Source organism: Tursiops truncatus, chromosome 15, assembly GCF_011762595.2.
Source record: "Tursiops truncatus isolate mTurTru1 chromosome 15, mTurTru1.mat.Y, whole genome shotgun sequence".
Lineage (NCBI taxonomy): Eukaryota > Metazoa > Chordata > Mammalia > Artiodactyla > Delphinidae > Tursiops > Tursiops truncatus.
In genome coordinates, this window is record NC_047048.1 from 80,677,775 (window position 1) to 80,812,094 (window position 134,320).

A 134,320-nucleotide genomic window follows, 5' to 3' on the forward strand; every position below is an offset into this window, starting at 1 on the left:
AAAATTTTTCAGAAAACTGGAGATTAAAAAAGACACTTCGGGATTCCCTGGTGGCGCAGTGGTTGAGAGTCCGCCTGCCGATGCAGGGGACACGGGTTCGTGCCCCGGTCCGGGAAGATCCCACATGCCGCGGAGCGGCTGGGCCCGTGAGCCATGGTCGCTGAGCCTGCGCATCCGGAGCCTGTGCTCCGCAACGGGAGAGGCCACAACAGTGAGAGGCCCGCGTACCGCAAAAAAAAAAAAAAAAAAAAAAAAGACACTTCAAGTTTTCAAAGAGAAAGAAGGGGAAAATGTCATGTACAAATGAACAGGAATCGGAATAGCCCCGAACTTCTTAACAGTAGCACTGGAAGTATCGCAACTATGAAGTGCACGGCGCCAAGCCTTATTGGCCTTCAAATACCTGGAGGAAAATTATTCTCAAACTAGACTTTTATATTAGGTTAAACAATCAAAGTGTGAGATAGAATGATGATGTTTTCAGATACTAGATGTTTCAAAAAGTTGCCTCCCTTGTATCTCATGCCAGGCAGCTCCTAGAGAACCTGTTCCAATCACACAGTAGTGTAAACCATGAAGGAGGAAAGAGCAGGATCCAGGAATTGGCGACCCATCGCAGAAGAGAGGTGAGGGCAAGTCCCGGGATGGTGTGAGGGGAAGTCCCGGCGCTGCAGCAGGCCTGCGAGCCACTGACTGGGAACCAGGAGCAATAACTGAAAAGTAATGAACAAAAAAAACCACCCAATAGATTACCTGATATGTTCGTGCTGAGAAAAGTTTTAGAATTCTTTTGGAGGGTTGGAGAAAGACACATGATGGATACAAAGAAAACTAAGCAGATTACTTTCTTAAGGTAATTATAAACTCCAGGAAAAACAAAAGGTTGTGTCAGAAAGGAAATGATGTCATACCATACTACACTGGGTAGAGGTAAACAGTATTTGCAAGGCCAGAATTACATAAACACTAAATGTTCATTTTGCCAAACATTTGGATCAATAGATCAAGAGGATGTGGGAAGCCTATATATGGAAGTGGTGTTAGGTTTTCAATTCTCATTTTCCATATGAGAGGTCAATGGTTAATGTCTAAAATAGGAAATCAAGAAAGAAGAGGGTGAGCGTATTATTTAGAAACACAGAGGTTTATATGAGAAGAAATAGCTAAAAGAGTAGAAAGAAAAGGTGCTTCTTCTAGAAGGCACTAATGTCCAGATTTAAGGTGCCCATCAAGTACCCAGGACAATACATTTCAAAATGATGAATATTGATCTGAATCCCCACTGGGAGTTGGAGCCAGTGCTGAAGAGGGGGGTAGAGCACAGCTGCTCTTTATTATAAACCTTGTATTAGAGTTGAACTTTTTATTTACCTCTGCACAAATAGAAATTAAACTTAATGAGTAACAAAAGGATAGTTTTCTATGGGTAAAAAGAGGAATAAGAGGAATTGACTGGTATATACGTCGGCAAAGCAAGGGGTGATGGTAGGGAGCTCTGCTTTCAAGCACAGCTGGATTTAGCAGCTCAAGTGACGTCACCAAGGGCTAGAGCAGCCAACTCAACCCACTCTGGGACGATCTCAGTTTTAGCACAGGGATGTCCACGCTCCAGGGAAAGCTGTCTGTCCCAGGCACACCAGCATGGTTGGTCACCTTAGCAAGAGCCCAGTTTTTCTGCCTCTCTGCTCTGCCTTCCTCGGGCTCAGCATCTCGCTCAGATTCCCCAAGGTGGCCCCTCGAACATTTGTGTGGTCATCCCATGCCAGGTGCCCACCACTGTTAAATTCATTGTTTTTTTTTTAAAACCTCTTACTCCAATTTTATTTTAAATCTTCCTATTTTTTTCACATGTTTAAGTTTTTTGTTAAGCCTCCCACAAAACCTTTTTGGGAAGCAGTGCATCTATAAATCCGAAATAAATAAACACATCACTCTCCTTCCCACAGCTGTCCTGGCGAGAGCAGCGTTCCTGGCAGAGCTGCCAGGCTTCCCAATGGGTCAGGACTGATGAAGCAAGTGAATTCTTTAGCCTGAATGATCAGGTTTGTTCCTCTAGACTGGTCAGTGAGCAGGACATTGCCAAGTCCCCTCTTCCTGCTGTGCCTGGTAAATGACCAAGGAGGTCACTTGTTTTGGTTTTAATTCACCCGCATACAGGTTTGGGCAATAAGCTGTCTCCCTGGATTCTGGTTCAAGTTCTCACATGGTGGCCCCCACATTTGTGACATTCAAGGCTTGGGGCAGACGCCAAAAGGAACAAGAAACAACCTTTGGTCTGTGGGAGTAGAAGCATCTTGGTCTCCCCTTTCTTGGGCAGGGTGAGCGCCTTCACGGGTGGAATAGTGCCGGGAATGGGAGCAGGGTTTGGAGCAGGACAAGCCTGAGTTCAAATCTCCGCCCTTAGCTGTGTGACAGTGGCAAGTTGCTTAGTGTCTCTGGGCCAAAATCCTTTTCTCTGGTCCCCAAAGTGCAGGGGCCGTCACAGCACCTCCCTTACAGCATGGACTGGAACAGTGGGTGCAATTGCCCAGAGCAGCTCCTGGCTCACAGGAGGTTTGCAGTGCACGAAGCAGCAGCTAGCAGAGACCTTTTCTCTTTTCCATCCCTGGTCCTGCCCCTGCCCTTAAATACTTTTGAGTGACTGTGAATCCCCCTCAAAAAATTAATTCAAACTAGCAAATTCAAAATTCAATTGAACGGCTCACGAGCATCTGTAAAGTGAAAACAAACAAACAAACAAAAAAACCAGATACATCAAATGTAGGCGGGGATGGGGACTTCCCTGGTGGCGCAGGGGTTAAGAATCCGCCTGCCAATGCAGGGGACACGGGTTCGAGCCCTGGTCCGGGAGGATCCCACATGCCACGGAGCAACTAAGCCAGTGCACCACAACTACTGAGCCTGCGCTCTAGAGCCCACGAGCCACAACTACTGAGCCCTCATGCCACAACTACTGAAGCCCACGCACCTAGAGCCCGTGCTCCACAACAAGAGAAGCCACCGCAATGAGAAGCCTGCGCACCGCAGTGAAGAGTAGTCCCCACTCGCTGCAACTAGAGAAAGCCTGCGCGTAGCAACAAAGACCCAACACAGCCAAAAACAAAAACAAAACCAAAACGCTGGCGAGGATGTATAGCAAATGGGACTCTCACCTGCTGGTGGTGAGGATGTAGCTTCAATCACCTTGGAAAGCAGTCTGGCAGAATCAGCTAGAACAGACATTTCACAGTTCCTGTGACCCAGCTCCGCTAGTCCATTCCTAGGAGGAGACCCAGCAGAGACATGCATGGACATATGCAAGAGTGTTCACAGCCGCATTTTCTTATTAGACAGAAACTACCAAATGCCCATCAACAGTAGAATGAAGAAACAAATTTGCTATGTTCACATAATGGAATATTATACAGCAACGAAAAGGAAGCAAACTACAACCAAACACAGCAAGATGGGTAAGTCATGACATTGAGGAGAAGAGGCCAGGTGCAGTGGAACAAGAATTATACTGTTTTGTTTGTATAACTTGCTAAAATAGGCAAAACCAACCTACGGAGTGAGAGTTGCAGGCAGTGGTTACTCTGGGGGGCTGGGGTGATGACCAGAAGGGCAACTCTGGGGACCATGATGCTATTTTTTGATTTGTTCCAGGTGCAGAAACTGTCACTCTGTGTTCACATTTTGCACATCCTGCATGGATATCATACTTCAGTAGAAAACTGAAAGTAACTACAGTCACATCATCTTGATCGTGTTTCCCTCATCCAAGGGCTGTGGAGACCAGGCTCCCCAACATCCTGTCTCAGCTGAGATGTCGCCTTCTCAGAGGAGCCTCCTCTGAAAACCTGTCCCAAAGCGGCCACTGGCACCACCACAGCCTGTGAATTCTCTACCGACCCGTCACTGTCTCTCTCAGGGCTGTTTTCTCTGGCTGGTGTTGTCAGTTGCCGGTCTGGTGCCGACGGTTGATTGTGTCGTGCCTGCCTCGCCGCCCAGCCTGTGAGCGCAGGACAGCAGGGGCCTGTCCGCCTTCCTCCTGCTCTGTGTCGTTTCCGTAACAGCGGCTGGTGCAGAGGCAGAGCTGAAGGAGGCTTTGTGAGTATCAGATGCTGAACGGACCGGTCAGATATCTGTCCACAGAACAGAGGAGTGGAAACGTGCGTCATGTTTACATCCAGGGAGGGGGAGAACATTAGATGGATGGGTCATTTGTTACCTTTTCCCGTGAGCTGTTCTATATTTCCAAATCTCTGATCAGGAATGATCAATGTTACCCAAAGTAGCATTCTGAGGATGAGCCGTAGGCGGCCAGAGAAAGGCTTAAGGAATGACGCTGAAGTCGAGCACCCCGTAGCCGATGGCGGGGATGGAAGGTCACGGCTGGGCAAGGGCTGGGAAGAAATGCTGCCCAGATGAGTCTGCCCCGCACCCCGCTGCTCACAGGCCCCGCCTGGCTGAGGACACACGGGCAGGAGCAGTGGCAGGTCTGCGTACACACGTGACTGCCGGTGGGTGTCATGAACCAGGCGTGCCAGGCTCTGCCGCCACCATCACGCCCGTGCACGCAGGCCTCCAGCCTGCTGGACTATTTATACCCCTGGAATGTCACCAGGCCGCCGGGAAGCGAAGACCCTTGTAATGCATCAAGGCCACGGCCGCCGCCCGGTCTCAGCCCAGGGCATCCGAGAAGCCCCACTTGGTGTTATCAGCAGACCCCTCTGAAGATAAGGAGCCTCCGCCTGGCCCACTAATGGTGTTATTTTAGGGACCACTCAGAAGGACAGGATGAGAGGGAGGCCCGGGTCATCTGTCATCCTTCCCTTCATCAACACTCGAAACAAGAATGGAACAAAGACCAGTGCTTGTCTGGAGGGCTGGAGAGGCCACCGAGCCAGAAAATTATCCTCCGCAAAGACACCCGGGGAAGGAATTTGCTCAGAGCGACTCTCCGTCCCCCTCAGGGCACCTCTGGGCGACCCCCCCACCCCCAGGCCAAGTGGGTTGCCAGGTGGAGGCGCAAAGCCGTTGCTCCCCAACTCCGGGCTGGACAAAAAGGGTGAGATGATTTCTGCTAAGACGTCCTGAAATAGAGAGATCTGGATCTGGACTTGGTTAGGAAGGGTCGGAGCTCAGATATGCAGTTTCTCTGTTGGCTTTAGCAGCTGAAACCATTTTTATTCAGCATTTCCATAACGTGATTAAGCTCTATGCGCACCATCAAGGGTCAAGGGCAAGGATGTGGGCCTCTGAGCAAATGGTGGCCACGTCTCCCCGCCCCGCCCGCCGGACCTCCACCTTCACCGCCACCGTCCCAGACCCCCACCCCAGCACACACGCGCCAACTTTTCTCGGGAATTATTTAGTCTGTCGCTCGGCGGCTTGTTTGTGCCATTAAATAATGACGTGAGTTTGGGAGAACATGGATCTCAGGCCAGAGTCATCATTCCTAAACTCCCCCAGCCCCTTCCTAGAGCAGGAAAAGCAGAAACGACCACAGGGTTTGGGATGAAACTCAGAGGGTCACTTCACCGTTCCAGTAAAGCACACTCCTGGGTACACCTGAGAAAACGTCTCACAGATGATCCCGAGACGCTGCCCAGATGCCAAAGGGGCCAATGAGGTGGCGCCGGCAGACACCCCCGATCTAACCTTGATCTGAAAGGGCGAGGCCCAGGGGGCCAGGGTTAGAGCCCTCTCCAAGGCCCTTCAGCTACGAGGAGCAGAGACCAGGTCTCCTGATTCCGGGCTTGTTAATAGCAATACAGGCATTTATTCATCAAACCGTGTCAAGGAAGCCCTGCTGTGCACCAAGACTTGGGTTGGGCATGGGGACACCACAGCGACCAAAACAGACAAAATCCCTTGTCCTCTGGAGACCAAGACGGACAACAGCTACATAAATAAGTAAAAACATTCAGTTTGTCAGGTGGCCATGAGCTTTACGGAGGGGAAGTAAGCAAGGAAGAGGACAGGAACGGTGGGGTGGGGGGAGTGGAATCACCAGCAGGCAGCAGAGGAAGGCTCGGGGACGAGGCGATCTGGGGAAAAGATCTGAAGGAGCTTAGGGAACAGCCTGCAGCCATCTGGAGGAACTGCATTCCTGGCTGGGGGGCGCAGCAAGTGCAAAGGCCCTGAGGCAGGAGCACACACCTGGGATGTGGAGACCAGCAACAGGGGTGCTGCAGCTGGAGCAGAGTGTGTGAGGGGAGGGGCGGTAGAGTGGGGGTGACGGAGGCTGACGATGGCCCCCCAAAGATGGCCATGTCCTAATCCCTGGAACCTGCGAATGTTACCTTACGGAAGGTGACGTACGTTGGTCTGTATCAACCATTTTCATTCACAACACTTCTGACACCAAATGTTGGCGGTGGGGGGGGCGGTGGTTCTCCCCACACCAACCAGTTCTCTAAACCTCTGGATACCAACTGGGTGTCCTACAATTCAATTCAGTTCTGACACTATCTCCCTGGAGTTAGCACAGACCCTGAGTGTAAGGGCTCAGGCACCAAATGCAAATCCCAGGTTGTCACCTGCACTTTTGACCGACTGGCGATAAATCAGGGGTTTCCACACACCCCTCCTCAGGTTTGATAATTTGCTAGAACAGCTTACAGAACTCAAGAAGGTGCTTTGCACTTTATTATAAAGGATACAACTCAGGATCACCCATATGAAAGAGACGGTCAGGGAAAAGTGCAGTGGGACAAGGAGCCCGTGGACCCCAGGCCTTCCCAACCGCCACTGCCCCTCACCTCCACGCGGTCACCAACCTGGAAGCTCTCCAAACCCTCCTTCAGGTCAGGGGTGGGGCTGAAGGTTTCGACCCTCCAATCACAGAGTCTCTTTGCTCAGTCAAGTCACCTCATTAGCATAAACTCAGGTAGGGTTGAAAGGAGCTAGTTACGAAAACTAGACAATCCTAGAGCTCCTATTCTTCCCGGCACTCAGGAAATTCCAAGGCGTCTAGAAGCTCTGTGCCAGGAATCAGAGACCGAAGACCAAATATTTATTTCCTATTATGTCCCGCCTGGCAAAAGGGACTTTGCAGATGTGATTGAGGACGTTGAGATGGGGAGATTTTCCCGGGTTGTGTGGGTGAGCCCGATGTAACCACAGGGTCCCTGGAAGACGGAGGAGGGCTGGACAAAGAGATGTGAAGAGACCTAAAGGTGCTACCCTGCGGGCCTTGGAGATGGTGAAGGCGCCAGCCCTCTTTAGGCTTCAGACCTCTAGAACTATACATTTGTGTTGCTTTAAGGCACTAAGTTTGTGGTACACTCAGCCCTCTGTATCCATGGGTTCAACCAACCATGGATCAAAAATAGTCAGAAAAAAATTCCAGAAAGTTCCAAAAAGCAAAACTTGAACTTGCTGCGTGTGGAGAGCATGTACACTGTATTAGGTATTTTAAGTAATCTAGAGATGATTTAAAGTGTATGAAGGAGGTGTGTAGGTTACACGCAAATACGGAGAGGGGTCCTGGAAAACGAGGCACGACTGTAGTTTGTTACCGCGGTCACTGGTAACGGGAAACTTGGTCGGGGGCGAGGGTCAGATCCTGTAGGTTCTTTTTGGTTCTTTTACTCTGAGCAGGGTGGGAGCCTGTGGGGGGCTTTGAGCAGAGAATTCTTGTTTAACAGCATCACTCTGGCTGCCAAGGTGTGCTCTGCTTACCTCATCTAATGCTCCCAGCAAGCCTAAGAAGTTATCATTGTTGTGCCCACTTGATAGAAGAGAAAACTGAGGCTTGAGGAGCTATGCGGTGTGCCCAAGGTCAGTCAGCTCATGAGAGGCTCCAAGTTCATCGTTTAACGGGGCACACAGGATCCTTTGTTTAGTGGCCCCACTCACTGTAGGAGTTTCCCCTCAACCGTCCCTAAAATAAATGCCCAGCTCTCTCCTCTCCCCCGTCACTGTCTCCTGCAGATGCCCTTCCCAAGAGGCAGACACCAGAGGGCAGACTCCTGAGCGCCAGTCCAGGGGCTGGACATCACTGGGGGGGTGGGATGTCTCTAGGAGGCCGGATGGGGGTGCTCCAACCCCATTTCCTTCCCTTCCTCAGCTGTGAGTTCTTAAGTAAGTGGACTCCACCCCTCAAAATCTCCCCATAGCTCCCAGGCTTCTGTTGGCCTGATTTCAGTTTCCGTAATTCGGTGGTTCTCCACTGGGAGCGATCGTGCCTCCCGGGGGACATTTGGCAATATCTGGGGACATTAGTGGTTGTCACAACAGGGGGATGCTGCTGGTGGCTAGAGGGTGGCGGTCTAAAATGCACAGGACGGCCCAGCAGCAGAGAATGCCCGGCCCCACACGCCGGTGGTGCCGAGGCTGAGAAGCCCCTCACTTAACCTCTTCCCATCACAGGTCTTCCGCCGGCCTTGGCTTTCTCCCCTGGGGTCTGTCCTCAGCTCCGTGGGCTCAGGGCCTTCTACCTGGGGCTTCTGCACACTTGGACCGCACACCTGGCTAACATCTCTTCAGCTGGTGCGAATCCTTCCCCCAACGCTGGCCATCGTCTGGCCTCTCCCTTGACCATTCATTTGCTCACCTGCTCTCTTTGCCATTGCATGCGCCATCCAAGAGAGGGGGGCCTCATTCCCCCCTCCCCCATTCACAGCGTATCCTCAGTGCCCAGAACACTGTCCGCAGCCCATATATGTCCCAAATGTCCTTGTTGAACAGTGGATGTGGCAGAGGACATATCGGACCCTGGGCCTGACACCAAAGTTCTTGTTCTGTCTACTGGGCACAGGACTGGCTACGGGAGCTTCAGGACCTGGAGCAGCATGGAAACGCAGGGCCTTCTGGGGCACAGAGCCCCGGGTGACTGCCCAGGCCACACGCCCTCGTGGTGGGGAGGGGGGGCGGGTAGCTGGTACCATTTCACAGCACTGGCCGCTGATGCTGGGACATGACTTGTGGCCACACTGCAGGGCTCACAGCACTAAAGTAGGGCCAGCCCAGGGCCTGCGTTCCATGGAGTGGGGGGCTTGAGACCCTGCCCCACTCGGCCACCTCCTCTGTCACCAGGGAGCCGTGGCTGGGAGAGGGCGGGGGGGAAGGACTGAGTGCCAGGGAAGGCAGCGCTGTCCTCCCGGGCCAGGTGCACTTTCTTGTCCCAACAGCTGTCGCAAATCCATAGACTTTGGAGAGTTCTGTGTTTTTCCTCTTCTATTTTTATTTCCTCAAATCTAAGACCGAGAGAGGCTGGGGCCAGAGTCCTGAAGGGGTCTGAGCCAGGAGGACCCGATCCACAGGCAGAGGGGAAGCATGTCTAGGTCACGGTCAGTATCCCTAGAAGGGGTGGACGGGCTCCAACCTGAGTGCAGGGCTGGGGCCCCAAGAAGGATTGGGTCCTGGGAGAGAGGGCAGGAAGTTGCCCAAGGTCCCACAGCTAACAAAATTGGTTAGTTAGGCTTTGAGCTGGCGCTGATCCCAGGCCCCTCTGCCCAGCATGCACTCCCTCTGTGGCACGAGGATTCACATCCATCTCAAATAAATACGTGTAAGAAGGCAGCAGAGGTCTTTTCCCAGGGGAAGCGAGCGTGCTCTCAGCTGCCTCCGTGTGTGACCTTGACCGGGTGCCACTTCCCATCCCAAACACCAGGCAGAGGGGTTTGAGTGCTCACCCCACCTCCAGCCTCTGCAGATGGGAGACGGGAAAGGCTCAACTGGGGCAGGGGAGATTAAAATGCCACGTCCTCCTTGAAGCCCTCCCTTATTCCCTTACCCACCCCCCAGCTCTTCCCATCAAGTCCTCTCCTGCTCTTAGCACGTCCTACGACCCCACTGAAAAGTCCCTCTGGGGCCCTCAAAGCCTTTGCCTCGCTGACTTCATTCCTGCCTGACTCACTCTGCTCCGGCCACAAGGGCAGGCTTCCTTGCTGTTCCTCCAACCTGGCAAGCGAGTCCCACCTCAGGGCCTTTGCATGTGCAAATCCTTCAGGCAGAAATGCTCTTCCCCATGGGGACCCCTATCGCTCCCCACTCAGAGTCCTTCCCTGACCATGCTTTCCAAGAGCCTCTCTGCTGACACCACCCACCCTTCCCTGGCTCACTCTTTCTTCCCAGCACTCATCACTAAATGGGTCACCCCTAGCCGGCTTGCCCATCAGGCACAGCAGACACCGTGCTCGGGAACCACGGTACTTTTAGGAGCCCACAAAAATATTTTAATATCTTTTGAAATGAGAAGATAAAAAAATATGATGCAGCCCTGTTAATATTCATCTCTATACCAACGCAATCATGAAGGAAAATCTGTATTATTTTATATGGAGGAAGAAGCCCACGCAGCCATGGTGCGGTACCAGGTACTATATGTTTCCTGTGCCCTCGAACATGTGCTCCCCTGAGCGGATGCTTTGCTCCTGTATCTCCAGTGCCCGCAGCCTGGCACACAGAGGACGCACAAGGAACTAGTGAATGAGTGAATGACGGCTTCTGGCCAAAGAGGAAGGCTGTGAAGCCCTCAGAGACACCTTTGCACCTGTGAAGGGCGCCGTGGCTCAGCCGTCCTTGTTTATGGTCTGCCCACTCCCCCAGAGCTGACACGGCCCGGCACCCTGTGCTGCACCTGGCTGCAGCATGACTGGGTGAAGGCTCAGAATTGGGGGGAAGCTGGGCTGGGCTCCCAAGCCCATTTCTAGTCGTGGGATGAGACACGGAGCTGCAGTGCTCACACAGCAGTGCGGATGGCGGCCAGGGGCATTCTGAGGACCACAGTGCTCTACGAGGTCCCAAAACTCTGCAGCAGGAAAGTGGGGGCAAGGCCTCAGGAGCAGGACGTGTAGCTTCATGACGGGGGGCCGAACGGTGCTACCCCAAAAGATATGTCCACATCCTCGTCCTTAGTACCTGGGAATGTGACCCTATTTGGAAAAAAGGTCTTTGCAGATGTCATTAAGGATCTCAAGGTGAGGAGATCATCCTGGATCATCTGGGTGAACCCTAAATCCGGTGACAAGTGTCCTTGTAAGAGACATGCGGAGGAAGGACATAGAAAGAAGCCATGTGAAGACTGGCGGAGATTGGAGAGATGCAGCCACAAGTCAAGGCTGCCGGCAGCCACCAAAGGATGGAAGAGACACGGAAGGTTCCTCCCCTGAAGCATCTGTAGGGAGCGCGGCCCCAGTGACACCTTGAGTTTGGACTTACAGCCTCCAGAACTGGGAGGATACATTTCTAGTTTTTTAAATCACTAGTTTGTACTTTGTGAGGGCAGCCTCAGGAAATTAATACACTCAGCTTCTCCAAAAGATCTGGACAGAGGGAAGGACCCACATGTGAGAATTTTCTAAGCAGATGGCCCCAGTGACCACTGCTGACCCTCCCAGGCTCCCAGCAAGGTCCACACACTACCGTCACCAGGCAGTGAAGCAGAAATCAGAGGTGAGGCAAGCTATATGTACAGCAGGCAGGGCTGGCGGGCCCAGCCAGGGGGGAAGCTAGAAGTTCGGCAACATGCTCACAGAGGAAGGTCCTAGAGCTGCTTGGAAGCAGGAGGGAGACCGAAAGCCTGAGCCTGTGGTCCAGGAACTTGGCATGGATTCAGGGATGGACGTAAGGAATTGGGGAAGGTCATTTGGAGAGGCAGGGCTGGGGGCCGGGAATCCCCACATTTCGTGAGCAGACCCAGGAGACTAACTCAGGTGAGCATGGGATCGAGGCCAGGCTTTGGGTCCCAATTCTAGTCCCAGCAATTATTAGCCGGTGACGTTGAGTAAATTCCTTCACTTCTTCAGGCCCTCTCAGCACGGCCAGCCACGATGTCAGGCCAAGTGGTGGGAACCATGGTCCCTGACAGAGGTGCTCCGTAAGTGGGACAGGGAGGAGAGGCACCAACGCAAAATGCTCCAAGGTAACAACGAGCAAGAGAGGTGGGAACCAGGAGAGGGCAAGGTGAAGGCCAAAGATGAGGCCACCTGCGGTGCTGCAGCCACAGACACGCCTGCCTACAGGGGTCCAGCTGGAAAGGGGAAAGTGAGCCAGAAATGAACAAAAGGCTTCTCCTCTGCCCCCAAAGTGCATGGCTCTTTCAGTCCAGGCTTTACTTTCCTACTCTTAATAGAGACGTGGGTACAAATCAATAAATACCTACAATTTTTAAAACAGCAACTAACATTCGCACCTTCATGAGACAGACAACAGGGAGCAGTGGAGACTGTGGCAACAACTGCTCTTTGGCTCCAGCCGGGAGCTGCCACGCAGGAACGGGGCCCAGGGTGGCCAGATCTGCAGACTGCTCAAGGGAAGGCAGAATCTGAGGTTTTTTTCACCCCAATCTTCTAAGTTTCAAAAATGTGTTGGCAACGAATTCAACCATGCAGGAGGAATAAGATACGTCTGCAGGCTGCATCTGGCCCTCTGGTTTGCAGCTCTGGTCTTCAGCCTGGAAACAGAACAAAAGCTAGATCACGCATCAGGACAATGACAGGAGGGTTTGGAAATCACAGGGGCTGGAACTTGTTAGGAGCGGCTGCTTCATTTGAGACAACAGGGCAAGAGCAAGCAGCCGGCCAGGGAATGGGCCCAGATTCTAACCACCATCAGGTGACCTCAGCGTGCACTTCAAAGCGGAAAGGGACCCAAGACGCTGCTCCACGCTGCACGGCCGCATGCCCCTGCATGCACAGCGGGCCCCTGGCTCCCTTCACCGGGCCTGCTGTGGGCCACCTATGGCTCAAGCCGGGAGCCAGCAGCAGTCCCCGAGCCGCCGAAATAAATTTGCGCTGGACAGCGTTGGCTCCGGGGTCCGTGCTGCTTTAAAGTTTTGGGTGTACACTCCCCCTACCCCCACGACTATTTCTTTTTCTTTCTTGTGCCTCTATTTTATTGGGATGACTAAATCTTTCAACTATGTTAGCAGTAAACACAGCTAATTTACCCCCTGCCTCTTTGAAACAGCTGCTGACAGCTGCACTGTAATTCAATCAAGGATCTTTGTAGTCGAGCCTACCAAATTCACATTTGTTGTTTGGTTCCATCTCTCCTGCCCGGAGCCCCGCACAGCTGCATCAAATATTGACGAGCGTCCCTCTCTCCCCAGGGCCTGAATGATAAACAGCGTGTTAATGGTGGAGGCCAAGGCAAAGAGTTCTCAGCGCACCAAGAGAACTCCGATATCCAGGCGCTGAGAGAAAAAACAACACAGACATACACAGGCCCGAAACCAGAACCCTTTTTATTTTGTCTATTTATACAGCATTTTCTCTGAGGACTGCTCTATGCAACGGCTGAAGGTACATCGGTCTGACCATTAATAAATAGTCTTAAATAAGAAAATAAACAGGTTGGAGGGAAGCGAGTAAGCTCATCGTCCTGAACAAGGGATTGGAGAGGGTCTAAAATGAGCTTCAGACGGACATAAATAATTTCTTTGTTTAGTAACAACTATTTACATGCTTCAGTGTACAAATGATGCGAGCCAGATGTCGGCTGGGGTATACGTGGTGACAAAACTTGCACCAAGAGGGAATCACAGCAAAACCCCCAGATCTGTCAACAGACAAAACAAAATGTAACAAAAACACCGACTCTTCCCCATTGACCAGGCAGAGTGAAGGCTGCAGCCCAAGCTACTGAAGAAGAAAACATAAAAGAAAATGAAAACAGCGTCCCTGTGTTTCCAGGAACCAACTCAATCAACATGGAGAAGCAGTTTCCCACTAGACCAGATCCCAGGGGCCACAGGCCTCACCGGGATAACCCTGTTCTCTGTTCACAGAGAGCCTGGTCGTCTCCAAGGCTGCACTGCAGCTGGAGGCTGGGTGCACGCCATTTAGGGGACCCACCGGCTAAGGCAAGGGGGGCTCACGCCAAGAGCTGCGTCAGAAATGGCACCTTCGAGTCAGGACACTCTCACGACAGCTTCTGGAGGCTTCTGTTTGAGATTCACATCTGCACACCCTGCATCCAGCAGACCTCCCACTGTGTCACCTTTCCCTTACGTCAAGGGGCCGATTCTTGCGCAGAGTCCTCAAAAACGGGTCTGCGAACGAAAAGAGGTGACCACGGAGGCCCTCATCAGAGCCCAGACTCCAGGACGCTGCTATCGATGACCAACGGAGGAGCTGGCTTGGGGGACTGACGGTCCCCCTGCCCACCCACCCCTGTTGAAGGCTAGCGTGCTTCTGAAAGTAGGGCTATGGTGGCCGGAACTCAGGATCAAGCTGCAAGTTCTGTCCTGAGCTGTCCGCCTCCATCTGCCAACCCTCCCTCACTTCCTACCATGGGAAGTGTTGGAAAACCAATTCCAGGCGTCTGCCGGTGCTTCACGTGCCTGTTTTAATTTCTGCCACCACGCACTCAGCTGAATGATGGAACCTATTTATTCTTCAAGGTCAACTCCAAGCAGAAAATTTCCCTCTCCCCTGCTGGCCAACTCTTGGCTTCTGGGTGAGTTTACGTAAACAGTGGGCCTCAGCAAGCCTCAGAATGAAACCGGAATGGCACGGAGAGGGGGCCTCCCCTCCCTCCGCCGGCCACAGCTTCTGTTTATGAAATCAGAGTAAACCAAGAAATGGGGATAAATTGTTTAGGAAAATATATCTCTACCATCCTAACCATTTTCATTCATTCGTTTTATTGTGACATTTATTACAGGGACTTCCGCGTTAGTCTCCCTCTCGCACAGAGACGAACGTGCCCACCCCTGGCCGCGGCCCCTTCCCCCCGCTGCTGGTGGCCGGGCTGAAGGGTGTCATCATTACCCCTGGGAACGAGTCGGTGCATAGCTGAGACTTCACAGCCAGCGATCGGGGCCCAGCAATTTTTCTTGGTATATGTTTTCCCTGTTAGGTTTTGCCTGCAGCAGCTTGTAGGATCTTGTCTGTAGGATGCCAACGAAAAACGGATCAAAAGCCATCTGCCTCTCAGATTCCTTAACGCTCCTACAGCGCTGCAGCTGGAGAGGGGGACGGGAAGGCCTCGCGAAAGGCAGCTGGGCTGCGGGCTCCTCGCCGAGGTGGTGGGAGACGCTGGGCGGCGAGGGGCCCAGGATCTGGAGAAACGTGGCCCCGAAGCGTCTGACTTCCAGGAGGGGCTAGTGGCAACCACAGGCCCGGACGACCATGTTTCTGTATTTCTTCAGGATGACGTTGGAACTGTCATCGAAGTAGAGCACGGAAATGGCGTTGAGCTGCGTGGGCGCGCAGCAAGGCTTGGGCACCGTTTCCGGGTTGATGAAGTGCACCTGGAACACACACCAAAACGGCGGCAGTGGTGAGAGCCGGTGAGTCGCTCCTCCCTGGCCTCAGTATTCCTAAAGGAACAGGTGCTGCTTGGACAAAAGTGCCCCGCAGGTGACACTCACCGGTCACTCCCAGTTCTAAGCGCTTGCTGGGTAACTAACTCAGTTCTGGGATTATTCTTGATTCACAGATGAGAGAACCAAAGCATAGAGGGTCACCCAGCACATGGCTAGGAAGACACTTGGGGCCAGGATGTGGGGCTGTCCTGTGCACGGTAGGATGTCTGACGGCATCCCTGGGCTACACCCACTAGAATTCGGAGGCACTCCACCCCACCCCCGCACCGTGACAACTAAAAATGTCTCCAGACATTGTCAAATATCCCCTGGGAGGCAAAACTGCCCCAAGTGGAGAACCACTGGGCTAGACGAGGGTTGGCCTGCAGGCCGATCCCTGCTCCACCGCCTGCTTTTATGAATAAAGTTTTATTGGCACAGGCCACGCCCATTCATCTACACGTCATCTGTGGCTGCTTCTGCTTCTGCATTACACAGCATCTGTGGTGAAGAGGTGCGGCACAGACTTTCCGCTCTCGAGGCTGAAAATATTTACTATCTGGCCCTTTCCAGAAAAAGGTTGCCAACCTCTGGGCCAGACCTGTCCTGTCCAAGAAAACTATCACGCAAACCACATGTGTAATTTAAAACGTCCTAGTAGCTACATTTTAAAAGGTGAAAAAGAAAGAGGTGAAATTAAACAGTATGTTTACTCTAATCCCAGATTTCAAAAAATTATCATTTCAACGTATACTTAGCATAAGGAATCATTAATGCGATATTTTACATTTTTTTTATACTAAGTCTTCAAAACCCAGTGTGTATTTTGTAGTTGCAAAACATCTCGATTCAGACTGGCCACGTTTCAAGTACTCACTGAAGAGGCACCACACAGAAGTGGTCACTGTATTGGATGGTGTGAGTCTAGACCATATTAGACTGTTCTGCATCTTAAGCAATAAAAACGAGAGGCAAAGAATTTGGGCAAACCCTTGGGTGGACGTCCACAAGAAAGGAGAAGGTCCAGAGGTAAGAACGAGGAAAGGAGTCAGCCAGTTGCCCAGGTTTATTGTTCCGTCTGGCTCGTGGGCGCCTACGCACCTTACAGGTGGTGGGGCTCGGGGACAAACTAATTCAAACGTCGGCAGCGGCCATGCAAGCGCCACGGATGACCAAACTGGGCCAGGAGTCAGACCATAGGGGACGGTGAGGACCGGGGCAAACCAAAGGGAGATGGACACAAGCTGCCCAAAGCCAGTGCGATCGGATGTGCCGAGTGCTCAGGCCAGCTGTCAGTCCTGTTTTGTTTTTATGAGAAACTTCCAGGTTTCCAACACACCACGTAGGCCAACCGGAAACCCTGTGGATGACCCTCTGCCCCCAAGCCCCAGTCTATGACCTCCCACGTAGGTCAGCGTGCTTTTTAAACTGTTTTTTATGTTTAATCTCAAACCTTACAAATCTAAACCTTCCCCCATCTCCTCCATCCTTGAATAATGTGAAAGCAAATCCCAGATGTTAGCTCACTTCCTCTGTATTTCATTAGGACTCTCTAGAAAGCAGGGATTCACCTCCTTTTCAAACATGACCTTCGTTTCAGAATAATCAAAGGACTCATTCTGATCCCAGAGCTTTCTGGTGAATTGCAGATGGAGAGAGTGTCACAGGGCGGCCGGGCTTCTGCTCCGTGGGCAGGGCTCAAAGAAGGGTGGAGGTGTGCTCCTGGCAGCCTGGGAGACACCCCCGTCACTCTGGTCCTCGGAGCAGGACAGAACAGGGGGACACTGGCACGGGGGACAAGTTCAGGCCAAGGAGCAGGCTGGGGTGACTCTTCACTTCCAGCCTGAAGACCTTCAGTCCTGAATAGGGCTTCAGAGTTTACTGCTGTGGGAGCGGGGGTCCTGGCAAAGCAATGCTTCAAAAAAGAGGCCTTCCCTCAAAGGGCAGAGCCTAATCCGAATAAACGGAACAGGGGAGCGAGAAGTAACACACGGGGCAGGGACAGGGAAGAGGGAGGCAGGTTACTAAGCAAAAGAAGCACAGAGCTCTGCAACAGACAGACCCGTGGTACAGAGGAGATGGGCCTGGGTAGTGAGCTCTCTATCACTAGAAGCATTCAAGCCAGAGAGGATGACCAGTTGTCAGGGAAGGCCCAGATCATGTTCACAGCAAGGAGGAAGATAAACAACGTCTCTGAGCCTCAGCTTCTAAGCTAAAGAACAAAGTCTCTAACTCGTATCACTCTTGTTGTTGGTAAAGTAGTAAAAATAACATCTGTTGAGTGTCCTCTGTGCTGGATACCCCGTTAAGAGCTTTAATTGCATCATCACACTGAATCCTCCAATGACCCCGTGAAAGTTCAAAGAGCCCCATGGCTGCCCCCCATCTCTCTACCCTATTGTCCTGTTTGCTACCTTCCTGTCGTTCCCCTCTCTGTTCTCCCTGAAGTTCCCGCATTTGTTCACTTGACTGTTTCCCTGCCTGGAAAATGAGGCTCTGAGTGCAGGGACCACGTCTGTGATGTTCCCTGTATGCTGTTCCCTGCAGCGTCCCCAGCTGTCAGCGCAGGGTCTACATGTAGTAGATGCTCAACAAACACCCTTGAATGGCTGAACCACAGAGTTCAAGGCCAGGAGGCAAAGCCACGAGCTCTGGGAGGGGATGAGCCCTCAAGCCTACCCGACCTGGAGGAAGACCAGACGTTGCAGGGCCTGTGGATGTGAATGTTGACAACCAGGAACAGCGGTCGCCTGACGGAGGCAGGGCCAGGGCGCCCGCCGTTACGCACAGTGGCCTTTACCCACGATACCTTTAGGAGCCCACGAAACTGTTCTAACTGCTTCTAAAATCAGGAGAAATAAATGCACTCTAGGGTTGAAGACATACACGAAGATTATAATACATGTTATTAACTATAATTTCTAGTCTTGTTTTATGGAGGTAGGGCCCACGAAAGCAAAAGTGCCCTGGGCTCCTGAAAGCCATGACGTGGTCTTGGCCAGAGACCTGCTGTGGCCCCAGCTCGGAGGAGCACGAGGCGGGATGTGGTGGCCCTGCTCCCCCAGCTGCCCACACCCCAGCCGGCGCGCAGGCCACTCACCAGTGTCTGCACGATGGCGTGGTTGGTGGCGTTCATGTAGGAGTTCAGAGGGAAGGCGCACTCCCCCTCGCAGTAGTAGGCGGCATAGCCTTCGGGCGCTATGATCCAGTCCTGCGGGAGAGAGCGGAGGACGAGGCGGGGGGCGGGTTCAGAACCACGTGGAAAGTGGGAGCCGCAGGGTCCTGCCCTCTAGGCCGAAACATTCCTCCTGTGGGCCAGACTCCGAAGCTCCCAGAGGTCAAAGGCACGGCCCACCTCCTCCTGTGCAGCTTGGGCTCCTACAGAGGCAGCCTTCCATGGTCCCAACAGACTGCAGAGTGAGGGAAAGACCACCGGGGGCTGGGCTGAGCCCAGAATGAACGCTTGCTCTTCATCGGAAGGTGGCACAGAGAGGGGTGATTAGGGTGGCACCAACCTCAGCCCTGCTAGGTGGTAACCCGTGGGCGGTTTGCTTTAAACAAAGCCTCCAGGCCTCACTTCACCCACCCAGGAGAGACATGACAGTATAGCCGACCCAGCACAGTGCCTGGTACACGTGTGCGACTCTGTCAAGGACGCACGGGGTCGGGTTAGCAACACATACACCCCTCAGGGACTCGAGTGCATCTGGGGCTCTGTTCCCGCTCTAGGACGCCAGCACGGCCTGCGCCTCTTAGACCACGGGTGCTGTCCTGAGAGTGAGGACAAAATCACAGGAGGACTCCAGGCCGGCTGTGTGCACAAGTGCCCTGGGGGTGTATCTGAGGACATGATGACCTGGGAAGAATCTGGACCCTCCCACTGAACTACAAGCTCGCTGAAGGGAGAACGACAAAAGCAGCGGCCCTGAGGACCCTACGATGACAACACCCTTTCCAGGGAAATTTGGGCTCCGTGAGGGCAGGCACATTGCTATGCCCAGGGCTGCACCTCTAGTGCCTAGAAAAGGGCCCAGAACGTCATAGATACTCATAAATAGTTGAGATACTCTTTTTCTAGGATTCATCCCCTGCCCTGCTCCAGTCAAATGATTCCAGAGGGGCAGCCACAGTCCTAGGACATGACCCCAGCCCTGAAACAGCTGATTGGTTCAGGAACAAGCACCTGACCCGAGCTGGGCCAATCAGCACCTTCTCTGGGAACTGGAATCACAGACGGGGGAGGGAGAAGCAGACAGGGCAGAGGGGGGTAGCCCGTCCTCCAGGCAGCTGGATTCCAGCTCACGGACTCGGCCACGTCTGAGGGAAGCAGCCAGTGCAGGATGCAAATGGGGTTCACGTGGAGAATGAGGTTCAGGGTCCACAGTGTTTGGGTTTCTGGTTCTAGCTTGAGTCTCAACCGTGTTTCTGCTCTTGGGTTTCATGGGGCGTCCCTAGAGCCTCTAGTTAGGACGCGATACTGGAGTCTCAAGAGATGAGAAACACGGCTCACTGCACATGCGGGACCCAGCCCCACCACCGGGGGAGCCCACACTGGAGGCCTCACACATCCGGGGCCGAACCAGCCACCGCCGCCCTTACCTGCCAGCCCAGGTCCCGGAAGCTGACATACAGCTCGTGCTTCTTACAGGCCTGCCTCTGGTCGCTGCTGCTGTTTTCTGAGGAGCGGCACCGGGGGGAGGAAAAGGAAATACACACAGATTAGAGTTTCCTCAGTCTAAGACAGTGGTGTGATCCCAGCAAACTCTGAAAGCTGGAGGGTGACCTTCCTGACACAGAAGCCGTTCAAGCACCTGTAGCCTCAAAACTCATTTCCATCCCCAGCAAACGGCCTCTGTAAGGGAGGTACCCACGCCCCCGTCTCTCTCACGCAGTCTTAGCTCACAGCTCTCTCTGGATCCTTCTGTGGACACTGTTTTCTCTTGTTTGGATGTGGACGTCTGCATGGATTCCGTGTGGGAGTCCATCTCCGTCCACATCCCACACGCTGGCTGCAGGAGCCTGCTCGGAGCGGTTGCTTCCACTCAACCTCACTTTGTGAGGCCCGCCCACCTCACGATGCTCAGCCCCGAGGAGCGGGCAGCAGGAGACACGGACAGGGCCTGGGACAAACCCCACCATCGAGAAGAAATGACAGGGCGAAAAGTCAAGCCCCACTGACCTGCCAGAAAAACAATACTGAGGTTTCTCTGAGGAACGAAAATGATGCACTGGGGTTTTCCAGAAGTATGTAAAGTTTGTAGGAACTTTGGGTTAGGAATTGAGCCCTTGTAAACATGTAGAAATCTGTTTATCTCTCTCTTTGTGTCTATGTCTCTCTCTGTCTCTGTCTGTCTCTGACACACACACACACACACACACACACAGCTGCCACTGCACAACCTCCCCTGAACCCAGAAGCTAGAGGGATTCATTTTTTTTCTTAACCACGACCTGTCTCTCCTCTGCCTAAAACTTCCCAGGGGCTTCCTACCAGCTTTTTTGAATATCCCCAACTGTACATGTATCTTTATATCTAGAGTTCAGAAGAGCAATTTTTTAAAATGTACAAACCAATGAGGAAAGGACACAATTGATGATGACAGAATTGCATGTGTCTTTCTAGGAGGGATCCTGGCTCCTAGGAGACACTCAGGACCAGTGAGAGGATCTCAGTGAGGGGGGCCAGGACTGGGGGTGGGGTGGGAACAGCCACCTTCGGGTATCTCGGGCCCTCATTACCTTGGGGCCTGGTATGTCATTCATTCATTCATACAAATTGTTAATGTCTGCAGATTTGCAGATGCTGTTTTGGGCAGTGGAGCTACAAGTGTGAACAAAACAAAGCCCTGCCACTGAGGGGCTTATCCTCCAGCGAGAGGCAGATAATGACCAAATGAGGAAACACCAATTCCATTCCATCTAGATGAGCGCCGTGGAGGAACTAAGGGAGGAGAGGAGGACGGGAAGGGCGGGCTGAGGGGTCTGTGCCATGGGCGCTAACCAAGGCCTTCCGAGGAGGTGATGTTCTTCGTTTAAGAACGAAAGGAAGTGAGAGGGCGGGCCAGGGAGGAATCCAAGGGAGGAGGTCCCAGGATGAGGACGGAGCAGGATGGAGAGAAGGGTTAGGAAGTCGGCAAGAACCAGGACAGGAGTGGCGGTTGGCAGAGGGACGGGCAGCAGACACTAGAGCCTTCCAGGAATGAGGAGGCAGCGCTGGGGTCAGCGGCCGGCGGCGTGCAGGGGGGAGGTCTGCTTCGCTGGATTGAGCTCCACGGCTGGGGGGTGGGGAGGTTAGGGAGGATGGAGCAGGAATGGGGAGTCCTGGGCCCCCCTTCCCCACTTTGGGACCTAGCCTGAGGGCCTTGAGATAGAGAAAACCAGCTGCAGGGGTACTAGGGCTGCTGGAGGGCCAGGTGGTCACTGATATACAAAGGTCAAGCTCAAGGGAACCATCAGAGGCGAGCCCAGGAAACTTCTGGACCATTCACTGTGCCATATGGAAGACACAGACACTGAGTGGAAATCCAGGAAGGCCTCCATTGCTGTGGCCATGCCTGTGGCCCCAGGCGGCCACCCCCCAAGCCTTCTTCCCCTCCTTCCTTGTAGGGAGGCAGAAGGTAGAGGGGAGAGGGGGGGAGTAGCCCTCAGCCCAGTGATGTTGTGTGAAGCAACCTGAACAAGACAAAGGTCTGAGCACGTTAGCCTAGGCCAGGGATGTGGCAAAGAAGCTGTGTGTGGAGGGCCAACACTGCTGGCTGTTTGTTGCCCTGAGTAAAGAAGGATCTGAAGCTTTGTGTGGGCTCAGTGAGAAGAATGTGCCAGGATTGATTAGCAATGTCTGCCATGAGCAGAGGAAGGGCGAGCAGGGACCTTACTGCCACTTTTCCCAGCCCTGTCTGAAAACAAAGCAATGATACGTGGCTTCATGTTGAAGCCCAAGGCCCAACAGACCAAGGACAAGAGCAGCTCATGAAGCTAGTTGTGGGCATATCAGTACGGGGTGGGCCCTGGCCCTGCCATCAGGGACCTCAGACACCTGGGTCCTTCAGGCCTCCTTGGAACGTGGCTGCTCCAGGAAGAAGTGGTTGGAACTCCTATTTCACTCTGACCTCTTACTAGCAGAAAGACGAGGAAAGGGAAGAAAAGAGATGCTCAAGAAGTAGAATCCTAGTTCCCCTGTTCCTCCTGTCCTGCCCACCCATCCCAGGCCGCAGCAGCAGGCAAGCAGGAGTGGAGAGGCAACTGCTCACCCACCTCCGCAAACCCGGCCAGAGCACCTGAGAAGTTACAACCGGGGCTGGGACTCAGCTCCCACCCCCGTGGGTCATCTGGTGAAAATGGCTAATGACTAGGGAGTTGGGTCCAGTCGTGGGTGAGAGGCAAGTGGAAGGGAGGCGAGGGACCCAGTTTCTCGCCCCAAACCACACGGTCTGAAGAGCAGCGGAAGGCCTTTGCGGGGTGGGGCTGGCCTGCAGGACGTGTCTCTCTAGCACACAAGGGCTGCCACAGCAGAGAGGATTGTACTCATGTGGCCCTGCAGCAGGATTCCCAACTCATCACAGGAGGCAAAGCACTTCAACCGGGCATGTGTGTACAAACACACACTCAGAGATTCTGGTTTACTAAGCCTGCAGTGGGGCCCAGGCTTCGGTATTCTTTTAAAATTAAACTCCCAGGCAGCGTTTAGGTGAACTTCAAACAGGGCCAGGAAGCAGAAATCCAGAGCAAGGAAGTGGATCCCAGGCAAGGTAGAACAGCTGCCACATGAGATAGTGAGAGCTCCGTCCTGTGGGGTTATGTAAGTGCAGACTTGATGGGGGTCCTCACCAGAGGACGCAGTGGGGGAAGCTGAGTGTCCAATTTTAAGATTTTGAGACCAGTCCCTCCCCTTTCACTACCTCGGTTAGACCGTTACACCTGACAGACCTCCGAGCCACGGGAGTCTCCGCGGGGATGACGTTTGCTAGCCCTTCCTGCCTGATTGATATAGAAAAGCCTCTCATAAATCTTCCTATTCCAACCCTCCCTGAGTGCCCCGCCCTGCTCCCCAGCATTCTCAGAGCAGCCAGAATGAGCTTCTTATCAACCCCACCCCGAATCATAGCTGGAAACTCTGCAAAGGCTTCCAAATTTGCTTTGGATGAAGTTCAAACTCAAGATGTGGCTCCCGAGAGGACACTTGACCGTGCTCATTCCCCAGCCCAGCCACATGGCCTGCCCCCCTCCACCCTCCCTCCCAGAGCTGCCCCGAAAACTCCCTCCACCTGCAGGTCCCACTGCCTGCAGCGCTGGCCTCCTGCCCACCGGGCCTGGCCCCTGGGGCACCAGCTCGCCTCGGAGCTCTCAGCTGGCAAGTCTTCTCTGAACCACCCCCTCAAGAGTCCCTCGTCACCACGTTCCAACTCCCGGGCCTGGTGTCAGTGTGGCTGTGAATGATGGCCGCCTCCTGCCCATCCTGAATCATCTCTGCACCACGGCTGGGCTTTCACTGGTGAATCCCAGCCCCCAGGAGCCCAGCGCAGAGGAGGCTCCTAATACAAATGAAGAGATTCAGTTGGGCTTTGATTTGGGGGATCACAGATTCCCTCGGAGCAGCCTAAAGAATAACGGATGCACCTGCCAGAAAAGAATCTAAAGATCCTTTTCGATTCAAAAGCTCTGCACACAAGCTCTGAAGCCACACGTACCCACTAGTACCCACCCAGCAGGATGCCCTGCTCTCGAAAACGTCACCAACCGCAGTAACTGTAATTTTCTTTTTCCTCGAAAAGGAAAATGAACAGAAATTTCAAAATTGTCCAGGTAAGGCAGAAGAAGCCATTGACAATATAAGTGAATCTGAGGGTGGCGGCCGCTTTCCCACCTCGCCATCACCCTTCTAAACACCCCCCATGTCTCCCTTCCACGCTTCCTCCGACCAGCCCCAGGCCTCTCCCAGCTCACGATGAACCCAGAGCCGGGACGGCTCCACAGGAAAATCGTACCGGCCGTATTCAACAAGTGTTAAAATTTGCCATGAGTTTCAACTGTTTTTCACTTGAAGAAATAAAACTAAAGATGCAGCACACTCCCCCCTTTTCCTCCTCCCCGCTCCCCGGCAGCGGCCTCCCTCCCTCTATTTATTTGGAGCTATTGCTTCGGCCGCTTAGAAATTTACATGATTGGCATCTTGTTACACTCATGTTTTGCTACTTGCATTTCGAAATGAATTTATGACACAATTTATACCCGGAAGACGGTGAGCTCTGGGGTGGAAGGGATTCTGTGGGCTGTGCTTCCTGCTGCATTGGTTCCAGAACCATCTGTCAAGCACATGCGTGGATTCTGAGTCCCACCCCAGCTGGGGTCCCACAGGGGGCCCCCTGTGGGCTCCTCGAGGGCGGGGGGGCGGGTGTCCACGTGTTAACCCTCCCGCCCCCAGGCGTACCTGCGACGTTGGCCACCCGCAGGGCTTCCTGGTTCTTGGGTGTCTTGGAGCGGTTCTGGCTGCGCTGCTTGCCCCCCGTGGAACGGGTGCTGCGGAGGTGGACCTCGGTGGCCTTGAAGAAGGCCACCATGAAGGGCTGCTTGTTCTGGGGCCCCTGCCGCCCGATCAGGCCTGCCAACTTGGGGTTGATGCTCTGCCCTAGACAGGAAGGAGTCAAATGCACAGAGGAGCGGTTACAGGAGAGGCGGTTAGTGGGAAAGGCTGCACAGACTCCGTTTCATCCGAGGCTCGCGATCCATCCGCGCGCCCACCACTTGTCCATCGCAAGTGTGGCCTCAGCTCTGACCCTAGCCAGGTTGCTTTAGAAGCTTGGAACACGGTGGGAACCACAGAGAGAAAACTCCCTGGCCCCTGGGTGCGCCCACTGGTGGGGAAGGCGGCCAGGAAACACGCAGGGCAGGGAGCCCGTGGTGATACGTGTGTGGAGACAAACGGAGCAGGGGAGGGGTAGGACGCTGATGTCTGCAGAAGGACTCCAGCTGGTGGAAGTTCCACTCGCATCTCATTGGCCAAATCAGGTCATGCGATCCACCTAAATTCAAAGGGTGGGGTCAGTCCCGCTTGGTGCCCAGGTGGGTGGGAACAGTCACAAGCAGCCCCAGTGACTGCCACCTTCTGCGCGGAGGGACCTCTTGAGCAGAGAGGTGGGTAACAGCGAGGGAGGGAGCCACATGTCAGGGAAGCGGGCAGTGCAAAGGCAAAGGCCCGGAGGTGGCGGGGGCGCAGTGAGAAAATTGGCCTCCTCTTGGAGCAGAGACTAAGGGTGAGAGGGCCGGGGGAGTTCAGGGCAAAAATGGTGGGCACAGCAGGGGGCAGAAGCAACGCAGGGCCCTGGGGGCATCAGCGAGCCCTTTGCCTTTATTCCGTTTACTCCCACAACTTCATGTCCACCCAGAACCTCAGGATGCGACCTTATTTGAAAATAGCATCTTTGTAGATGTAATTAGTTAAGATCATACTGGATTAACGTGGTTCCTAATCCAATGACTGGTGTCCTTAGAAGGTCACGTGAAGACACGGAGATGCACGCGCGCGCGCACACACACACACACACACACACACACACACACGGCAGCCTTGTGAAGACAGAGCCCAAGGAACACCGACGGCCACCAGAAGCTGGAAGAGGCCAGGAAGGACTCTTCCCTGGCGCCTTTGGAAGGAGTGTGGCTCAGGACACCTTGGTTTTGGACTTGCAGCCTCCTGGCCGTGGCAGAATAAAGCTGTGCTGCTTTGAGTCCAGGACACACACCCTGTCTGCATGAGTGGAAACCACGGGGTGTTCGGCTGGGGAGTGGGCAGCTGCAATTGTTTGTAAAAGACCAACCCAGGCCACTGCTGGAGACTGAACTGCAGGGGGCGAGGCTGGAAGTGCGAGTCCGGGCAGGGGCGACGGAATAGCGCAGGAAGACGTGACAGGCACTGGACGGGGGGCAGTGAGGGCAGAGGCGGCCGGAAACCCTCAGACCCTCGATGGTTCATTTTGAAGTTCATCTTTAGAATTTATTTTATTTTCAGTGTCTTGTTTTGGAATAATTACAGATTCACAGGAAATTGTGATACAAATGTACAGGGAGGCCCCAAGTACCCTTCAGGAGGTGGGGAAACCAAGGCGGAGGGTAGGGGTGGGGAGAAGACCTGGGAAGTGGAGGACAGAGGACAAAACAGTGCGACTGAGCAGCTCCTCTCTGAAATCCCCACCGGACGCACGAGGAAAACGGGCAGGGGACAGCAGGACATCCCAGCCCAGGCCTGGCTCCTGATCTAGGGGGAGAGACAGCCTTGGAGCCAAGACGTGCTCTGGCCCGGGGCCCGCCTTCCTGGGTTCACGCCCCACCTCTGCCACTCAACACAGATGCTCCTCCCAGCAGAGCTCTGCACGCCGGAAGTGCTAACCACCAGCTAAGGGCAGCGGTCCAGGCCGGAGTGGAGACTGCACCCCGGGGAGAGCGTGTAGCTGGACAAGCAACGTGAGGACCGAGCCCAGATGCCCCGTCTCCACCCGAGAGATCCGGGGAATGCGGCAGAGGCTGTGCACGAGTGCCCGACGGGGAAGGATCTGGAAGAAGCTTGAACAGGAGGAAGGGGGATGCCGGGAGGATGTGGGGCTCTGGATTCTGGGGAAGAAGGCGGATGAAGCAGTCATAGTGTCCTGTGCTCTGCGGGCGGGTCGAGTGTGACGGGGGCCTAGAACAGGCTACCAGCTCCGGCAACGATGAGACCATTGGCCAGTATATACTTAACATCACATCTGGTGGTGATAAGTATTCCAAAGGAAGGTCAAGCAAGAGGACAAAGAAAGCCCATCTCACTCATGACAAAACAGCTCAGAGAGGCTGAATAACTTGCCCGAGGACACCCAGCTTGGAAGCAGGGAAGCTGAATCTGAACCCAGGTGAGGCTGCTTAACCACAACAAATACGGTGCCTGCAAGTTGGGGGAGAAGAGTCAGAGGTCAGCGAAAGCAGTGCTTCTGAAGGCCCTGGGCCCGTCCACATCTGGAATCGGCTTCACCTGGAGCCTTCCAGATGGGCCAGATGTCCCGAAACCCAGCCTCCCAAGGACCAGACCAGCATCGGGGGTTCTCTCTGGCTGTTTAACAACAAATGTTTAAAGAGGGAGCTCTTCCACTCACCACTACTTTACCTTAGTCGCTTTTAATGCCGGCTTTCCTGCATTCTTTAGTGGGGTTTCCTCGAGTTCACCCATCTATAATTTGAATGATTCTATAAAAGAAACCATTAAAGCCGAGCCCTTAGGAATTGCGTCCCCCCCGGAAGGCTTTTAGGGCAAAATAAAAATGCCTCCCTGAAAACCTGATCCCGTTCCAGATCCAGTAAACCCAAGCCCTGGGGGCAGTCGCTGGGCATCTGAGGGCGGGTGTCTGGCTCTCTCTGGCCACTGTCAGGACAGCCACGTCCAGGGACGCACAGCCTCAGCTGAGAAATGGGCAGACAGAAAGGAAAGAAGAGGGTCTCCAGGGGGTTGAAACCCACATCTGCCGCTGACCAGCCTGTGTGGGCTGAGAGGGGAAGTCACGTGCCGGGGCCTCCATTTCCTCATCTGTGAAATGGGGATGATGCCATCTGTCTCACCCATGCCCTCTTTTTTTCTACCCAACCCAATTTTTATTTAGGCAGCCGTGCCTTAGAGTGACTCCAGCCTGGCTATAGAGGGCAGGACCTGCGGCCTTATACGCGGCAACCAACCCTCCAGCTACAGCGACTGGTTCAGGAGTGGGCACGTGACCCAATTTAGTCAATGAATGGAGCACAGGTATCCTAGAAGTTTCCAAGTCCAGAGCAGCCCTCTCTTTCCCTGGACAGGATTGAGGGAGGAGGGATGGAGAGAGTCCCAGAAACAGCTACCATCTGGCAACCGCAAGTAGACCACATTTCCAAATGGGGCTGACCTGCTGGAGGGAAGAGCAGAGAGACAAACAGACACGTGATCTCTGGTGGTATCACCGAGCCACTGGATCACACCATTCCTGAAGCTGAATTCTTGCCCCGGCCAGCCAAACGAATAAACCCCTTTGATTGTTCAGTCCAAGTTGCCATTTTAGGGTCATCCTTGCCCCTTTTTCAGAGGCTGGAGAACTAGGGAACAGGGTAGCAAGCCATCTTGGGCCTGGCAGAGAGCAGGCACTCACAGGGCAGGTACGGATCATTCCCCTTCTATCACCAAGTATGAGAAAAGATGAGAGCTTTCAAGGTAAAACTGACTGTCACCACAACAGACATTCACCTTCAACAAAAAACAGCGATACGGAAAACTACAGTGAAATATCACTTCGCTCCCACTGAAATGGCTAAAATAAAGGCAGACAAAAGGTAAGTATTGTTGAGGATGTGGAGAGAGTGGAACCCTCTTACACTGCTGGTGGGGTTAGAAAAACGCGACAGATGTGTTGGAAGACGGTTTGGCAATTCCTCAGAGAGTTAAACGGAGAGCTCTCATTCGACCCAGCAATTCCACCCCTAAGTACATACCCAAGAGAACTAAAAACATAGGTTCGCAAGTGCTCACAGCAGCATTATTCATAATAGCCAGAACGTGTCCATTAGCTAACGGTTTCATTAGCTAATGAGTGGATAAACAAAACACGGTGTATCCGTACAATGGAATATTATTCTCCAGAAAAAGAAATGAAGTACGGATCCACGGTACGACATGTATGAACTCTGAAGACATTACGCTACGTGAAAGAAACCAGTCACCAAACATCCCATGTTGTATGATTTCCAGAACAGGTAAATCCACGGAAACAGAAAGTAGATTAGTGGCTGCCAGGGCCCAGGAGAAGGCAGGGCATGGGGGGAGCGCTAATGGATAGCAAGTCTCTTCTGGGGATGACGGAAATGTTCTGGCATTGTTTAGTGGGATGGCTGCACAACACGGCGAATGTACTAAAAAGTACTAGACGGTACACTTTAAGATGGTGAAGTCCATGTATGTGAACTATATCTTAACTTTTGAAGTACATAAATTACAAAAAAAAAAAAACAGGAGTAGGAATGACCCATCAACCAAACCCCGGGGGATAGTTTTTGCTAATAAAACAGTGTAAGGATGTCCGTCATAGTGCCCGGCACTCGTGGGCTCCTGGTGACCGTTTACTAAATGAACAAACGTCTCCTGTGCCAACAGTGGGCCGAGAGCTCACAGCCCAGCCAGCCCCCTCCACGGCCCCACGGGGCAGACATCGTGATGTCACTTGTCAAAGAGGAACAGGCTCCCGCGATAAAGGCCTTGCAGCGGGTCAGTGGTGGAGCCAGTATTCGAACCCTGTTCTGCTGGAAGCCAAAGTCTGAGCTCTCAGCTTCACACCAGCGTGTCCTGGGCTGCCCCATGTGCTAAAAAGGGGTCAAGGTTCCCCAACACAGGGTGGGAGCTGCATGTGAGCTCGGAGGTTCCCCTGGCCCAGGACCGCATCTCAAAGAGCCACCTGGAGGTGGAGAGGAGACAGCTTTCTCCCAGGCTGGTCTTCACCTCCCTGGTATTCCTTGAAAGGTCAACTATGCGACCACGGTCATTTGGAAGAATGTGGGAAGAAGGACCCTGAACTGAGTTCATCCCCCTGGCTTCCTCTTGGGGTGGGAGGGTTATAAAAACTCTGCCTGGTGTCTGCAACCGGAGCAAACTGCAGAGAAGAGAGTGGGCCCTGCTGTTCACAGCCCATTTGGGGTTCTAGAAGATGCACTGACCTCCCAGCCATCCCCGGGCACCAGGACTGGCTGCAGCATCTGCGGGTCCCAGTGCAAAGTGGAAATGCAGGACCCCTTGACCTAATGTTATTAAAAATCGCAAGACGGAGACAGCAGAGCATCAAACCCAGCATGGGGTCCTAGTACAGGGTCCTGTGCGGGTCACACACCCATGAAGCCATTCCCGTCATGCACGTATAGACACACGGAAACACGTGTGTGCAATTCCTCATAACTGAGATGTGTGTCCCTGCTGATTCACATAAACCTGGGTTGGGGGCAACGTACTGTGGGCATCTTCCCTCGTCAATGAAACACATGTTGATCTCGTGTCTTGCGGCTGCAGAGGGGCCTCGCGTCTGGAAATCCCTTTGCCTCATTCTCTTCCGTCCCAGGCTTGAACAAACAACTTGTTTATCCATTTAGCAGTTCAGTCAACAACGATTCATGAAGCCCCCTCTGTGTGCCAGGCACCGTGCCAGGTGCGGGGTGACAGCCCCCAGGAGCTGACCAGAGAGGGAGATGCGCTCAGGGGCAAGGGGGCCCCGGTCAGGGGCCGGGTCACGCGGGGCCTCGGTTCATGTTCTAGGTCTGGCAGGGGGACGTGGCCAGAGTTCTGTGATGAGAGGCCCCCTGGGACTGGTGTGTGGCGAACAGATAGGGTGGGGAGAGAGAAAGCCATGTGGAGGTCCAGAAACCAGCCCCATCCCACCACACCCTCCTCTGGACCCCCGTAACGCTCAGGGCGGCCTCTCGGGGCCCTGCCCCGTCACCTTCCTCCAAAGGCCCCGTCACCTTCCTCCAAAGGCTCAGCAACTCAGGGCAGGGATGGTCCCCTTCACCCACCGTCCCTGCACAGGTGAGAGCTCTAAGATGGGGCCCAAAGCACGTTCGCCAAGCAGGCGATCACAAACACAGCCGGCCTCTCCACCGGGCACTGGGCGTTTGGGTTGATGATCCTCTGGGGCGCCGTCGTGGGCACTGTAGGATGTGCAGCAGCGTCCCTGGCTGCTCCCCAAAATGCACCCCCAAATGTTTCCCGACCTTGCCAAGTGTCCCTGGGAGGCAAAACGTCCCAGGTCGAGAGCCAGGTGTTACATAAACCCTTCCTGAAGTAAGGCAGGCAGCAGAGACATGCGAAGATACGTTACTGTGGTCAAGGTTTTCGCTGCGCAACCCACAGACAATGTGGTGCTTTGTTACGACAGGATAATTAAATGAGGGCGTGCGGGCATGAAGTACCACCCAGCCACCTAAACAATTCACTCATCGATTTACGAATATTCCTGGCTCACACGCCCCGGGCCCAGCAAAGCTCTGCGCCCTGGGGGTTACCACGGGGACAAGACAGGTCCAGGCTCTTGTGGGACGGACAGAAGGGAGGGCTGCCAAGTGAGGGGCAGAACATGATACAGTGTGATTCCACGTGGGAGAAAAGAAATTTGAAGCGTATACCAACAGATGTGGATATGTATATACAGAAAGTTTATTTCTGTTTTAATACTCCCACAAAGGGCAGAGAAAGGTTACACTGGGAGAGAAGACGTGTGGGTTAGCTGAGAGAGGAATTCCTTTTCATTTTATGCTGTTACAATATAAAGGCTTCACTTAGCACTTGCAAGTATTTGTTTTGATTATTTGTATTTAAACCTCCAGAGCAAGCCACACTGAATAGGGAGCCAGGCCAAACGTATCAGGCAGAGGGGCTGAGGTGGGTGAATTCATTCATCTAGGCAGGAAGAAAAGATACGCGTAATATTTGAACAGAGGTCTGTATCTTCGAAAAAGATTTATATTATAGACAAGGATTAATAGGTTAAAAAAACCCTGAAGGTTTGCCCAAGGATGGGATTATCCGATTTTGCAAATAAAAATACTGGATGCCCAGTTAAGTTTGAATTTCAGATAAATGAATAACATTTGCAATACGTGGGACAAACTTATATTAAGCAATTATTTGTTGTTTATCTGACATTCAAATTTAAGCGTGCATCTGTATTTTATCTGCCAAGAGGTGCCCCTTAAGTCAGGACAGAAAGCCTTTCCTGGCCTGTGATGGTAACTGACCCTGCTACACTGTAGCAACCATGATGGGGTCTCTGGCCCACCCAACAAGCAGGTAACGACTCTGCTGATTTCTTCATCCTTAGGATTCATGGCTTTGCCTCTAGCAGAGTGAGTGCTTTGCTTCTGTTCCTGTTTTCTGGCTTTTCTTAAATCTTAGTTTTCAAATTAACATCTAGTAAAATTGACTTTTATTTGGTGTCCAGATCTGTCCGTTTTAATGCGTGCGTAGGTTCATGTTAGCACCACTTCTCTCAGGATACAGAGCAGCTCCTGCGTCCCAAAGAACTCACTCGTGCTGCTTTACCTCAGTGCATCCAACCAGGGGTGAGCCCGCCCCCCCCTCCACCCCAGGGGACACTGGCAACGTCTGGAGACATTTTTGGTTTTCGCAACTTGGGGCAGGGGTGCTACTGGCATCAAGCGGGTGGAGGCCAGAGATGCTGCTAAACATCGTACAGTGCACAGGACGCACCCCGTCCCGACACACACACAGAGCACGCCGACAGTGCCGCGGGGGAGAAACCCTGCTTTCTCCATCACCCCCTCCCCGACTCCCGGACTCTCAACGACTGACCTGTTCTAATCCCTACAGCTTCGCATTTTCTAGACATTTCATATACATGGACGCACAGTCTTTGTCGTCGGCTTATTTCAACCCGCGTGTCTTTGGGATTCACTCGCGGTGCTGCATGTTTCACGGTCCACAGTGTGGATGCACGAAGTTTGGTGACCCAGTCACCTGCCGAAGGACACCCGGGCTGCTTCCAGTGTGCGTAAGCATGAACATCATGACAGACGTTCCCGTACAGGTTTCTGTGTGGACCTACCCTTTCATTTCTGTGACGTGAAGCAGAGGTGAAATCCTTGGTGTGGCCTATTCCCCACAGTCTTCGCACACTCGAGGTGTCCGTCGGTGCTGGAATCAACCCGCCTGCCATCTGGAGAGACCGGGGAGGCTGCAGAGCTGAGCCGGGAAGGTCCGACCCCAGGAGCGCGCCCGCCACCGTGCCCAGCCCCGTCCTGCCTGGCCCTCCTCCACCGAAGCAGGCTGCAAAGGAGACCCTTCCCAGCCTCCTGTGCCGCTCCTTCTAGGATGGGTGCTGCAGCCTCCTCCTAAAGAGGCAGAGAACAGCCTTCATCCGGCCCCTGCTCCCCTCCTCCAGGCTTGGGCACGTGGAGACAGCCACCTGCCGGCGGCGCTAAGGTGAGTCTCCAGACACGCAAGACGGGGGCGGGGGGAGAAGCCCTGCCTGCTGTTCACACTCCAACCAGGTGTTGATAACAACAGCCCGTGGGCCAAATCCAGCCCACCGCCTGCTTTTGCAAATAAAGTTTTATTGGACATTTCTCTTTCTCTCCAGAGAAAGAGAAATATGCGGAATCAAAAAAGAAAAAGAAGAAGAAGATACAAATGAACTTATTTACAAAACAGAAACAGACTCACAGACTTAGAGAATGAACTTACAGTTATGGGGTGGGGCGGGGGAGGGAGTTTGGGATTGACATGTACACACTGCTGTATTGAAAACAGATAACCAACAAGGACCTACTGCGTAACACGGGGAACTCTGCTCAATATTATGTAACAACCTAAATGGGAAAAGAATTTGAAAAAGAATAGATACATGTTATGTATATAACTGAATCACTCTGCTGTACACCTGACACCAACACAACATTGTTAATCAACTATACTCCAATATAAGATAAAAAGTTAACAAAGAAGCTTTACTGCAACAGAGCTTTGAACACCCGTGCACATATGTACTGTCCGCTTTAACGGTCGAGATGAGGAACCTGGCCAGAGAGTGTCTGACCCGCGAAGCTAAAGCCTTTACTATGTGGCACTTTAGAGAAGGCGTTTGCTGACCTCTGCTCTAACCAGCCCCAGATCCACTGAATTCTAGACTTGTAAAGAAAGCCATAAAGCGTCCCGATGAGATAAGATGCCTTTACTATCTATTATTTGCCAATGAACGTATTCCTTGCAGAGAGGGTTCTGCCCGTTGTTGGTTCACAGCGAAGATTACTGAGTGTGTGCTCTGTACCAGGCACTGTGCGGAGCCCACCCCCTGCACTGCTCTCGGGCAGGACTACTGGCCCCACATTTACAGACGGGGAAAGCTGGCTCGAGGCTACGAACTTGACCCCCAAACCTTTGCCGAGGGAAGGTGGATGGAAATGCAGAAAGGAGAGATTGCCCAGGCATGAATGTGGGCAGCCTACGGGGGCCTCCAGGGGTAGGAAGGCTCCACCGAGGCTCTGAGGGGAGGCCCTTCCCAGAGGCGAACCAGGTGGGCAGGGGTGTGGAGATAGGACTCTGGGAAGTTGAGCTGAGGACAGGGTCGAGCCAGTGCATCGGGCCACCACTGGCAGGCCTGGGTGGCCCGGGCAGAAAGAGCATGCCCAGTCCAGAAGAGCCCCGGAGCAGCCAGGGAGCACACATGGGGCCTCTTAGGGAAGGAGGGGATGTAACTCGCCCAGGAGAGGGTGGCATCTTGGTTTTCTTGTGGTCTCTGTGTTTTCCAGGGCTAGAGCCATCGGGTGCCCCTAGGAGGCCCACGGCATAAGAATGTTCCTCCTTAATTGTGCAAAACACATTAATTCCAGCCACTTCTCCTGATGGACCGAGGCCTGAGTGACAAGTGAGAACGCAGTTAATACTTGTGACATCCGCCTGGCCCAGTTACCCAAGGCCACCACAGCTGCCACTGCCCACCGGCCCTGGAAGGTCCCATCCCAGCCTCTGCGTCACCAGGGCCTCTTCTTTGCTCTCTTGCTTCGGCTTCTGGACGAACAGGATGTGAAGCAACCGCAAGGGCAAAGGCACCTGGGAGCCAGCTGCGCCGTGGGCGGGATCGCTCGCCAACCTCGGCTTTATGGAGCTTAGTCTCCGCAGCCTCCGCGGGCGAAGGCTCGCCCCCGGGTCCCGTCCTCAGCTGCTGCGGCCGGCATCACGCTTGCACGGCATACGCCCTCAATCCTTTAAATGCCTCACAATCCCATCTGATCCCATCTGGGATGATCAAGAACAGTGATATGTGCTCTCGCGGGCCCCGGAGAGAAGCCCGAGGCCCTCTTTGCATGCAGACGTCCAGGATGTGCCTGTAGCTGCCCTTCTGGAGGGAGAAGAAGGGGCCCTCCTGGTCTTGGAGCTCCGGGGGTGTCGAGCAGCGGCTGGAGGCCCCCAGCAAGGGAGTGTGAGGGGGGAAGCGAGGCCCCCAGGTCGTCTTCTTGGGTCAGAGAGCCAGGGCTGATCGACACCGCGGGCCTCCTGAGCCGTCAAGTGATTTCTTCCATGGACAAGGGAGAGGAGGGGGACCCTGTCAACGAGGACAAGATGTTGGAGTCCTCGCCTTGGGAACAAAGGACTAGGTGCTTCTGTATCTGCAAAGACAATGGAGTCTCCAGCCCAAAGCAGTCTTCACCTCCCCGCCGCTTTGGGACGGACAGCGGCACCAGGAACACAGTGTGCAGGAAGCCCTCCGGAGCCATCCTCGGAACCTCAGAACTTGTCTTCATGGCCTCATCCCTGACCTTCAGCATATGGTCCCTTCACGGTCTGCCTCTTCCTATGAGAATGTGAGCACAAGCCTTGTCCTATCCAAGCCGTAGCCCCGGTGCCTGCAACAGTCCCAGGTCCATCATAGCTCCACACAAATGTTTGTTGAGTGAATGTTTGTTGAGTGCTTTCAACATGGGCAAAAGGCTCTTGACGGTAGGAAGCCGGTTCTGACCACCAGGTGCGGGGGCTGGGAGGGTTCAGCATTGCTCTGCAGGCTGGGATCCGTCAGGCACCACGGCCAGACCCACAGCACTTTTAGGGACCTGGGAAAACGTTATAGTGTCTCTTAAAATCAGAAGAAAAAACATGAACTTTTTAGTGTTGGAGAAAATGTTTTCATTTTTAATCCAGCCAGGATTATATTCATCGTTATATCAAGATGGTCATAAACCAAGTTTTAACATTTCTGAATGCAGGGAGGACCCCCCGGCCACTTCTGTGACGCTGGCTCCTCCAGTTAGCCCTGTGGGAAGCCCACTGTCTTCCGGGTCCTTTTTCAAACCCTCTTCGCAGGAAAGGGGATGTGGAGAGAAGAGCCAGGCAGAAACCAGGATGCTATAGGGTCCCAGGCTCTCTGTCTGGATGGCCCAGCCGTGCACCCAGCAGGGGCCTGTTAATTACACACGGCCCCTCAAGGTGTGGCCGCTGGTGACCACATTCCTCGAAGGCTTTCCTGCAACGAGCAAGTCTGGAGTCAGAATCTGAAGCCACGCCCAGGTCTACCCTGGGAGCAGAGTAACTTTAGTCAAGTTGCTTGGCCTTCTCGGCCTCTGTCTCCTCATCTGTAAGATGCTGGCCACAACAAACGTGCTACCTGGGCAGGGTCACTGTGAGAATTAAACACATCGATAACAGCAATAATAATATCTAACACTCACGAGCGTGGACAGGGTGCCGGCCCAGGGCTCAGCACTTTTACATGAATTCACTCTTTTCTTCCTCCCAGCCATAATTATGCCCGAGGAACAGATGAAGGGACAAGGCATCAGGAGGCTGGACCAGCCGTCCCAGATCACACGAGGCCGCCCCGCGGAGCGTCAGGCTATCGGGCGCTGGAGTCGGTGCAGGAGCCGCCAGAATGCCCCCACTCTGGTCCCGGACCAGAACTGAGCACGGGGCCTGGCCGGCAGCGAGGGCGCAGCTCTCACCAGCGACGCCTACACAGCCCCCTTGCCAGCTGGCGAGCCCTCCACACTGGTGTCAGGTCCCCTCTGTTCAGGGTGCCTCTTCTCCCCTCTCCCACTGCCCTGGGGGTTCAGGGGGGCGCAGCCTGTGTGGCTTGGGAGGTGGAGGGGCTGCCTCTCCTCTTGTCCTCTGTACAAGGAAAGACAGCAGACGCCAGCCCTCCTTCCCGCGGCGTCCTGTCCTCGGAGATGAGACGAGGCTCCCTACTGGGCTCCTGACGAGCCCCAGGTGCCCGGGGAGTTTATGGGCTTCTCCCCACACAGGCTCGCCGGCTGGCGGAGGCCTCAGCTGCACCGCTCCGCTCCGCTCCGAGGGGCGACCAACAGGAGGGCCACAGCTGGAGGAAGAGGGGACAGACACGCGCTTCCTGGGTGGTCTCAGGCAGCGTGTGGAGATCCGGTGAGCCGGGGCTCACCTCACGCCGCACCAAACATCAGGAGAGAGGGTCTGTGACGTCTGTGCCTCACTAAGCAAGCTGGTCCGAATTACTGTCATCAACATGCCCATTGTACGGGTGGGGAAACTGAGGCCCCGGATTCTGGCAGGTGCCCAGTGGCTGCAAGATGCTGCACCCCGACTCAGTGCCCCATCTCCTCCCCTCCCAGGCGGGGCACTGGGAGCTGGGCACGGGTGCCACGCCCTGAAACCCCGTCTTCTCTAGGTGCTGTAGGAGTTTATGTTAATGCTAGTAGGTGGTCCCAGGGCAGGGGCCAGGCTGTCCCTACAGGCAACACAGGGCTGGCACACAGTATGTGGGCATCAGCCGGCCCATCAAATGCACCCCAGAGTCCACGGACTCCCCAGCAGGCCTTGCTGGTCTTTCACCTGTGTAGGCATCCAACGTGAAAAGGTTCTGACCCAGGTTTAGAGCTGAATGGAGTTGGCCAGCCCAGGCACCATCTTATAAACAGGGTACCCCAAAACATGGGGCGGAGTGTTATCACTGGGCCAGACCCCAAGTTAGAAGGAGCCTGTGAGAAAAGGCAGATTCTTGGGCCCATCCCTGGGGAATCGCCATCAGTGGGTCTGGGGGTGGAGCCCGGGAATCTGTATGCTCAACGTGCCACCCAGGGGGACTGTGATGGACAACACGTGGGAGAAACACCATGGAGGGAAACGAGTTCCCAGCCAGGAGCCTGTGGTCTCAGAAATGCTGGGCTCACTTGCTTCGTATCTCATCCCCCCAAAGATGCAAAAACTCATACCCTCAGTTGGCCATTGAATACCTTCCTCCTCCCTGACGGTCTGGGTGGGTGAGCCTTCCCTGACCCAGGCAACCAGCTTAAACTTGCTGCGTCGGCGTGCACAGCACCTGGACAGGCCGGGTCTCAGGGCGGCGGCATCCATGCCCAGCCCCCAGGGCCCCACTTAGGAGGGGAGGAGATGGGGCCTCAAGTCTGGGGCATGGTGTCTAAGCCTTACCCTGGCTCTAGGCAGCATCCTGCGGCCACTAGGCTACGCTCCTCCTGGCTGGAGAGGGGTCCCCAGGCCTCAGCACCTCTCAGGGGCCCCAGTTTCGTCACCTGTCCCTTGGGGATGTTAATGATAGCATCTACCCCGCTGGTAACGGTGAGGATCACATGAGACTATGGCAGAAAGCACTTACTTTGTGCTTAGCAGCTGCCACACGCTAAGCAATTAAGCTCTTCACTTGCATGAGCTCATCTAATCCTTTGCAACCACCCGGGGAGGTGGAAACTATTATTAACCCCATTTTCCAGATGAGGGACATTAAGTGACTCACCCTGCGTCATGTGGCTAGAAACAGCAGAGCTGGGACTTGAACCTGGGGAGTCTGGCCAGCTCCTGAGCCCAAGCCCAAGTAACCATCAGGCTGTGCCACGTCAATAAACACTGAGCGTCAGCCACGGGTTGGGGGGGAGCAGACGCTAGAGGCAAAAGGGGGACAAAGGCCCTGACTGTGGGGGAGAAAGGGGATGGCAGGCCTGGGTTGAGTGTCACTTAAGAGAAAAACCAAACCTGTGCCACGCTGAGCCAGAAAGGCAGGCAGGATAAAGGAGCACGTGACCCATTGGATCAAGTTGGCAGGTCAAGCCAATACCCACAAGTTCAGCGAAATGGTCACTCTGAAAAGGTCAATCAAGTCTCCCTTAGCCTCATCTGTGCCTCATCTCCACTGTGTTCCACAGGGGCTTTTAAGGACAAGCAAGAGTTGAATGATTCTATTGCCAAATAAGTTTGGAATTCTTCTATGCTGTATACCCTATCAGGAGATTCACAATGGACATCAGCAAAATAAAGGCTCTGATAAGTCCTGCAGTGAAACCCGTTTAGTTTATCCAACCTAGCATTTCTTGCACTTAACTGATCATGACTCTTCACGGAACACAGTTTGAGAAACTCTAGTATACAGCAGGGGCTGCAAACTCCTTCTGTAAATGGTATTTCTAAAAATAATATTTTCAGCTTTGTGGGCCATAGCGTCTGTTACAACTACTCAACTCTGCTGCTGCAGCACAAAAGCAGGACCAGGTGATACGTAAACCAGTAAGTGTGACTGTGTACTAATACAACTTTATTTATGGACACCAAAATGTGAATTTCCTATAATTCCACGTGTCACAAAATATTCTTCTTCTTAAAATTTTTCTTAGCCATTTAAAAATTTGAAAACTATCCTTAGCTCACAGGCACCCAAAAACAGTCTGGAGGCTGAATTTGGTCCACCGTGCATAGTTTGCCAACCCAGTATAGAGCAATGGGAAACTCCAGCATCTTCTAGGACCTCACTATAAAGTGTCAGGGGCATGAAAAGGGGAAGGTTTGGGGGGCTGGGGAGCCTGGGGGAGACCATCAGTAGAAAGAAGACCAGACTGGAAAGAAGACAAGTGTGGTCCTAAACTCTGTGGCCCCCTCCCACACAGCATGTGACCTTAGGCGGATAATTCTGGGGAAAAAATTATAAAATTTATTTACATTTTCCAAATCCACTTGGCCAAACCCAGCATTAACCACAGTAAAAAGAAGAACTAAAAGCTGGAACAATATCTGCAGCTCAAATCACAAAGGGCAAAATGTCCCTAAAATATAAAGTAGAAAAAGACCAACACCCTATGCGAGCAATGGGCAGAGGAGACAGAGGTTCCCAGGGAGGAAACTGCAAACAGCGTATTCGAGAAAGGGCTCAGCCTCGCACAGAGGAGAGAAAAGCAAAGCAAAACTACAAGATCCCACGCATCATCTATCGGATTAGCAAAGACAGGTACATTTGAGAGGCTGTCCCGACAAAGAAGGGGACACGGGTGCCCTCGTGCATTGCCAGTGGGGGCGCAAATGGAAAGACCTCTCCAGAGGGTAAATTGGCAATACCGATCAAAACTACAAACAGGGACTTCCCTGGGGGTCCAGTGGGTAAGACTCCGCGCTCCCAAAGCAGAGGGCCCGGGTTCGATCCCTGGTCGGGGAATTAGATCCCACACGCGTGCCATAACGAAGAGCCTGTGTCCCGCAACTAAAAGATCCTGTGTGCCGCCTAAACAAATAAATAAAATATTAAAAAAAAAAAAAAACTACAGACATGCCACTTTCAGGAATTGTTCCTAGACCTACACCTACTCAAGTGTCCAAGGACACGTGCGCTGAGGTTCTCCACTGCAGCCCTGTTTATAGGAGCGGAAGATGGAAAAACCCTAGACGTCCATCCCGGGTGGACTGGATGAGTTACTCTTGGTGGTAGTAAAACAACAAAAACAACGACAACAACTCCTCCTCTCATTTAGGGCATGTGTATTATGAGCCGGGTCCTGTTCTCAGCCCTCACTACTCAAAGCACTGTCCAGGGACCAGCAGCCTCTGCATCACTTGGGGGCTGTTTGGACCACAGCCTCCCATCCGTCCCAGACCTGCTGAAACAGAATCTGCATTTTCACAAGAGTCCCAGGGAATTCCTTTGTACCTTAGGGCATTATTTTTAAAACTCTTCCTGTATCAACTCACTCATTCTCAGAACAACCCAATAACCCAGGCTCTCTGATTACCCAAGGGTTGGAGGCGAGGAGTGCAGGCTCTGGGACGTTAGCGAAGTTGTCCAAAAAGTCACACAGCGGGTGAGCGGCAGAGCGGCATCCATTCCACATGTATACAAAAACACAACAGCCTCTAAAGACTAAGGAAGTTCTGTAACAGTGGAAAAAAGACCAACCTCCGAGATACGTTGTCCGGTGAAAAAAGTAAAGTGAAGAACACTGTATATACTATGATAGTATTTGTGGGAGGAAAAGAAAAAGGACAGCAGAATCTATATGTAACTGCTTAGATACCCAGAAGGCATCTCCGATGAGAAAGACACCCAATAACATGGAGATAGCTGCCGCTGGGAGGTGGAACTCAGCAGCTGGAGGAAGGAGGTCAGAGGGAAACTACTCACTGTTGCACACGGCTGTAACTTTTGAATTTTGAACCAGGCACATGTATTACCTATCCTAAAATAATTCTTCTGTAAACTGGTGTAAGGAAGAAGTTACCCACACCCTAAAGGCATCCCCACTTAATAAGAAATACGCTTTGGGGAAGGAGAAATCGGCACAGCCGGGCCCACCCTAGTCCCGTACGTGCTCTCCTGTCTGCCTTTCTCAGAAAAGATGGGCGTGGGGTGAGGGTGAGGGGCTGGGGGAGGGCGGGCGGACAGCGCATTCTCCAAGTATCTGGGACTCGGCACCACGTCCAATCTCTTGGAAGACGGTAATGCCTCGTATCAGTGTGGTGGTCCTTAACTGGGGCAACTGTGCCCGCATGGGACACTTGGCAACGTCTGGAGACATTTTTTGGGTGTCACAAGTGGAAGAGGCTATCTATCTATCTAGTGGGTAGAGGCCAGGGATACTGTTAAACATCCAACAATGCCCAGGACGCCCCAGAATGTCCTGTGTCCTGAGCTTGAGGAGCCTGCATCAGCACGTTCTGTGTTCGGGCATCCCCGGAGGCTCAGCAAAAGTGCAGGTTCTGACGCCGCGGGCCTGGGACGGGCCAGAGAGTCTGCATTTCGAATAGGGGGAGGCCACCCATGCTGCTGTGAGCAACGAGGCCTCACCCAACCCAGCTCTGGCCAACTGTGTAATCATCTTATGCAAAAGAGGTAGGGACTGCTTTCACTGTGGATCAAAAAGCTGGACAGTAAGTACTGATGGGGGAGGGGGCAGGGGAAGCCTGGTCCTGATGGAGACGAGCACGTGGACTGCCGAGATCCTCCTCGAGTCCACGGCTGCGGGCCGCACCGGCACGAGCTGGGGTGCTGGTGTGGACTTACCATCCAGAGTCTCCACCGAGAGCTGCAGGCCCAGGTTGTGCCGTGGGTTGACCACCCAGTGGTTGCTGGTGGCCGTGATGTCGAACACCAGCCAGCCCTCCTCCGAGGCCCAGAGGGTGCGGCTGTCGAGCAGAAACAGGTCTGACTCCCTGCAAGAGAGGAGAGAGACACAGGCTCCGGGTCAGCAGGTCATGGTTCGGTCTCCCCCCGCCCGCCGTCAGCCAGCCAGCCACTGATGGACAGGAGGAACTTGTGAGGCAGGGGAGCTGGCAGGAGGTCTGCCAGTCCCCCCAAAGTGGGTTCATCAGACCAAGATCCAGCCATGGAGACCCCCAGGTAGCAGCCGTGGTGGGGAGACAGAGTGCAGAAGAGGTGTAAAGAGATACGTGCAGGAGACAGACGCACCGCTATGAGACCGATGCGCCCTTCAGATTCATTAGGGGGGATGCCAATGAGACAGAGCACAGGAAGGCAGCAATTACACAGCCTCCATGATGCCACAAGTTTCAGGAAACAGAAGTCCCCTTTCGTTGGCTTATTCACCACTTGCCAGGCGCTGTCCCCAGTGTGGTACGCACATTCTCATTCAGTTCTCACAACCCTAAGCTGCGGGAGTACTATCATCTCCGATGAATCCATGGTAAAACCATGACATGCCCAAGGTCATTTAGCCGGGAAGTTGCTAGCCTGGGGGTTGGAGCCCAGGCAGCTGAGCACCAGTGCAAACGCGCCTCATTTCCACACTGTGCCACTTCTTCATGAGCCCACCACGTGTTAGGAGGTGGACCCCCATGCAGACTGACATCATTAATAGAGGGAGTCCTTTAATTCTCTCTTCCTCAGATTTGTAGTAGCAAAATGGGTAAAACCACAATTGACCTTGTAGTGGATGGAGGATGAATGGATGGAAATGGATGGATGGATGGAGAGATGGATGGATGGAGAGATGGATGGATGGAAGATTGATGGACGGATAGAAGATTGATGGATGGATAGATGGAAGATGGATGGATGGATGGATGGATGGATGGATGGATGGATGGACAGAAGGATGGATGGATAGATTTTTACATTCCTAGGTAGTAGAATTCTAGTATGTAAGATATCTTAATGTCTCTTTTGCACTTTTAATTATAAGGATTCAAAGTTTAAATATTCTGAGTCCTTCGATAGTCAGTTAGGATATCTGAGCTCCTACACTCTACCAGGCTGTGGGTACAATGATGAACAGCACCCAACCAGCTCCTGCCCCAGGGTACTGACAGTCTCTGTCGTACCTGGAGGGATCTAATTTTCCTGGGAATTAAGGTGAATTTTCTCTGCTCACACCTTATCAGATGTATCAACTACTGATTGAGCACTTACCGCCTGCCAAGCCCCGGGTTGCACCGCCTGCCCAGATCATGTCACTGAGTTCCTACAATAACTCTCTGAGGTGGGTAATATTAACTGTACCCCTGTGCGGGTCTCAGAACCGAGGCTCAGAAAGGCAAAGATGTGAGCGCAGGGTTACGCTGCTAGCACGCAGCTGAGGCAGGACTGGAAGCCCACCGGGCCCCCTGGGAGGCTTGCAACCATACAAGAAGAGAAGGTCTTCTGGACGCTGCCTTTGCTCAAGTGTAGCTGTCATCATTTCAGAGCCTTTGGCGAATTAAACCCATCGTATATAACTCACTAAGCCCTCGGCCGAAGCGAGCGGCAGATACCCGCTCCTTGAGATGAGGCACGATCTCCCTATTGACCCCATCCCCCGCTCTCTCTCCTAAAAACTAGGGCTGACCACCTCTTCATCTTTCCTGTGTGGTCTGCAGACCTCCAAGTTGGTGAGGTCTCTGTTGCATCATAACACATTAGACATTTACCAAGCATATTAAAATGTATGAGACTCAGAGAAGGCATGCATGCAGAAAACAAACTGGCAATGTTACCCAGTGTCTCAAGTGTACTTTCACTCGGAACCCAGTGGAAATGCACCGGGCGATTAACAGGTCACTCAGAGAAGTCTACACAGGTTGGAGAAGCAGGCTCAGAAGCAGACAGGAGCCAAGACAGGTGTGAGGGTGCAGGGCTGTCTCATCAAGGCACAGCTTTGGGGAGTGAGGGAATGAATTTGAGCTGTATTTCCCTCTTTGACCGTCTCCATCCAAACGTCTGAGGGCAGAGGATCTAGTTGGCCTCGTCAAGTCCCTGCCCCGCCCTTGGCCACGGGAGGGCTGAGCACTCCACGGTGATGGACAACATCACCGGGACCACAAGATGGAAACAGGGGTTATCCCCACCTCACGCCCCCCAAAATCCCACTTTTTAAGTGATACTCAGTAATCGCCGGAACCCAATTCAGAAAATGCTGAATTATATTATGCCACGCATGTGAACGAGATACGACTTCTGATCGTACGGCCGGCAGAACGGAGCCACACTACAAGACAGTGCATGGTCTCTTGACCAGCCAAACCGCAGTCCCTTGTGACTGCAGGACACTTGCTGCCTCTGTAATACAAAGACATCAGAGGGGCAAGGACGTCTTTTTAGAGCCACCGAATATTTTGAGGACACTCACTTTCATGGCCAAACTGAATTAAAATAACGAGACAATCTTTCATGACCCGTTTACTTCTACTTCTTCCCAGTGCCTTTTCAGAGGTAGTTTCAGAACTGTCTTGGGGGCACGTCCACACAGATTTTAAACTTCCAAACAAGAATTTCCACTGCCTTCATCTCCAATCTGCCTTGATGGCTTTCCTGGCTGTGGAGATTACCAAGACTGTGAACGCACGCGTTCGCTGCTCTAGATAATTAACAGATGAGAGAAGCAGCACCACTCCGAAACCAAACAACTCCCTCCCTCGCTCAGGCACCCAGGGCCCCGGTCGGAAGCCTCTACAGCACAGCACAAGTCACAGACCTGGGTGGCAACTTCGCTGGAAAATTATTTGCCAGAAGATGTGACCAGATATCTGGATAGGCCCTGACTGACAGTCAAACAATGAATAGCAACTTAGGGAATGGAATTGGGCCTTTGAACAGTGAGCGCCTTGCCAAACGGTACTACACGTTCTCTTGTTACAGCCAGGACACCGCGGGCCAGATGTTACAGGCGCGCGTTGACTCATCATGAATCAACATGTGTGCGTGTGCGGACTCCCTCTCCTGAGTCCTAGCTCGCAGTGCGTTCCGGGCTTGCTGGGAAGAGCCAAACCTTCGTGGAAGGCATCGGGACAGGAAAGCCCTGTCGAGGCGGGAGGAGTGAGATGTTAACACAGACTCTGCTTTGAGACAGAAAGCCCAGCCCCAGGTTGGCCGCGTGAACGGGACAAGGGAGCAATTACCCAGCAGCCGTGTCCGGACTGACGGCTGGGAAAGTGGGAATGCCTCGCTGCCACCTCCAGCACCTTATTCGAACACAATGGTTCTCACAACTGGGAGGAACCAACAAGCCCTTTGGGATGTTTTTATTTACCATAAACATACCGGCCTCCCTGACGAGCCCAGGTGACAGCAGAGGCAGAACGGCTCAGGGTGGGAGCCCCGGGGAACCTAAATGCACTCCTTCCCCTTTCCCACTGCTAAGAATCTAGGTACTTTCCACGCACCAGCTCCCTGATCTCCAACAGTCAGGTTATTGTTCCCATTTTATAGATGAGGGAAGTGAGGTTCAGAGAGGGGAAGCCCACTGCCCATCGATAAACCTTCTAAGTGACAGAACCAGGATACAGCGCCGGAAGCGTGACCTGAGGACTTGGTACTTAAGCCCCATCACCTCCTTAACTCACCCTCTGGCCAAGGGACAAGAGACCCAGGAGGTTGTTCAATGCTGCACGATGCATGTTATTGTCACAACATTGTGTGGAGTAGAGAGAATACCAGAGGGGGGATGACGTCCAGGTAGCAGGGAATAGAGAAGGCAAGTAGGGCAAGCTAGCTCATTCCAGAGCCTCACTTTCCTCCTCTGTAAAGTGGAGAGAACGCCCTCTTCTTCAGCAGCTGGGGAAGCCGACTGAAGACTAGCCTAGTGACAAACTCCCAGGGCTCCTGGAGCAACGCTATAATTACTACAAGTCATGTAAGTGCCGGTGTACACTCCCTGTTGGACGGTAGGAAATTTTGGGAGGGGAACTTTATCTGTCTTGGGCCCAGTCATTACATGACTGCCCAAGATCCGTGCAACAACAGACCACACATCCACTCAAACAACGTTCGCCTTGGACGCCAGCACTCATCAGACAAGGGTCTCCGGGTGTTCGCAGTCGGGAGATTTTCTGCAAATACGGCCGTCAGCAATTCCTCCCCTCCCTCCCCACATGCAGCTCTCTCATAAGTCGGGGAGGTCTGCTCCACCTCTGACGTCTGCACTGACCACCCGACTTGTCGTGGACTCAGTGGCAGGGAGGCCCTGCCATGTCCAGGAGGAAGACGCAAGAGGCTTAGCAGATCTGCTTCTGCTGCCCACTGCACTGGCAACCCTGACTCTTCTGCGGGAGAGATGACATGGAAGGGGAAGGGGCAGAGGCTGCGGAGGAGGGGGGTCTCTGAGGGGAGAGAGAGAAAAGCCAAGCCAGCCCTCAGCAGACACGCCGTCCAGGGTGTTCCAGCCCCAGCCAAGCTCTCAGCTTCCTCAGGGACTACAGCAGACGCTACCAAGAGTAGAAAAACTGCCCAGCTGAGCCCTGCCCAAATTCCTGAGCAATTAAATGATTGTTGTTTAAGCCACTGCGTTGTAGGTGGTTTGTTCACCACGGAGATAGAACCCAAACAACAGTTACACTGTTCAGAACAGAAAAACTGAAAACGAACCATCTACTGAGAGGGACGGGTAAAAACAGGGGGTGTATCCAAGCGCTACACAGCTGTGTCAAAGGACCATATAAATCCATACTGCTTGACAAGAGGGAAACATGGTATTAAGTAAAAAGGTGTCATAAAACAGTATGCAAATTTCTGGAAAAATACAATATGCTAAGATTGGTTAAAAAAAAAAGGAAATAGAAAATTTGAGTCACCCAACATGCACTAACAAATTGAAATAAAAGGCCTTTCCCCACACCCAGATGGTTTTATACTGTATATTTGCCATATTATCAAGAGATAATTCCTTCTGGACTTCCTGGTGGCACAGTGGTTAAGAATCCGCCTGCCAATGCAGGGGACACAGGTTCGAGACCTGGTCCGGGAAGATCCCACATGCCGCGGAACAACTAAGCCCGTGTGCCACAACTACTGAGCTTGCGCTCTAGAGCCCTTGAGCCACAACTACTGAGCCCGTGTACCACAACTACTGAAGCCCGTGTGCCTAGAGCCCGCACTCCACAACAAGAGAAGCCACCGCAGTGAGAAGCCCGTGCACCACATCAAAGGGTAGCCCTCGCTCGCCGCAACTAGAGAAAGCTGGCGTGCAGCAATGAAGACCCAACACAGCCAAAAATAAAATATATACATAAATAAATAAATTTTTTAAAAAAGAGAGAATTCCTTCTTATACAAATTGGTCGAGAAAATGGAAGAGGGAAAAGTAAGAACCAGTATTGTAAAGCTAGCATGTTACTGATTCCAAAGATGGATAAGGCCAGTTTCAACAGACATTTCTTTAAAGATATACAAATGGCCAGCGAACATATGAACAGAGGGTCAACATGATGAGCCATTAGGGAAATGCAAATCAGAACTACAGTAAGTTAGTACTTCACAGCCAGCAGGATAGCTAAAACCAGAAACACAGACAATAGCAAGTATTGGCCAGGATGTGGAGGGACTGGAACCTTCAGACACTGCTGGTGGGAACATGAAACGGTGCAGTGAATTTGGAAAACAGAACGGCAGTTTTTTTTGTTGTTGTTTTTTTGTGGTACGCGGGCCTCTCACTGTTGTGGCCTCTCCCGTTGCGGAGCACAGGCTCCGGACGCGCAGGCTCAGCGGCCATGGCTCACGGGCCCAGCCGCTCCGCGGCATGTGGGATCTTCCCGGACTGGGGCACGAACCCGTGTCCCCTGCCTCGGCAGGCGGACTCTCAACCACTGCGCCACCAGGGAAGCCCAGAAGAGCAGTTTTTTAAGAGGTAAAACATAGAGTTACCAAATGACCCAATAATTTTACTACCCAAGAGAAATGAAAATCCTATACATGAATGTTCATAGCAGCATTACTCATAAGAGCCAAAAAAAAAATGGAAACAACTCATATATCCATCACGTGATGAACAGATAAACAAAACATGGTAAGCCCATACTATGGAATACTATTTGGCAGTAAAAAGGAATGAGGCACTGACACATGCTACGACATGGGTGAACTTTGAAATCATTATGTTAAGTAAAAGAAGTCAGACACAAAGGACCACATATTGTAGGATTCCATTTAAATGAAATGTCCAGAACAGGCAAATCCATGGAGACTGAAGAGATTAGTAGCTGCCAGTAGCCGAGGATGGGGGAAAATGAGGGGAGGCTGGCTGCCAGTGCGTATGGAGTTTCCTCTGGGGTGGTGAATATCATCTAAGATTAAATAGGGTAACCTTAAATAGCACAGCTCTGAATATACTAAAAACCAATGGATAACACACTTTGCAAGATTGAAGTGGATGGGATGTGAAATAGATCCCAATAAAGCTATATTTTAAAGAGTGAATAAGCCCAAAATGTAGGGCACGGTGTCACGATGCTAACAATTTCTTTAAGGTTAACACACCTATGCGTGGAAAGCCTAGAGGCACGTACTCTGGAGTTGCAGCAACAACCCCCCCTGAGGCTGTTTCTCGCCTCTACACACACACATCAATGTTGTCGCAAGTCAGCAAGCACAATCTATTTCTGAAAGAAGTGAGATAGTACGAGGTCCACATTGTTTCCATGTTTTCCTGGGGACAGTCCTGCCCGTTCCTCCAGGCTCACACAGGCAGCCGGGGGAGACCCAGAAGGCAGACTTCACCCCCTCCTGAAACCCAGCCTCCCCCAAAGCCCTGCTGTCCGCGAGGCGTGAACCGCCAGTGACCCCAACTCCGTGGCAGAAGGGGCGTTAATATTTAACCACCGGCCTCGGGACACAGTGCTGCTGGGGCATGCGGGCTCCTCCTCCCAGGGACACCATGAGAGCGGCCGAAATCTAACCCATGGGGGAAGCAGGAGGAAGCCCACACCATCACCTGACCTAGTTTCCAGCATCTCAGCCCACCTTCCCCTGGAAAGTCCAACCACAACGGAAAAGTGGGTATTTTAAAATCTCCAACGTGGGAAGGTGGAAAGTCCTTTTTTTTTTTTTTGCCCTCTGGCTCCTTAGAGACTATTTAGAGACTGTGATCTCAAGGGCCTTCGCCCACGAGCCTCTCCCGGAGCAGTAAGACCCCACGCAAGACGCCACCGGCTCCGACCAGGGCCTCAGAGACATTGTTAATGCTTTGCATACACTCAGATCCCAGGGAAACAGCCCCGGGACTGAGACTGGAAGCCTGGGGAGTCCTCTGACCCCTGGGGTTTTCCAGGCAGGAGCAGGACCCATGGGAAACAGATTCCAACGGGGTCACCCAGTGCCCATTGCCTGGTCACCTGGGACTGTCTCTGTCCAGTCTCAGCATCCAGTTTCACTCTCCTTCCCCCTGACCCTATAGCGCTGTAGGAAGGACACCGCCTTCCACCTGCCAGTGGGGCCCAGCAGTGCAGGGTCCTCACAGCCAAGAAGGACCTTGGAAATCCACTCCAGATGCTTTAATTTTCAGCCCGGAAGACCAGAGTCTGGTGTACAGGCCGCTGGTGGCTGCACGGGAATTAGAACCCAGTCCTGGGCCTCAGTCTAGGCCAGTGTGATGGAGGCCGAGACCCAGCTTGACTCCCTCCAGGATCCCTCGGACACAGTCTATCACCGACAGGGTGCAGACGCAGGCTGGGGTTCGGAAGGGCCACATTCGGAGTCACCCAAGGTCTCTCCAGGAGGCCTCGCTGGTGGCAGGGGGCATCAGCACCCCAGCTCCGTATCCTGGGCACCCACTGTGCGCCAAGCTCTTGAGTGACGTTCTCTCACCTAATCATTCCTCTTCCAACCAGGTAGACATAATTACAGCCCCTACTTCATAGATGACACAACTGAGCTGCAGGGGAGTTAAGACAGCATCCTCAGCTAGTGACCGGCCGGCCCCCGACCGGAAGTGACAGGAAGCACATGGGCCCATTCTTCACATCGGTGCCCCCAGCCAAGAATCCCTCCCTGAGGTTAGAGGAGGTGGAGAGGATCCAAGAGAGAATGCGGCTGGCCCCGTGCCAAGGTTCCCCCCAACGCCATTAGAAAAAGGGAAAAGAACTTGAGATTACGTGGTGTGCGGAATGATACCCCCCTCAAAGGCATCCACATCTAATCCCCAGAACCCGTGGATTACATGGCAAAAGGGATTACATCAAGGATTTTTGAGATGGGAGATGACCCTGGATTATCCAGGTGGGCCCCGTGTAATTACAAGGGTCCTCATAAGTGAAAGAAGGTGACGGGAGGGTCAGAGAAGGAGATGTCGGACAGAGCAGAGGGCCGAGTGATGTGACTGCTGGCGGGGGCCACCAGCCGAGGGATTCAGGTGCCTCTAGAAGCTGGAAAAGTCAGGGAAACAGGGCTTCCCTGGTGGCGCAGGGGTTGAGAGTCCGCCTGCCGATGCAGGGGACACGGGCTCGTGCCCCGATCCGGGAAGATCCCACACGCCGCGGAGCGGCTGGGCCCGTGAGCCATGGCCGCTGAGCCTGCGCGTCCGGAGTCTGTGCTCCGCAACGGGAGAAGCCACAGCAGTGAGAGGCCTGCGTACCGCAAAAAAAAAAAAAGTCAGGGAAACAGATTCTCCGTAGAGCCTGCAGAAGGAAGGTAGCCCTGGGGACATCTCCTTCTTAGCCCAGCGAGACCCATTTCAGACTTCTGACCTCCAGAACTAAAAGATAACAAATTTGTGTTAAGCTACTAAGTTCGCGGTAATTTGTTACAGCAGCCAGAAGAACTTAAGAATTTCCCTCCTGAAACACACTCTGAACACCTCCTATGTCTCAGGAGTTCTGCTGGGAACCAGAGGTACAAAGGCAGCCACAGACGGAGCTCTGGGTGCATGGGCCATGAATGCATCCCATAGTGAGGGCAAGTAAACACTGACTAAGTGGAGTGGAGGAGGGGAAGTGCGCTCTGCGTGACCAAGACAGAGCAAAGCACTGGATTGGGCGGGGGGGGGGGGGGGGGGGGGGGCGAGGCTGTCCAGGGAAGTGTCTCCTGAGGGAGGCCAGAGGGGTGAGCAAGGCCGATGCAGCCAACAGGGCAGGAAGGGCATTGCAGCAGAGGGAACAGAATTCGCAAAGCCTCATGAGAGAGGCTACCGTGGAGGGGGTGCAGGTACTTGGTGAGCACAGAGGCGTGCGGCGGCACGGAACTGCAGGGCGTCCTGGCCACGGGAAGGTTCAGATGCTGGGAGAACTGAGAGGCTGGCAAGAGTTTTAACCAGGGAGTGGAAATAACTGGCTTTGGGCAAACTCTCCCTCACCCCTGCTCTGACCCTCACCCTGTGGCTCTTTGGGAAACTGCATGGCTGGACATTTTATTTTAAAACCCTGCATGTTGCAAACCGCTTCTGGGCCTCGAGAACATTCCTCAGAAGGCAGCGAGTGATGGAGAAGCCAGAGCTTTCCCAGGCTAACATGATGTCACGGAGCGGGGCATTCATGGCGCTGCTAAGGCTGAGTCAGGCTGGGAAGCCAGCAGCCCGCTGTGCACCTGGAGGCAGCCCAGCCTGCAAACACCAGCCCTGCAGGGAAGCCGGGAAGGAGATCAAAGGAGCCGGCAGAGGAAGTAGGGCGTGGCTGTCATGAGGCTCCCGGGTCAGGGAGGACCCAGCCCAGGTCCCCGCACCCCACCTGGGGCTTCAGGGAATGCCCCACCTTCTTCCAAGTCACCCAGACAGTCCCTGGTGTCCCCGGGGTGGGAAGATGAAGTCAGAGAGGTCCAAGGCTTTTTTTAAACACTTTTTTTTTTTTTTAAGGCTGCGCCTGTCCAGGAAGACTAAAATTAAGTCATGTGGGGAGAAAGGTGGAAAAATACACAAAGAAGCACAATATTCTCCTCCCGCAGCCAGAGCCCGAGTCACCAGCCCACAGCGTCCCTGCCCCAGGACCATCTGTCTGCCTGTCTGTCTGTCTGTCTCTCCCTCCTCTCTTCCCTTCCCCATCCTCCACCTGGGCATTCACAGAAGGGTCAAGAACACCCCTGTCCAGGGTCCAAGAGGCCTGTGTCACTGGAGCCAGGGAGCAAATCAGCAGCCGTTAAGGCCTGGGGCTCAATCTGTCCGTCTGCAAGAGGAAGGATTTGGAGTTTACCAAGGTCTCAAAAACTGCTTCCCGGGCTTCCCTGGTGGCGCAGTGGTTAAGAATCTGCCTGCCAATGCAGGCGACACGGGTTCGAGCCCTGGTCGGGGGAGATGCCACATGCCGCGGAGCAACGAAGCCCGTGCCCCACAACTACTGAGCCTGCAGTCTAGAACCCGCGTGCCAAAACTACTGAGCCCGCACAGCACAACTACAGAAGCCCACGTGTCTAGAGCCCGTGCTCCACGACAAGAGAAGCCACCGCAATGAGAAGCCCGCGCATCACAACGAAGAGTAGCCCCCGCTCGCCACAACTAGAGAAAGCCCATGTGCAGCGACAAAGACCCAACACAGGCAAAAATAAATTAATTAATTAATTAAAAAAAAAACTTGCCTCCCATGAATAAGATGTCCAAGGGGGTAAAATGACACGGCTGAAAATCACAAAGGCTCTGTATTCAAGTAAGATCAGGAAGCATCACGTGATCACTGCTTCTTGAGAGATTTCATAATGCACACTGGCTCGTTAAAGGTTCTGAGAAATCCTGCTGCAAGGAAATGTCTCCTCCAGCCATGGAGTGCGCTTGCAGAGGCTTTCCAACTCGTGTGTGAAAGCAGGTCACGGGGGCAGGAGGGGAAAGGGATCAAGTCGGCACCTAAAAATGGGATGCAGCTCCCAGCAGGAGGCAACAGTCAGGAGGTCTAAGTGGAGCCTAGGAGCCTCTTTGTGATGACGTCGCCAGGGTGGCCCTTGGGTCACACTTTGGGGGGTCAGGGATGTATGCATGACGACACAAGGCTTTGGGTCCTAGGAAAGCCGAAATCAAATCCCTGTGGAGTGACCCAGGGCAAGCCAACCTCTGTCCTTCAGGTTCTTTTGTTTGTAATGTGGGGGTAACGATGAGGACTGTTCTAAGGATGCATCAACTGGGATGGGACAGTCGAGATGCCGGCACAGAGCTGAAGACTCAAGGCTGAAGGCTCCAGGGTGCAGCAGATTCACTCACAACCACATCGTTCTGACTCTCATTCGAGAGGCAATGATCACAGAACAGGTCTGGCGTGGAGACGGCCCACCGAACCCTACGATACCTGAGAGGCAGGCAGGTGCTGTTGTCCCCTTGCACAGGTGGGAGACTGAGGCTCAGGGAAGCTTCCAAACGCTCCCGGGGTGGAGGGAGAGCAGCCACCTGGAGGAACCTCAGAGCCTTCCTTCCACCCTCCTCCTCCCCCACTCCGTCTGTCCCCAGCAGCCGGCTAGGCTGTCAGAACCCCGATTCTGAACAGCTAACTGCCCTGCCCTAAACCCTTTATTAGGTCTTAGGATAAAAAAGCCAAAATTCACTAATGTGTTCCATGATAAGGGAGATGATGTAACTGCCGGTCCAAACTGGGAGACTCTGGGGAGAGGAAGGAGGCCATTATTAATTCCAGGTGGGCACATGGGGGCATTTAGTCACCCTCCCTATAGGCTCTGGGTGGTCTGGCCCCCCTCCCTCCCCGACACCTCCTCTCACTCCACTGTCCTTCCACCTGCCCCCCAGGGCCAGCCACTCCAGCCTCCTTTCAGGCTGCCATCTATACCAGACTCTGGCCCACTCCAGGCCTTGGTACATGCTGTTCCCACTGCCTGGAAGACTGTTCCCTGTCCTTTCGCCTCTGTCGTCCCTGGGCACCCTGCAGCTCCTCAGGGAAGCTTCCACTGACACCCTGATGGGTAGGTCCTCATTATACATCCTCGCAGCCTCTCCTTTCCAGCACTCAGGCTAGAGTTTAAATGTGTTCATGTGGTTCTTTGGGTTTTCCTCTTTCCCCAACACATTTTAAGCTCCTTATCGGCCAGAACCAGTCCTACTTTGCTCACCTCCGTCGGAGTCCCAGCACCTAGCAAACAACATAGCACACAGTAGGTCTCAAATAGAAGACCTCTGAATGAATGTGCTGGTATCTTTGGAGTTTCTATCAGCCAAGGAGGTTTTCTGATGTCACTCTCTGTAGTTTGTGTTATTAAAAAGGAAGAGTGAATGTTTTTTCTAATGACTCAGGTGCTTCCAGAGATGCATTTGCCTCCAGTGCCCTGGGCCTCTGCCCACCATCCACCCTGTACCCACCGGGAGCCCCCTCCCAGGTCACGGGCACTAGGCTGCCTGGTCACACACACTGGTCCGTCCCCAGGCACCTCCACGCTCCCCACCTTCCACAGGTCCTGGCTAGGTAATCACAGGGTGGCCAAACCTCCCCCAGCCAACCCCCAGCTGGAGGCTGCCCGGCTGCCTGGGCTTCACCTCCTCCATTTCTATGCCCTCAGCACCCTGTCAAGGTCAGCTCCTTGGTCTGCACCTGTCAGGAGAAACCAACAGGACGCAGACAGGCAGGGGGCTGCGGCTGGGAAGAAAGTCAATCTCAAATTTACTTTGGGACCCAACTGTTGCTCCTCCTTACTTACGATCCCAAGGTTTGGGCCCCAGAATTTTCCAGAACCCTGGAGACCTGGCATTCTGTTCACCCTGGGTGGGCTCCATACAGAAACCAAACGATGAGAAGTGAGCCGCGCTGGGGATTTCAGTGCTCGGAGGTGAAACATGAAGGTCCCCGGGGCCGCCCCAGAACAACCAGGCCTTGTGGGGAGCACCATGGAGCTCTGAGATGGGAAATCCCACGTGGCCGGGCAGCTGCCGGCATCTGGCATCGTGGAGGTGGGCGGGCGAGACGCCCAGGACGGGAGACTCATTTTTCAAGACCTTCCCCGGTTGCCCCATTTCCTCCGGCCTCCAGCTCCGGACGGAAATAGCACAAGGTAAGTGCAGCCTCTTTCATGCACACTCAAGGAACAAACACACCAGCACAAACCCAGTGTTTGTGCTGTGTCATCTTTCCTACTTTTTTTTTTTTAAAAACAACCACAGGCTGTTTTAAGATTCCAAACCCAGGCGAAGAAAAGTTAAGTGAACCAGGCAGACAAGGGAGAGAGGAAATGAACTCAGCAGTGGAGTCTGCAGACAGAAGCAAGTGTCCTGAGCACCACAGTCAAGGTTTTCGAGAACAAAGGCCAGACCCGAAGCTCGATGCAGAGGAGGGAGGGGGTGTCTGAGACCAGTGGCTCCTTAAACCAAAGAGTGGCGGCAGGAAGAGGCGAGGCTGAGGACACACCTGCTGTGCCAGGTGCCACAGGTGCCTTGCGCTGCTGGACCCCCGACAGCCTACCAGGTGCACACTCTCTCGTCCTCTGTCATATTCTGGGGCCCCCCGGGAGCAGATCCTGAGTCAAGGACTTGAATGCAAGTGGTTCGTCTGAGAAGTGACCCCAGGAACCACCTGAAGCGGGGCGGGAAGTGAGGCAGGGATGGAAAGGGGCCAAAACACGGAGCTGTGGGCCTCTGGGGCTCACACCCGCTGGGCCCCCGGGGCGCTGCGTGAACACAGCTCAGCGTGGTGCTTCCTGGGTGCGAGGAGGCTGGGCTATATATCCACCTGCGATGGAAGGTGAGGGGCTTTGACTCTGCAGTGAGCTGCACACACTCCTGGGGCAGAGAAAGCCCTGGGCAGGAGAGGCCAGTGCTGAGCGGAAGTATCTCGCGTGCAGCGCCCGTCAGCCATTGCAGTGAGGAAGGACGGAGGCCCTGTCCCAGGTCACAGCTGGCGAGGCCAACACGGCAGGAGTTGCCCACCCTTGGAGGCCAGACATGGGCTGCAGGAGAAACTGCAGGGACCCCCCCTCCCACGATGGCTGGTAGGGGTGGGACCTGGGAGAGAAGACCCAGCGCTGAAGGGGAAGCCGGTGGGCGGTCCCTCTTGCAGCCCAGGAATCAAGACTATGGGCCTCACAGATTCTTCTCCTGGGAATTCAAGGTCACTGGGATGCACCCCGATCCGCTGCACGTGTAATGCCTGACAAAGCAGGGCTCTGCTGGAAAGCGCTGTCCAAGGAGAACCCCATTTCCTTCCCTTTGACAATGACCGACTCCCTTGCAGGCTGCTCATTCTCAGTCCCGCTCGAAAACCTGGCTCACAGACCAGCACTCCTACAGTTCCCCAGCCTACAGGCCCAACCCTGGAGCCAAAGGTTGAGCCCAAACCCCTAACCTCACATCAAGGGGAAATAAGAAGTCTGCTTTTGGACCCAAGTGTCATCTTTAAAGAGTCCCTAACTAGATTCTGAGGAAGAACCAAAAAAATTTAAAATCCTAACTCCGAAAAGGCTCTCATAATCTAGTTTCCATGCAAGAAGGGAAACCACAGGCTTTGTGCCAGGCACCAGAAAGGGGTGGTGTGCACTGGTCGAAAGCCCCAGAGGCCACAGGGCGCTCCAGGCTGAGGACCTAGCGATCCTGACCACCTGCGTCCAGGTTCAGAGGGTGTGGGATTCGAGTTGGAGTTTGAAAGAGGTAAGGTTGAGATAGATGAAGCAACAGTGGGAGAGGATTATGTACAAACGCTCCGTCAAAAGCTGGCTGAGGGGCTTCCCTGGTGGCGCAGTGGTTAAGAATCCGCCTGCCAATGCAGGGCACACGGGTTCGAGCCCTGGTCGGGGAAGATCCCACATGCTGCGGAGCAACTAAGCCCGTGCGCCACAACTACTGAAGCCCACGCGCCTAGAACCCGTGCTCTGCAACAAGAGAAGCCACCGCCATGAGAAGCCCGCACACTGCAACGAAGAGTAGCCCCCGCTCACTGCCAACTAGAGAAAACCTGCGCGCAGCAACGAAGACCCAACGCAGCCAAAAATAAATAAATAAATTTATTTATTAAAAAAAAAAAAGCTGGTTGACTGTCAAGGTCATCAGAAACAAGCAGAGCCTAAGAAACCCACAGGCAAGATGTGCCCAAGGAGACGTGATGACTAAATGTCATATGATGTCCTGGAAGGGGTCCTGGAGCAGAAGAAAGACACTGGGTAAAAACCAAGAAAATCTGGGTCAATTATTGGCTTCAGTTCATAATAATAATGCATCAACATGGGTTCCTTAACTATAGCAAATGCACCAAACTAATGTAAGAGGTTAACAGGGGAGCCCGGCTACAGTGTGTATGGGAGCTCTGTGTGCCACCTAGTCAATGTTTCTGTGAATCTAAACCCATTCTGAAAAGTACGATCTAGTAATAAAAAGTAAATTATGTTTTTCTAAACTCTGGTTTCCAGGGGGGTGGAAGGATTAAACTAGAGTGAGGACTGAAGAGACAGGGAAGGGAGACCAGCTGGGGGAAAGCAGAGGCCAGAAAACAAGGTATCTCTGGAGAAAAGGGGGGTGTGCGAGAGCCAAGCTGGCTGGACCACAGGTCATGTGTGTGTGTGTGTGTGTGTGTGTGTGTGTGTGTGTGTGTGTGTGTGTGTGTGTGTGTGTGTGTTGTGTGACTGTGTGTCTCTGTGTGTGTGTGTATACAGGCGGCAGCTGGAGGTGAGGCTGGAGCTGGACTGTGGCAGGTGTGCATCCCTGCACTAAAGCACTGGACTTTCAAGGTACAGATGAGAAGCATTCATATGTGTATAGACAGCAACAGATATCTATACCCAGGTCGCTTGCAGGGCCAGCCTCATGGGCATGTGACCTGGGCAATCACCCAGGAGCCCACACATACGAGGGCTCGTGCTTGGTTTAATGCTCTGCAGTCACTGCCTTGAAATCCTTAATGCATTTTTTTTTTTTTTGCCCGCGCTGTATGGCATGTGGGATCTTACCCTGACCAGGGATCGAACCCGGTGCCCTCTGCAGTGGGAGGGCAGAGTCTTAACCACTGGACCACCAGGGAAGTCCCCTTTAATGCATTTTTAACAAGTAGTCCCATGTTTCCGTTTTGCACTGGGTCTCACAAAGTATGTGACCAGTCCTGGGAGCTTCTTTTTAACAATTAATAATAATAATTCCATACTGTATGATTCTAACTGTATGACATTCTGCAAAAAGCAAATTTATGGAGACGGTAAGAAGATCAGTGGTTGCCAGGAGCTGAGGGGAGGGGAAGGATGAACAGGCAGAGCACAGAGGATTTTTAGGGCAGTGAAAGTACTCTACATAAAGATACTGTGATGATGGATACATGTCATACACATTTGTCCAAAGCCATAAAATGTACACCAAGAGTCAATCCTGATGTAAACTAGGGACCCTGGGTGATAATGATGTATCGATGGAGGTTCCTCAGTTGTAACAAATGTACCGTCTCGTGTGGGATGTGGATAATGGGGGGGCTGTGCATGTGTGGGGATGGGGGCTATAGGGGAAGTCTCTGTATCTTTCCTTCAATTTTGCTGTGAACCTGAAGCTGCTCTAAAAAAAAATCTTTTTTTAAAAAAAGAATACTAACAAAGACTTCCGGTCCCTACACCAGATTGGCTGCGGTTAAACACACGAATCTGTATTTTTCTCTTTAAACGTGGTCCCAGGGGGTCCTGACAACAGCTCAGCTTGGGCCCTCCCATCCCAGACCATGGGGCCGATGGATGGACCCGTGTGAGCAGGTACGTGGCTGGAGCTTAGTGGGGCTTTAGGGGAGGATAGCAGTGAGCACGATGAATGGGAGGCAGGAAGGAGACAGGGTGGGGAGGGACTCCCCACTCAAGCCTGGGTCAGGGCCAGCAGCACCCCCTCCGGCTTATCCACAAGCGCAGCATCTCAGGTGCTTCTGCCTGGGCTCCCTGGCTCCCGGGGGCTTTCCCTCCCAGGGGCCAGCACCCCTTCACCTGTGAACATCCAGGGTGGAAGTGCACCTCCCCCTCCCCAGGGGTCCCGCAGGGGACATGTGACAACGTCTGGAGACGTTCTGGGTTGTCGCACCCTGGCAGTGCCATCTCACGAGCAGAGGCCAGGGAGGACGCTAAACACCCTATAGTGCACAGGGCAGCCCCAAGTGTCCGTGATGCCAGGTTGAGAAACCTGCCTCAGACAGCACTGGCGGATGAGGAGGCAGCAGCACGTCAGCTCCCTGACCCGTGAGTGCAGGGAGGGGTACGACTCACCCCTCCAGAAGTCCCTACGGGACGAGGGAGCCGAAGTCACCTTCCGCGGGGCTCTGCCCGGCACCACCCCCTTGCCTGGCTGCCTGTCTTTCCAGGCCCACTTCCCCATGCACCTGCTTTTTCTGGAAACGTTTTCTGATCGTGCACCTTCACACAGTCTTCAGCTCAGGGTCTGACTTCAGGGAAGCCTGACCTGAGACGGGTGGCCAGCAGGCTTCACTCGACGGCAGCTTCACTCGACGGCAGCTTCACTCAACTAGCAGCAGCTGCCTCAGCTAGCGGAGCTGTACTGAGGATTCAGGCCAAGGCCCGGGTAGGCAGGAAGGAGCTCTGTGATCTACTAGCGATTCCTGCCCTGGGTCCCTGAGGGGGTGTGGTGGCACGCTCGCTGGACTGCAGGCCAGGTGTCAGCTTTCCTTCCTCCATTTTTGGAGCGACAAAAGGCAAAGCCTTGGACATTGTGGAGAAAAGAAGAAAATGGTGCTGCTGGGGGCTGGTGGCAGGAAGACAGAGGAAGGACCAGTGTCTGGAAGAACCTTGAGCAGTTACCCAGATGCTGACCTCCAGCCTGAACTTGAAATAACCGAGGGCTTCCTTAACCATGGTTGACTCCTTTTAAAACGTCCCTTTCCCGGTGAGCCTGCATTTCCCATCCTTACTGAGTTCACATCTGAGCAGGCACTTTTCTTCCCAGCTACAGATGACCCACTGCTCATGACCAAACTGAAAAATATTAATTCTCTCTGTCTCCTGCCAAAAAGGCTAAAGCAATTACGGGCCCTGATATGAAACACAGATGTTAATACATTTGGAAAAATAGACTCCTATGGACGAGCAGAGGTCCAAGTATGAAGTGCTTTTGGAATTAAAGCGCTGGGATCAAGTTATACAGCCAGCCCCCAATACTGAAGCCCATTCTTCCAAAATTCATTCCAGTGTAGGGAATCCGGGGCCATGGCACACACGCTGACATGTCCCCTACTTGCAGACGAGAACCAATCCACCCTTGGGTACCCACTGGCACACAAGCTCAAAATAATATAATTATAATCATCACAGGGAAACTTCCCTGGGATTGAAAAGTATTATAATTATGGGCAATTTTCACTTTTTGGAAATTGGGCTCAGATGCTGAGGAAAGGTTGCGAACGAGGTGTTCTCGGGTTTCAGCTCTGGAGGAGAGAACACATTGGAAGGCTTGCTGGGACTGACGGGCCCAAGGTGGGAGGTGTGGGAAGTGTGAGAGGAGGGCCGGCGCTCCCCCGGCCAGCAGGGACCTGTTTCACACGGTCTCGTACCAGCCCCCGTGCTTGGTACTGAAACTCCTCTGTGCAAGACGCAGCCACAGTCTGTCAAGTCAGGAAGCCCACGGCTAGAAGGGCAGATCCTTCATGCACACGTGTTTTGCTGAGCACCTACTATATGCCAGCTTCCAGGTACTAAGTATACAACAGTGAGCAAAACACACTGGACGCCTGCCCTCATGGAGAGATCGTCTCTGGCCCTGCTGCTGGGCCACCATCACGGTCACCACGGCTCCCACTCAGATCTTTGCGGAAAAGCCCGATGAGGCTCATGGCGGGCCACGACCCACCCAAGTTCACGCAGCTTCCAAGTGGTGGAGTGGGAGGCAAATCCAATTGCTTCCAAAGCCCCTGGTCTTTACCAGCTGTCCACACAGCATCACTGGGGCAAGCGGGGCAGGTCTTCCATCTTCTCGGCCTCAGTTTTCTTGTGCAGAAAATACGTTTCCCTCCCATCACCCAATTCCTAGGATTGCCATGAAGGGAAAAGGAAATGTGTATCCATCAGCCAAGGAGGAAAACCAGATGTGACTGGGGACAGATGCAAACTTCCTTTCCTTAACCCTAACCTACTACTGTGCCTCAGTTTCCTTGCCTGTAAAATGGGGTGGGTGATGGTACCTCCCTCAGGGGGTTGTGGTGGGAAGGACAGAGTGCTCTGAACAATCAGCTTTGTCATCGTCACCGTCAGCAAAGGCAGCCAACTCTTCTCTCAGTTCAGAGAACTGTTATCCACCCGGGAGCGTGTATATTACATCGTGAATTCGAAGGCATCTGCCTCATGGACAAGAGGTAAAGGAGCGGCCCTTTCCACAAGGCGGGGCTGCAAGGGGACTGACTGACGGGACATTTGGTCTCCTTGACCTTCACGGTCATTAAGCATTAAATCCATATGGAATGATGGGAACAGGGCAGGCACAGAAGAAGGTCCTCCTAAAGGCTCCCCAGCGTCATCGTCTGTAACCTCCTCTCCCAAAGAGGCATCTAGGTTGCCATCCGCTCACCTTGGGGAATCCCACACTGGCACTCACCAGCATCAACCACATCTCACGCACTCCCGGGAGGGGACGCAGGGCAGGAGTCTCCACCCACGCTGAACGGATGACGTGACTCCTGCAAGGTCCCGCAGATCCTCAAAGGAACAGGAAAGGACAGGATCAAGTCCACTCTGGGGACTTTAAAAAAAACCAGTGTCAAGGCGATACTGGGACCCGTTACATCAGAATTCTGGGGGTGGGGCCCCGAAATTTTACCTAGTGCCTGGTTTTGAATTGCAGGGAGGGTGGGACCTTGGGAGGGTCATTTGACCTCTCTGTGCCCCAATGACCACATCCACAGAACGGGAGGATATAGACGTCTCAAGGTCGTCGTGAGGACTTAGCGTGCGTGCAACTTGCAAGCACTTGACGCACAGAGTTTGTCGCCACCGACTCCCTGACCACCGCTCGTATCTTCCCTGTGAAGCCAGTTAGGGGATGAATTACGGAAGGAAACAAAAGGCACCGAGATTTTAAAAAGCAACAAGGCCCACGATGGCCTTAGCCTGCAGGACAGGAAACCGACAGACATGTGGACATTTGGTCCCGGGCTGCCGAGCAGGGCAGCCCAACTGCGATTTGACTGGCATGAACGCGGGGGCTGGACACAGCAGATTGCCATCTGCTCAGCGGTGGGGGGGGGGGGGGGGGGGGGCGCCGGATGCAGGCTTTTTCCAGAGTGAGCCTGTTGGACACCTGAGTGGATCCCAAGGGGCCCTGGCTCCTGCTGGAGCCGCTCTGTGCTGGGATTTGGAGGGGGCCTGGGGGAAGGCAGCCAGAAGTGCCTGGGTGCCCTGGACCAAGCTGCTCTCCCTGGACCTTCCAGGACGTTCCGGCCGTGCCTGGGCAGTCAGTGCTCCCTCCTTGCCCTCTGCGGAGCTCACGCCCTGCGGCGGAGGGTTGTGATGCAAGGTGAAAGCCAGGAGAGTGGAACCGGGCACGCGGGCCTTCAGCAGGAAGGCTCCAGGAGATTCCGGAAGCCTTCAGAACCACAGCCCGCAGGACCTCCACCCTCAGCCTGCCCCTTCCCTGTGCCACTGACACTGTTAATCAGGGCCTGGACCACACTTGGGGCTCAGTCCAATGGGAGAGAAACAGTGTTGTTGGAGAGACCAAGGCAAGAGGAACTTGGGGGCCTGGGCTAGAAGAAATCTCTCCCCTTCTTTTTCCTGGGCGCATAGGACAGCCCACAGGGGAGGGAGAAGAGAGAGCTCAGCCACCTGTTCTCAGACCTGGCTACACAGAGAAGCACCTGGGAGCTCAGAAAATACTGAGGCCCAGCCACACCCCAGACCCTGATGTAGCCAGAGTCGGAAAAGCCCCCCCCCCCCCGCAGGTGATTCTAATGCACGGCCAGGGGTGAGGACCGCAGCTGGGGACTCACAGTCGCCCTGTTTGAGCCTGTTTACTCCAGGGAAGGAAATCCGTACAAGCAAGAAGCCCCAGGGTGCTGCCGTGGCCAGGAACACGAGCCCCGGAGTCCAAGAGACCTGAGGCTAAGTCCCGCCTCTGCCCCATTTGAGCTGTGGGATCTCAGGTAAGTTACTTCCCCTCTGAGCCGGTCTCTACACCTGTAAAATGGGGATATCAAGCCTTCGCAGAATCATTTCCAAGGTCCTCAAGGAAGGTGAAGTGCCCTGCGGTGCGACCACGCCCCTTGGTCCAGACATGCTCATGGTGACTGAAGTCAGATAAAAAGCAGTCTCGTGGGCCTCCCTGGCGGCGTGGTGGTTAGGAATCCGTCTGCCAATGCAGGGGACATGGGTTCGAGCCCTGGTCCGGGAAGATCCCACGTGCCGCGGAGCAACTAAGCCCGTGCGCCACAACTACTGAGCCTGCGCTCTGGAGCCCACGAGCCACAACTACTGAAGCCCGCGTGCCTAGAACCCGTGCTCTGCAACTAGAGAAGCCACCGCAATGAGAAGCCTGCGCACCGCAACAAGGAATGGCCCCCACTCGCCACAGCTAGAGAAAGCCCGCGCGCAGCAACGCAGACCCGACGCAGCCAAAAATAAATAAATAAAATAAATAAAATAATTAAAAAAAAAAAAAGCAGTCTCGTTACCAAGTTCTTTACCTTTATCTGATGCGACAAAGACTTGGGAAGGGTCCGATGACCCGCCGCCCTGAGGCCACCCTGGGGCATGGGGACCACAATGTCCCCACAGTGGGGGGCCCTGTCCACCCGGCGCCTTCTCGCCCGCCTCTGTGCATCGCATCCCCTGGGAGCTTGTCAGAAACACAGAAGCTCAGGCTGCACCCCAGCCACCTGACTTGGAACCTGCGTTTTCATCTGATGCCGGAGGAGCCGTGTCACTGAGCTGAGCTTTTAAAGGGCGAGGATGGCCCTGGGCTTGGGTCAGGGAAGCTCTGGACGAAGCTTCCTTCTCGAGGGAAGGCAGGAGCTGCAGCAGGCGTGCGAATTCCTGGAGGGTGGGGACACTGGCTGAGGAGACCCGTGGCAACTCCTCTGTGCAGGGAGCTGGGAGCATTGGGGCGGGGCTGCTGGCGGGGCTGCAGGTTACAAGGTCCCCACGTGGGCAGCACGGGCACAGCGCTGGCCTCCACCCTCCTCAATGCCCGCGGCTGCCTTGGGGCGAAGGGAACTGGCGAGCAGCCCCTCGGCCCCCCTCCCCCTCCGGCCCGTCACGGGGACGGTTCCCTCTTCCTCGAGTGATTCAGGCTACGGCTGATCCAATCTTGGCCCCAGAGACCACTCTGAGGTCACCTCCTGGCAGCCAAGGTCCCTGAGACAGACCGAGGGACAGTTTTTATCCAGCTGTCAACTTCTTCTCGACCTTGGCAGTGACTGACTCCCTGCAAGCGGGTTCTGCTGGCCCGCGGGCCCCAGGGTGTCTCACTGACCAGCTGGACCCCCTACCAGTGGGGCCGCACTGCAGGGAGAAAGCGTGGACCTGCGAGGAGAGGGCTGGGGCGGGGTGAGGCTGGAAAACGCCCAGCCTGAGTTCCACGAATGAAGCCCGTTAGCTTGCAGGACGCCCACCTCAAACAGCCTCATCTTGAGCTGGAACCAGGGTTAGAGCCAAGGGGGACAGAAGTGGGACCAGCTCCTGGAAGCCAAGCCCCGACTGGCCAGCCCCTGACCCAGGGTTCCTAAAAGGAGGGCAAGACTCCAAGCCCTTCGCTGCCCCCCACCCTCCCCAGCAAGGCCACTGGAGCCAAGGCCACCATCCCCAGACCTGCCTCTCGGCCCCCGCTCACCCCACAGCCGGCCAAGGGCGGCCTCTCCAGCTGCAAGTGGAGCCCAAAGGCCGTGGAAGGCCTCCAGCTCGGCTCATTATCGGAATTTAATCTGGATTCCAAGAGATCAAGAGGAGTCTGTAGAAAGTGGCTGCCACAGGGGGAGCGATGCTGAGGCCGACCCAAAGCCAGCTAAGCCCCGGCACGCCCAGGGCTTTCCTGGAGCTCAGGCAGAGGCTCGCCAGATGTCCCAGCTCCGAGCTCTGCGCAGCTGGGCGGTCGGTGTCAGGGAGGCCACGGCTCCCTTAGCAGAGGGAGCAGGGGGCCACACAGCAGGGCGGCGGGGGCCGGATCAGAACTCCTCTCGGGCTCAGATGAGCCAAAGGCCTTCTGCTTGAAGAGGATGTGTGGTCCAGGCTGTGGAAACGCAAACAAGCGCTCCACCTCCAAGCAAGCTTAGGCCTGCATCCCCATCAGAAACGGCGAAATTAAGGGATTTAGCATAGAGGGCAAAGGCAGTACCACCACCCAGACCTGGAGCCCTTCATCTTCCTAAGCAGGTCTCTGCGTTCCCCGTGATGGTGGTGGTGATGGTGAGGATGGTGGTGATGGTGGCAGCGATGGTGATGATTCTAATAGCGGGGAAGCCTTATTGAGAGCTTACTATGTTCTAAGTAGGTATGGTAACTCCCTTTATCCTCACCACAGCCCTGGGAGGTAGATTCAGTTATTATCCCCATTGTATAGAGGAGGAAACCGAGGCTCTGAGGGGTTACTACTTCCCAAGGTCACACTGGTACATAATGTCGGGATGCGAATCTATACTCTTCAAAGCTGGGTTATCCCACCTGGGGAACAACATAATAGGATCATTTTGCTCTGGAGTCAAAAACAGAACCTACCCAGAAGAAAAATCAGTAATTTTTTGGAAAAAATGTTCACCTTTTAACTCTTGGAGCATGAGGGCCTTGCTTCCTTCTTTCAAGTATAGATAGGGGGCTTCCCTGGTGGCGCAGTGGTTAAGAATCCTCCTGCCAAAGCAGGGGACACGGGTTCGGGCCCTGGTCCGGGAAGATCCCACATGCCGCGGAGCAACTAAGCCCGTGTGCCACAACTACCGAGCCTGTGTTCTAGAACCCACGAGACACAACTACCGAAGCCCGTGCGCCTAGAGCCCGTGCTCCGCAAGAGAAGCCACCGCAATGAGAAGCCCGCGCACCGCAACAAAGAGTAGCCCCCGCTCGCCGCAACTAGAGAAAGCCCTTGCGCAGCAACGAAGACCCGGCGCGGCCAAAAATAAATAAATAAAAAATAAATAAATTCCAGAAAAAAAAGTACAGATAGGAAGTTTAGAAATCTAAAGCAAGCAGCCCCTTCCGGCCCTCCTGCGGCCTCTCGGTCCACTCTCTGCTCTGCTTCATACTTTGCACCTGCCGTGTCCTCCTGCGTCTCCTCCTCTGTTTGAATGTGACCTCCTCAAGGGCTCGGACTGGGGTCTGGTCACGTCCACCATCGCCCAGCACAGCAGGTACTCAAACATTTGCTGAGGGGGGACTCGGTCTCCCAGCAAAGCCCAAAGCCCCCCGAGGCAGGAATTCCCAACGCTGGCCTGAGCGTCCCCAGAGGTGGCCTGTGGCCAAGCTGCTCTTCGGGGCAACCTGCCACGCCGGCCACAGAGCCACTGACAGCTGTCCTGTCCCGCCTGTCCCTCTTCCAACCACAGTGACTCAGGCCTTCTCCCCTCCCAGGGCCTCTGGATCCACCCCATGGAGCTAAGGCAGGGCTGAGGAGGCAGCCACTTCAAACCAGTGCCCACGAAGTCAGCAGGTTGACACAGACAGAAGGCTGAGGGGCTGCCAGCAGGCACTAGGGAAGCCAAAGGCTTGTGTTTCTTCTAAGTGAGGACCCAGTGGCTCACACCCACCCCCGCATCATCACCTCCCTTCTGTCCTTCTAACAAACATGCTTGTCTGCACCTTAGGACGGTGGCCCTTGCGGTTCCCCGGAGATACTCTCCCCGCACCCCATTTCAGTTCCTTCTAGTCCTTCAAATATCCCCAGCTCAACAGGCCGTCAAGGACCACCAGTCACCTTGTCTGGCCAGTGGGCCTATTTATTTGCTTATTTGCTGACTGCCCGTCTTCACCCCCTGTTATGGATGGAACTGTATCTCCTAAGAAGATGCGCTCAAGTCCTACCACTGGTGTCTCTGAATGTGACCTTATTTGGAATTAGGGTCTTTATGAACATGATCAGTTAAGTAATGAAAAGTCATGCTGGAGCAGGACGGCCCCTAAGCCAAGATGACTGGTCTCCTTATCAGAAGAGGAGAGAGGCACACAGAGAGGATGCCAGAGCCATGTGACAACGGAGGTGGAGATGGGAGCGGCGCCGCCGAGCGCCAGGAACGCCATCGACGGCAGCACCAGAAGCTGGAAGAGGCAGGAAGGATCCTCCCCTGCAAATTTCAGAAGGAGCACAGCCCGCTGACACCCTGATTTCAGACTTCCGGCCCCCAGCACTGTGAGAGAGCACATTTCTATCGTTTCAAGCCACCCAGTGTGTGGTGCTTCGTGAGGGCAGGAAACCGGTACACCCCTCACACAGAGTTGAGACGAGGTCCCTGCCCCCGTGAGCCGGGCTGGTTTATTCCAGCGGTTTAGCAGCAGTGGTTGAATAAGCAAATGGCTGGGCTCCCACGGGTCTCTCCAAATGCAGTGGCCTCTGCGCAGCCCACCCGCCCCGCGAGGGAGGCACGTGCACGCCAGGCCCGTCTCGCCCGTTGCTGGGTCTCCGCTGCTCTTCCCGGCGCGTGGAGTGGAACGGGCGCACACGGCAGGCGTGGGGCCGAGGGGTGGGGTGCCCCTCGCGTCAAGGGCGGGGCCTGAGGATGCTCCAGACACGAAGAAAGCTCCCACGCACGTGAGGGAGGGGCCCACGCCAGCAGCATCCCAGCTGACCCCAGAGACCGCCGGCCAGGGAGGACGAATGCCTTCCTGCGTGGAGAACTTGGGGGAAGAGCTGCACAGGCGACACCAGCCAACCCTTCCGGTCCCGCTCAGCCAAAGGCCATAGGGGCAGCTACATTCCTGAGGTTAAACCTCTGGGTGGAGGTTTCTGAGGCAGCTTTGGGGAGCCTGCCAGGAGGCCCTGGGGTGTGAGCAGGGCTTGGCTTTTGCACAAGTGGACCGATCGAGTGCTACTGACAGATAGCCTCTGGGTACCTGCCTCGCCCCAGTTGGTCAGCCTTCAGGAGAAAACAGCCAAACATGTGCTCTCGTTCAAGAGTCCCGGGGGATCCGTCAGAGTACAGAGCAAACATATGTTACCCTGGGGGACTGAACTCAATGCTTCTTATTGAAATTGGGTCTGGGGGCCAGGGTCCAGCCCACCAGGGTGAAGTGGGGCACCTGAGTGCCTTTAGTAAGATTCGGAGGTGACTGCCAAGGCTGTCTGCTGCCCGCACCCCCTTCCGAGCCACACCCACATTCCAGAAAGGTGCCATCCCCTCAGGGAGGGTCTGCCATCCTCTCTAGCAGGGGAGCAGTACAGGGCAGTGCATTCAAGCGGGCGCTCTAAAATGCAAACTTAATCCACACTGAGACGCCACGTGTCACCCATCAGACAGACTAAGATCAAAACAGTGCAATAAGAGCCCATGCTGGGGAGCACATGGGGCCACAGGCCCCCTCCATGTGGCTGGCAGAAGTATATATTGACACAGCCTCCAAAGGGAGCAGTTCAGCAAAATCTATCAGAGTCACCAAGGTATGCGCCCCCGACCCCACAATTCTATTTCTAGAACTATATCCGACTGATAGACAAGCACGTGTGTTATACGCCCCACCCACACTGTCTATAATTCGGAAAAGTTGAGAATCCACCTTGTGCCCGCAGGAAACTGGCTGAATACCTTAGAGCACAACCCACACGACTGGAGACGCGTGGTGATGAAAAGAACGAGGATGCCCCCTGGGAAGGGACGTGGAAGGATGGTCAAGGTTTACTGTCAAGACTGTCAAGGTTTAGTGACAGAAGTAGGTGCAGGAGAGACTCTATGACGAGACATCACTTGTGAAAAGATATAAATGCACACGTATCTGCTGATTTGAGACAACGCGAGAAACTGGGCGCAGAGGCAGTTAACGAAGGCGAAACACTGGAAACACTCAAGACAAGCTTGGTTTTCTTAGTATTTAAGATGACCTTCCAAATGACAGTGCCTGCCAAGCCAGGTGCTGAGAGTCGCTATGTCCCCAAACGTGCTACGAGGTCCCCTTTCCTGCTGAAGACGCTAGGACAGCCCAGCAGAAGGGGGCGTCCACACCACCTTTCTTCCGTCATGAGGAGTGGCAGGTGGTGCCGGTGGGAGTAAAAGTCCAAGAGCCCGCGATGTCCAAAAACCCAGCCACCAGGCAGCACCACCTCGGGACTGCAGGAGATATGGGAACATACGTATATGTATAACTGATTCACTTTGTTATAAAGCAGAAACTAACACACCATCGTAAAGCAATTATACCCCAATAAAGATGTTAAAAAAAAAAAAAAGAAGTTCCAGCCCATTCTCTCAGCCTTCTCACCTCTCAGAGGACTTTGAAACGAAACGGAAGGGTCTCAAGAAATGAAAGTCCTTCAACCCAAGCTTTTCGTTCCTGACCTCAAGATTCCTGGAAGGCTCAGAGTTCTCTGACCGTTTATTTTTGATTTGGGGATTTTTATCCCCTAGCATTTTATTACAAATGGCCACTTTCATTGGTGGCCTGACATCACATGGGAGAGAAGCAGACCGTCAAAAACGCTTCTTCCTCTTCCTCGTTCCCCCTAAACACAGGCTGACCCAGACTACCCATAATTCCCCACGGGGGCCACCCAATCCCTGGCTCACCTGGCTGTCCCCTATTCCTAACTCGATCTGCTGACGGTGATAGTTTTAAGAGGTGGAGACATACACCATACACCATCTCTAAAAAAAGATACTCCATCCAGGGCACGTGGCTGGTGATCCACGGGGGGAGCGGTCATGACCAGTCTGGTCGCATCCTCTGGCCACCAGCTCCTCTGCAGCTGAAGCAGCTCAGGACCTCTCCCAGGCACCAGTACAGCACCCACCTGCCCAAGTGTTCCTGCAGCACCTGGTAAACGCTGATCCGGAACGTCTCGTTACTGAAGTGTTCCCGGATGTGGTCCTTGTAGATCCGGAATTCGGCTGCAGTCACCGCTTCCCCTTCTGGGATCTTGGAAAGATCAAACCGGAACTCCCGGTGGTGGTAGCGTGGGTGGAAGAACTCTTTGTCGTGTTCCACTGCAAAGGGGAGAAAACACACATCGGCACCAAAAGCTCATTAGTGACTGGGTTTCACTCTCCCAGCTCAGAGTCCAAGCATCTTGCCTAAGCTCGATGGAGACTTGCCCAGAGCTGGTGACCCCTGGTGATGACTGCCTGTTCCAGGCTGACCTGCAGCAGACTACAGGTCACAGGCTCAGACCCCGTGGTCACCTTGGACAATAAGAACAATGAACTCTGCACCAACTTGCTGGGGAGAGTGGGGTACTGACCAAGTCATCCCAGAGGCCCTGGACAGGCCTGGGCTCCGGGGACTCAGGCCTGGGCTCAAATCCAGACTCAGCCACTACCAAGCTGGGTGGGCTTGGACAAGTGCCAGGTTAGCTATCCAGACCTCAGTTTCCTCATCTGAAAAATGGGAATAATAATCCCCCTTCATGGGTTGCTGTGAGAGTTAAGTGATCTAATTCATATAACCACTGGAAGCGCTGGATAGCTGTGAGCTACAGTGTAAACGTCAACCTTACTATGCCTATCATGGGTTACCTAGGCCAGTGGTGCTCAGCCCTGGCTGCGTGTGACAATCACCATGGGAACTTTGAGAACACATTGATGCCCTAGCCCAGTGGGGGCTGGTAAACGTTTAATAACCGGCTCTCTAGGACCCGATCTGCGGTGTTTGCCAATTTTCATCTTGGAAGATTTCAAGCTACCAAAGTGAAGTCACTGAGAACAGTGGTGGGCAGACTGGCACAAAGTGGGCTCCAGCACCCTGCCCCTCTCGGAACCAAATGAATCACTATCTTTGGGGAAGGGGCCCAGAAACCTGTACTTTTTAAAGCACCCCAGATGTCTCTAACAGCAGCCAGGGTTTACACAGCCTTAGACAAAAAGAAGAAAAAGAGGTGAATGGCAGCATCTTGGCGGGGAGGGTGGGGGGTTTGGAAGAGGACTTCAGGACAAAACAAGGTCAAGGGACCAAGCCCTTCTCCCTTATACTGGCAGTGACACTAGACTAAGCCATTATGTCCACTTCATAGACGGCGAACACCCAGATGGATGTAAGTGCGAGAGCGATGCTTCGGGGAGTGGGCCCCTGGTTCCCAAGGATCGTGCATCCTTTGGACTAACATGGAGCAGCAACGAAGGTGAGCATCGTCGGTGTTGCAAAGATGCAGGATGGCCAAGCCCAGGTGGGCCTGCAGCATCTGCAGGTACCCTTCATCTCCTGGGAGATACAGCCCAATCTCCACTTCCTGCCTCGGGGGTGGGGAACCAGAGAGACAGGGAGGGAGAGTACAACCAGCTTGGCCAGAAGGGAGGAGAAACATGACCAGCGAGCTTCAGCTTTCTCAGCGTGAAAGCCCTCAGGCTGGGGGGTTAGGGCTGCCACAGGTACAAGCAGGACGAGAACGCGTGAATGCCTTTGAGGAAGGAGGTTCACAGCACTGGCAGCCCAAAGGCCCTTTAAAAACCAAAAATCTGTTTTAAACCTTAATAATATGACTGGCCCAGGGCATTTCCACTTTGATTTATGGAGAAGATGAGGATGCAGGGTCTACTGCGGCAGCCTCTGCAAAGTGCCCCCCACGGGGGATCGAGGGAGCCTCGGGAGGGGACCCCAGGGGAAGGGGGCCTCTGTCACTAGGGAAATGCCCCGGGCCAGTCTTGGTCACCCTTCTAGCTCATTCAGCCCTCACGTCACCCTAGGAGGTGAGCACAATGCCGCGTCGGTAGGGGTAGGGGTGCACCTGAGACCCAAGAGGCGTGGTGCGGCCTCCCAGGGTCGGGGAGCTGAGACTGAAACCGAGGTCCCACCCAACCCGAGGCCTTAACCACACATCTCAGTGGCAGCGCTGACAGCTCAGCAAGGGGAGTTCCTTGGCGTGTCTGTTAGAATGTTTTCACTGCATTACAACATACGTGTTGTACGTGCACAACCACAGGGGTGCAGTTCAGTGAACTGTCACAGTGAACCCACCATGGGACCTTCTCCCAGATCAAGAAACAGAACATTACCAGTGCCCCCTTCCTCTCCCCCCAACTTCTCAAACCAGAGGTTAGTTTTGCTTGTTTCTGAACATTATAAACAGGGAATAATACAGTATCTATTCTTCTGTGCCAGGCTTCTTTCACTCAACAGCGTTTGTGCGATTCATCCACGTTGCTGTGGACGTTCATTCCTCCTCGTTGCTGTACAGTATTCCACAGCTCGATTACAGCCCTGTTCACGGATCCATCCCACAGGACACGGGCGTCTGGGTAGTTTCCAGTTTGGGGCTCTGCGAGCAGCGCTGCTGTGCACATCCGGGCACCCGTATTTCCGGGGGGCAGGCACACCCGGAAGTGGAGCTGTGCGTGTTCGATATCGCGCCCGAGCACTTTTATGTACAGGGGGCGGGGGTGATGGAAGAAGGCAAGTCTGTCCTGCCAAAGACGTGGGCACAGTCTGGGGATGACTCCTGTTCTCCTCAGGTACTTTTCTGCAGGGGACTCTGGGTGGGGGGCTGAGGGGAGGCAACAACTCCTGGAGAGAATCCCTGTGCCCCAGTGAGCGGCCGGAGGGTGCCCCCCTGCCCCCCTGAGCTCGCTCGCAGTGAACTCAGCTGCGTCGCCCCCCAGCCCCAGCACCCCACCCAAGCCAAGGTCACCAGAGACCACCCACAACCAAATGGAAAGGACACCCTACGGTCACCATTTTTCTGGACCTCCAGGTAGCAGCGGCCAACATGTGGCTCTTCCAGCCTCGGCAGACCTTGCCCTCCTGCAGTCCCCTTCACTGTGAACACTTGGTTGTCTCCCGCCCACCCCGCCCCATCCTTCTGGCCACTCCTTGAAACATCCCCTTAGATACTTCCATTTACAGGAGTTGACATGCAGCTAAGGAACACCAGGAGTGGCCCCCCATGCTGACAGACTGCACAGATACAGTCTCTATTTCCAACCGTCTTCCCTTCGCCCGCAGCGGAGCCAAACCCCCAAAGGCCAGAAAGAACCCCTGAGGTGTGCGGTGCTTCAGTATTCAGCGAGCAAGCCAGCTTCGTGCCGTTGTGCACAGGAGCCTCGGGCACGGTGCCTGGGACTCAGCGAGACCCCGACAGACCCCGGTGCCCCTGCTCCCAGCGCGGGGACAGACCATGCCTCACCACAGCTCCTGCTGGCAAACACAGCCATCAACCCGAGCAGAGAATGGGACAGTGGACCCACAATTTACAAATGCAGATGGCTGAGGAACCCAGAAGTGCAGAAAGGCACGTGCTCCGTGACGGTTCTCGCATTGAGCACTCTTGGCCGTCACGTGGTGGATCCAGGCGAGGCAGGATTGAGCCCCATTCGACAGATGAGGAAACTGAAGCTCAGGGAGGAAAGGTAACTTGCCCGAGGCCACACGTTCGGTGAGTGCCTGAGCTCCGAAACCCCACTCTTGACCTTTACACTCCCTGGAGCCGGGTGGCCTGAGTTCAGATCTCAGCTGTGCACTGCCTGTGGCCTTGGCCCAGTTACTTAACCTCTGTGCGTATCCCCTTCCTCCAGGGATATTACACTGGTCCTCTCTCACAGGGAAGGTCACAGGAGGCGGCACTTACAACAGTGCCTGGCGAGCGGGAAGTAATTTGTATGGGTCATTTTTACAGGGCCTCTCAAACAATGAGCTGTAAGAGTGACAATCAGTACAGAAAAAATAATATGTGCGTGTGGGTATTTACATAGTTCAGCTATGATAACTTTATTTGAAAAAAATTACAATAGATCAAACAGAAAAGAAATGTTTGGATAAGCATGACATTAACACAGGTACAGTCACTAAAGTCACAGGCAATGAAGAAAGAAAACACTGATATATAATCACAAATATAGTTTGCTGCAGCAGGTGTATATGTAACTTTTTTTAATGTGTAAGATAAAACGTATCTTAACTGCTAAGACAATTAAGATATCAGGGTTATAAGGTTTCTTTTTTAAAAAAAGATAAATGGATAAAGTGTCCAACTAAATTTCTTGCAAACATTTACAGGCTCTTTGGCATGGCTTCCTAAGTGAAATTTTTTCATTAATCATTTTAAGACAATGAGAGGGATGAACCATGTCATTATTCTGTTCTTCCTGAAACCTACATAATCTTGTGATTTATCAAAGAAAAAACAGTCATTTTTTAAAAGAAGAGCAGCGACTAATTCAAAGTTCAAAGCAAATCCCAAATCTCCTCTTCCCAAGGTTTCCATTTAATATGGAAACCGCTCCACCGTGTGGAGTCTACACCATTTCAGTCTCAGGGATCAAGATGGCTTAACAGGGCTTCCCTGGTGGCTCAGTGGTTGAGAATCCGCCTGCCAATGCAGGGGACACGGGTTCAATCCCTGGTCCGGGAAGATCCCACATGCCATGGAGCAACTAAGCCCGTGTGCCACAACTACTGAGCTTGCGCTCTAGAGCCCATGAGCCACAACTACTGAGCCTGTGTGCCACAACTACTGAAGCCCGTGTGCCTAGAGCCTGTGCTCTGCAACAAGAGAAGCCTCTGCAATGAGAAGCCCACGCACCGCAACGAAGAGTAGCCCCCTCTCGCCACAACTAGAGAAAGCCCGCGCGCAGCAACGAAGACCCAATGCAGCCAAAAATAAACAAATAAATACATTAATTAAAAAAAAAAAAGATGGCTTAACAGTCACCACTAAAGCAGATGGAAACATGCATGCATTTTAGGGAGAAAACTGTCTTCACACTTTGTTGTTAAATTACTGTAGTTGATTACCCAAGACTCGAGTTTTAAAATAAATGTCTAGAGTTGATATCTCCCTGAGCCCATTAAGAAAAGCAACCCAAGGAAACCCAGAACCCAGGAAACCGGCTTTTTCTCCCACTGCCCTTTATAGTCTAGAACACCACTGACTGAGTGAACTCACAGGAATGAACAAAGGACCTTCATCTTCAAAAGATTAAAAAAGTCCAAACCCCTGAGAACCAAAAGCTAAGTCCAAAGAAAATAGATTCCAGAAAAACCATCCTGACAGCAACCAGCTTCACGACTGTCCCCAAAGCCGATTCTGATGTCCTTCTTTCACAAAAGCCCGAAATGATAACCCCAAAGCTGGTCCCGGGAGGGCAAATTTTGGGCTGGAGGGTGCCAATGAAGGGTAGAGGCAGGTGGAACAGGAGGCGGTATCCCCTCTCATGACCCTCTGACATGTCAGGCAAGACCTCTGCCCCACATACAGGTCAAGCCTGATCCCCAAACATCACCCAAGCGCGTTTGCCTCCTCTCAGCACCTAGGGTTTCTCCTCCCATTTACAGTCACACGATACGTCCAAGTGTGCCCCTCACTAAGTTAGGGTCCTCTGCACAAGCGGATTACGATAACCAAAGGCAGCTTGCCATGCAGACTTGCAGAGGGCAGCAGGCATTTAAAGGGTACCTAAGTGGGACTTCCCTGGTGGCACAGTGGTTAAGAATCCACCTGCCAGTGTAGGGGACACGGGTTCAAGCCCTGGTCCGGGAAGACCCCACATGCCATGGAGCAACTAAGCCCGTGAGCCACAACTACTGAGCCCACATGCTGCAACTACTGAAGCCCGCACACCTGAGCCTGTGCTCCGCAGCAATGAGGAGCCCGCACACTGCAACGAAGAGTAGCCCCCGCTCTCCACAACTAGAGAAAGCCTGTGAGCGCCAACGCAGCCAAAAATAAATAAAATTTAAAAATAAATAAATAAAGGGTACCTAGGTGGAGGTTTCCAGAGCCACACTTTATAGAACTGTATTTAACACCCTAAAAATTAGGGGTATGCCCCCCGATATACACATACTGATGTGCACACATAATAATACACAAAGATAAATGAATACAATAAACTCTTATACACATGGGAGAAGAGCTCTAGAAGATGCAATATTCCTCCTGCTCCTTACGGGTTCATTTCGTGCTGAGACACAGCTCACTGTGATGTCACCCGCGGGTGCCACGTTCACGCCATCTCCTCCTCTTGGAGAGCTTCATCGTGGCTCTTGCAACCGAGCCAAACGGTCCCAAGGGAGCCACCGCCTTGTCCCCTGACCTACTTCCCCAGAGCTGAGGGATGGGAGGGAACGAGCCCCAAGCTGGGCCAAGCACAAGATTGCTTTTATTTTTACTGGCACCTGGTGGGAAAGAGCCCTGTTTGTTTTCTCTGCCTTAAACCCTAAGGATGTAATGTGGCACTCTGGGCAGCCACACACCATCACCGCACAGAGAAAGCCGGCCGGTGAGAAGACTCCAGGCAAGGAGGACAGAGCTCAGAATTAAGGGGGAAGCCTTCCAGGCTTGATCCCCTGGCCTGGTGGTCCCCATCCTCCCTGAAGTTTGAGGTTTCAGTTCTTCTAATTTGTGAGTCACGTGGAGACCCTTCAGACAAGTCCCGTGTAAGCTACTTAGAGTCAGGTTGCTGTCCTTTGCAACCAAGGCAGCTCTGAGCAAAACAATCGAGCCCAATTATATACACACCCAGAAATGGATGGGCAGGAAACACCCCCAGGTAATAGTGGGGATGCCCAGGTGGCCATTTGCCGTGAAAGCTGCTTTCTTCAGACGTGGATAATTTCCAAGTACAAGATGACCCCCTGACGGAGCTCTGGGAACAGGGGCAACGACGTCTCGATCGTGAGCCTCCAGTGCCCCGCACAGCCTGACGCTTAGTAGGGCTCCATTAGTCTATTGGATTCAATATAGTACTTCGTGTGATCCTCTTCTAGTCTTTAAGTCAACTATTTTATTGATAACATACATGCAGTAAAGCACACAGATCCTACGTGTTCGTGAAGTTTGGTGACATTTCTCGATGCAAACGCGCCCAGAGCAGGACACGGCACATTCGTTACTAGCACCAAAGACACCCCCCCGGGCCCCTCCCGGGCCCCTCCCAAACCCCAGCCCCTTGCTTATCCCCAAAGGTGACCACCATCCGAACACCCAACACCGCAGACTCACCCTGCCTGCCTGGGGCTTCCCCTTCTGCCTCTGCTTCCTTCACTTAACTGTGTCCGCGCGCACCCTCCGTGGCTATGCGGAGCGGTTATTCACTCATTTCCACTGCTGTATTGGACTCCACTGTATGAATAGGCCACTGCTGATTTTTCTATGGGCATTTGGGGAGTTTCCAGTTTGGGACTATTACAAATCGGGCTACAGTGAACATCCTTCCTGTTGGTGAACACAATTCTACTGGGTAAACACCTTGAAGCAGGAGTGGGAATGGACAGAAGCCAAAGACTGGTCAAGGGCAAGCATTTTGAAGAGAGGGAGATGGAGAAGGGCTACCCAGTGCTGGCTAGGAACGCCTCGTGGGCAATAATGCCAGTGGTGGATATAAGCGCAGGAGGAAGAGCTCCACAGGTGAAGTAGGAGAGAAGGAAACACGTGTAGATGCAGAAAGCTAAACTTGAGGCGACCTGTGGGAAATCCAAGTGGGAAATTTGACTGGACAATTGAATGTCCAGTTGGGGGCTGCTGAATTGCACTTATGCATCTAGTTTTGTGGGAAAAATGCACATCCAATGAGAAAGATGAGCACCGCCTTGGACCACTACTGGGGGGCTGTGCGGGAGATGGAAGACACGGCCACCGCAAGACCTCGGTCCAGGGGAAGGAACAGGACCAGAGACAGGCAGGATAAGATGACCAGGTGGTAGCCAGCGTCAGGTAACAGGGATACGGAGGCCACGCACAGGGTTTGATCGTCGGCAGCTTAGAGACCCCAGGACGTGGTAATGGTGGAGACAGCCGTGCACAGAAGGCAGAGAAGCAAAGAGATGGCCAGTTGCAGAGGACAGACATTTGCGTCGTGGAGGGGGGACTGTCAGCCCGTACAAAGCTGCCTTCATTCCCTCCTTGAGCCGGTCTCCCGGCCAGGGCTAGGAAGACCTGATAAATAGTAGTAAGCAAGTTAATGGCCCAGCTGTTCCTTCCAAAATTTCATGGTTTTTAGAAAAAGCTTAGTTAACTTTCCAGACTATGCGGTCCTCTGACTGTCCCCAAAAGATGCCGCCAAACTATGAGAGAGGACTTAAATATTTTATAAGCAAAGTGACACTTTCCAAGTAAAAACTGCAAGTCCAGCATTGGAAGTCTGCTCTTTACTCAGCGTCCGGTTTCCCTGAGCTCAGATTGGACCACGAGCTCCAGTTATGGGCTGGGGGCAGACCCCTGGACGCCTTTCACGAGGCTCTGAGAAACAACCAAAGTCCAAAATATAACCAGAAACTAGAGCTGAGTTTTCAAAGACCCTTGACTTCTTAGGATCCTGTGGCCCAGCATCTCCCCACCCCGATTTCACTCTGAAACTTTCACCCCAGGCTCCTTCCTGTACTACGGGGATACAATTCATCCAGAAGGTTCTGGCCCACGCCAGAATTCACTGGAGCTGATGTTACCAAGGCTGCTGTCACTCGGCGATTTACGGCTCTGCAGCTTCAGGGATGTGAAATTTGATGATGGTTCTTCATTCATTCCAAGATTTACACGGCAAGATTAAGGAGCTTGAAAAAGCCGCCAGAGGCATGCCATAAATTGGGAGTCCCAGAGAACTGAAGAGACATACCAATGACCCTAACAGGAAAATGTTCTCTTAATAACATGAGTGTTGATACACTGTGCTGCTCTTACAGAAGAAGGGAGACGGTCCTAAACATAGAGAAGAGGAAAACTGCATCAAAGTCTAACACGATAAACACGGCCAAGAAAATATTTCGGTGTCTCCTCACCCCCACTGTATTCATTCTACAAGTATTTCTTGACCGCCCGCTCTGGGGGAAAGAGCCCTCTGTTGACCTGCTAGAGGTGAGAGGTGGATAAAAGCTCACTTGGATTGCAGCTCTGTCACCTACCCAACCCCTGAGCTAGGTAACAGCCACCGTTTTAAAAGTTTTATTTTTAATTGTGGTAAAAATACACACAACATAAAATCTGCCATCTTAACCATTTTAAAGTGTACGGTTCAGTTGCGTTAAGTCCATTCACATGTCTGCACAAGCAATACGCAGAACTCTTACTCTTGCAGAACTGAAACTCTGGCCCCATTACACGCCTCCCCATTCTGCACCCACCCCATCCCCTGGCATCCACCAGTCTACTTTCGGTCTCTAGGACTTTGACAGCCCTCTGTACCTCATACAGTGGAACCACACTTTTGTGACTGGCTTATTTCACTGTGCCCAATGTCTTCCAGGTTCATCTATGTTGTAGCATGCTTCAGAATTGGTTTCATTTTCAAGGCTGAATAATATTCCATTGTGTGGATACCCTACGTTTTGTTTATCCAGTCATCTGTCAGGGAACACGTGGCTTGCTTCCACCTTTTGGCTCTTGTGAATAATGCAGCTACAGACACGGGTGTGCAGATCTCTCTTTGAGACCCTGCTTTCCATCCTTTTGGATATATGCCCAGAAACGGAATTCCTGGATCACATGGTACTTCTACTTTTAATTTTTTGAGGACTTATCATACTGTTTTCCATAGAGGCTGTACCATTTTACATTCCCACCAACAGCACACAGAAGTTCCAATTGGTCCACATTCTCTCACCCCAACGCTTGTCATTTTCTGATGATTTGTTTTGTTTTGATAGCAGCCATCCTAACGATATGAGGAGGACGGGTACCATTATCAAAGCCCTCCCACTGGCCTGGATACCACATCACATGTGTCACACACACATCATTTCCTCGAATCCTTATAAAACACCCCACTCAGCAGTAAGCACGTGCATCGTGTCCATTCTACAGAGGAGTACACTGAGGCTCAGAGAGGTAAAGTCACTTGCCCACGGCCACACAGCTGGTCTGAATGCTTCACCACTTAGCCACACTCTCTCCCTCATGCCGGGAGCCACCGCCAACCTCTTAGCCATGGAGACGATTAAATAAAGACATCCCTGAAGTACACACCAAGCTCTCAGCACACACGACGCGGTCACAACATTAATCTCCTTAAACGCTAAACTCAGAGAGCGAGGACTCCGCATTCCTCTCAGGTCCCTCTGGTTTGTAAATACTGCTCCTGCTGGTGTTAGAGTCGCCCCGAGGGAGGCCGACCGCTTGAAGGTGGTGTAGCCTTAACCCGTCTCCCCATCCTCCCTCCCCAGCCCCCCAAATCAGGGGGCGGGGCCCCGCCCGGCAGAGGGCACACAAGCGGCATTGTCTCCCCTGAACTGCCGCTTCAACTCTCGAACTTTCCACCAAATGCTTTGGCTGCCAGCGAGACCACCTGGAGCCCCAGCGCCGGGCGCTCCGAGAGGGTCTTCCGAGACACTGCCTCCTTGTTAGACGCAGGGGGCCGCGTCCCGAGCCGCGGGTGCGGAGGCGAGCCCGCTGGCGGCCAGGCGCTTTGTCATAAGCGTGGCAGCCGCGCAGATGTGGAGGGGGTGGAGCGGAGAATTGCTGCCCCGCGAGATTAAACACCCCGGCGTCAACATGTGTGCGCTGTTGCCTGAACAATGTTATCATTGTGAATTGAATGGACCAAAGGGTTTAGGGGATGGGGCGGGGAGACGGAGAAAAGATGGGTTTAATTATCTCTAGGGCCAAAGCCAGTTGTTTGCCTAAAAAGCCCCAGACGCTGGTAGAGCTGAAAAGAAAAACAGGCTGTGAGCTTACATCAACCTTTCCGCCATAAATCGAGGCAGTCATCCTTCATCCAGGGGTACCCGTCTCCCCAGAGCGGGGGAGCCCAGCCCTTAGGGACCTCTGGGTCCCCACCCCGTCCTTAGCTAATTGAAAATGAGGGGACAGAATGGAAACTAGTTACTATTTCAGCTAAACTAGTGATTCTTAGCCGGGGCAATTTTGTTCTCCCCTCCCCTCCCCAGGGGCTCTTGGGCAATGCCTGCATTCCTTTTTGTTTGTCACAGCTTAGGGAGCGTGTGCTACTGGAGTCTGGTGGGTAATGGCCAGGACACTGCTAAGCATCCTACAGTGCACAGGACAGCCCCCGACTACAGGGGGTGGTCCAGCCTCAACTGTCAACCACGCCAAGTTGAGAATCCGGGAGCTAACAGACACACAAGCCTCATGAGACCCAGGCAGTTCTGGTCCCACCTGGGCTCTCAATCGGCTGCGTGGGACCTGAGCTCCGTGGGCCTCAGTTCTTCCCTCAGTAACAAGAGAATGGATTTAATTGGCCTGAAGTCCCCTTTCACTTCTGTTAGGTTGTACCATAAAAAGTTGTGAAATTTCCACCAATTTTGACCTATATGTAGTTCGACCTAAACTCGAATTCTACATCTGCACGGTCCAGTATGGCAGCCACGAACTGCATGTGTCTACAGAGCACTTGAAATGTGGCCGGTGTGGCAGTGTTTCCATTGATTTCAGTGTCATTGGTTTAAATGTGCCCAGGGGCGCCTGTACTGGAAGGCAGACACAGAACACTTCCATCACCGGGGAACGTGCTATTGGACAGCGCTGCTCTGCAGCATCGGCGCGCTGGTTTCTGATAGCAGCATGACGACATAAAGAGCTTATCACAAACCAGGGTCCAAATACGTGTTCTCAGAGAGACGGGGAGGTTCTTCCTCAGAAACAGGTTCCCAGTGTGAGAAATTCCATGGAAGCAGGGAGAACTTAATCCCGGAGCTGTGGGAGACGCCTGCGTCGGATGCTGGTGGCCCCTGGGCTCTCAGTTCCGTCTGTAAAATAGGAATGACGACCCCTGCCCCGGTCACAGGGCCACCTGGGAGTTTGTCACTTGCTGAGTGACATCAGGCTGGGTAATCATCAGACCCAGCAAGTTCAGGGGCTCTGCTTCAGGCGCACCCGGCCCCGAGACCCCTTCCCCTCGGCTGGCTGAGCTGGGCCGTTTACTCCCTCCCAGCCGCCCCTCCCCATCCATGTCCTTCCTAGGGCTTAAGGAATTGATTGATTGGCCCGTTGACCTGTTTATTAACCATCTTCTTTTCTAGGTTTTAACTCCCAGAGTAAGACCTGAGAGAAGCCAGGTACAGAACGTAAGAGGCTTGAACGTGGAGCCAGGCTGCGGGGGGAGTCCCGGCCCTGCCACCCACGGGGCGCTGGGGCAAGTTACTCTTCATCTGTCAAATGCGAGGACGATGAGACTAACACTGACTTCACTGGGTCGGTGTAGGATTAAAACAGACCAGGGATCCTCAGGCTTCGGCGTGTTCCAGAACCACCGGGGAGCCTGTCAAAACACAGACCACTGGACCGGCTCCCAGTATTTGTAACATGGGAGATCTGGGGTGTGGCCCAAGAACTTGCACTTCTAACAGGTTGTCAGGAGATGCCGATGCGGCCGGTCCAGGGACCCCACTTTGAGAACCGCCAGAATAGAGCCCGTCCGTGGAGCCCTTGGCGCACAGAAAAGTCTTGAACGATGTCAGCTCTGATTGTTTTGTGGTTCTCCACTGTCCCACCCACCATACTCACTTGCGTGGCCCTGGGCAGGTTCTCAAGTATCTCAGTGAACAGTCTTTGGAAACTTTCCCCCCGGGTTCCCTTGGGAGGGCAGAAAAGCCCCTCTCGGTCTCACTCAGCTCTAGAAGCAGCAGAGAATTGGGGTTGAGATGGGGCCTTCTGGCCTGGGTTCAGACTCGGACTCTGCCAATCACCAGCAGTGACTCAGGACAAGTTAACCCATCTCTGGGAGGCTTAGCTTCCCCTTCAATAAAATGGGGACACGAAGAGGTCCCCAGTTATATGGGGCCGTCATGAGAATTCAAGAAGACAGAGGCCAGCGATCATGGGACATGACAAGGACAAGCGCCAGACCAGAGGAGGCCCCGGGAGCGGCCGGGGGTGGGAGGGGCAGTGCGGCAGCCCATGGGCCCCTCCCCAGGACAGGAGGGTGCCTGCTCAGACCTTCCCCCAAAGCAGCCAGAGACTCCTGGGTCAGCTGGGCAGGCACAGCTGGTTTAAGGTATTTTAGAAGCAAATCAAATCAAATGAGAATTTATAATCCTTCCTGAGGTCTGGGTTCCATCAACCTAAACTCATTAGGCCAGAGCAGTGCAGGTGCAGCTAAGGAAGAGATTGTTCTGCGTTTCCTTCATGCTGGACTCCCATCTCCCTTTCACAATAAGAGTCTCCTCTAAACCCCATACATGGAGCAAAACACTCATCACAGAGGCATCAGCGTCCACTTCTGCAAGTAGGACTGTAAAGAGATGCTCAGAAGCCGCCCCGGGGGCTTGCAGGGGGGAGTTTGGTGGAAACCAGCAAACTTCAAGACCCTCATTCGTTTCACGCTCACATTGCAACAAACTGAACTTGACTTCCCAAGCTGAACTATCAAAACACCCTTAAAACTGCATTTTTGTCCCTTGAACCTATTTCTGGTAAGTGAAGGAGAATCCGAGGTCAAACCAAACAATGGTTCTGAAATTACAGTTTGGATTCTCTGTTGAATGTAACCGGCAGAGCGGCAAACAGATTTCCAAAGTGAGTCTCCTCTGGTTTACTTGAAACAGGTCTAAATGGAGTCATCTTTCCAAATAATTGGAAATGATTGGTAGTGATTTAAGGGAACACTTGTACAATTAAATGGATAAAGTTTTAAAACAGGCAACACTAGTCTATGGCGTTAGAAGACAGGATGGCAGTCGCCCTTGGGTGAGGCTGTGAGGGGGCTTCTGGCAGCTGGTCACGTTCTGTTTCTTGTTCTGGGCACTGGTACCTGGGTGTGTTCACTTTGTGGAAATTCCTAACTGTTCTAGATTCGTGCACTGTTCTGTACACAAGTTAAACTTCAATAAACAGTTTTATCAACAATACGTATTGGCTAGCTTTATCCATCTCCAGTTGTACTCAAGAAGTATCTGTCACCACAGTCCCCCTATAGTAAGAGCAATTTCATACCAGCTGTTTGGGGAAAAGATACTAACACCTTTATCAATTTTAAGACATCTTGGTTTCAGAAGCATCGATAATCAAAGAAATGGGATATTATGCCTAAAGCACCTAATTGGGAAACATGTATGTGGCATCCTACTGCCCTGACCTATGACCCTCCCGTTAGCAAGGCTGTTTATTCACCTGCTCCAAACCCATCCTTCAAGCCTGAGGAGCAGCTCGGGATCAAGTTTAAGAGGGAGGGCTCAGTAACTGGACCTCCAAATTCAAATACACTTTCTGGGCCAGCTGCTTACTTCTCTGTGCTCAGTTTTCCCATCTCTAAAATAAGGAGGATAGTAATAGCTCCCACCTGAAACAGCTGTTATGAGAATTAAATTAGTAATATAGGTAAAGAGGATAAAGGGTACTTAGCACATAGTAAGCCCTTCACAAATGTTAGCTACAAAGATTATTATTATTTTTATGGCTAGCTTAGCAATAATTAGATCGTATACACACCCCCAACTCCCCAACCCAGCCACAGGGGGCCAAAGGCTGACTCTCAGAAACCTTATTTATGAAGCATGATCTACCTTCTAGACCCAACCGATTCATGAGTGAACATGTAATTCAAGCTAAGAGTCCCTCCCGAGGAATTTTATTTGGGTGCAGTAGCTCAACCAAGTCATCAAGAACTCAAGTTTCTTCCATCTTTTTGCTCTGCCATCGCCTGCACATTGATGTTCAGTCCTTACGCTTGTTGCCTAATGGTCACAAGATGGCCGCCACAGCTCCAGACATCACATCTTCACAGAACCACATTCAAGGTAAGAAAAGGGAGAAAAGGATGGACTGTTCTGTTTGTTCATCTGTCACTCATCAGGAAGCAAAATATTTTTCAGAACCATCTCCCATCCCTTTCTACTCCCAGCAGATTTCCTCTGGTGCTTCACGGGTTAGAACACCATCCCATGTCCATTCCATCCTGCTAGGGAAGCTGGTAAGGCAAGTATGTGGCTAGCCAGAGAGCTGTGACTACAAGTTGCTGTGGGTGGCCATCTTTCTCCCAATAGGCAGGGTAGCAGAGGAATCCAGTGGGACAGAGAGGTCAGAGGGAAGCCATTCAGTGAGGGACATGGAGAGAATAACCCCTGGACTCTCTAAGGACATTCTAGTCGCTGTTATGTCCTTTCCCAGGTCTTGGGGATGCATCGATTTCCTATTTATTCTCCTTAAACTAGTTTGAATATATTTTCTTGCCTGCAACCCAAAAATTCTGTTACATATAATTTTGTTCACACCAAACACACACTGCACAGAAATAACACCTGAAAACACCTTCTACCTCCTTTTCCACTGATCATCTCTTCCAACCAGTGGGCCTAGGGATATACCCAGACCCTCTCACATCAGTCTCTCTAGGAAACAAGCAGTAGTAACCCATGTGCCCAGAACCCACTTACTGGAAAAAGTTCTTACAGGCTTTCAGGGTACAAACAAGGTTCTACCAGGATAGCAGGGCTTCCATCCAAGTAGCTCTCCACCCTCGGCTTACCAACAAAGACACAGATTCTTAACATGCCTTGAGTATCTTGATCTGTTCATCCTCTACCCAGAGGGAAACAGGAGCCACCTGTCCCACAAGCAGAGCTCAGACCTGGCCTCTGTTTTCTTCCATGGGACAATGATTCTGACCTTTTCAGATCATTTTCAAGAAGTTTTGCCACTTGTCTAAGGAGATGGTGATAAAATAAAGATAGTTTTCAGCAGGCAACTGGCTGTTGGCCAGAATCCCACGCAGTCTTCAAAGTCAGGGCGAGAGGTATACCTACTCACAGGTTCCAGTTTAAAGAGGAACTGAAGTCCCTCCATGGGCTGCAGAGGGTCTGGTTGAATTAATGCCAACATGCAACCCAACTTCTGCATATATTCACTGCGGCACGCTATTATTTGGAGACTTTGGAAACTAGCTCAGGGTCCCCATTTATCTGGGCATAGTGAAGAGTTGAGTCAAATCACATGTGCAAATAACTTCTATAAATCCACCTATACACCACATAGGCAACAACGACAAAGAGGGAGAGAGAAACAACTTAGATTATTTGAATGTGGCTACATAACGAACACTTCCAATGCACTTTCCTTCCCCAAGCTTTCCCTCCTACTGTGTGGGCCAGAAGCCAGTTTCATTCCTTTCCATCCTTCCTTGTAGCAAGATCTGGCCTTGTGAACCAGTTTGGGCCAGGGGACTTACAGAGAAGACTTCTAGGGAATGTCTAGGAAGCCAGGAGACAGATAAGCAAGGAGAGCTCTTTGGACCCTTTCCCTTTCTCTTGCCTTGAACGTGAGATTATATGAAGATGTGATGTCTGGGGCTGTAGCAGCCATCCTGTAACCGTGAGGTAACAGACATAAGACATTAGAGGAGGGTGAAGGCAAGGGGGAAAGCTCATGGATACCTGGATGATATTACTGAGCTGCTACCCCAAACTTGGAATCACTTCGCAGAATTGCTGTTATGGGAGATACTGACATGTTTTTAATGCTGAAGCCACTGTTAGGCAGGTATACTGTGACTTAGAACAAGTCCTAAATGAGACATCATTCCTCTCCACAGAAACAAGGAGCAGGCTTTGGGACGTATATATCTTACAGCACTTCCTGTTCATGAGAGTGGTGCTAGTGTTTAAAAATAAGTATTTTCGGGGACTTCCCTGGCGGTCCAGTGGTTAAGAATCTGCCTTCCACTACAGAGGACGCGGGTTCGATGCCTGGTCACGGAACTAAGAGCCCGCATGCCGCGGGGCAACTAAGCCCGCAAGCCCCAACGAGAGAGAAGCCCGCGAGCCCCAACGAAAGATCCCGTGTGCTGCAACCAAGACTCGATGCAGCCAATAAATAAATAAATAATATATTTTTTTTTTAAAAAAAAAGGTATTTTGGTATAATATGGCACTAAACTTAAGCCAACTGTTTCATCTCATGGGCCACGGAAGAAGTGGCAAACTACCCCAATGCTGGAAGAAAAACCAGCAGCAGGGACTTACACGGAGTGTGTCCATCTCCAACACGGCAGCTTCCTAAGGGATTCCAAAGGTCATGTTCACTCTGCCCAGTTTCTGTCTGACCCACTGCCCCCAAAAAGGGGCAGATGCCGCATCACACTGCTCTTAAAATGTCCAGGCCTCGTCAAAATCTAGAATGGGATTTGAATAAATAATATAAATACGGTTTTTCAAACGTGAAGCTACTTAGGAAAATGCTGGGTCTTAAGTGTGAGGACCTGGAGAGGAACTTACAGGCGTCCCCAGTGAGGACAAGTCAGGACATCGGGCCACACCCGTGTTTACAGAAGGACCTCAAAGAGATTCCGCAGCCAGACTGGGCTCCAAAGGCAGTACCGGGGCAGCCCCTGTTTACTGAGAGATGGCTGCCATCACCCCATTTAATCCCAGCTGCCCTGGGCCCTAAGCCACACCATATGAGAGGGGGACTGCTATGAACTAAATTGGGTCCCCCAGATTCATGTGTTGAACCCTAACCTCCAACACGATGGTATTAGGAGGTGCGGTCTTTGGGAGGTGATCAGGTATAGATGAGGTCATGAAGCGATGGGATTAGCGCCCGTATAAGAAGAGGAAGAGACTTGACCCCTCTCCCCATCATGTGAGGACACAGCGAGAGGGCAGCCGTCTGCAAGCCAGAGAGAACAGAACCCAGCCATGCACGCACCCTGATCTCGGACTTCCAGCCTCCAAAACTACAAGAAATAAACGTCTGATGTTTCAGCTACCCAGAAAATGGTGTTTTGTTACGGGAGCCCAAGCTGACCAAGACAGAAGCTGGGTCCCAGAGCACTTGAATGCCTCCGGTCACCTGCATGAGGTCACACACCAGTGACCCGGGACTCAAAGCCAGACAGACCTGCTGTCCCCAAAGCTGGGCAAATGACTTGTCACCCCTGCGTCCCAGTTTCCTCACACATAAGAATAAATGTGGAAATCGTGCTATTTGAAGAATGACCGGCATGGGTGGGTCCTCACTTCAGGTGGAGGTCAGTTGCCCATATCAAAAAATGTCGGGGGCTTCCCTGGTGGCGCAGTGGTTGAGAGTCCGCCTGCCGATGCAGGGGACGCGGGTTCGTGCCCCGGTCCGGGAAGATCCCACGTGCCGCGGAGCGGCTGGGCCCGTGAACCATGGCCGCTGGGCCTGTGCGTCCCGAGCCTGTGCTCCGCAACGGGAGAGGCCACAACAGTGAGAGGCCCGCGTACCACAAAAAAACAAAAACAAAACAAAATGTCAGGCACAGGAAATGCTACTAAGTCTGACATAAACAGAGTTCAGGGGAAAAGAAAAAAGAGAGAAAAGGGTACAATTTTACTGTGAAATTTTTGTTATTCATTTTTTTAAGAGTAGGCCCGCCCATAGACAAGTGTCTAAATCTGAGGGGCTGTCTGGGCCCTAAGCTGGCGGACGCGCGGAGGGTTAGTCCTGATGATCTGGTGTTTCCTTAAACCTCTGCACGGATAAAAACAGATTATAATCAGCAAGAGGTAACTTTCTAGTATAACAGGACTCGTAATAACAAAACCAGCTTCCTGCTTTGCCTCGTGCCCAGTCAACAGAGGCCAGCTTCCAGCTTCATCACGGGGCATCCCGGCTAAGGGAGGACCACCCCGACCCAAATCCCACAGCACTCAGTTGGTGGGACACGTGCCCACGCCGTTCCCATCCCCAGAAGGTGCCGGGCGGTGCATCCCACTGCCCTACACGGAGAGCTGCACGGAGGACCTGCACAGGCAGGCCACGCCCAGAGTGGTCCGAGTTTTGGCCAGGCAAGTGACAGCGTTGCTGCCGGCCACTAATGTTACGTATGGGGCACCAGCTGCCACGTGGGCACCATGCTCAGCTCTCCTCCCGCCACCGCGGAGGGGACGGATCCTCACAGCAGCCCAGGTGGCAGGCACCAACACGAACCCAGAGGAGGAAATGGGGACCCAGAGTTTCATAACCTGCCCAAGGTCACAGAGCTAACAAGTAGCAGAGGTGGGATTTAGACTCAGGTCCGACCCCAGAGCCAGTCTTAACTATCACCTGAGACGTCTTAGGACAATTTTTTTAAAAAGAGAACATGGGACGGGGCTGCTGGGATGAAGCGAATTTAGGAAAAGCTGTGCAGTCTACCTGATCGCTTTGGTGGGAACTTGTGACGCACGACCCACATGAAGGATGCCAGGAAGTCTTCAGAGGAGCAATCTGTTTAACTAAGAGTTTGTGCAAACTCAGAGGAGGCCCTCCCACATCCGGGAAGAGAGAGGGTTGTCTATGTGTCACTGGACGTCTGCAGAGGACAGAGGGGTCAGATAAAACTCAGACTTTTTTTTACTATTTACCCTTCCCCAGGTAGAGGGCATGGGCAGTCTAAAGCAGGAGTCAGCAAACTTCTATAGCAGGCCAGATAATAAATATTCTAGGCTTTGGAGACCACACCATCTCTGTTGCAACCACTCAGCTCTGTGGATGGAGCATGAAAGCGGCCACAGAGAAGACGCAAACAAAACGAGTTCCGATAAAGCTTTATAGACACTGGAGTCTGGATTTCATCTCATTTTCACATCATGGAATACTCTTCTTTAATCACCCTTTTTGAAAAATGTAAAAGCCATTCTGGCTCACAGTCTGCACAAAAATCAGCGGGTCTCCCTGCTTTATTTACCGTAGCTCTGAGCTGCAGTGAGAAATGGAAAATGCAGCTTCCTGGCTCACGCCCCTCCCCCCAGCAGGTTACCTGCTGGAGGGGAACAAGGTAAGAGAGAGGTTTGCCCTATTTCCTCCTGAGAAGCTGGCGGAGGGGAATAAAGAGAGACCAGTTCTAAGTGTGTGTTTAATAAGTTTTTAGTATCATCGGGCAAAAGGTGCTGTAAAAATATCTTGGTTCCCGGGAGACAATGCCTGCTCTTGAGAGATCTGACCTCCTTTTCATCTCCAGGCTGTTTCAAATCCAGGCAGAGCTGGGTCCCCAGGAGAGGGCTCACGTTTTGCTTGCACTCTGTCTTCCTTTCAACCGGAAAACGATCCATCCATCCGAAAATGCCGCTTTCCCCGCTCACGGCCATGGGCCAATGGGTTTGAAGCACAGGCTCCCAAGTCAATTTCCCAGTTGGAGGAGAGTTACCCCAAACCAGTGGTTCTCCGCCGGGGGCTCCTCTGCCCCTCAGGGCACATCTGGCTATGTCTGGAGACACTGTGGTTGTCAAACTGGAGGCCACTCCTGGCCGCTCATGCGTGGAGCTCAGCGATGCTCCTCAACATTCTACAGCGCCCAGGATGCCCCCCGGCAGAGAAGAGTCGGGCTGAAAATGTCAACAGCGCTGCGGCTGGGAAACCCTGCTCTACACCTGCGTGAAAGGGCCACTTCCAAGTTCCTAGGGTGTTTGAGGCACATGAGAACCAGAGATTTCTGGATCTCCTCTCCCATCCCCCCGCACCCTCACCCCCCCCCCCAGTATATTAAGACAATTAGGAGCCCCAGGTTTGACCAGGTATAAGGCAAGTGGCTTCATTTACTGTCTCCTCCTAAAGGAAATGACCAACGGGTGCCTCCACCCCATAAACGTTTACTAGCCCTGGAAGGTTCTGAGGCCCCACTGCCATTTTTAAGGGCTTCTCCCTCAACAAATGTTAGGTCAAGTGAGTCAGAAAATGGAACCTGAGAAGACGGAAGAGGGTGGGGGGACATTTCACAAAGTTCAGGACCAAGAGGAAAACTGAAAGACCTAAAACGACCCCCTCCCCTCTCTTTCTTGCTTATAAACGGAGGACTGCCTTACACGGGGCACCTCGTGAACCGAGGCAGGGAGAGTTTTGAAGGTCTCGGGACACTGCCACGTGGGGTTTTCATTTGCCGGCTGAGGCCCCGTCATGTTAATGGGTCTGTGGATTGATGAGTTATTGGCCTTTGGGGCATGATACCCTGAATACACTCTAAGACGGGTTCCCTGGGGCCACACCACCAAGAGCCACCTCAGGGCTGAGCTTCCGGCCAAGACTCTCTTGTCTCCAGTAGGAGAGATTTCTGATTCACCGGTGCTTGGAAAAATGTAATCACAAAGAAGAATGCAGAGGAAAATGTAACTAATATCCAGGTACCCACAAAACTAAGAATTTGCAGGAGTTAATATCACGGTTGCTTCCTGGTTTTCCCATAAACTTTTTATTTTAGAATAACTTTATAGAAAAGTTGCAAAGACAGTATAAAGTTCCCGTGGACCCTCACCCAGATTCCCCCAAGGTTCACATCTTCCATAACCGTGGGACACTTGTCAAAAATAAGAATTTGATATCGATGGGTTACTATTAACCAGACTCCTGATTTTTTTTTCAGATTGCACCAGTTTTTCCACTATTGCCCTTGTTCTGTTCCAAGATCCAGTCCAGGATACCACACTGCACTTCCGAATGGTTTCTTATTATTAAAATAAAGGAAACTTGACCAGAACAGTTGGAATTTATTTAAAATTTCTCCCCAATCCCATCCCTTGCCTCCCTCCCCAAAGGCGGTTGGTGTGAGTCCTACCGCCATGTTTCCATAGTGTTACCACACATATATGAGCCCACAAACGATACACAGTATTATCTGATGCTCTTGTGTGTGTCTGTTTTGACACAACGACAAACGCTTACACCCTAAACATCCTCCTACAACTGGCTTTCTCCCTCTTGACATTCTGTCCGAGTCTAAGTGGATACATAAAAAAGAAATTCTTGCATTCCCTTCTGGTTTCTTACACATTTATAAATAAATTTATTACAAATGTATTTCTCCAATCCCCTGCTCGTGGACATTTAGGCTGGTGGTGACGATGCTATTACAAACAATATGCAATATTTATTCCAGTACATATGGTAAAAACCACCTCCATGATCTTTTCAATACAGTGTCTTGAGGTATCGCTATTAAAATACCAGTCCCTAGCTGCCTCTGGAATTTTCCCATCAAGTAGGTGTGGGGTGCATGCAGGAGCCCCAGTACATGGGCACTCGGGGCCCTTTGCCCCGTCGATAATTCTTAAGCCATAGAGACAGAGCAGAGGGGAGTTTCCACAAGCAGGATGGATAACTTATCTTTATCTTCCTCTTCAGAGCACAGAACCACAAAGCCAAGGTCAAGGGCTTGGAGGCTGTTCTGGTGGTCTCATCACCGCTGCCCTTGTGCCCCGTCTCCCCCATTCACGCACCTCCACGGGGCCGGGAGGAAGAGTGAATGGGTTTACATTCAGCAAGAGCTGGTTTCAAATGCCAACCCCACCGCTTCCTAGCTCTGCAAGTTCGGGGCCCTTCCGTCTCTTCCTCCTTAAAATGGGAATGCTACGACTTGCTTTGCAGAACCTGAGAGAATTAAATAAGGAGCCTGATAAGGGAGACTGTTATAAATCCATTAGTGCTACAGAAAGAGCACAACCCTCCCACGTTATCACTGTGATTTACTTCAGCGATGCATTTAGATAATGAAGGAGTCTCTGAATTCAGTTTCTAGGTTCAGCCTTGCAAGATCCTGCCTGGACGAGGAAATGCCTCTGAAGCCCAGGAAGAAAAAGCAAGACCTCATGACAAGACAGTCACCTGCACAGCCCGGACAGACCCTGGCTAGGGCAAGGGCCTCTTGAGCTGGGGCCGGAGTCAGGCTCCTTAATTCTCTGGGTAGTGAACCCGAGTGCCGCCGAAGCGTGCTTTTGCTGAAAGACAAGTCCTAAAGAGGCGAGTCATTTTACAAGTGGGAATGGAGAGAAGTGGTTATTCTTGTTGAACCACGTGAATACCTCAGTGATCAGGAAGATTCTAGAAACACTGGTCTCCAAAATGGGGTGCAAGCACTTAGGGGGGGCAAGAGGGATCCACTGGGACGTGGGGCGGGAAAGATTATAATCGCAACTAAGTAAATTTCAAGGACTGACGGGCGTCAGGGAAGATGGGGACTTCCTGGCTGGGCTTCAACAAGCATCTCTGCATAACTGATGGATGAGACTGAAAAACACAGACCTTGTTTTCAGTAACGCAGCCAGCAATTCACCTGTTCTATTTCCATCGTTTTACCCCGTGAGAGAGCCTTCGCCTGCGACAGTGTGGTCGTCATGAGTGCCACTTCCCAGGCGCTTTCTGGTGCTCCCCTTTCCAAGCTTGGGGTGGGACTGTCATCTCCTGCCTCCTTGGGTCAGGTCTGACCATGTGACAGGCTGTGACCAATGCAATGCAGACAGAAGCGCCCGTGTAGCTTCCTGCTGGCAAGATGAAAAGCCCGTGCACAAGCCACACTGTCTTTCCCTTTGGGACCATAACTGGTGACTTTCAAGAGGGCGGCAGCTCCGTCGGCCTGGAGATCTGAACACCCTCCCGCCCGGCCAATGTGCAGAGCCCCCTGCCAACCCACGATGCAGCCATAACAAAAGAACAACAAAGCTCTGTGGTTTCAAGCCACCGAGATTGTGGGGTTCTTTGTGAACTCTTGATGCTGACTAGACGAAGGATCAAAATAATCAAAATTTAGGACCAGACCTTTAGCTCGCTGACCCCAAACTGTTGAACCATGAGCTGTGAAAGATCAAATTCCATCACACTGAAAATCTTAGGGACAGCAAAATTACATTTGTCTTGCTAATGAATTAAACTTGTAATCTTTGCATTAATTACTAACGATGCATGAGTTAAAATGTGTATTAATGAACATCAGAATTTTGCATTTTTTTATCTTTAGTGCCTCCTACTTAAACTTCTATTTTAGTCTTTGTCTTATAAAGTGCACACCATCCTAAAACAGGAGTAGTTAAACGATCTATTTCTGTTTAGGGTGTGTACTCAAAGGTTTCCTAGCGGGGATGCAAGTTCAAAACACACTCGAAGACGCTGCCGTGGAACATCCTCACCCCTCGCACGCACGCAAGCTGCCAATGTGCGAGTACCTTCTGTGCCATGAGAATTCTGCAAGGCAGTGCTAGGGCGGGACGGGGAGAACGTCTGAGAAAATAGTCAAGAAAAAGTCCTTTATCAAAGGCCAAAACACAAGCCATCGAAACCACAGAAAAACCCTCCTGCCTTTGAGTGAGTTGTTAAATTGCTGGGCAGACGAGCCCTGGGGCCATTCTAGGTAGATGGTCATGCTAACTGCTTGGATTCTTTTTTTTTCTTCAAACTACATGAAGGCAAGAGAGAGGCTGGCATTAGAAGACGGTACAGGCCTAACTCCAATGTTTAAAAACATGCAAGTCCGCAATTTTGGAAACAGTGCAAGTTTTTATTCACAGCCAAATTTAATTAAGCCAGACAACAAAAGAGTGAAACTTGAAAGCTACTCTGGGGAGATAAAGATGTGAAAGAATAACACGTGACCTCAAAGATGTGGGAATCTTAATACTCGCTAAGTCAGAGTTTTCTAACGGTACAGAAAGAGCTGAAGAGAATTTATGGGAAACCTTGTGTGAGAAAGCCCACCCCGAGACTCAGGCCCCGGAGACCTTCACCATCCTCTGGTCTCCAGAGGCTTCTAAAGGCACTGAATCCACTTGGGACTTTGTTATCTCAACCGCAGCTGGGAGAGCGGGGGGGGCGGGCAGTCTTGCACCTGCTCCCATAAAAAGTGGGGAAGTTGTGCTGGTCTGTTAATGAATGCTTTGGGCTTGTCACTCCCTTGAATCAAGGAAAAGACAATTTGTACTTTGACCACCTTCCAGGAAGGGGTGGGAAGAAATATGTCAGTAATGCGAGTTTCTGAAATTAAAAGTTTTTATTTTGGAATAATTTTCGATTCAGAGAGAAGTTGCAAGGATAGTAGAGAGTTCCTGTACACCCCTCATACGAGTTTTAGGTTCCCTAGTAGGAAAGTTTTTAAATAGCCATAGATGCTTAAAATCAAGAGAAAGTCAACATTAGACTCTACTTATCCTCAAATGAGTTTGGTGTGCTCAAATGTCACTGATCTCTGAAGAGGAGGAAAATGCATGTGTCGTTGGGGAGCGGGGGATACACATATATACAAAGATATACATCTTTGGGGTCATTTTCTTCATATCTCTAAAACAACATGGGTGGCTTAATCTTGGTACTTTAAGATCAAGTACTTAAAAAGGGAAATTTGGACTATTATACCGAAGTGAATAGTGATCTGGCCACCAAAGTACAAACAAGGTTTACCATTTATTGTGCACCTACTTGGTGCCCGACTCTACCCAAGAGAGATATGATTTTGTCTTCATGAGAGTCTGTGGAGGAGCGGATTCTTAACCAGATTTCTAAGACGAAGAAACAAACTCAGAGACGTTAAGTAACTTGCTCAAGGTCACACAGCTAATAGGCAACCATAGTGGAAACAGACACATGGGTTGAAGCTGTGTCTAAAGAGAATCAGTGTGGATGCCATTCTGTTCTCTCTTGCCAAGTCACACCCTCTGCTGTCACCGAGAACTTCCGTTACACGGCAGTGAAGCCCCCCAACCCCCCACTCCATATATCACCCAGAATTAGCTGCAAAGTGTCAGGAAACTTGGCCAGGCAGCCCCAAGCATCAGCGAGGGCTGGAAGCCTTCACCGTGAAGCCCTTTATAGAAAGCCGCAGTTGGCAGCCCCTGCTCCTGCATGGGAACAAATTAACATTGGCATTCCAAACACAGGAAAGGAAGGAAATTGGAAACACAGTTTATACTTGGCCAGCTCTTTGAAATACTGTACCATGCTACCGACATCAATTAATGAAAAGCAGGGTTGTGCTGAGAGGCCCTGGTTTGCAAATGCATTAACACACGTTAAACATGTTTGTACAGGAACCGGATTATAAGCACCCTGGCTCCAAAACAATAAAGCAATTTACCTTAAAACTGGTGCTCTTGGAGTTGTCATTAATTCAATCCACTCCACGCGGATCAGCAAAGGCTTTTCTCGGCTCCCAGCAATGCCTCCCGACACAAATGTTGAAAGGACGGCATCGCACATGCTACTCTGAGTTTCACATAAGTAAGTGTCAAGCCTCATGCACTGCTAATATGCCCCCAAATCATAAACACTCCACTTTGGAGAGCGGGGGAAGCACACAGCGGCAGCCCTGGTATTCATCGGCACTGCCATTTCACATCGGGTTAGAGCAATTTTTCCCCGCAGAAGGTTAACTGGGAAATATCTGTTCCATATTAAGAAATACCAAGTCACATTTTTTGTCAAATATTATTTGTCAAATGCCATTTGCTGCAAAACCCAGATTGCAAGTGCAGCTGAACACACAGCTAATACCGAACGGTTCACATAATAGCTGTGGTTGTACATGGGATCATTTGCAGTGAAGGCACCCCCCTTCCTCTATAAACTGTTTCAGGAATTGGAAAGAAAAGCATCTGAAGCTCTGGAATAAATAAAGTACTGTGCCTTGAGCTGCCCAGTACAAAGGACCCAGCATGCTGGGAGAACAGACGCAAAACAACCAGAAAGGCAACTGCCGCTTCGCTTCACAATTTTGTAAGAATGCTTAAAAGATTTTACATCATGGGGTTGAATCGCAACGTATCTGGCTTGCAAAGACAGAGTCGGCTAGTTTCTTGAAAGACCAGCCTCTTCACGCACTGCACCCACCGGTACAGGCACCTGCGACCACATCCTGGGTCCTGGGTCCAGGCGACAAACATCACTGATGTGGCCGCCCTGCCCCCTCGCCCAGGTGACATCACCCCACGACTCCACATTGATCCGGGATCCATCCAGTTGGAGCACTTTGGGTGTGCAAAGCTAAACGTGTTATCATTTTTACCACAAATTAAGAGTTTCTATGTAAATATTGGTATTTCCTCACCCCACGAAGGCGAGAGGGGGCAAAATGGCACCGGCGCATTTGACTTAAACTAATTAAAAGCAGAGGGTCATGCAATTCAACGTACTGATTTTACCAGTGGGACTTAAATCTTTTATAATAAGTGTACACAGCTGCAGCGCTCTCCCACCGCCACGTTTTACAGGCTAATCCGTGCATTCCTTCTGACAATAACGTGACAGGTCCCACACATCCCTGCCTGTGCCCTAAGCCCGGTGACACGGCCAGAGTGCATTAAAGCAGAGGCCGGCCAAAAAGCAGCCGTGCCGACAGCCCCCAGCTAGGTCTGAAGAGTGATCGCCAAAGAATGAACGTGGCCAGCCACTTGGTGCAAAGGGCTCTCCATTCAAAATAGTCAGCTGGTGAAATGGATGGGCAGGCTGGGGAAGGGTGGAGACTGGGGGAGTGTTAGGACACTCTGATTCTTGCAATGGGCCAAATATGACCTTACCCAATAGGGGAAAAAAAAGATATTAAAGCGATAGGGGTGATCAATCAACTTAGATGAGGCTCTCCCTGGAATGAAGTCATCATCCTCTCCGAGCTCAGTGGACACGTGATATTCGCTCACATCGCAGGCACGCTGCTGGTCAAGGGTTCGCGGGCCAGCTGTGTTTATCCCGGCAGAGGCTTGACAGGCTACGACGCTACGGAAGGCCCCGACCCGAAGCTCGCAGGAGCTGCATCTCAGAAGCTGTTTCCTCTCTCTGTGCGTTCAGAGAAGCCCCCCCTTCGCTTCCCTAGGCCTCCTCCCTTACCCCTTCAAGGGCCGCCCCACAACCAAGTGACAACTCTGGAATAAACACCAAAACTGTTGGCCACGCGAGCTGGCATCCAGGCTTCGGCCTTAACCTGCTCTGATTCCAGAAGGGAAATACAAAGACCCCCCCAAAGTTCAAACCTGGGTCACATATATCCTTGGGGGGAGGGGGGAGAAGATCTTTGATTTATATAAGCAGGAAAATGAGGTTTAAAAGAAGTGATGTTGAAAGGGTTACTAAAAACACAGCTGTTGGTGCACTCCTATAGCGAAGACACTGCAGAAAGAGAGAAAGAAAGAAAGAAGGAGGGAAGGCTGTGTGACATCTATATTAACCTCTGGCTGCTCACCAGTGAGGGCCGGCACTCCAGTGCTGGAATGTGGGGCAGCCCCTTCCAAATTTTAACACAAGCCAGGTTACAGCTGCGAGCGCCTGCAGCCTGTGCTCCCTCGGCAAGCACTCCCTGAAGGAAATTTTTAAACTGTAACAGAATCTTTTTCTAATACTCTACAGTGGTAGGGCCTGTTCTGAAGGGGCAAAAGGAGAGATCTTAATGCCAAACACTTGTCAACAAAAAGGATCGCCAGATGGTATAAAATAAAAGTAAAACTGAACGGCCTTCTCCCCACTCCTCGACTACATTAACAAAAGCCACTTTTAGACACTGAGCCCAATAGGGATAGGTTTCTAACTTCCCCTCTTTTCAATTTAGCTTCAAAGATTAAACAAATTTGGTTCCTTCAGAACCTGGACCAGAGATAAATGTGGATCGCACACCCCCAGTGCCAGGGGCTTCTTTAGAAGATACCAAAAGGAGCTGCTGGACTTCTCCGAAGAAAGAAGCGGGGGGAGGGCAACTATCTTCGGGATTCAGTCTGCAGAACTCACATTGCCTGGGGACAGTTAAAGAGAGGGTAGCCTGTTTTGAATTCCAAACTTAAGTCTGCACAGAGGAGTTGGGGGCTTGTTAATCCAAACCAGTTTACAAATCTCGCCATTGAACTTAAGAGGCCCAGCCTGGGAAGATGTAAGTCTCCCTCTGGCAGCTCAGCTAGCATTACAGGGGCTTTATTGTACAGGCTGGTCTTTGTCACAAGGTGCGGTCTGAGGTCCTCATTCTCAGCACCTGGTTTTGTCATAAATTCTCCTCTAGTTCCCTCTCTAGTTTAGATCCCACTCAGCCTGGCAAAAAGCTTGAATTCTGAGGAGAACGACTTAGAGGAACAAAAACCAGTTTGGCTGCAGACGGAAGAATAAACGCACCAGCTCTGCAAAAGCCTTCAGACTTCAGGCCGAAGTCCCCCAGAGCACTGCAGGACAGCAGCGGTATGCAATGAGGGAGTAGGGGGTGGTGGAAGGAGGAGGGGGCTTTGAGGGGAGGAGAGGGTGGTGGAGAAAGTCAGTCTCCCTTCAAGGTCTCCCCCAGGTCCCCTGCAAGGTAACAAGTAATAGCTGCATATGAACAAACGACGTTTTTCTCACTCTTAGTAAAAGTGTGAGACTAAACGCATCTTTAGAAAACTTTGTATGTTACAGGTCAGTATGATCTGCAATCCAAGGAAAAATCGTGTGCTTTTTCTCAGCTTCCAAGCAGGTCTCCTACACGCCCCCTCCAACCCCACTGCTACCCCCCGGCCCCTCCTGCGGCAAAATCCCGGAACCCCACAAAATGGAAGGGACAGGCGGTTTATTCCCATGCTGCTGCCGAGCAGAAATTAAAGGGCAACCTTAGAAACATCTACAGGAAGAGTCTTGCCCAACTGCGGTCCAGGTCTTCACCCAACTAATTACCGAGAAAGTTTTAGGGACTGAGAAAGAAAGCAAACAAGGTCAGTGCTCTCTGTTAAAAGCCACTCTGCCATCTAATTTGGAGTGATGCTCCAGAAAGCAAGACCTGAGAAAGTCAGGACTGTCCCACAAAGCCCAAAGCCAGCCTGACTGATTAAGAGGCTCAGACAAGCCGGTCTTTGTCTTTTCAAGATGAAAGAAATGGGACTAACGGGTTGAAAGGTGTGTGTACAGCCAGAGGAGGAAAACCACCCAGCTGTGGTCTTCCCAAACAAGTCCCAGCTTGCTCCCCCCTACCAAGGGGCAGCAAACAGCCCTGCCCCAAGTTTCCCAGAGGTGCCCAGTTGGCAACCTGGTCCTTTTCGGGCATGGGAGGAGCCCGTGTCTGGCCACGCGGTTGGTCCATAAGCAGCGGGGTGCTTTCTGCACTGCGTTTGCAGAGCCCTCCACAGAAGCCAGGGCTTACAAATACCTTTTTAATGACCTCAGCCAGGCTCTGAAGGCCGCCACTGGGACCTGCTGGCATTCACTGGGAGTCACAGGTATCCGACAGAACAGAAGATACCATAAATCCCCAGCCAGAGAAAGGGCCTGGTTAACCCCTGGCTTCAGGATGGAGACACAGCTCTGCTTTAATTAATTTATTTATATGTACGTATTTGGGATTTTTCTTTAGCTTCTAGTATAGGTCACAAATACACATGGAAAAAAAAATCATACACAAAACTGCAGACAATGAAAAATCAGGCCCCAGCTCCCAAATCCCTAAGGCCCCAGCCCCAGTTCTGCCCTGCCCCCATAAAATCCCTAAGGCCCCAGCCCCAGTTCTGCCCTGCCCCCATAAAATCTATTTCCAATCCATGGCGTCTTCCTCCAGTGGGAAAGCATGATATACAAGCAGGTATGTAACCTCACTGATCTGCACCTTGCTTTTTTCCACCCCATACATCTTGGAGATGGTTCTAAATCTGGACATATGGAGCTGTCTCATTCTAACAGGCTGCCTAGTATAATTTAAACTTTCTTGAAGTCATTTTGGCATCTAAACCTCCCACCCCTTGCTCGCTGAAACTCGTTTCACTATTTGATTTTGGGCTATTATTAAGGACAGACAATGGCGTCCCGGGAACTCCAGGGACCTTATCTGGCGCGGGAAGCATTAAGGTTGATCCGCGCTTCCCGGCGCCCTCCATCCACGCCCCAGGTGCCCCGCGGGGGGCTTCAGGATCATTATTTCCCTGTTGACACAGCGCCGGTGGGCGTGAGTTTGCTGTCTTGACTTCGTTCGCATTTTCGCAGCAAGTGACACTTGTAGAATGAAAGCGGCTCGGGAAACAGCGCTATCGGGGCGTGTTATCTCAGAAACCAAATATTTGATCATGAGCTCTATAGCGCGCAGTCGGGGGTTAGTCTGAGCAAGTCTGGTGAATGTGCACAGATGGAGCGAGGGCACCACCCCCGCCGCAGCGCCAGCCTCCGATCCCCGGGGCCGTCGCGGCTCCAGTCGGAAGCCGGGTCCCCTAGCCTCCCCCGGCGGCGTCTGCTGGGAGATCCCTCGCCACCCAATAGCCAGAAGCCGTGGTTTGCGCGCCACACGTGATAAACGCTGAAAATGGATTCTGCCAGTCCGGGACCTATCATTAAATATTTAAAATAGAAAGGTCGCAATGGCAACGTTTTTTCCCCCAGCTCCAGCCAGGAGAGCTGAGCGCGAGAGGGGCGCCCAGCGGTCAGGAAAGGGGCCCCGAGGCGCTCGGGGCGCGCAGCACGCTACGGCGGGCGCACCGCGAGGGGACAGGTAGGGCTTGCCAGGGCGGGGAAGGGAGCGCAACGCCCGCGATGCCAGGGCCAGGCAGGGCAGAGAGGGGCTCAGAAAGGGCGGGAAGTCAGCTTCGCGGAGCAGGGCCCTTTAAATCCAGGTAGCGCGGGCCCAGCCGTACAGGCACAGCTCACATGACCGAGCCCCGCGCTTTGAACTGAGCCGCGGCCCGCCCGGCGCCTCCCGCCCCAGAGGTGCAGTCGCCGACTAAACCCAGAGCAGGCTTCAGACCGGTCCTTACTTCCCCCGCACTCCCACAGGCCAGAGGAGCCCGGCTCGCCCTACCTGGGGCGCGCGCAGCTTGGGGTCCACTATGGCAGGGGGGTGGGAGACCCTCGGCCAGGCACTGCCGTTTTGAAAACTACCGGGAGTGGAAAGATGGGCGGGCTGGATGCAAGACGCGGCGCCCTCCCTGTCCCAAAGCGACTCCTGGCCGAGACGCGCACCCCTCCCTCCCGCCTTCACTCACCGAGGTTGACGAAGCTCATGACCATGTCGGCGTCGGTGAGAAAGTGGCTGTCTTGCAGGCTGGCCAGAGGGGGGCCTTGGGTACTGAAGACGGCCTTGTAGGGGTAGGAGAAGCCCTGGCCGTCGGGCCCGCCGCCCTCCTCCACCGCCATGGCATTGTACAGGTCCAGCATGAACATGGGCGCCGAGTTGTGCTTGCCCTGGAGGTGGGGACGCGGGCGATGGGGCAAGCCCAAGATGGAGAGGATCTCGCGCTGCATCTCCCGCCGCTCCTGGCTGCGGAGGCGCCGGTGGATGAAGCTTGAGTGCACCTCGTTGTCCAGGCTGAAGTCGGCCAGGGCGGAGCGCAGTAGGAACAGGGGCGCCCAGAGCGCCACGAAGCTGTGGGGCGCCGCGACGCGCAGCGAGCGCACGTGCATCGCGCCGGCTCTACGCGCGACCCGGGCTCCGGGCACCCGGCACCGGGGCCCGAGCCGCCCCAGGTGACGGAGCGGGGCAGGCGGCCGTCCACGCCGCTCGGTCACTTGCTGTAGACGGGCCCCTCTGCGCCCGCGCCGGACATGGCCCCTCCCCGGCCGGCTGCGCTCTGCCCGGACCCCCGCCCCCGGCTCGGCGCTGGCCCCGGGGCCCCTCGCCCCGCACTCGCCCGGGCGCACCGTGGGGCTCGGAAACCGGCTTGAGCGAGCGAGAGCGCGAGCAAAGAGGCGGGCGCGGGTGGGAGGAGCAGCCAGCAAACCTAGGAGCCGGGAGAGCGAGCGCCGGGGTGGCAGCGAGGCGGCGGGCGAGCGGGCGCTCCTTCCTCCGGCTCTTCTCGCGCTCTTGCTCTTGGGCGGCGGGGACCCACCCTCTTCCGAACTCCGGCGCCCAGAAGAGGGGCCCCAGGTCGCTCTCCCAGCCCTGCGCGCCCTTGATCGCACGAGAGGCCGCCTCGGGAGCCCCAGAGTGGTGCGCGCTGGGGCCTGGGAGGGGGAGGGGGAGGAGGAGGACGGGCTTCCGAGGGCCCCTCCCGCGTCGGCGGCCTCCCACCTGCCCTCGGCCCCGCCCTCCCCCCAGCGGCGCCCAATGGGTTCATTCATTCCTTCTAGTGCGCTCTGCAAATATTTACCCAGTGCCCACAGGGTGCCCAGCGCCGGGCCGGGCGCCGCGGGGATGCGGAGAGAGGAATCCGAGCCGGCCCTGCTTTCTCCGCACTCGTAGTCCGGACAGGGAAGGAGGCCTGAGCGGCACCCATGGGATTTGCGCTGCGGTAGAGCAAGCTGGGGGAGCGTGGAGGAAGCGCGGCGATACGAGAAGGCTTCCTGGCGGAGGTGGCACCCGAGCCCCTCTCGCCTTTTGCCCCCCCTTCCCCGCCTTACTCCAGACACGCGGATCCCTCCCCGAACTTGTTGCCAGCTTGTTCTTGCACTTGCCAGCCCTTCTGCCTGGAACTCTCTCCCCTCCCAGTCTCCCTCCCCACCCCTGCCATCTGGCCAAGCCTCCACCTCCAGGTGCCACTCAGGTGCCACTTCCTCCCAGACCGTCGGAGATAAGGTCCCTTCCCCTCGTCACCCCCGCGCACACCTGTTCTATTTTCCTTAGCTCCTCCTCCCACCGTCTGGCATTACTGAGTTATTCGTACCTTCTTTATTGTCTTGCCTTCCCACTAGAAACAGAGCTCCCTGGGGGCCGAGGTGGGACTCTCTCAGATGTCCTTGAGCCCAGGGCCTGGTAGCCACTGTGGCTGCACAGTCGTTATTTGTTGGATGACTGAAATTGTGTGAGCTGGAGAATTCCTCCCCACCTCTCTCCTTGGGGGCCCAACCATTCCTCAGCCTGAGACCAGATATCCCGGCCCGGCACTGCCTCTTTTTTTAAAAAATACTTATTTATTTATTAATTTATCTATTTATTTTGGTTGCGCCGGGTCTTAGTTGCAGCATGCAGGATCTTTAGCTGTGGCGTGCGGACTTCTTAGTTGCGGCATGCGAACTCTTAGTTGCAGCATGTGGACTCTCAGTTGCGGTATGCACGCGGATGTGGAATCTAGTTCTCCGATCAGGGATCAAACCCGGGCCCCCTGCATTGGGAGCGTGGAGTCTTACCCACTGGACCACCACGGAACTCCCTCGGTCACTGTCTGACCTTCTCCACCAGCCCCTGCCTGGCCACACCTGAGAAGCGCACAGCTGGCCTTGCATCCAGTTCACCTCTGAGTGTCTGTGCCTGAGACCTCACCAGATGCTCCTGGCCTCCTTTCTTCCGTCCCCTCATTCATTCATCCCACGAATGACACTGAGCTGCCCACTTGGGGCCCAGCTCACACTGGGCATGGCACACAGGCGCCCCAGACAACCCAGAACCCACTGTGGGACCTTGAGTAAACTACTGCTCTTCAGAGCCTCAGTTTCATTGTAAAACTGGGAGCAAAATAACACTTGACTCAGAGTGGCAGTGAGTACCGTGATCAAGTTCAATCTTGCCTCCGCCCTTTCCCGCCCCAAGGAGGCAAACCCACAAACCAGTGGTTGCCCGATGATGGGCTAGATGAAGGGTGACCAGAGGGACTCTGGGATGAAAGGTGAAGGGCTGAGTTTGGGGACAGGGGTGTCCTTTAGGGGGAGGGATCTGGCTAAGCCTCACTTGGGGGAGGCAGAAGCTCCAGGGCTGGTAAAGAGGAACCTGATCTTCTGGAGTTTTCTGCAGCATAGGTGGTTCTGCCACGCAGCCTTTTGGGGGCTTCTGGACAAGATGGCAGCCTGAGGGTCCACATGGGTGGAGACAGGAGAGGCCAGAGGCCAGGTGAGGAGAAGAGAGATGCAAGGCTGTGGGTCCTAGCCATTTCAATCACATCCCGGCCCTGTTACACAGGCTCCAGGTTGTGAGGTGGAGCGGGTCCTGGGCCCCCGGCCCAGGGCTGGGCCTCTGCCCACCTGTCAATCAAGGCACTGTGAAAGCCCCCTCCACCTGCCTTCTTCCACTGCCGCCTTCCTTCAACAAAGGTTTGTTGAGCACTTCCTGGGCGTCACGCAGGGTGGGCTCCACGGGCGTGTGACCCGGTAGGTGCCCAGGCCCCCACGCTCACACCTGGCTTAATGCTCTGCTAGGGCCACATTGCAGCTCTTCGTGATCTACGAATAAAGGGTCCCCGCTTTCATTTTGCACTGGGCCCTGCAAATTATGTGGCCCATCCCAGTGCCAGCACAGTGCTGGGCTGGAGGGGACAGGAGAGAGTGAGCTCACCCAGTGGCCTCCACCACGAAGCTGGCTTTCAGGCCTGGGGAGACAAAGCGGGAAGCTGATACATGGTTTAGGGGTGGGAGGGGAGGCTATGCTCGGCCATTGGTTCTCTCAGGCAGGATGCAGTGCGCTCACCTGCTGGAGCCAGGCCAAGCGGGGCACACAGGAGGGTCGAGGGGGAGAGCCCCGGGTGGGCACTGTGGAGAGTGAGAACCAACACAGGGACCTGCTGAGGCAGTCAGAGGGGCACTGGCTGGTCCAGTGTCCACCAGAGCATATGCAACCCAGATCATGTCAGCCTGTGATAGAGAGAAGGAGTGAATAAACAGGGAGAGGTGGAGGGAGGTGGGAAGGGGATCTCCTGGAGGAGATGCCATTGACCTGAGTCCTGGAAGGATGAGAAAGACACGGCTTTGCCAGGGAGAGGCATCCCAGGCAGGGAGAGCAGCAAGTGCAACACAGGCCCTGCAGAGCGAGGAACGGCCACCAGGCTCTGTCTCCCCAGAGCTCCCTGTGCCCCCGGGGTTGGCCTTCCAGGGGCAAAGCCACTGCAACTGCTATGCCACCTCCAATGCCAGCTTGGATGAAGTAGGTTACTTTCATCCAGTCTGAAATACTACTCCTCTGCAGCAGCCTTCTCTGCTTTTTAATCCACTGTCAAATCTCTTGGGGGGGATTTTAACAAGCAAGTGAGGCTGGGGGTGGAGGCCGCAGGTATTGGTGCTACCAGTCTACAACGAAAACAACTGATTGGCTGGCGTCTGCGCTGTTCGCCCTCGGTCAGGGGAAGGCCTTCTGTGCCTCTCACCGGAGCCCGGCACACAGCAGGCGCTCAGGAAGTACCTGTTGAGTGAAGAGCAGGAAGCACAGCCAACACCTGAAGAGCACAGGGGACTGAGGGCTGACTGCGCAGGCACCAGGCTAAGGCATCTTGTGAGCCCTCACCCCACCCCCTTGCTCTGCTACGCCATCTTTTCCCCTGCGGGACGGAGACGATACGCTTTCCATATCTGAGACCCGGAGGAGACCAGGTTCCCTCTGAACTCCCACCACCCCCTATTTAACCTGATTTTTCCTGTGATTCACGCCGGGGGTTGGGGGGCTCTTTATTTTCCCTGCTTCCTCCCTTAAAGGAGTCCCCCAGGCTGCACCAGGCCCCCACTGAATGCTTGCTTGATCGCTGAATGAATGAATGCACTCATGCAAACAAGAATATCTGCCTGGAAGCACATCAGATGCTGGTTTGGGAGCGGAGGCCACCAGCAAAGCCTTCGAGATTGTTTAGAGAAAGTCTTGGGTGGGAGCTGGCAGCCTGGGTTCACACGTCAGCCCTGCCACTTGCAGCCATGTACCAGGGGTTTAACCTCTCTGTGCCTCAGTTCCCGCATCTGTATAATGGGGGGACAAATAGCACCTGTTTCCTAGGTTGCTGGGAGGATTCAGAAGTTAATTCAACTCATGTAAAGGACTTCGCAAGGTGCCTGGGGCACAGAGAAAGCATTTGATAGATGTTAGTTACCATCTGGATGAAAAGGAAAATATGTTAACAGGAAAGCCTCCTAAGCTTAAAAATAACAACGCAACTTTTCATGATGATCTGTTTTTTGGCCAAACAGAGGAAAGCAAATGTATCCTGACTAGGAGAGATCCAGGGCAGGGGCAAGAGCATGAGAGCAGGAGAGAGCAGGGCAGAGAGGGAGAAGGGATCAGAGATGAAAGGGGGATCCCCGCATTCTGATCCGTCTCATTGTCCCCCAGCTCCCCCCTCCTCCTGCCCCATGCCATCCGGGGCCCAGGAACTTCCCTGGGGCCTATCTCATTTCCCCAGCAGACAGCCCCAGCCACCCGACCCCAGCTGTGGTTCCCCAAGCCGGGGCACCCAGCACTGGACTCCTGGGCGGTAACCCGATCTCCCCAATCTGCTCCACCCCAGGGCCAGCTTCTCCCAGATGAAAGATGGCCTGGAAACGTGAGGGGTGTTATTGTGTCTGGCCAGCCCCGGCCGAGTGTCCACAGCCCTCACTCGCCGGCCTCCCAGCACTGGGTAAGCAGTTTTCATTTCATACATCATCAGTCACATCTTGCTGAAGCGATTTTGACCAAGTCAGCATATGTCTCCAAAGCAATAAAAAGAAGAAAAGAATTCTGCTGACACGCACATTCAGCGGGAGATAGGGACCTCATCTTCATGGGCAGAACTCATACCATCTGCCCTGGAGGAAGCGCAGCAGGCCTGAGGGCTCCCTGGGGGCGCCCTACACAGCCAAGGGAGCCTGAGGGCTGCTCCCTCTGTCCACCCACCTGGCCAAGGCCTGACGACCTCGGCCTCGGACCCCAGTAGGGCCGAGAGCCTTCTCACGCACAGGCTTTAAAATCCTTGTGTGCAAAGAGATCTACCCTAGAGAGGAAATGATCTTAGCACACCTATAATTCAATGTTGCTTTCCGTGCAAATCCCTCATCGCACTGGAGATAAACTCATGCTCGCTCATGCTGGGACTTGCTCTGCACAATTTTTTAAACAGAGGAGTAAGATACTAAACAGTTTTTATCAGTCTTAAATACACGTGGCAGTAGCCACCGCTCCAAATGGAAAACACAGGCAACAAAGACACACACACACACGCACACACACGCACGCACACACACACACGCACACACACACACACACCTCCAGAGAAAGCTGATGCCCAAGGAGGGATTTCAGGGTCTCCCAAACAGCTAGTGGGAAGCTGCGGTTTTGTTTATTACCAGCATGGCTGTTAGTTCTTCCGATTGGAGGAAACCTGATTTGGTTTTGAGAACTTAACGATTCTCAATTCGGCTTTAGAGGGAGCCCTTTCCTCCCTCCCAGACATGAATAAGAACTGCTGACAAGTCCAGGGCTTTCCCTTCTGCCAGGCACCTGCTAAGCCCAGTGCTGCCTTAGCTCATGTCACCCTCCGGCACAGAGGGCCCCATTCGGCTTCTCAGACCGCAGGAAGGAGATCGAGACTCCGAGAGCGCCTTGCCCAAAGTCACACAGCTCATCTACGACGGAACCCTTATCCAAAGCCACATCCGTCTACACAGCCCAGACTCCTCACCGTCTGGTGGTTTCGTGATCTTTTCCCCCCTGCTTGATCCTAAAGCCACACTTCTCCATCCGGACTGTACACACACCCCTGGGGAGCTGTCAAAATGCAGATTCCCACACGGCCAGTCCCAGTGGTGCCTGAGATTCTGCACTTTGACCCAGTCCCCAGGGGGGACCGATGCTGCTGGTCTGAGGATTCTACACTGAGGGGCAAGGCTGTACATGTCTGAAGTTACAGCTAACTTTCCTCTAAAGGGGACCATAAGCACAGACATACTGACAGGTGGCGAGGGACCCGGGGCCCCGATACAACAGGGGAGGGGTAGGGACCAAGGTGAACTGGAAACCACATTACCACGGGTGATGCCATCCAGGAATTTGATCCCAATGTTACCAGATAGTCCTAATTTTCAAGAGAAGCTGGAAATCTGGGTTTGTATGTGAAAACTCTCAATGTGCATTTGTTGGCAACTAACTCCATTTGTTTTTGAACTGTTAGACCAAAGAAAACCCATCTACCAGTCTGATTCAGGAACCCAGTTTGCTTCTGGCCTTATAACGGGCTCTGCTGGATTTGAAGGGCTAACCCAGCCTTCCCCTTGACCCAAGCCAAAGGACCACCGAGGCTGGGGCATCTCTAAGCAGCTCCATTTAACTCACTGTTCCAGGAACACTGAGTGAGAGGCAGAAAGGACAGAACCTGCCACTCCCTCGCCTCCAGGCAAAGTCAGACCCTCACCCTCTCCAGAGTCACTTCCCCCTGGCACTCCCGCTCTAACTGATTTTTGGATAAACTCACCCTCCCGCCCAGGTCAGAAAATTCACCCAGAAACATCAAAACTCAGAATTCTTTCTTTAGGAGCAAGAGTGTTGGTCATTGTTGCTTCCAAGCACCTCCCTCCTACCAGCTACATCTGAACCCTTTTTAAAAAATTTTTTAATTTATTTTTGTCTGTGTTGGGTCTTTTTTGCTGCGCACGGGCTTTCTCTAGTTGCAGCGAGCGGGGGCTACTCTTTATTGTGGTGCACGGGCTTCTCATTGCGGTGGCTTCTCTTGTTGTGGAGCACAGGCTCTAGACGCGCGGGCATCAGTAGTTGTGGTGCGTGGGCTCAGTAGTTGTGGCTCACGGGCTCTAGAGCGCAGCCTCAGTAGTTGTGGCGCACGGGCTTCATTGCTCCGTGGCATGTGGGATCTTCCTGGACCAGGGCTCGAACCCGTGTCCCCTGCACTGGCAGGCGGATTCTTAACCACTGCGCCACCAGGGAAGTCCCTGAACCTTTTCTTATATTTGGGAATTCCCCATCTTGGGAAGCAGCCCCTGCCCCCCCATCCCCAAATAGGAGCTGAACACCCTGACATGCACTGTCCCAGCTTGCTTTGCAGACAGAGCATTGGCATGTGACCAAGTCTCAGCCAGTCAGAGGCACCCACCCCAGAAGCTATTATCCTGCAGAGCATTTGGGGGCCATCTTCCCAGCTGCAGAGCCCCCAAGCCTGGTTCCCTGGCCTTTCTGGGCCTCCTGTAAGCCTCTCATGATCCTTTGTTGAGCACTTTTTCTGCACCAGTTAGCCCCAGATGGTTTCTGTTGCCCACAGCTATGAACCCTGCAGAATACAGCATCAGGGAGCTGGGAGGGGCCGTGGAAATCATGCTGATCTAAAGCTTACAGACCTTCTCTTTTTTTCAGCAGCTGAAACTTTTGGTCAAGAAGCTTTTCACAGATGCTCAACACAGAAAACAGAAACAGAGCTTCTCTGGTTCAATAGAGCAAGAAAGGGGTCTAGGGTTGCTATACTTAGCAAATAAAAATATAGGATGCCCAGTTAAATTTGAATTTCAGATAAACAAGGAATAATTTTTAGTTTAAGTATGTCCTATGTGTTATTTGGGACATACTTATGCTGGAAGTTTATTTCTTTGTTTATTGAAAAAGACGTTTGATAGTTTAAGCCATTGTGTACTGAGTTTCCAGTAAGTTACAACCAAAGTCCTCCCGGTGTGGGGTTCATTTCCTTCATCCTGAAGATAGAGAAATTGAGACCCAGAAGAAAACTGTGGGGCTGAAAACCCTATAGCAAGTCAGGGCAGAGCTGGGATTCGAACTGGGGCCCCTGGCCTTCAGGGTCCTGGGAGCTCTTCACTGCCCTGCACCACGCTTCTCTCCGTCCCTGTTTCTTCTTCCTTCTCTTCCCTCCCTCACTCTGTTTCTGACCCCCCCTTTTTTGTTTTTTAATTATTCTGTCTTCTACTTCCGGTTTTATCTTTATTACCTCCCCTGCCAGGCACAGCCTCGCTCTAAACAGGTTAGTCCTGACTCACGTAAAAAGATAATTTGGGAAGATTAACAGATTTCAGCTCATCTATCACAGCGAGACTAATGAGAGTAACATTAATGACATTAATGGAGCACATCACAGATTCTCTCTCTTTTTTCCCGCCACGCTGCACTTCGTGCTGGATCTTAGTTCCCCGACCAGTGAATGAACCCACGGCCCCTGCCATGGAGCGCCGAGTCTTAACCGCTGGACCGCCAGGGAATTCCTATTACAGGTTATCTTGGATCTTCGAATGGCCCTGACATTAGATGCGCGTCTCCCATTTCACAGATGAAGATGCGGAGGCACCGACATCAAAGACCTTGGCCAAGACCACATGGCTAGTGAAGGCCAAAGCCAGCATTCAAACCCCGGGCAGCCTGATTCTGACGCCCTTATTTCTTCCAGCCATACCTCTCCATAGAGCCAGCCCACTACTTTTATTTCCATAGCTCACACAATGACTGACCGCTGAGTAAGGTTGCCAGATTTAGCAAATAAAAATATAGGTCACCCAGTTAGATTTGAATTTCAGATACACATGATTAATTTTAAAATATAAATATGTCCCAAACTCTGTGGGACATACTTATACTAAAACTTAGTCATTGAGCATCTGAAATTCAAATATAACTGGACATTTCATATTTTATGTCTGCCAATTCTACACTAAGGGGCTCTTCTGGGTAAAGCAAGAAGCATCAGTTGTGTCCTAGGTTCTGCCTTGTAGTAAAATGCCCACCTCAGGGCCTTTGCACTTGCTGTACCATCTGCCTGGAAGGCTCATCTGCCAATATCCACACGGCTCCCTCCTTCACCTCCTTCAAGTCTCTGCTCAAGGGACTTCCCTGGTGGCGCAGTGGTTAAGAATCCGCCTGCCAATGCAGGGGACACAGGTTCGAGCCCTGGTCTGGGAGGATCCCACATGCCACAGAGCAGCTGAGCCAGTGCACCACAACTACTGAGCCCACGTGCTGCAACTACTGAAGCCCACAGGCCTAGAACCCATGCTCTGCAACAAAGAGAAGCCACCGCAATGAGAAGCCCGCGCACCGCAACGAAGAGTAGCTCCCGCTCGCCGCAACCAGAGAAAACCCGCACGCAGCGGCGAAGACCCAACGCAGACCAAAAAATAAATTAATTTAATTTAATTTAAATATAATTACAGAAATGGAAAAAATATTTTTAAGAAGTCTCTGCTCAAATGTCATTGAAGCCTTCCCCGCCCACCCTACCAGAATCAATCTCTCCCCACTCCTGCCTTCCTTTCCTTCTCTCAATGCTTTTTCTCTATAACACTTACCACCACCAGAAATATTATATAGTCACATGTTTATTGTTTCTCTCCCCCACTGGAATGTGGGTGCAGATTTTGGTCTGATTTGTTCACTAGACCCCAGAAGAGCGTCTCGTATATAGTTGACACTCACAAATAATTGCTGAGTAAATGAATGCACTCCCTGAGAGCAATTCTTGGTTTCTGTCAGGAACACTGCCTGACTCAGAATCAGGAGCTGGGATTGCCACTGGTACCCTGTCCCCGAGGCACCGTCCTTAATGTCACCTTATAGCCCAGCATCACAGGGGAGGTCAGGTGACAAAACCACCTCAACAGTGGCTACACATTAGAAAAGCAACATGTTCAAATATTCGAGTGCGGTTTCCTTTTCTCATCCAAGGGCTCGTGTCCCCAGACAACTGAGTCCTGGAGACACAAACCCTAAAAGCCAACTTTTCCCATTTTTACCCAATGTTCTGAGTGTGTACAAGCTGCCCGCCCCCAGCAGCACTGCAGACAAGAGTGTGAAGCACTTCCGTGTCCGATGGAAGGAAAACACACTTACAGACATTCTTATCGACAATAGCTAAATAGTCTAGGTTTCCAGGCACTTTACCTGCATGTCCGCATTTAGTCGTCATAGCACTTTGGAAATCAGTATTCTGAAATCAGTCCTTTTTACAGATGAGGAAACTGAGGTTCAGAGAGGGTAAGCAGTTTTCCCAGGGTTGCACTACCACAAAGCAATAAAATCAAACATGAGCTCAGATGGCCCGATATCAGGCTCTGAGCCCACTTCCTCACCTGTAAAACAGGTTTAATAACAGTACCACCTGGCTGGGATGTTGTGTGAAGTACCTCCATGGGCCCGAGTGCCCACCACAGGCAACCCTGTCCCTTCTCTAGCCAGAGATGATTAGGCTAGAGGAGGCCACCTAAGGGCCACCGTTCCATGCTGGCCAGAGTGATCAATGACATGGCTTAGAGCAAGACACTAGCCAGGCTTATCAGATTCACTCTCTTGAGTATTCAAAGTAGAAAACTCCAGAAAAATGAGGCCTATCATGAGAAAATGGGAGTGAGTCCAGGTCAGGAGGTAGAAAGTGAAGTGAACACAGCCATGATGGGCTGTGAGCAAGCCGGCATTGCAAAGGAGCTCTGGGCCTCCATGTCCAGAGGTAGAGGTCGTGCATTATATTCCCTCGGATCACCATGCCCATCCTTGTCTGCGAGTGGTGACCTCTGGACTTGTGCAGTGCACACCCTGAGTGACTGTACCTGGCAGCCCTGAGACTTTATTTATTCATGATTCATTCGCATATATGTATTTAGTTTCTACCATGTGGCAGTCTCTATACAGGCCCTGAGGTAGCAGCTGTGGAAAGACATTCAAAATTTCTTATATTCTAGTTGCGGGGGGGAGGTCAGACGAGAAACGAGTGAGTGAGAAGTTCCAAAGAGGAAAACAGAGCCAAGAGAGAGGCTGAGGGAAACAGAAGGGGGAGACCTGTCTGAAAAGCAGATGTCTGAGAAGAAGTCAGGCATGTGACAAACAGGGAACAGTTGCTCCTGGTAGCGGCAACAGCCAGTGCAAAGGCCCTGAGGTGAATCTCAAGAGCATCTGGGCTGCTTAACTCCAGAAATAACTTCTAACTCCAGTTTTTCCTGGGGTCTGATGGTTCCCTGTGCCCAGATCCCCGGACACGAGTGTCTTTACGATACCAACATATTCCCTGGGTTGACTTAAGCAGATGCCTAATTCTCAGAGCCAAGAGAACTCAGCCCAAACCAGCCCGGGCCTCTGTCCCCAAGCAGAGTTCAGACTCGGTGTTGCTGGGTGCTCGTCCATTTCTTCTGGTCTGAAGCTGAGCATCCTCACCAGCCAGACCCTGCCCAGCCACGTCTGAAGACCGTGTTCCCAGTTAGCTATCTGCAGTTGCAAAGCCAGGAAGCATGATGTTCCCAGACATCAAAGAGGCTACAGAGATTGCAGTCACCTCAGAGCCAGACCTTTTCCTGCAGCTGCTGTGTAGACACTGAGTCTGACGTGTTTTCTTTAGGCTCCGGTGAAGGGTAGAAGCTGCTGGTGCCTCCAGCCACCCCCATCCCCACCGTCATCTGTGGCTCCCACGTCCCTCCATGTCTCTGGCACTACGGCCCTGATTTTGTTTTTATGGGGTAATATTCTTTGATTCCCAGATGCCTTGTGGGAATTTGCTGGGGCTGGGAGGTGGGAACCCGAGAAACAAAAGGATGATTTACAGTGGTTCAAAAGCATCATTATAACCAGAAAATTTAATTTACAGACTTTCGGTTCTTTCATTTCCATTTTTGAAAGAGGAAAAAAAAAAAATCCTTTGAGCGTGACCACACTGAGTCCCCCTTGCTCGGAGGTTAGTTCAAGGCATCTGTGTCTTCAGAAAGCCTTCTTGGCATTAAGCAATAAACAGGCCAAGGAGATAAAACCATCCTGTGTTTAAAAAGCTGGTCTGTCTCCGAGGCAGAATTTTTATAGATAAAACAACGGAATGTGACTCAGAGAAGTCATCTTGTAAAAATGGTCCCATGTGGACACAGATCTCTTCACTCGGGAAGTGAACCCTACAAGAGGCAGGAAGGTTTGGGGGGATTTAGATAATTCCCTACTTCTGGCTTCAAGAAGCTACCTCAAAGCCCCATTGCCCAGATGAGTTTTTATGTTGCAAATGTTACCTCCACACCTCTGCTGTCTCATCACCTGGAATGTGCCGTCTCTTTCTCCCTGGTCATCAAAATGTCCGCACGTGTCCTGCGGAAAAAGGAATTTCTGGTCAAGTAAGTTTAAGAAATGATGAGCTCAAGAAAGATAAACAGGTTTCTTCACTGCGGGCCTCCTCGGTCTTTAATTAAAGTGCAGAGTTTCCCTGAGCTGTTACAGTAAGTCAGGGGGTCTCTCAAGTCCCAGTGGTATCAGCCCAAATCCAAGTGGAGCCGCTAAAGGGAGCTCTGTCTGGGCTGTACTGGGGCTTACCGTGCTTTCTTCTCTGTGGCTTAGTTTCTCTCTGTCTCTCTCTGTTGATTCAGCATCTGTCTGAATGTTCATTTTTTCCTACCACAGACAAGCTTTCTTTGCATGGCAGGGGGTCTCAGCCACCATACAGTGTTGGCTGGTGACCCTGGGGGCGGGGCGGGGGGATCCACTCCCAGGAGAGGATGTCCAGATCTTGGCTCACCTCGTGGACCAGTTAGTGGAGCACCTGGATTTCCTGACTTGGGTCACCTGACTGCCCCTGGGTCAGGGTGGGGATCAAGGTACTGAAAGCCTCAACAGAGACCCGTGCCTGCCGTGGGGCAGCAGCTGTCCCTCCAAAACAAGGGGATGCTGTCACTAGAAAAAGCGGGAAAGGGATGCCAGGTGGGTGAAAATGAAAGAGCAGATACCAGCACCACCTTTGATCAAAGAATCCCCTCTCTGGTCAAGCATCCAGCTGAGCTGGGGTTTTGCAGACAGACAGACACCCTGGGGAGCCAGAATTATCACTGCCACGTGGTCTCTCCATCCTCCAAATCCCAGCCCTGCTTGACTGCTGGCCGAACGTTAGGGGCGGACGCCTCGCGCCCATTGCTTTCTGAGGTCCCAGAGGCACACTGGATCCCGTTGTTTTATACTTTCTGTGTCTAACTAGGGACCCTGCACAGTCAGTGCTCCATAAATACCTGCTTGACAGAGGAGATGCAGAGCCCCCTGCACTTTTTCTGCCACAGCCTAACTCAGCTCGCTTCAGTGCAGCTCCTGGTCTCTTGTCCACCTCCCTCGCTAAAACAGCAGAGTCCACCTGCCTTGAGCTCTGAGGACAGCGCCTGGCACATGGTCGGAGATGCTAATTAGGGGCGGATGTCATGTGCCAGTGGTTTTTGCTTGTGTGTTGGTTGGCTTTTCCCTGTCTTTGCTCCTACCTTGCACCTTAAAACTCTTTTCTTCCTCTTCTTCAAGAGCAAGGGTTCATCCTCCTAGAGGTTCAGCCTGTTTGCATGCAATAAATATTTATGGAGCATAACTGTGTGCCCAGCAGGCACTCTCCTGAGAATGGTGGGTACAGGGTGAACAACAAGGACCAAATACAATTCCTGATTTGTTGACCTTCTATCCTAATGGGGCTGTCAGACAGAAGACCCAGTGAGGCAGAGCGTGGGTTCAGAGAGAGACAAGAGTGCTGCTTTAGCTACAGTGGTCAGGTAAACCCTCCTGGAGGACATGTGTCTGACCAGAGCCTGCTGAAGGCAGTGGGGAGGGAGCTGCTCACATCCCTGCGGAAAAGCATTCTAGGTCAAGGGAACAGAAAGTGCAAAGGCCTTGAAGCAAGACATGCTTATGTGTTGAAGGTAGCCAGAGGTCTCTGTGGCTGGAGCAGTAGGGAACAAAGTTGGAGGGTGGTCTTTGGCTAACCGTCAGCAAGGAACTGTGTCCTGTCAACAACCACATAAACTTGGAAGCAGATCTTTCCACAGTTGAGCCTTCAGATGAGAACCCAGCCCTGGCCAATACCTTTACTGCCGTCCCGCAAAGGACCCAGCTAGGCTAACAGAGACTCCTGACTCACAGAAACTAAAAGATAATAAACATGTGTTATTTTAAGTCACTAAGTTTGTAAGAATGTTGAACTGATTGGATTCTGGTTTCCTTTTGAAGACAGATAGCAGGATTTCCAGATGGACTGGATGTAGGGCATGGGGGAAAGACAGACTAAGGATGATGTCAAGGTTTTCGGCCTGAATTACCAGGTAAAGGGTGGTGTCATGGACTGAGGTGGGGAACGGGGAGGAAGAAGAGGTTGGGGGGTGGGGGACCCTGTGAAGAGCTCCGCTTACTAAACTTAAAAAGGTACTGCATAGAAGGTGATACGTTTGCGATGTGTTTGGCTGTAGGGAAACCCTGGCTGGTGTCTTAAATGATACAGCTATTATATGATCTCAAAGAACAACAGGTAAGGAGGAAAATGGTTTTAGAATTGGCTCAGAAATTCAACAGAGTCACCAAGGACTCAGGCTGTCTCCATCTCCCTTCTCTGCCCTCCTCATCGGGTTGGCTTTTCTTTCTCTGACTTGTTACCTTAACGTCACAAATGGCTGCCACAGATCCAGGTATTATGCCCTCACACAACCTGCGCCAAAGACAGAAGGGATTGGGCATGGAAACCTCTCCTCTGCCCCTCTCTCTTTTTATTGGGACTGAAGATTTTCCCAGAAGTCCCCAGTGGACCTCCCTTTCATCCCATTGGTCAGAGCAGGTCACATGGCCACACCTGGCTGCAAGGGAGGCTGGGAAAATAAGTATGAGGTTTGGCTCCTCTGCTGTTGTAAGAAGCAGGTGGAGAGGGACTGCTGGAAGGACAAACAACAGTGATGCCATAGGAGTGTATTATTCAGGGTTCTCCAGAGAAACAGAACCAATATTTATCGATATTTATTGTAGGAATTGGCTCATGCAATGATGGAGGTCAAAAAGTCCCACAATCTACCCTCTGAAAGCTAAAGAAACAGGAACCCTGGCGGTGTAATTCAGTCTGAGTCTGAAGGCCTGAGAACCGGGAGTGAGGATGTCCAAGGGCAGGAGATGGATGTCCCAGCACAGGCAGAGAGACTGAATTGGCAATTCCGCCATATTTCACCCTATTCAGACCCTCAATGGATCAGATGATGCCCACCCCCACTGGTGAGGGTGATCATCTCTACTCAGTTGACCAACTCAAATACTAATCTCTTCCAGAAACACTCGTACAGACACACCCAGAAATAACGTTTAACCAGCTGTCTGGGCATCTTTTAGCCCAGTCAAGTTGACACTTAAAATTAACCATCACATTGGGCAAAAAGTCCCCACCCCCGAGCCTCTACAAGCATGTGGTGGGTGAGTTGCAGGGACCAGTACCCAGGGGCACAGGGATGATTCAGACAGAGGTCAACTGTGTCTTTGGGGAAAGGAGAGAAACAGGCACAATTATGACAGAATGAAAAATACAAAGGCATTGTTCTTTCCACTTCTTTACCCAACCTCCTAACTGCTCACTGAATTAAAGGGGAAAAAAGGCATTAAAATTGATACCATGACAAAACATGCCACCTTACCACCCTACCCATCATTCAAGATGCCCAAGAGGTCAAAGATTTCACTTCTGACATTACCAACACTGAATGTCAATCACTTATTAAATACTCACTATTCATCCAGAACTGGACTGGTAGGATTGCACGTGGCTGTATTAACAGAAACCTGCCCATAATGGCTTGACCAAAAGAGGGTGTGGTTTTCTCCCATACTGGAAGTGTACAGGTAGGAAGTCCAAGGTTGATGTAGCTTCTCAGAAAACACCACAAGTACCTTCCTCTTCTTAAGCTTCCTGCCCTGCTGTCCGAAGGCTGTGGTTTGTTTCCTCATGGTTTCAGTGTCCTCCTGGTTGCCCAGCTCCAGCCATCACATCAGTCTTCCAGGTAGGATGAACGGAAGAAGGAGGGGGACAAGGGGAAACAACAGCCTTTCCTGCTAGCAACATATCTCATCCTCACATCTCATCAGACCATCGCAGGGCCACACAGCCATCCTTAGCTGCAACAGAGGCTAATCAGCGGGTATTTTTAATTGGCATCATGTTGGTTCTGGTAGAAAGGAAGGAGGGAAGAAGGGATACAGGGCCAGCAACCAGCAGCATCTGCCTCAGCACATCACAGGCCGAACTCATTTCAGCCTCCCTACATCTCTGTGAAGTGCAGACTGTGCATCTAGTCTAGGGACTAGGTCAGGGGTCAGCAAACTAAGGCCCACAGACCACATTCAGTCACCTATTTTAGTTAATAAAGTTGTCCTGGAACACAGCTACGCCAGTTGTTTACGTATTGTCTATGGCTGTTTTCATGCTACACAGCAGAGTTGAATAGCTGGGACAGAGACCATATGGTCTGCAGAGTCAAAAATATTTACAATCTGTAAACCACACTTTACAGAAAACATTGACTGGCTCCTGCATTAAATCCTTGATTCTCAACATGTGGTTGGTGGGCCAGTAGCACCGGCATCACTGGGAGCAGAACCTCAAGCCCACCCAGGCCTGCTGATCAGAACCGTCCACCTGCTCACCGTGGGGGCCTGCACAGTTTACTGACCCTTGCCGAGTCTCCATTCTCCCATCTGTAAAATGGGGAGACTTACTTCTCTCATTTATCTCTCCCATGTTGCCAGGAAGAGTCAGCGAGAAAATCCATGGAAAGTGCCCATCATATGCTAATTACTTAAGAAATGGTGACTAAGGGACTTCCCTGGTGGCACAGTGGTTAAGAATCCGCCTGCCAATGCAGGGGACACAGGTTCGAGCCCTGGCCCGGGAAGATTCCACATGCCGCGGAGCAACTAAGCCCGTGCGCCACAACTACTGAGCCTGCACTCTAGAGCCTGTGAGCCACAACTATTGAGCACTCGTGCCACAACTACTGAGCCCTCATGCCCAAACTACTGAAGCCCAAGTGCCTAGAGCCCGTGCTCCGCAACAAGAGAAGCCACTGCAATGAGAAGCCCGTGCACCGCAACGAAGAGCAGCCCCCGCTCGGCACAACTAGAGAAAGCCCATGCACAGCAACAAAGACCAACGCAGCCAAAAATAAATAGATAAAATAAATAATAATTTAAAAAAAAAAGGAATGGTGACTAGGGCTTCCCTGGTGGCGCAGTGGTTAAGAATCCACCTGCCAGTGCGGGGGACAGGGGTTTGAGCCCTGGTCCGGGAAGATCCCACATGCCACGGAGCAACTAAGCCCATGTGCCACAACTACTGAGCCTGTGCTCTAGAGCCCGCAAGCCACAACTACTCAGCCCACGTGCCACAACTACTGAAGCCCACGCACCTAGAGCCCGTGCTCCACAAGAAGAGAAACCACCACAATGAGAAGCCCACGCACCGCAACGAAGAGTAGCCCCCGCGCGCAGCAACAAAGACCCAATGCGGCCAAAAATAATAAATAAATACAATAAATACATTTATTAAAAAAAACCAGAAATGGTGACTAATCACAAGTACTGGTCTCATGACAGCCTCATAACCCTCACTGCCCAAGATGGGCACATAGGAATTCCACGGGGGATAAAGAATGACAGGGGCCTGGACTCTGGGGCTGCTGGGCACCAGGAGAGAAACATCCACCTGGCATTGAATTCCCTTTGGGGCTTTTATTCGACATCACACGGAAATGCTTCCACCCAGCCGTTCCCGTGTTGCTTTCTGGCTAGTTCTTTGATGTCTGCACAGGAGGGTCCTCCTCGGGCCTTAACAGACACATTTTCCCCCAAGTTGAGGCCCAAACAGTAAGACTTGTTCCTTTGACTCCTTTTGTTCAGAGCTACTCATGAGCTGGGATGAAAACGGTTCTGAGCTGCATTAGGCCCTGCACAGCAAAAAGAGCCCACAACCCCACGAGCTGCCCGTTCTGGAAAAATCTGGACGAGGAACCTCGAGGTCAAATAAGATGAGCTTCTGAACCTCGTCTCCCTAGGAATTTCATCTTTGCCGATACAGAAAAAAATAGAATTAAAAACGAATTTTTAGAAAACCAAAAATTTAAAAATAACCTCTTTTAGATGGTCTATTCCAAAGAATAGGCAGCACTGAGCTTCCCTTGCGTCCCAGAAAGCCGGCCACAAAAATTCCCATCCCCTCACGACACACAAGCGGCTCCACTTCGGGGCAATTCTCCCTGTTTCCGGACGGTTCAGGAAGCTTACCACAAATGCCCCTACCTGTTTGGAACTTAGCAGCAGAAAATCACTGACCACAAAGCTTCCAGGGCAGGCATTTAAAATCAACCGAAAGACACTCCCTTTCACATGCCTCTGCCTCTGTATCCTTTTTCACAATCGGGTTCCACACTGTTCCTCGCAGACAGGATGGGCATCCCAGCCAGGAATTCTTTTAAGGTGCTCTGTACGCATAAACATGATCACCTTGAGCTGGGGCAGCAAAAGGAGCACTCCAGTTACCAGGGGCTTTCGAAGGCTTTTAATGGGAAACATTTGTGCCAAATAAAAAGGCTTCTCCTTGCATTTTGCTTTCGTTGTAAATTATCTGCTCCAAAGATCCATCCAGAAATCTCCGTGGAGGGCGAACTTCGAGGCATGGCTGGGTCCGGATTTGTGGCTTAGTGCAGATAGATTTTCAGCTGCTGCATCCAAACTGCAACCAGGGGGACAATAAGAACAGAACTTCTTTTGTTCTGATTAAACTGTTTTTAATGGTCCCTTCTAGGCCGGGCCTTAGTGGAAGTCTCAACAAGGCCACTCATTGAGCCGTCCTTGAAAGAGCCAAGCGGGGCAGAGCACAAGGGAACCGTTGGGAGGGGCTGGCGGCCCTTTGCTCAGCCTTGGTGGTCCTGCCGCAAAGGAGAACAGGGCTGTTTTATTTGTTGTCTAAAATGGAAAAGGGAAGGGGGCTGGTGTGAGGCGGACTGTCCCACAGATTTCCATAATTAGTGTCTGCAACGTGTTAAGAGACTCAAACATGCGTGCACGCGCGCACACACACACACGCACACACACACACAGTAACATCAAATGTCATCCCAGAGGGACAGGGGTTCCCAAAAGCTGAAAACCCAGGAGCTGGTAGAGCCAATGTACTAAGTGCAACATGTGTTTCCCTGGCCCGAGAACTCAGCCTGCACTGGGGGAGCCACATTCTGACCACTGTGCTTCCATGTGGAGGCCTCGGGGTCCCATTGGTTCCTGCAGGATCTGACATAGAAGGGAAGAAACAGACTGAAATGTACCAGCCACTCACACGTCACAACGCGCTGCCTGCTCAACACCCCTGTTAAAACCTGAGGCCTGAGGTCCACCTGAGTGTCCTCTGAGGGTCTCCCAGGTGGACCTGAAGGATGTTGTCTATGTAACAACAGGGACCAGAGAGACAAGAAACAAAAGGTGTGATTTATCCCTCCGAGAGAGTTTCCCCTCTTTTAATTATACATGTGCAAGTGAGATTTTAACTGTGCTCATTTGTTCTTTTCTAAAGAACATACTTTGGTTCTCCCCACATCAGTGAAGTCTGGATCGGTCGTTCTCAGCCAGGGGTGAAGATTCTGCTCCCAGGGGACAGGTGTCAATGTCTGGGGACATTTTTATTTATTTTTTTTGGCGGTACGCGGGCCTCTCACTGTTGTGGCCTCTCCCGTTGCGGACCACAGGCTCCGGACGCACAGGCTCAGCGGCCATGGCTCACGGGCCCAGCCGCTCCGCGGCATGTGGGATCTTCCCGGACCGGGGCACGAACCCGTGTCCCCTGCATCGGCAGGTGGACTGCCAACCACTGCGCCACCAGGGAAGCCCTGGGGACATTTTTAGTTATTCACAACTGCAGGGGGTGCTCCTGGCACCTGGTGGGCAGAGGCCAGGAGTGCTGCTCACCGCCCTACAGTGCACAGGACAGGCCACAGCAGAGAAGGAACGGACCCAAATGTCCACAGTACCGAGGCTGAGAAACCCTGGGCTAAGAGAAAGTGACCCAGATCCACGGCCAAGATTGCAAGGATCCGGATCCTCACTTAGTTAAAGGTTAGGAGAGATGGAATTGCTTTCTGATGGGGGTGGGGGGGTGGGTGGGGGGGTGGGGGGTGGGGGTGGGTGGGGTGGGGGTGGGGGGATGGGGGTGGGGGAAGGCACAATTTCTCCCTCCCACATGCATTCGAACAGGAAGGGGGACTGCTGTTCTTTGAAGCAAGGGCTTTGAGGTTAGTCTTTATTTGGCACTAAATCGTCTTAAATTGCATGGGGAAATGGAATACAATTCAAGTTATATTACTAATCAATCTTCCAGTGGAATAAATCATGTGGAATGATATTCTATTAAATCTGTAAGTAATTAAAGGTCATGTGGACTTTGTGGGGAAAATTCTGGACTTTCATCAAGTTTCCCTCATGCTCACCCCCTCCCAAAAAAACACACCTGCTTCTATCACAGGGGACTGTCTGGAGGTAAACCATGCTTATTATGTGACATATTGATTTATTAATCACTTCCCTTTTGCTCCAAGAAGTAATGGGAAGGGGCTGATATCAGAGAACGCTGAACAGAGAAGACAGTGAAACCTAGGATCCAGATCTCGAGATTTGAGTCTCGGCGCGGCCAGCTGTGTGACCTTGAGCTACCTGCCCTGCTCCCCCGAACCCTGGGCTTTCTCATCTATAAAAGGGGAATAAACATAATTCCTTTCTCCTAGGGTTCTTACCAAGATTAAAATGAGATCCCGGATGCAAGCTGCTCTGCATACTCCCCAGCCCTTGGGAGGAGGTCAGGAGACGCTGGCTATCTTTCTGGTCCAGCTTTGTCCTTCGGCAGGTCCAGGGGAGCCTGGGGTAAGGAGGTCCCCTCTGTATTCCTGGGGCACCCCCCACCTCTCTACATCCACGTGATTATAGTAGCCATTAGGACACTTGTGACTTGGAATCTGCCTTCCCCTCGAGAACGTAAGCTGTATGAGAGCAGAGCAGGTCTGACTCGGCGCCAGGCACAGGCACACAGCAAGCACTCAATCAATGCTTGTGAAATGAATGAACGGTGGACAACATTTGACCAATATCAAGAGCCTGGACCTCTAGTCCCCCCTCTGCAAGTTATTAGCTGTGGACTTGGAATAACAAAAACAACAGCCTTCTCTTTCTCTCTCACACACCTAGTCTATCAGCAGGTGCTGCCCCCTCTACCTTCAAGGTATATTCTGACTCCACCCACCTCTCACGCCTGCACCCAGACCCAGGCCCCCGTCACCTCTGCCTGGATGGTGGCCCTGGCCTCCTCCAGAAGCCCAGGCCACGGTTCACAGTTGCTCTGCCTCTCTGGCCGCCCTTACTGCTCTTACACCATTCCAGATGTCCCAGCCACCCTGGCCTCCTCCAATATCAGCACCCAGACCACCCATCAGAAGAGCCTCTTCTACTCTGCAGTGTTACAAACTGAGGCTACTGCCCCTGAGGTAATCACTCTCGAAATTCATTTTAGTTAAGGTTCTTCAGGAATCTGGTGACACTGATCCACAAAATGAGACAACTCCTTCACACTATCCCCCTTGGTTTCAAAAGTTTCTTGACTCTTCCCTCCCCTCACATGGACTCCTTTTTTGGTGACTAGAGGCCTTGGGGGTACTCTCTGTGGCCCCCACATAATTTTTCCTTTTATGGGTGGCTTTGAGGGTGGTAGCCAAGCACAGACTGACTGAAATCTGAGCTTTGTCTTGCATCAAGGTCCAGCCCAGCATTCTCTTTTAATTTCATTTTAGCTCTTACAGACAACAATAACCAAAGCATTATATTGAATATATTTTGCTTTTTTTCTTATTAGTTTACATTTCCTGATGCATCCAGTGAACAAACTCCCTAGGAGTTGGATACAACTCTGAATTCCATGAGCAACTTTTATCTTTAGTAACTGACTGCAGCATTCCTGCTGTTCCACACCGTGGGTGACCACGTGGCCACCCAGGAATCAAAAGTTCCTCATCCCCCACCCGTCCATCCTCTCTCTTCTCAAGCCACATGTTTCCATGAGCCGGGGCTGTTCCAACAAATCCCACTTCTGACACCAACTATATGCTCCGTTTCTACTCCCAACACTTCTGACACCAAATGTGTGTGTGGGTTTTTCCCTGCACCAACCAATTCTCCAACTCTCTGGATACCAATTGTGTATCCTACAATTCAATTCAATTCTGACACTAACGACCTGGAGTTAGACCCCACAGGTTAAGGGCTGAGTCCCAAAAGACTAACCTGACATTAGATATCAAACACAAGTCCTGGACCTCCTGCACTTCTGACCAACCAGCTATAAATTGGGGGTTCCCATGACCCCTCTCCTCAGGTTCAGTAATCTGCTATAACTGTTCACAGAACTCAAGGACTACTTACATTTGCTGGTTTATTATAAAGGAGCTTCTGTTCCTGTGGAGTTGGAGTGCTCCACCCTTCCAGCGTGTGGATGTGTTCGCTAACATGGAAGCTCCCTGAATATCATCATTTAGAGTTTTTTATGGAAGTTTCATCACATAAGCATGATCAACTATTAACTCAATCCCCAGCCCCTCGCCCTTCCCCTGAGATGGGGAGCGGGGGTAGGGCTGAAAGTCCCAAGCTTCTCATCAAGATCCAGTCTTTCCGGTGACCAGTCCCCATCATGAAGCTATTCAGGGATCTGCCCAGAGTCACCTCATTAGAGCAAAACATGTTGCTATCACAAAATTCCAAAGGCTTTAGGAGCTCTGTGTCAGGAACCAGAGCCAAACACCAAATACTATAACAAAAGATGCTCCTATCATCCCTATTACTCAGAAAATTCCAAAGGTTTTAAGAGTTTCCCATTATAGATAGCCTCTCCACCCCACCCCTTATCTTCCCTCCTGTTACTACCAGCATCTGTAATACTTTTTACTCATCTGCTGTATGTTGTCTTTCTCTCTCGTAGGAGCAGGGGCTTTATCTTCCTTATCACTGTATTCCCAATGCCTAGAACAGTGCCTGGCCCATTTTAAAAACTCAATAAATATTTATTGAGTGAATATAAAGATTTTAAAAAAAATAACTGATGATTGATTAATTAACGATGAAGAGCTTGGGTTCGGAAGCCAGACTGCTCAAGTTCAAATTCTGGCTGCTCTACATTCCGCTGAATGTCCTAGGGTATGTGATTCTGGACATACGAGCCTCAGTTTCCTCATCCATAAAATGAGGAACAGTCACATCCATCCCTGGGGTTGTCGCAGGATTAAGCGGGGTCCACAGTACGTGCTGACTTAGCCGTGTTGGCATCTCGGAGACACTCAGCGACTACCCGTGGGATGACTTAATGACTGTATCGGTACAACACTTAACCACTTTCAAAACACTCCCATGCTCTTTCCTTTTTAACTGATTCAGGTAGAACCTTATGGAATTACTGATATTTGGCCATTTTTGACCTACCAAAAAATAAAAAAGAGTTCAGTCTAAATACATAGGCAGAACAAGTATATTACTGATCCTGTTTTGCACGTAAGTAAAATCATAGTCAAGCAAAAGCCAGGGACCTTTCCCCAGGCCACATAACGGGGAAACGCTGGAGCCAGTCTGAATCCAGAACTTCTGCTCGGGGTTCTAACTGGGACCCTGTGTGCCTTTAGGAGAAGTTGGCATATGGTGCCAAAAGAACTTCAGAATCCCTTTGTTCTCTCCTGGGTGCAGGAAAGAGGCAACCGCAGAGGTGCCGGCAAGGGGTGGGAGCAACAGGGGGAAGGCCTGGCAGGGACCACTTTCCAGCTGAGTGGGAAATGAGCTCATTCTGTGATAAGAAGTGATGTTCCCCCCCCCCCGCCCCCCCTCCCCGGGGAGAGCCCCGTCCTCTAAGCACATCACACGGTTTCCTTTCTTCCCTTCCCCATCCCTCTTTCCTTCCTTCCTTCCTCCCCTTCTTTCCCTTCTTCGTTTTTTAATTAAACAATGACGGGATTCCTTTCTAGCGGTTTCACAAGAGGTGAAATCACGTAGCAACCTTAATTATTTTCAACTTAATAACTTCCTGGGGTGGGGGGAGAGGCCAAGCCCCTGGTGGGTGAAATGCCTTGCTGGGTAAGCTGCTCAGAGGACGGCATTTGACCAAATACTTCTCATATTTTCCCTCTCCCCGGTAAGCGCCTTTGTTTGGAGTGAACCTTTTTTTCTCTTCGTGATAAACATGAATGACTACAGTTGACTACAAGTTTTTCAGCTGGCTCTAGCTTCAAAGGTTTGCGGGTTTTGAATTCCAGGCTTTCAAATTACTTTTTTTTTTTTTTTTGCTCTCAGACACACCTATAGTAGATAGTAGCAATATGAATTTCATCTTCAAATAAAAGAGAGAAACAGGGAGGTGTGTTTGGGGGAGTTGTTATCAATGGGGTCAGATCGGCGTGAACAGTTTCTAGTGATGGAAACCCTGTAGATCGCTGTAACCCTCTGAGGAATGACGGGTGTGGGGACAGAGGGGGGCATGTTGCCGGAGTCCAGCCCGCCGCTGCCCAATTATCACAGAAAACAAGTACTGAGCCCTGACCATGAGCCCCTCATGGAGATATAAAGTCATGGAGCCTCAAACCACCCTAGGAGGTAGGTGCCAGGATTACCAATCGAGAAGCTGAGGCACAGAGAGGTTAAGCAACTTATGCTGGGTCACACAGCTCCATAGTGAAGCTGAACCTGAAAGTGGTTTGCCCCAAAGCCAGCCTGCCTCCCCAAAGTCACTCCTTGTACTGAAGGACTAACACTCTATGAGCAAGCAGCTATAAATCAAGACTAATAAAATACCACTTTGAAGTGCTGCCACAGTGATTCAATGAGATAAAGGGCATGAGAGATTCTGGTACGTGATTCCTTAAGAAACATTTGCCCATTTCCTGCCTCTCCCAGCTGGCAGGATACACTTTTAAATACCAAAGATTCAGACAGATTAGGGTTCAAACTGGGCACCCATCCTCTCCTGGCCATGTGATTTGGGGTGTCACTTAACCCTTTCTGAACCTCAACAATCCTCATCTGGAAAATGGAGCTGATGACAGAGCAGACCTCATGGGGTGAGAATCAAGGGAGAAAGACGAGGTGGTATTGGATAAATGTCATCTGTATTTTTTAAAAAGCAGTAACAAGCTGGCAGAACTCCAGAGAAGGGCTGATCCTGAGCGCACTGCCCAGATGGTACCTTTGATGAACCAGGAATTTCATTAAACAGCCTGAATATACCCCCGAAGATCCTTTATTCAGTATCCACTTGTGCCAGGCACTGTGCTACGCTCCACCCATGAACTGACCCAAGAGCTTTGCTATGATTCTTTCACTGAACCCTGGCAACAACCCTGGAACTAGGTCCAGGTGTCAGCTCCGTTTTACAGGCAAGGAAACTGAGGCTCAGAGAGAAGTGACTTCTTCAAGATCGCACAGGGAGGGCGGGGCGGAGGAAGAGTTTAAACCCAGGCCAGTCCACAGCACCCCTGCCACTGCCCACCTCCAGCTCTTGGTCACTCCACTGTATCACTTTCTGCCACGTTTCTATTCATTAAAGGCTCATTATCCACTACTCTGTGTCGGCTGCTGAGTGACCTGACACTGGCATGAGGCGGCACAGTCGTGACATCCTTACCCAACCCCTCTGCTGTTTAGAAATGATTCAATACGGAGGAGATTTGAGGGAAACCTCTGGGATTCTTTTTATAGCTACTTCCTTCCCAGTACAGCTTGCAGCGCCGCTGCCGGAGGTGAACGTGGGTCAGGGTTCTCAAAAAGACCCAAATCCCACAAAGCAGCTGGCCTGAGACCTGGGCAGATATGCCCCACACCCCACCCCAAGCAGAGTCGAAGCAAATCCCTGAATTCCTGGAGCCTCCCGCCAGCCCCCGCCCCGCTCCCTGCCCCCAGAGCGCAGGTCTGGTGGGATCTTCCAACCTCCTATAGCTGGTGTCAGGAGACCAAGCCGTTCTTTGTCATGTTAATGAATCATGTTAACAGGGTGTTTTAACAGAAACATTCATCACCTTTTGTGCAACAAGGCTTTCCTTTTTTGTTCGACTTAAATGGTTAAGTAGGTAATAAACGCCTATCAGCTCCACCACTACAGGCTGGTAATCCCTCCAAACCATAAATCATCCCCAAGATTATTATTGTCCTGATAAATCAGCACTTGGAGGAAACTGGTAGGTCAGGGTTGGGGGCTGTCTGTCCAAAGGAGCAAGGAAGAAAAGCCGGGTTTTCTCTGAGACGTTGATCTGCTGACCAGTGCGGGTCTGGGAAAAGGAGGCCCCAGCTCCCCCGCCCACTGAGGCTGCGATGCCAGCCCAGCGATGGTCACGTCTCTCTCCCTGCAAAGCCCGCCCCCTTCTGTCAGCTACCAAAGGCCCTACAATGTGCCAGGCACTTTGCTAGGCCTGAGACAACAGAGAGAAGGAACCAGATGGCACGCTCGTCTGCCAGAACGAATGGTCTCCGGGGGAGCTGGCAAGGATGCCCAGTGACCCAACGCCACTTAACCATGCACGGCTGGCACCAGTAAGGAGCTGGGCAGGGGCCCAGCTCAGGGCTCCTCCTTGAGGCGGTGACGTTCATCTAAGAGGCTGGGTGGCTCTGATACACTGCCGTGGCCAGTCTGCGACCTGTTTCCTGGAACTCCCTCCTCTGCGGTGCCTGGGTAGGGGGTTGCACTCACTTCCTAGAGCTGCTATAACAAAGCACCCAAAACGTAGATGGCTTAAAATGACAGGAATTTATTCTCTCGAAATTCTGGAGGCTAGAAGTCCAAAATCAAGGTATCAAATTAGGGCCAAAGCCTTTAGGGGAGGATCCTTCCTGGCCTCTCCCAGCTTCTGGCGGCTCCGGTGTTCTGGGCTTACGGCTGCACCCCTCCGATCTCTGCCTGCATCTCTACGTCGTCTTCCTCCCATGTATCTGTGTCCACCTTGCCCTCTCCCTTCAAGGACACCAGTCCTACTGGATTGGGAGCCCACCCTACTCTAACAGGACTTCAACTTATCACTGCAACTAATTACCCAATAGGATCTGCATCGACCCCATCTCCAAGTGAGGTCACACGCTGAGACCCTGGGGGTTAGGACTTCAGCCTATCTTCTGGGGCGGACACAGTTCGACCCATAACAGGGGGCTGCCACTGCCCCCCCTTCTCCTGGCTCTTCCTGCAGGTCCTCCAGCTCCCGGGCCAGGCGTGTGTTCAGCTCCTTGGTGAAGGTCCCGGCCGTAGCAAGACACCCCCATCACCATGGTCAGAGGGGACAAGAACCAACACAGGTTCCGGTCCGTCCTCGTGGGCTCCAGCTCATGCCTGTGGGTTCTGGCAGGTTCCTCCCCCACTGAACATCCATTGTCCTGGTCTCACTGTCTGCCCTGCAGATGCCAAGTGCCAGCCTCTGCCTGTGCCCCCTCGGACGCCCCTCTCTGCTTCTGTGCTCTCCTCCTGCAGCTGCTCCTGCTGCGTCACAGGCCCAGGGAGCCCAAGACACCTGGCTGTTGAGGTCCCAGCGGCCCTTAGCCGACGACCGAGAGTCCAGCCCCTGCCTCCAGGTAGGCTGAGCTCCGAGTGTCACTCACACTCTGGACAGAACTCCCACCAGGCAGGGTCCTGAGCTTGGCATTGGGCACGCCTGACAACCCCCCACGCTTGGCATCTGCCCGCCCCGTCCAGCTGCCCTGGACACACATCCTCAGGAAGTCCCGGGCACGTGAATCCGCGTCTCAGCGTCTGCTTCAAGGGGACTCAGCCTAACGCAGAGACATTTAGCAAAATGGTTTCAAACAGCAGGTTACAGGTCAAACTGACTGTGTTAAAGGTTTGAGAAGCCAAAACTAGAAGGATCAATGAGCCAACGAGTGTGTGTTTTGAGCCATTTCTCTATCGGGCCATGCTCTGTATCAGTGGGGGCCACACGGGGCTGGAGGACGGACAAAGGAGAGACGCTGACCCACAGGTCCGATAGGTCCAGTCACACAGGTTGCCCTGCCCTGGGGACGGGAAATCAAGCCCAGTAGGACGGAGGAAAGGGTGCCTTTTCTTGCTGACATTTTGTTTTGGAAGTAATTTTAGACTTGCAGCGAAGTTGCAAACACAGTACAGAGGGTTCGGCGTGCCCCTCACCCTGCTTCCCCTACTGCTAACATCCCACCTAATCGTGGTACAGGGCCGTCTCATACAAATTCACACAAGGGTCCCCCTGGCTGGCAGGGACACTCTGCCCAGAGGGAGGGGTCACTCAAGGAAATTGCTGTTGCAGGAGGGGGTAAACCTACCCTGTCCCTGGGGCTGGGGTGAGGGGTGGTATTCTGGGAAGACAGACCAGCTTGTTCAAAGGTTCGGAGGAGAAAACATACGGTCAGTTGGGTGCAGCTGGAGGCTGGGGTGTGAGCGGAGGTGCGGGGATGCTCCAGGCGGAAGGACTGTCAGCCCCAGGTCCACCATACTGAGCAATCTGGACTTGATCTTAGATAGGGGGACACCTGGCGGTCTCTCAGGGCATCACCCACACCCCAGAGCTTGCTGTCTTCACTCCGAGACAGAAAGAAACAAAGAAAGTGGGCAGGTGAAGATGTGCCAAAGAGGAGATACAAAGAATCCACTGAGAAGCTGGGTACACAGGACCCGTTGCATGCGGTGGGGTCACATCCTAGCTGGGGCAGCCATGGGCCTGCCTGACCAGTGCAGGAGTGACCCCGCCACCCTGAGGGCTTTGCCAGTCCCCTTGGGACCCAAGCCATCCCCCCTCTCTTCCAAGCCATCCCCAGGCCTGGCACCTTCCTCCATCCGTCCACCCTCTCCAGTTAACTCTACCCCAACCTCCTCCCCGCGAGTGGCCGGGAAACAGCCTTGCCGTCTTCCTCCTGGAATTCCTGAGGGCAGCTCTGGCTCCACCCGTCAGCCTTGGGCTATCTTCCCTCAGAAATAAGTCTGTCTCCTCTCTGATAAGCCCTCGGGGGGAGGTTTGGGCATCCAGGAGGCAAGGTGCTGATCTAATTAGCTGAGTAAAGCAATTGACACTCAGGTGTGAGCGACTTAGTGGCCTCACCCAGATGTGTATGCCTGGGGGCCCCAGAGGAGTCAAGACCACTGTGTGCTCGCTGCTGGCTGCTGCTGCGGTGGGACAGCGGATGGGGAGGGGCCCGGAGGTGGCCACCCCAGGAGTGCTTGAAACTCCCACAAAGGACTCACGTGGTTGTTTCTGGAAGTGGGAGGTCACTCCCATCTACAACCTTTGCAGGGGTTCTCTGCCCCCACCCCATGCTCCTAACCCTGGGAAGAGTCTTGCCTTTTCATTCAGGAAACTCTGCCCAGCTCTGCGCCCAAATCACTCCCAGCCGCCCCCAAAGACCTCCAAAGGCACTGTCACTGCCATAACCAGCGACTCAAATCCACCAACGACGTGTGCAGGGAATGACTAGGGAGAGGGGTCCCCTGGGGGGTCCAGGAAACCCTTGGGTGGCCATGGACGTCTTAAGACCATTTGCACATACATTTTCTTTAATTTGGAAATGAAACAGGTGTCACCATCCTCACTCTCCTTGTGCCAGCCGGTGACCCCCAGCGACCACTGTTGTTCCCCCATGGGGTGCTTTTGAAGACTGCAGTGGGATGATACGTAGAGCACCGACGAAGCTCTGGGTAAATGGGAGCTCTGGTTCTCAGTTCCTGACAGCAGGGCATACTTGGAAACGATCTTTCTGGAGGTCAGTATCGGAATACAGATAAAATTTTTAAAAATTATTTATTTATTTTTATTTATTTATTTGGCTGCATTGCGTCTTCGTTCCTACCTGCAGGCTTTCTCTAGTTGCAGCGGGCGGGGGCTACTCTTCGTTGCGGTGCGCAGGCTTCTCATTGCAGTGGCTTCTCTTGTTTCGAAGCATGGTCTCTAGGTGCACGGGTTTCAGTAGTTGCGGCACACGGGCTCAGTAGTTGTGGCTCACGGGCTCTAGAGCGCAGGCTCAGTAGTTGTGGTGCATGGGCTTATTTGCTCTGCGGCATGTGGGATCTTCCCGGACCAGGGCTTGAACCCGTGTCCCCTGCACCGGCAGGCAGATTCTTAACAACCACACCACCAGGGAAGTCCCTAGATCAAAATTTAAAACACAGTTCTTACTAGCTATGATCTCACATACACTTAACCTCTCTGTGATTCAGTTTCCACACCTGGAAACGGGACTAATAGTGACTGTTTTAAAGATGGCTGTGAGGATTAAATTAATTAATAAACGGAAAGCACCTTAGACAATGCCTGGGACCTAGTAAGTGCTTGATTAATATTATCATGGTTATTTGACCTAGTGATTCTACTTTTCCGATTCTAATTCCAATTTTCAGTTTTATGATTCCTCAAGTGCCTCACAATACATGCACGAGGCTGTGTGTTGCAGCAGTATTTGTAACAGCAAAGGGTCAGCAACCACCTAAACAGCTACCCATAGGGGAGGGAACAATATACTACAGATCATCCAGACAACAGAGTCTTTGCAGCTGTTAAAAAAGAATGTCTGGGGCTTCCCTGGTGGCGCAGCGGTTGAGAGTCTGCCTGCCGATGCAGGGGACACGGGTTCGTGCCCCGGTCCGGGAAGATCCCACATGCCGCGGAGCGGTTGGGCCCGTGAGCCATGGCCGCTGAGCCTGCGTGTCCGGAGCCTGTGCTCCGCAATGGGAGAGGCCACGACAGTGAGAGGCCCGCGTACCGCAAAAAAAAATAAATAAAAAATAAAAAAGAATGTCTTGATTTAGACTGATGTCCCTAAAGTTAAAAAAAGGAGGTGATGAAATAATATGCAGAGTGTTATCTCATTTTTGTTTAAAAAATATTGTCGGGATATGCAAAAAAAATTCTAAGAGAATTTTCACAGAATGCTGATTTCTGGGGAAAGGGATTTACTTTGACATTCATGTTTCAATATTTTTACGATAAGACTATATGGTTTTTATAATCTAAAATTAGTAATATAATAATAAAGAGACATCGAAATGCAGATGGCCGTCATTGCCCTCCTCAGAGGAAGCAGAGGCTGAGCTTCTAGGAGGTGGTGGGAACAGACCAGGCAAGAGCCTGGCTCTGGAAAGGGGGAGAGCCGGGCTCCAGGGGTCAAATTCCACTGCAGTGACCTGGAAAGGGCTGTCGCATATTTTGCAAAAGGAACGTCAGCTCATCAAGTGTGACTTTGACCTCGGAGATCCGAGGGCCAGCCCAGGAGACACTTGCTATTCAGAGGTGCAGGAATGGGACATGCAGTGCCCTGTGTCAGCCAGCTCTGGCCACCTAGAGAGACCTCCGGGCTGCTCAGACCAGGGAGACCCTGGGCTCAGAACTGGCAGACCAGGTTCCTCCACTTTGGGATGTGGCTGCTTCAGGGTGGGAGAGGAAAGAGCAGACAGCGGGACCGAGGGCCAAGGTGGTCACAATCCTCCTTTCCTTCCCTCTCCCTCGGACATTCCTTCCCCTGCAACCATTCAGAATCCACTAGACGGCACAGAGCTGTCCAGGTCATAGGCATAACTAGAGTGAGAGTCACTGTGGGCTTTCTGTGGGCAAGCACTGTGTGCTAAGCACTTTTTAAGGCTCATTTTATTTCCTCTCCTGAACAAGTCTGTGGGTTAGGTTATTATCTCCCTTTACACAGTCAAGAACCTGAGGCTCAGAGACTTGAATGATTTATCCCAAACCACAGACATTGTAAACTGCGGAATTTACAAATTTGTAATGTGCACATCTATTTGTACATATTACAATTTTGACTACTTGTAAAAGCTGGAATTTAAACTCATATGTTGAAACCATCACACTCACACACACACACACACACACACACACACACACACACACACAAACATGATGAATAAACCAACCAATATCCAAGAATGTCATTGCTGGAAAGTTCTCTAGAGATTCATTTCATTGTCTGACAAATATCGATCGAGCATCTTCTACATACAACGCACTGCTCACCTGTTCTAGTCTTGAGATGCCTGCTAGTACTGTGAACAGTCCCTGACTCCTAAAAGGACTTCATCCACTGTTTTTGAATGAATGAAGGAGTGAAGGAGTGAATGAACAAACGTGAATGACAACTTTTACATATACTTTTAACATTGAAAAGCTACCCTAAAATTCCTGGGTCAAAAATCTGGTAGATGTACCCTCTGGATGAGAAGGGAAAGAGACAGACTTGTCCTAGAAGGCTATGACAACACATGGTTCAAAAATCTAAATGAATGAATAAAATAACTCTGCACTCTCGTCCTATAACACCTCAGTCTATGAAACTTTAGCATTTATCTA

At 52.4% G+C, this 134,320-nt stretch overlaps 1 protein-coding gene across 9 annotated transcripts; it reads right to left on the reverse strand.

Moving 5' to 3' along the window:
* Nucleotides 1-13,150: 13,150 nt before the first annotated feature.
* On the reverse strand, nucleotides 13,151-102,944 carry BMP7 (bone morphogenetic protein 7). Of its 9 annotated transcripts, none has more exons than XM_019943882.3 (7): nucleotides 101,608-102,575; nucleotides 69,935-70,127; nucleotides 42,019-42,167; nucleotides 24,669-24,866; nucleotides 19,841-19,917; nucleotides 18,342-18,452; nucleotides 13,151-15,187 (listed from the first exon to the last, which is right to left on the reverse strand). In XM_019943882.3, exons 1-7 carry the CDS (start codon nucleotides 102,023-102,025, stop codon nucleotides 15,038-15,040), a joined length of 1,296 nt encoding a protein of 431 aa, XP_019799441.2. In that variant the 5' UTR covers nucleotides 102,026-102,575; the 3' UTR covers nucleotides 13,151-15,037. The 9 variants fall into 9 exon arrangements, with proteins under 9 accessions (XP_019799441.2, XP_033697153.1, XP_019799440.3 ...); XM_019943881.3 differs by lacking the exon at nucleotides 13,151-15,187 and adding an exon at nucleotides 15,194-18,083 and having other exon boundaries at nucleotides 101,608-102,927; XM_033841262.2 differs by lacking the exon at nucleotides 24,669-24,866 and having other exon boundaries at nucleotides 101,608-102,586.
* Between the last annotated feature and the right edge of the window lie 31,376 nt (nucleotides 102,945-134,320).

Bases quoted from the DNA above. Each gene is read 5' to 3' on its own strand.
- BMP7 (XM_019943881.3), bottom strand. From the start codon at position 102,682: ATGAATGAACCCATTGGGCGCCGCTGGGGGGAGGGCGGGGCCGAGGGC. The intron at 70,128-101,607 runs GTGAGTGAAGGC...TCCCCTTTGCAG, and splicing joins CATGAGCTTCGTCAACCTCG to TGGAACACGACAAAGAGTTC. The intron at 24,867-42,018 runs GTAAGTCCACAC...CTTCCTGTCTAG, and splicing joins CTCGGTGGAGACTCTGGATG to GGCAGAGCATCAACCCCAAG.